At 38.5% G+C, this 130,779-nt stretch overlaps 2 protein-coding genes across 7 annotated transcripts; one reads left to right on the top strand and one right to left on the bottom strand.

Moving 5' to 3' along the window:
- Positions 1–18,036: 18,036 nt before the first annotated feature.
- On the top strand, positions 18,037–97,675 carry Fibp (acidic fibroblast growth factor intracellular-binding protein). Of its 6 annotated transcripts, none has more exons than XM_083121760.1 (8): positions 18,037–18,210; positions 79,895–80,007; positions 81,633–81,831; positions 83,869–83,988; positions 86,605–86,712; positions 90,974–91,201; positions 95,341–95,595; positions 97,286–97,675. In XM_083121760.1, the coding sequence occupies exons 2-8, from the start codon at positions 79,920–79,922 to the stop codon at positions 97,362–97,364; spliced, it is 1,077 nt and encodes a 358-aa protein (XP_082977886.1). In that variant the 5' UTR covers positions 18,037–18,210; positions 79,895–79,919; the 3' UTR covers positions 97,365–97,675. The 6 variants fall into 6 exon arrangements, with proteins under 6 accessions (XP_082977886.1, XP_082977884.1, XP_082977881.1 ...); XM_083121758.1 differs by lacking the exon at positions 18,037–18,210 and adding an exon at positions 21,607–21,788; XM_083121755.1 differs by lacking the exon at positions 18,037–18,210 and adding an exon at positions 61,463–61,648.
- A 19,287-nt stretch (positions 97,676–116,962) lies between these two features.
- LOC145986989 (uncharacterized) lies at positions 116,963–123,964 on the bottom strand. Its single transcript, XM_083121452.1, has 4 exons — positions 123,882–123,964; positions 123,516–123,632; positions 120,130–120,163; positions 116,963–117,044 (listed from the first exon to the last, which is right to left on the bottom strand). The coding sequence occupies exons 1-4, from the start codon at positions 123,961–123,963 to the stop codon at positions 116,963–116,965; spliced, it is 315 nt and encodes a 104-aa protein (XP_082977578.1). The 5' UTR covers position 123,964.
- Positions 123,965–130,779: the final 6,815 nt, after the last annotated feature.

Here is a 130,779-nt window from a genome sequence, read left to right as displayed (position 1 = left end):
ATTGTCACGAAACAGTAGAAATGATAAGAAATCGAGAATCCGTAAGGGATTAATTAAGCCATGACTCATTAAAGGATCACTAATTGGGTTACACACACACACACAAGCACACTATATAAATGTGAGTATTAGATTTTATTGAATTCATGCTATATAATGATTAATAATTATCAGAAAGATTTCATACTTATATTAGTCTTGCACTTTATGTTTTATCTTTATTTTGTACATTCTTCTGTAAGGCACGTGAGGTCCCGGGTTCGATGCTCGGTGGAGGCACATAGTGATTCGGATCCCACTCTAAACTGTAGGTCCAGTCCCGATTAGCCTTACTGTGCATAAAATGGACTTAAAGCACCAAATCAATCAATCAATCATGTTAGGCACGTACTCAGGACTTTTTTTAAGGGGGAGGGGCTACATCCGAAACTGTGGAACAAAGAGAAGGTCAGTAACGTTGTGAGGTTGACTAAATTAGGTTTTTTGCGTTGCTTTTCTGCCAAGTTTATCTTATCGAGACTATACGAATGAGCAATGATGATGAAGTTAATGAACTCACTCCTAAAGAACACCTATGCCCAGGGTAGGATTCAAACCCGGAACCCCTGGAGTCTTAGCGCGCTGTGCTAACCACTCCTCCACTATGGACGGTGAAATTCTGTTGGAGTATTAGTATTTTATGTAACTGCCAATGCCATGGTAATATTACAGCTAGAGCTAAACGTACAATTGTAGAGGCGCAGTTGCAACATAATGGCTCAAAGTAACAGAAATAATAGGCCTGCTCAAAACAAACTATTGTAGGTGGCAGCAGCCCTGTTGTGTCCTCGCGCTTTTGATCGGCAATTGTTCTCCCATTTAAATACATGGGGAATTTGATGCCGAACGTGCTGCTATTACATTAGATTGCAAGTTTAATATCATCTTAACCTCAGAAATGATGTCTGATCATGATAATTTAATAATCAGTGCTGTAAAAGTAAGACTTTTGAAAAGACGATCGTCAACAACAGAAAATATATCGGAACTCCAAAAAGCCTTAAAATTTGCACAGCATTTCTTTACGTCACTTGCATTTTCACAATTTAAGTGATCTATTGTTGAGAATTCGGTAAAGAATAATGCATAATAATTCCGCAGCGACTGTACTTATATTTTTATAGTTGTTTTTAATAACTGACTTCTTTTTCACGTGATTTAATACTTTTCCACGTAGCCAGTAAATATGGTCCTTTGTTTTATATACATACATTTATCGTCAAGAATAGTTATTACAATTTTTTTTCTGTTTCATGTCTCACAACCTCTAGGGCTATCTTATTTACAGGAATTATAAATTTAAAATTGTTTGTTACAAAGAAAAAGAAGGACAAAAATACATGGTGAGAAAATCTGCTTAATAAAATGAAAACATACGTTAATCTTAAATTATCGGATAGAGCATAATGTTAGTCATAGTGTATAATAAAATATATATCATTCGTTTACGCACTTAATACATTTTTCTAGATAATTTTGGGAGTTTCTTCGATTCCCACCCGCCGTTGAATTACACATGCTCGCAACCAGATAAACGCAAAGCATAGTGTAAAAATCTAAATTTTTGTATTTTCGACCCATGGTAGCTAGAGACGACCCAAATGACGTCAAGTTTAGTGTTCTTTGTGCATAAACTTACTATATTCACCTCGTTTTCGCAACCATTCCGCTTCGCTTTAATATATTAATTCCTAGGTTCAGGAAAATTTAATTTTCGGAAACTTATGACTGGCTGCATAATCTTAAAGTTTTGCTAAACCCATTTTTATTATCGATTTACACGAGAAATTCTTACCTTCATTGAAAATAACGTTTGGATAGCGATCCGATCGCGTTCCAATGTAAAGCTTAGGGCAACGAAATGACGAAATAAATTATTTAGGGACACAAGACGGGTGCCACATGAAAAGTTTGGCAATGAACAGCCCCATTGAACTGACCGATAGACCGCCCCGTCGACACGACAATCAGCATCACAGTCGCTTACAGACACAGGCTGTCACGGCGTACAGCGTAGTGGTATTGTTAGCATTCTATTCTTGGGAGTTTTCGAATTGTACTGTTTTCTGCAGAACAACAAGTTTTTCAAATTCCATTCATTGATTGGTTTTTGGTTTTTGCTTTGAATTTATGCCACTTTTGACTAATTGCAAAGATGAGGATGAGTGATGAATTTGACGAAGAGACACACGTAGAACATCCATGTCCAGGCCGGGATTCGAAGCCTGGATCCCTGGTTTCGTAGCGCAGTGTGCTAACCACTTCGCCAATGAGATCGGTTTTCTTTCCTTATACCATGATCACTGAAAAACATGGTAATTCTAGGTTTAAAAATAATTATATACATATATTTATAAATTAAATGATGTGTGTTAGTGATGATTATTAAAATAAAGAACATGTCTAAAATGTAGTTTAGAAAAACGAGATATTTTTGCATCACAATTGTAGTTCGAAAAAAGTCGGGATAGGGATCAACTGTCGGGTCGTTCCGTATCCTTACATCAGTGGTTATAAAAATGATCAAATTGCACACTGCTGACTTCTGATGTCTGCCTCTCTAAACAATAAGCACATTCATTTATGTAAGGACAACGTTGAAACTTTTAGGGCCGAGAGCAAATGAAACACCCTGTATTTGATTCAATTATCACAAAAGAGGTAATAAATTAACAATTTTCATATTTCATCGTTAAAAGTAGAATTCACATTTCTCTCATTTTATGCAGAAATAAGTGTGGAGTGTGCTAAAAAAAATGATATCATTACAGATGTAAATATCTCAGTAACTACATAGTCAAGGTGAAGGAAACTACGCAGGTGTAATCCTCAACTCAATAAGATTTATGCATAAAAATTTGAATAAGAAATTCAAAGGTATGTGGATGTCACACATGATTGTTCACAAATGTTTGTAATGATGCGATCATTACTGGATCCTTTTTTATGTTATAAATTGTGTATGGCTATGTATTCCTGTACGTTTGGGTTCTTGGCCGTTGGGGGAGCGGTAAGTTTCCAGTAACGGTTTAGGTCATTAGCGGGGCCTATAAATAGGAAGGGCAGAGGAGCAGTCGGTCTCAGATATTTGGCGGAGTACAGCAATGTAAGAGGTATCTTTTTCTCTAAGGGGAGCGGCTGGGCGAGCTTTCTTTCCTTACTATGTGAACCGACGGCGGGGATGTTAACTTTCTTTCTTTTAATACACACACTTGCTCTTTTCATATTATTCCAATAGTTTATTTCATGTGTGAAACCGGGTACACAACACACATACCTTCAGCCACCTTTTTTGGTACTGAGGGTTATATTTTTTTTTTACTCGTGGAGCCAGTGGCTACGCGAGTCTACACACTCTCTTCAGGAAGGGGGGACAGGGTACACCGGAATGTAATTTTGTGAATAACGGCCAAGAATTAACTTCTGTAACTATAATATGAATAAACCTATATATATCTAAAAGGAAATGGGCGTTAAGTTGTAATTTGAAGAGGTACGTGTCTATTGCCTAAACTAGCATCCACAGAACTTCAGGTACTGCAAGTTTTGAACCTCGGGACAAGGATTCAAAAATGTATGGTTGTGTATATTGTGTATGTTGCTGAGAATCAGCATAAAAGCACAAAATATACCGATACATACTGGGGGCTCAGAGTCAGGGATATCTTTTTGTGAAAAGTACTGAAGGCATATGTTATTGCGAAGTGGAAAGAAAGTAACAGAAGACAAAATGGCAATTCAAATAGACAGGGAGCTCATTGGCAAGTTGCTAGGCAATGCGAACTTGGAGGGAAGGCCTGAGGAAGATATTGTTGGGGAACTTGAGAGACTTTCTCTAAACCTTACGCAAGGAACTTCGGCAAGGACGGGCGAGGAGAAAATGAACAAAATCTTGGAAAAAAGCAACATTAGCATTCCGATCTTTAAGGGAAACGTCGGCGATGTAAGTCCACACGATTATTTGTATGAATTACGCAATTATCAGGAAATCATGGAAATTGGGGATACTTTTCTCTTAGATAGAATCTTGCCGCTTTCGTTGAAGGAAATCGCTGCAGATTGGTTCAGATTTTCGAGACCATTCGGCACTTTTAGGGAATTTGAGAAGGCGTTCTTGGAAGAATTCTTTAGTGTCGATTACGACTCGGAAATAGCAAGGATCATTCAGAACAATTACCAGTCACCAGACCAGTCTCTTCTTGCATTTATTCGACACACCAGGAAGCTTTTTGCAATGAGGGAGAAACAGGGGACAGAAGATGAAGTCATCCAGCATGTTTTGAAATTTTCCCATCCTAAATTCAGAACACACTTGTACAGTAGAAGAGGTGAGACAAGAAACTCTCCCACCGATGTGCTGGATCGGAAACGCGGCAAGCGCATGCGCGAACTTCCCCTATCGTGCACACAGGCAGGGTTGCCGAACGTCTTAATGTTGTGTGAGCACCGAGAAACAATGCGATCGACTTGCCTGTCTTCATTTAAAGTGTGTGTTTGTTTTGTGTGCAGTGTACTTGCTAGCATGGAAGCTTGCAGTTCAGAGAAAGCAAGTAAACTCGGTGGACGGAAAGTAATCCACAACCAAGGGCGAGAAATTGTATATAATGTCAATGCATTTATGAAAGGCCAGGTGGGAGTTCGTATGTCCAAAAACCAATTGCAAAGGAGGGTGGCTCGCGCATGTGGTGTTTCCTTCAGCAGTGTGAGAAGAATTGTACTAATAGAAAGTAAAGCATGCACTACGTTGAAGAAACACTTTCATACGCCCCATAGAACACGATCTCGCCGAAAAATCAAAAGTCATATAGACGAGTTCGATAAGTGTGTTGTTAGGCGTGTTGTGCACGAATTTCACCTTACGGACGGGGAAGGTATCCGAAGGGTTTTGAAACAAAGAATAGAGTTCCAAGGCAGTGTCTGGTGTGTGCGGAAGATAATACGTGACCTAGAGTTTAAGTGGGAAAAGCAGAAAATAATAGACAATTGCTTATAGAAAAGGACGAAATAAGAAGTTTACGTTCATCGTACCTCAAAGCCATAAAAATCTTTCGTCGACAAGGACGACCCATTGTTTACGTTGACGGACTTATTTTCACAGCTCGACAACAAAGAAAGAAACTTGGGTGGATGGAACCGCGGATGCCGTCAAAGCACCGGTGTCTAAAGGGCAACGTGTAATTGTTGTACATGCTGGAGGTTAATGTTCAAATCTGGAAAATCTTTTGGCGATTAATACCACAAATTTGACACGAAACAGTGTTGTTGTTGTTGACAACGCCTCATGCCATAACGTACAAATAAATCCTGCGACTTCTTCCTCCTCCCGAAAAGACATTACGATTCATTCAGTGGCTCGTTCAAAACAACACCCCCTTTGACGCACAACAGAATTGTATTCCTTGGTGAAAATTAACAAACCCCGTTTGAAGATGTTCAAAATTGATTCCATCTTAGCAGAACGCGGTCATTCAGTTGTATGTTTACTACCATACCACTCAGATCGTCTTGCTTAGTTTTCTTGTGTTCTCGTTCTGCGTAGACATTTGACCCGTATGCACTGCCAACCCTGCTTCTGTGCGTCCTTCCCCTACGTATGGCTTGGGCGTGAGGCCGCGAGGAGTTTCTTGTCTTACCTATTCTACTGTACAACAGAACATTCGCAACAATCAAAGATTTGGAAACCCATTCTATGGACATTCAAAAGAGATTGTATTCAGAAGCTCTGTACTATTGTCCAGAGCTAAGAGAAAGCAGTTTACCACTAGCGTCAACTTCAGGGAGTGTCGCAAGGCAATTAGTAGCCGCGGGGGCAACAAACCCTTTCGGCCGCGTGGGAACAGAAGTATGAATGAGTGCCATAAACCCGGGTCTTTTCAACCGCTTGAGCCTTTCCGGGAATTTTGGAACCCCGTCGAGAGCAGAAGAACCGACGAGGAGAAGGGGCTATGATGGTCCGCAGAAAGAGGCCACCTGTGCAGTTTCTAAAGATACCGTTAGACCAGAACAGATAACTCCGGTTCTTGCACACGTAGAAGGAAAGCAAAAAGGGGGAGGAATAGGGAAATACGCAACTGCAGAAATTTCACTTCTGGCGACAAACAACCGTTAGTCACCTGTAAGATTCAGGGAAAGGACTTCTCCCTATATTTGGATTCTGGTGCGTCTGTGAGCACCGTGTCTGTTGAGATCGCAAGAGACCTGGAAAAACAAGGAAATAAGATTAACAATAAACGTATTAATATTTCTTTGGCAGTAGGCTCTGTACAATCATGTGGGGAAATGTATCTTACTGTACATTTGAATGGGATGAAATTTATTTATTTATTTATTTATTTATTTGAGAAAATTTCAGATACAGCACAGGTGGCCATTTTACACTGAAATTGTCAACAATGAGAAAGCAATAATTATAATAAGCATAAAAATAAAAAATAAAATAAAATAAAATAAATAATTAAAAATAAATAAGAAATAATTAAGAGTAACAAATCAACATAAAAGTGAATAGCAAATGAACAAAAAAATAAGTAAGAGATGGCACTATGTGATATTAATTACAAGTATTTCTTCTGATAGAAGACCGAAAGGCAAACTCGGAGGAAAATATATCAATACCTAAGGGGAGATCATTGTATTGTGCTGCAAGTCTATAAAAGAGAGATCTTTTTTGAATTTCTAGTCTAGGTTTTTTAGTATAAAATAACCTTGTATTGCGAGTTGTGCGCATAGGTACTCTAAAGTGGAATTCCTCAAGGAGTGTGTTGCAGCGGATTTTGCCATTCACAATTTTGTATAAATAACTGAAATCATTCTGCAAACGTCGCTGATAAGCAGTTTGTAAGTTTAGAAAAGACAAGAGATGCGGAGATGAAAAATTGCGTAATGAGGGAACCCTGTGACGGACTATAGCTAGGAAGAAGTGAAAGACTGAATCGAATCTGGAGAGGTGAGTGGGACATGCCATGGACCAGACGGGAGAGCAGTATTCTATTATTGGGGAGATGAATGATGTGAAGTACAAAGTGAGGGCTGAGATGTCACTAATTTCAGTGAAACGGTAGAGTAAACCTAAGAGACGCATGGCCTTTTTTGTGGTGCATAAAATATGTTCCTCAAATGTGAGCTTTTGGTCGAAAACAATGCCTAGGTCTTTGTGAGAGGATACTGCTTTGATATTGCCAGAGATGGAGTAAGATGACTTTAACAGATTCTTCTTGAGAGAGATAGTGAGAGTAGAACACTTGTCAGGATGTAATGTAAGGCCCCATGTCAGGCACCAGGAAGTAAATGTTGCTATGTCATTCTGAAGAAGATGAGTATCGTCGGAAGTGGAGATTTCCCTGAAAATTTTACAGTCATCTGCGAAAAGAAGGTAATTGCTAGAGGGAGCTGTGAGATGGTCGGCAAGGTCATCGACGAATAATATAAACAAGAGAGGTCCTAGAACACTACCCTGTGGAACTCCAGAGAGGACAGGAAGAAAGTTAGAAACAGTTCCAGGAAGAACAACACGTTGTTGGCGATCGCTAAGGTAGTCTGTGAGAAGGGTGAGAAATTTGCCATGAATGTTGAATCTATTGCATAATTTGTGAATCAGAAGACGATGACTAACAGTATCAAAGGCTTTGGCCAGATCAAAGTATATTACATCTAATTGTGAATTATTTGAAATGCATTCCATAGCATGTGAGAGTAAAACAGACAGGTTTGTAAGACAGGAGCTACCTGGAAGAAAACCATGTTGCTTAGAGCTTAAGTACGGAGAAACAAATTTGTACAGTCTGTCTTTGATTACTTTTTCACAGATGATGGACAGAGGAGAGAGTAAGGAGATTGGTCTGTAAGATGAAACAAAATTTTTCTTACCACTTTTGTGAATCGGTGTGATGTTAGCTTGTTTCCAAGCGTGAGGAAAGATGCCTTCCGAAAAACATCTGTTCAAGAGAATGGAGAGGGGATAGCACAGGGATTGCACAGTTTTCCTGAGGAACATGGTGTTGATATCGTCCGGTCCTAGGGCACGGTGAACTGAAAGAGACGACAATAGATCCTTCACCTCATCGGGTGTAGTGACAAGCGTTGTTAGGGAGGAGGAACAGACTGATCTTACGTTTGGCAACGCTGCAAGGGAAGACGGGGGGCAGAAGTTACCATGAAAATAAGCGTTGAAGAGTTCTGCCCTTCGGTCGCCTATTGCACTTTCACTATCATGCGTAATTTCAGCTGGAATCCTACTGTTATTTTTCCTCGAGTTTATTAGATTAAAAAAGTTTTTTGGGTTTTCCGGGATTGTTACAGTGATATTGTCTATATGTTCCTTATATTTTTTTCGAAGCAGATACTTTGAGTGTCGTCGCAGAGCCGCAAAGGTATTGTGCGTGTGTTCACTCGGGAAGCCCTTCCAAAGTTGCCATGCTCGTGTCTTGTTGGCCAGTACATCCCGCACTTCGGAGTCGAACCAACACGGAAATCTCCGAGAAGATATTTTCCCTGTAGGCACGTGGTCCGTCACTGCTGCTTGAATGACACCCGTAAATAGGTCAGCTGCCTCGTCGACCGTCCCGTCTTCCAAGATGCACCAGGGGAAGGAGTCGAGGGAAAGTCTTATCTCCTCCCACGGCGCTCGGTTCCACAGGTAGCGTTTGTTCTGGATGGAGGGGCGATGACCTCTTCTAGGGGGTGGGGGGATGAGAATAGAAACATCCAAACTGTTGGTCGGAGGTCAGGAGGTTCTTACGTGGCGTGATACTAATATCGTTTAGGGTGGATAGAACATAATCCAGGTTGCTGTCCTTCCTGGTGTTGAACAAATTATGTTGCTTCAGGTTTAAACCACAGATGAAAGTTTCAATAAACCATGCGTCGTTCGTACACTTCGCTGTTCCATTCACAGGGTCTTGCCAGTCAATTGAGAGGTTGAAGTCGCCGAAAAGCGCAACGTCTCCCAGGGCAACTGCCGCAAGCAAAGAATCTCGACATTCTTCGAGGAGGAACAAAGGACTGTTTTTATGTGGCCTATAGTAAGAGCCAAGGAGAAGCTTCTTGGCACCGGTCACCGAAACTTCCACCCACAGTATTTCACAGTTCCGTTTTAAGTCGTGGCGTACTTTGCTTGGCCATTTTGAGTTAACACAGATCATAACGCCCCCACCACGAGTCGCACGATCGTTCCGATATATGGTGAAATGGCTTGCGAATGGCAGCTCACTGTCACAAACGTTTTTTGTCAACCACGTTTCAGTAAAAATTAGGCAGTCATATGCCATGAGTTCACACGCAAAAATTGCACAGTCGCCAAGCTTATTCTTAATGCTCTGTGTATTTTGGTAATACACAGAGAAATTTGCCACCGTTTTCACAGGCCCCGGATTCACATGTATGTCCCCGCAGATCAAGGCCATGCACAGGAGGTGAAAGTACCGGACCGGGGTCCCCTTACCTGCCGAGCGTTGTTCCCTGCTGCTGGGCGAAGCCATGGCGGAGACACGCACACGTGTCGCCGCGAGTGCCGGAAAAGAAAATCTCCTCTGAGCACATCTCCACCGCAATAGTTCATCAGAATCCTTTGACACAGCGGAAGGAATGCTACACTGAAGCCACGAGTACACTATGATTAAACACAGGCCGAGAAAAACCACTGAAAACTCTCGAAACACAGGACGACGATCAGCACCACTATTACAACTTGCCGCATAAATTCGTCGTTGTGCGCAATTGTTTCACGGGATTTATCGCAGGTCGTGGGTTCATAAGGAAGGCCGGCATATCGCTCCATTTGAAGCAGGGAGGCTACAGTTTTGAGAACAGTAACGTCATTCATTTATTTTCTGCGGAGAAGAGGGAAGTGGGAAAGAGGCTTCCGTTCTCGCAGCAGGGGAGGACGTCGACTGTGGAAGCTGGAGCTGGGCTAACCGCGACGATGACTGCGACGATGGAAAGAAATGAAACTGTTGCTGAAGCAACCGCGACGATGGGAAATTGCAAACCACACCCCGAAACTGAGGACATGATTGACCGTGTTGAATGTTCGACTGACACTGTGCAGAATTCAGTTGCAGATTTCAGCGCTTTGTGTACTGCAGAAAGTGCGAAGCAAATGAGGAAGAAACAGAGAGAAAATTTGCTTCGGAGCACAAAACTGCCCATGCTTCGTCTCTCTGAAAGTAAAGATATGGAAGATTCTTCATTGTTGCCATTCTCTGCCACTGAGGGAAATGAAGAATACAATTCTGAGGAGCCACGTAGGCTTCTGGACACAGCCTTCCTCATTTCCGAGCAAATGAAAGACAAGTTTCTTGCTGACGTAGCGAGGGCTACAAGGAATGAGGAGGTGGAAGGAACGAAGAAGTACAAGGAAAAGGTGAAGACCCAGGCCAAATCTTCGTACTTCGACAACGAGGGAATTCTTAGGAGAAGTTTGCCTACGGAAAAGTACAAAGAGAAGGGAAAAGGGAAAATATGGGCACCTACTTCTCTACGTTCGCAAATTCTCGTGTCGTTGCATGATAATGCATTCGTTTGTCATCCTGGGAGATTGAAAACGTTAGCGAAGATTAGGGAACAATACACTTGGATAGGCCTAACTAAAGACGTTATCCAGTATTGTAAGTCGTGCCAGCCATGCTGCGTATTAAAAGATGACAGGAATAAGCAAGATTTCATGTCAAGTAAGGAGGAAACGAAAATCAGGATGGAAGACGCCAAGAAGAAAGCTTGTGATAGGAAACGCCGCAAATGCACGTTTCAGGTGGGGGATAAAGCTTGGCTTAAGGAACATCCTATCTCTGGTAAGGCCCGCAGAGTAACCAGTAAATTCTCGGGGAAGTCCTCTGGATCTCACGCAATTGTGGAGCAAACTTCGGCAAATACTTTCAAAATGAAACACAGCGGGGACGGAAGAATATTGAGAGCCAACGGTGACCAGTTGAAGCCTTATTCTTCGCCACCTGACTTTGCAAGGAAAGTAGCCGAACCCAATTCAGCAAAGAGAACGCACGTAACTTCGGCAGGAGGAGCAAGACGAAGATATATCCCGGATGCGTTACAAGCTGAGAAACATATTCTAGTCTAATTTCAAAAGGGGATTTTTTGTAAATATTGTACATAGGGATTTATCTATCTTTTCTTTATTCTATCTTTCACTTATTTTCTCTATCCCATACCTCATACAGTACTCATACAAAAGTTTCGTTCCGCAGTCAATTTCATCGCGAAAGTAACGCAAAGTTAGTGCGTATTCTTTTACCGTGTAATTTCGTCAAGAAGTCGCAGTTCGGTGGCGAGTGAACGCAGTTCTAGCGCCGGACATAGCAGTGACATCTTCGGATGTAGAGCCAGTTCGATCCATTCATGTGGAAACCGGTCGAAGCGGTGACTTCCGATCTCGGCAGGAGCGCAGACCAGTGGCGTTGCCGGGAGTCGAACCAGCAGCCTTGGTGACTTGCATGGATTTCCAGGAGACTGTCTCTCATTGGTCCAGGAGGAAGGATGGAAGAGATGCTGAGTGGGTAAGAATCGACGTGGGTTAACCAGCTCCAGTGCTGAGGGAAGATCGCGGATCTCGAAGTACACTTGTGGACAAAATTAGAGTGACCATTGACAGTCAGTGTCGTGTGATCTAATGAAAGTGTGTTTGTAGTGAACAGAAACTGCGGACAAGTGCTTTGTGTATATTATTATTATTTTTCTAGGTTACAGAACTTTGATATCTCTCTCTTCAGGAAGGGGGGACTATGTAATGATGCGATCATTACTGGATCCTTTTTTATGTTATAAATTGTGTATGGCTATGTATTCCTGTACGTTTGGGTTCTTGGCCGTTGGGGGAGCGGTAAGTTTCCAGTAACGGTTTAGGTCATTAGCGGGGCCTATAAATAGGAAGGGCAGAGGAGCAGTCGGTCTCAGATATTTGGCGGAGTACAGCAATGTAAGAGGTATCTTTTTCTCTAAGGGGAGCGGCTGGGCGAGCTTTCTTTCCTTACTATGTGAACCGACGGCGGGGATGTTAACTTTCTTTCTTTTAATACACACACTTGCTCTTTTCATATTATTCCAATAGTTTATTTCATGTGTGAAACCGGGTACACAACACACATACCTTCAGCCACCTTTTTTGGTACTGAGGGTTATATTTTTTTTTTACTCGTGGAGCCAGTGGCTACGCGAGTCTACACACTCTCTTCAGGAAGGGGGGACAGGGTACACCGGAATGTAATTTTGTGAATAACGGCCAAGAATTAACTTCTGTAACTATAATATGAATAAACCTATATATATCTAAAAGGAAATGGGCGTTAAGTTGTAATTTGAAGAGGTACGTGTCTATTGCCTAAACTAGCATCCACAGAACTTCAGGTACTGCAAGTTTTGAACCTCGGGACAAGGATTCAAAAATGTATGGTTGTGTATATTGTGTATGTTGCTGAGAATCAGCATAAAAGCACAAAATATACCGATACATGTTCAATATGCGCACCGCATGCGACAGTCCAGTTCCTGCCAGACAGGCAGCGGCGGCGCCAGGATTAATCATCTGGAGTTGCTGAAAAGGTGCGGAATGAAATTTAGGGGGTGCGACGTTGAAAATAAATAAAACATGAAATATACGTGCATGTTTTAGTCCCTAATCAAATATTTATCAACTTTTAGTATAGTCATCTATGATAATATGCTAATGAAACTGGAGAATTCTAACGACTTTCTTCATTTTTGCCTGATTTTAGCACAACGGCGACGCTTGGTAATTTGAAAAGAACAGCTTGTTAAGGGAGGTCAATGACCCATATGGACGACACGAGGATTATTTCCATGCAGAGGCAAGAAAGGCAAAGTATTTTTCCACGGAGAGGTGTAGAAGTATATTTTCCCCCTAATAGTGTTGCTCACTCTATCTGAAAGAAATCCTTCAGTTTGAACTTACCATGTTACTGCAACGCTCTTATAATAAATAACATAAATGACGGTGACCGAAATGTACACTTTTAGATTGACATCCATGAGTAGAGGTCATCCCAGCCAACGTCTGTTGCTGATTAATATTCATAATTTATTTGCATGTACTTAGAATTTATTTGCATATAATTATTAGAATAATTTACATTTATGTATTTGTATGTTTCAAAATTTTATGAATATATAATTATTTATGTTATGAAAAATAAGTATATAGACGGTAATTAGTGTTACTAAACGCTATGCATATGATGTTCATTACTGCAAAGTTTGTAATGTATGAACCGATAATATTAATGTTTATAATATTGAAAATAAGTTTTATGGTTTATGAAACGCTATGAATGGTGGTAATGGTAAGAAAGAAGGCAGTCCCGGTACGTGCGAGTGGAAGGAACTATTAGTGAAAAATGGCGTCTACAAGCTCTACCAACGAGGCTAACCACACTGTGGTGAGTACTTCAGACTCGCACGTACACAGAAAATAGAAGCACCTGTAAAAATAGGAAAATGGTTGTAGTACCTGTTCACATTACGCCTATTTGTTTCTTGCTTCGGTTCATTTTTTGTATTTAGATATTATTTAAAAGCACACTACATAATAAAATAGTCACTTACCTTAATTACAGCTTCTCTTGAGTTCTTTGTCTTCAACTCTCGGACAATAATCACAACTTGATATCTTTTTCTGACACAATGCTTCAGAAATTCTTCTCAAACTAACATCTTCTCTCTTTTACTCACTTTTTATACTTCATAAGCAAAACCGATGCTTTCTCTGATTGGTTGAAATAAAACCGACGCGTTATCTAATTGGTTGGAATAAAACCGAAGCTTTCTTTGTCCTTGCAGTCTAGTTCACCTTGAACTCCTTCGCATCATCCTTTGTTCTAGTGTTCTAGAAAACCTTGGCCTACTTTGACAAACATGTTCTAGCATACAAGCGACGCACAGTTTCAAAAATTTGACCTTCACTGCGCATTCCCAGACATCCTTTGTTGTCTGGTTGTCTCTTCCTTGTGCTACGGTGTTGCATACCTTTCCCCTGTTCTTGCGTTCTAGTTAATCTTGGAAAAAACGCGTTCTCTGATTAGTCAAGCGGGTTCTTTCTTTGTTCTGGCGTTCTGACGACATTTGACCTTGACCGCACTTCCTCCAAATTACTTTCTAGGTCTAACTGCGGGGAATGTTAATCCAATCTCTCTGTCTACCCTCAGCGCGGAGTTCAGGTTCGGAGACAGTATTCTGTCTAGCGTCTCGGATCACCATCTTTCATACCATACTAACATTATTACATAGTACACTATAATTATTAGCAGTAGCTACATATCGCAGGTTCGAGTACCGGGACTGCCTTCTTTCGTACCATTACCACCATTCATAGCGTTTCATAAACCATAAAAATTATTTTCAATATTATAAACATTAATATTATCGGTTCATATATTACATACTTTGCAGTAATGAATATAACATTATATGCATAGCGTTTAGTAACACTAATTACCGTCTATATACTTATTTTTCATAACATAAATAATTATATATTCATAAAAGTTATAGACATGTAAATACATAAATGTAAATTATTCCAATGATATGCAAATTTATTCTAAATTACGCAAATTAGTTCTTAATTATATGCAGATAAATTCTAAGTACATGCAAATAAATTATGAATAATAAACAGCAACAGACGTTGGCAGGGATGACCTCTACTCGCGACGTTTGAAACACTAAATATTAGGTTTCTCACTTGAGTGTAAAAAGAACGCTTCGTAACGACCTTCTCACAACGCCGTAGAGTTAGGCAACACACATAACGCCATGCGGGTTAGCGAGCATTTCAGTATCTAAGTGTCCCATTTTTTTTTTTTTTTTTTTTTTTTTTTGCCGGTGGCGTACACTGTATACTATTAATTGTCTAATTGATTACTTTAACTTCCAAGTAGCCATAGTTCATGTTTGTTGACGACTTTGCATTGATCGCTACTCTGTGGAAGAAACTATTGAAATGATTCATGGAAGAACACCGAACAAACTTCGATACCTGACTCAGGATTCGAACCTAAGATCTACGGAAACTCGTTTCTGGCTAAGGTAAAAATAACTGATTACCATAGCAATGGTATGATAAAAACATATTTGGCTTATTAGAAATGAGAGTTTAACGCGCGTAAATAATAAGTAATACCAGAAAAAAAAATTAGCTTTAGTCAAAACTTAATCTTGGAGTTCTTAATGTGCCCCTTCCTTGGAAATTTTCCGTATACCGTAAATACACTGGATGTCACCTTGTGCACGATGTTCACGTTGAGATCTACGAAGGATGGAATGCCAGTGCAAGGAATCTGTGAGCGGTGGTGACTGCAGCCGTCATACTGAGGAGAGTAAAGTTTAAAGCCCGCTGACACGCGAGGGAACGCGGCAACAGAACTCAAATGGTGTAACGCCCACTACGAGAAAAGGCGCTGAATTTCCGTGCCAGAAGTCTGCACGTTATCTTAAAGGTTATCGCCTACCGAGACGCCGCGAACGCGTCTACTGCGCTCTGTTGCTTTCACGCCATTTCTATGGTCGTTGCCTTGGCGAATTGTAGTGAGACTGCTTACTTTAGAAATCATAAATTGTACTCAACTGTATATACATACTCTATTCTGGAAATCTCTGGAGCAAGGCCGCGCATAACGGCAGAGAAGTGGGCGGAACGAAACAATTCACGCTCCTGGAAACAGCTGGTAGCTGAAATAGGCTTCCCCCATCCAAGCAATCCCATTCCCTCTCTAGTTTTGGTCGAGCCCTCTTGAGTCACTACTTGCGCAGAGACTTGTTTTCGATCTCTCGCTACAGAGATTCCCGGGACAGAGTATAGTATTAACATGTTCTACCTTTGCCTACCTATATCCACATCCGGATTCCACGTACCAACAGCAAATGCAAGAACTTCTTTTACACAAAAGCCTCAAGGCTATCCCTAGAACAAGGGTCATTTCTCTATAGGCTACAAACAAGGTACAATACACTAAGTGATCCTCCAGGCTTCCATCTATCTAAGCAGGCTTTCAGAAAGGCGTGCATGAAGCAGCTGAAGAGTAATTAATATTTGTTATACTCTAGTTATTGTTTTATTCTTGTTACATATAATATATGTGTGTTTGTGTATGTATGTTGTGCTTCTCATTTGTTAATTTCTATTTTTCTCTCTGTTGTCGATATCCTGATATAAAATGGATTCCCTCTGTATTCAGGATATCTCAAATAAATAAAAAATAAATATATATAATCTCCTCACAAACTGTAGAGAAAAGGGACACCTCGTATCTCGAACAACTTTTATGAGGAATAAAGTGTGGCATTGGTAATTATGTTTTAATAATTATCGACAATCCTAGATCAGATTTAATTGAAAACTGAATTTCCTAAGATATTAAGATAATGTATAAAGTATGTTATTTTTTTAATTTTATAATCAAATTGGTTGTCCGTCTATGCTTTTATTATTGCATGAACGGTATAGGAAACATTCGTAATTTGCACGGAAATACGAAGCTGTTCCATGTGAGAAAATGGATCCTGCAAAAGATGTCGAAATTAATGGAATCCTAGTAAACATTTGTCTATTCCTTTTCCTATTGAGAATTTCACGGTGCTATGATAAGAATCAAATTGAACAGCACAGCTTTGTACAGCGGTTATAGCATTGTCGACTTTTTTTTCAACCCAATTGCATTTCCGTAGAAAGATACGGATACCCCTACACCCCCTAGACAAATCACAGCCGAGTCTTGAGAGGGGAGGTAAAGTGTGCGTGAACAGCTGTTGTCCGAGCTGCTTGTTCCTGACCTCCAAGACTTCAACTAGTCGGTTGGGGGTGTAACTGATTGCACAGTTCCGGAGCTCCTTTCTTGGTCAAGCCATACCCTTTGTGATCTCACATATATGTCGAATGCATTCGTTGTTAGGTTCGGCATGTTAGATTTAGGATCTCAGCATTTACACACTGCAATTTATGCAGGGTTGGCAAAATTTGTGTATTTTTTAAAAGAAAAAACAGGTTTTTTTTTGTTTAAAACATGTTTTAAATGTTTTAAACAGTGTTTTAAACAAGAACCGAAAAAACATGTTTTAAACAAATAAAACGTTTAAAACATAATACCAAGAAGACTTATTTCTAAGAATAATGATTAATAAGGAATCAGTTAATCATTCAATGATGGATTGTGTGCATATTATTATAAAGTAGACGCTTGACTAACTTCTTAAAATACACATTTATGCTAGTCTTAACTCTTAAATCTCGAATGTAGGTTGTTCCAGAAGCTTCAACTTATCCACAGTTGCCAGATCCCACTCAGTCCACGTGGTAGCTACTTACTATGTTTTTCTAATACATTTTATCGTGAATGCAACTTAATATTGACATTAAAAACAATGTGCACATTTTTCAGTGTGTTAAGTGAGGAACAAGACAGTTTCATCTATGTAGGATTCAATTTTTAAAATATTTTAAACACCTGTAAAAAATACATAGCCAGGTGTTTTAAACGTGACCCATGGTCATTCATCACTGTAACGTTATGTCTCTTTGTTAATTCAATATATATTTTCAGCCACTGAACAGATTTCTATGCAAAATAAACAGAATGGCACGCATTGAATGAAAAGGCATAGTTACAAAACACGCAAATAACCATAAACTATCAAACATCAAGTATCAAAATATGTTTTAAACAAGTCTGAAAAAAACATGTTTAAAACACTTTGTTTTAAATGTTTTAAACATTCGTGAAAAAACAAACCCAACTGTTTTAAATGTTTAAAACAAGTTGTTTAAAACACTTTTGTTTTAAACATGCCAACCCTGAATTTATGTGACGTCCCAAGTCGAAGGGCGGGGGGAGCTCGGGAACTGTGCGAAAAGTGAGACGGTCAGTTGAAAGCACAGCATAGGGAGCTAACTGGTTGTGTGTTGTTCTTGTGCAGCTGTGCACCGAGGTGCTCGACTCACCATGAAGCCTATTAAACCAATTCTCCCGATCTTCGGCTGTGGTGTACGACTATTCTTTTAGAATCAATTTGTTTTTGTTTTGTGACCGACGTTATCAGTCGGTGAAAGTGACGGGAACTCTCGTGATTAGTGCTTATTCACTTGTGAAATGAAATTGTGAGATGCTGACGTGGATGGACCAATTTTTCGTCAGCTACAGTGGTTAAATACAGGTACGTCTATTACATAGCTTCGAAAATTTTCGGAGAGAGTTTTTGATTGTTTGAGTTGATTTACTTCGCTTTGCTGCCACTTTCGGCTAATAGCGAAGATGAGGATGAGTGGCGATAAGATGAAAGGACAATTACAAACACAACACAGCCTCACGGAGGATTATACTGGCCGTGAGTCCAGACGCCAGAACCTCGCTAGTCTGCAAAATACAGTCCAGGGTGTACTACGTGGAAGGGGGGTTGATATTTGTGTGTCTTCGGAAAGGGTCGCCCCGGAGAGTTTCTTTTTTACAAATTAAGAATTAGTGTCACAAACTTTACAGGCGGACAGAAAAGCAGGCATCGAGTACATTATTCATTACTTAAAACGATATATACATACACCAACAGTTTAAAGGTTTTAGAAATTAGTGAAATATCTCGATATTTTGTATTTTATATTAAACTTCCATTCGATGATGACTGTAAGTAGCTATTATCATAGTCAGGATTGGAAATCATATGTGTATCCGGGTAAAACAATTTATGCGCGTGCGTGTGTGTGTGTGTGTGTCTGTGTGTGTGTGTAAGTGAATGAATTGTCGTATTTTTGTTGTTTTTACTTCATATTTCTATCACTGCCACAATGATAGATGAGCGATGATTAAATGGAGTTGATGAAGGAACATTCGCAAAGAACATCCATGCTCAGGTCGAGAGTCAAGCTCGAACCCTGCCGCCAACCTCCGGGGTTCGAATCCCGGCCTAGTCATGGGTGTTCTTTGCGAGTGTTCCTTCATCAATTTCATCACATCACTCATAGTCATCGTCCCGATTAGCCAAAAGTGGTGGAAAAGAGACATAATATACGCTCGTTCACACATTGACACTCGAACTCGAATTTGATATGGAAAGTGAATAAAGAAACATACACGTATAACAAAATTTTGCATGCTATAAGATATTACTTCAGGGAGTTACGAAGCGCCACTCCCACCCCCTTCTCGGCATGTCATTGTGCGTAGGCGTTTGTATTTTTTTTCTTCCGGGAGAGAGACCGCATGTCCTGTAAGCATGCATAGATATAGTACACGAAGGCCGTGTATACAATATGTTGCCAGTGGCCTCGCGTCCCATGGGGTTTTATCTGGCTTCACATTCTAGTTAAACGTTATAATTTGAATGAATACGTCAAATCAGGGGCGTGACATACAGGCGGGCCAGCCCTAAGCCTAAGGGGATCCGAAAAAAGTAAAAATTATCATCATATTTCTCATGTGAAACATTTACTTAAAAATTCACGATAACTTCCTTGTACTTTTTTACACATTTCTTTTTCCTTTCTTCTTTCTCTTGACCTTCCATTGCCACGAAGCAAGTGCGAGGCAAAAAGGATATGGATAATATTGGCAGTTTACCCTTCCTAGGTACAGTTTCAGATGCAGCGATAGCCCTTTGAAACGAGTATGATTTATCCTCCGAATCTCCTGATCAAATAAAAAAGTTTTCTGTTATTTTGCAACTTCAAATGAACGATGCCAATGTCCGTGTGTGTGCCTGTGGGACGGAGCCGTTCGACCCCCTCCCCCGACGCCCATGCTCGCAACCGCGGTATATTTAATTTCTTGATTTATTTTTTGGGGGTAGAACCCTAGAGAAACAAAGATTCTTGAATTTATGAGTTTCTACGTGCACTTTTTTAAAAACTATTATAGGCATATTTTGTACATAATTTTCCAATCATGGATTTTGTCGAGTTCACTTATGCACAGAGGCTAACCAGAACTGGACATTGTCGGGAGTCAAACCGAGTACTAGCAGTGATAATTTTTAATTGCTGGCTATCATGATATGATTGAATACCGGTATGTCAGTTAATGGAATGTGTAGGAAATTTATCGGATAAAAGCTATACGTATTATGCTATGGTTACATACTTTCGTACTTGAATGATAAAGAGAGGGTGCTTCCACTAATCCAATTTTAACTTCAACAGTAATCATAATAATAATAATAACAACATTAAATAAATCATTGGGAAATGATTATTGTGCTACTTTACTAATAAAGTTACATGTGATGGATTTTCGGTGAGGATATAATATTCATTCATCTTTTCTCTCTCTCTCTCTCTCTCATTTTCTGTATTTCTCTCATCTGGGTCTTATCTTTTTATCTCTTGGCGCTTTTCTATCTATTTTCTATTCACACACTGTTTTCTGTTTCGGATTCCCTGTGTCGATTTCCAGTGGGAGAACTTCAGTCCAATTTATGCTCAGATAGGCTAATCGGGACTGGACCTACAGTTTAAACTAGGATGGAAACCTCTGGGCAGTGGCGGCGATTGTGTTCCAAAACAGGGGGGACAAGGTGGCAAAACTGGGGGGCAAAGACAGTATATTTCCATTTGTAGATAAGATTTAGCATAGTGCGGGGGCAAGAGTGGCAAAAAGTGGGGGGGCATGCCCCCCTAATAGCCTCCCCTGCCTCTAGGCTATTATCTTAACCCCCACCGGAGATGAAACCCGGGACTTTTTGACCACAAGATGACAGTGTTACCACTATGTTATCAGGAGACCCCAACAAGCTGTAGAGGCAGTGCCGCTTAGCCTACGTACACTGGCACTTCTATAACAAGCGTTGCTAAAACTATTCTACAACACTACATTCATAATTTGATGTGCTATGTAAAGTTCATAACTATGGAATAAAATAACCTGTATTCAACATTCTTCATGAGCTCTGTCCTTTTTATTTTCAGCCGCAGATAGAGACCAATGAAAGTGTTTGGGCGCTGGATGAGTATCATCTGCGTTATTGCCTTGTGGAGCGACCTGTTGTGCATGTTCGAAGCGTTACTTGGCGTTTTCATTACAACGGCGTATTCCTTAATGGTTTAATGTTTACTCACTTCACCGCAATGTGCTGGCAATAATAAATATGACAATTTTTAGCAAGTGTGTGTACGCCAGTATTGATCAGAGGTGCAGGAACGTTTTAAATTTTGAAAGGTACAAAGTTCAATTTACACACACACTCACACACAAAACGCAGGCCATTCTGTTTTAGAGCAGGCCACATAGTTCTTAATTTTTTTTAATAAAATTTGCATAGCTTTGTACTCTCAAAAACAAATTTGTATTCACAAAACATTTTCAATTTTTTTTACAAATTCTATGGCTATTTTGAAGCTAGTTTTTAGCAAGTTTTAAAAATACATAGAATTCAGGAACAGATAAACTTTAGATTTGATTCCATCACTTTGCACTCAGTTTTAACAGTTTTTACTACCTGACAAAGTTTTTCAAGACCACAGATGAAGTAAGATAATAAGTGCCACAATGTAGGTACTTACTGAATAGAAGATAATATAAATAAACTATTTACATTTAGCCACAAAAACGAGATTCATTCTTGCATCTATCAGGTTAATTGGGGGGGATGCAATTCAGATCAAAGGATTTATGGGGTCACTGTACACCTCTCCCGAAAATTTGTTCAGTACAACTCTAACAACGTGCAGACTGTGTTCAACGACTTTGAAAGGAAGGAATTATGTCAACTACACGAAAAGGCAGTCATGCGCACAAGAAGATTAAGTAAGTATAATCTCTTCTTTTATTATTTTTATATATCTGGCCGCTTCAGAAGAGGTAATTGCGCTGTGAATGTTATATTTTCGCTTGCTTTTATTCCATAAAAATATGTGCCTCAATTGCGATCGAGTTTGGACTGTTTAATTCCAAATTTATCATGGTGAACAGACACATTTTACATGGTTCGATTTCTAATTAGGTCCGTTACTACATACTTCAGTGTCTTGATAATTACCTACTGCGCGTGTTCTGGAGAAGCGTTTTTCCTTCCTACGATTCTTTGTTTGTGAGTAGCCATTCGTTTATTGTCGTCTTAGATAAAACTTGCCCAGTCAAATCTTTTGACAGTATACTATTCAGATAGTATTCTTGAGTACCCAAAGGGGCAAATTGATTGTTGCCAAGGGCCAAAGAGACTTCCGATTTTACATGTCGAAGCAGGGGCGATGCTAAAAATATTTTCCCGGGTGGGTAAGATCTATATTCTGATAAATTAGTTTGTGCCAGTGACGGCGTCAGCCTGATATAAGATATTCGTCTCAAATTCTGAGGGGACTAACTAATATGGGCGTAAATTGAGACCTAACTTTGTGGAGTATGGGGGGGTTAGAATCGAAAAATTTTCCATCCCATAAAAATAATGTCCAGGACTATTTTGCTAAATAATTGTTACATTTGAGAAATCATAAAAATCACTAATCACTATGTTTTTTGTTCCTCAGGCCCCAGGAGGTTAACAAAAATACCCTTGTAAATGTTAATATCTGAAAATGTTGGGATGCAAGTGCTCTCCCTTGTCCCCGCATGCTAACTAATAGCCTGCCGGCTAAAAGGTATTTACTTAACATTTTTCTACGGTGTCATTTTACCAATGACATATATTTTACCCGAAGATAAATCGCTATTTAAGATACATTCTGTTCCATCATAAAATTACAAAATAACTTTTACGCACAAATCTTTCATGCCAAATTAAATATAATTATATTGTTTTCTTTTCCCAAGGCATTATTTAGTTGATAATATCAAAGACTTACTATTCGTATTAACAGTTCAAAATACAACATATAAACATCACACACTCTCTGGATATATTACATGTAACACTGTGTCCATTTAAACTGTGTGGCCACTTTTTTTTTCTGAAATCACAAAATGAACCACAGCAAGAAACTACAATAAGATACGTCCTTTGCTAGTGGAAAGAATAGTTAGATAATGCACTCAACCTCTTGCACCAATCCGATTACGAAGGTAACACTTGATTGTCTCAAATTAGAAAGTATTCTTTCACATCGAACTGTTGAGGTGGTATGCACATTACAATAACACAAAGCTTATAAAGTTCGTGAAAGAAAATTTTGAATATTTCAACCATTCCAAGCAGCTGCTGATGGGTCCACTCCTTTCTTTAATTTGCATATTGGATGATAAAAAATTGAAAAATATGTAGATCCTATCTTTAATACCCTCTTTGCTTTCACATGCTGGAATCGAAATGGGCTAGTATGATGGTACTGTAGAAATTATTTTCAACCTAAGCATACGAGCAATAGCATTGCTCAAATGGGATCGTTCTTGCACCGTATTGCAATGTTTAATTGGTTGGATTTGTATTACATGCACATAGGCTAATCTGGACGATATCTACAGCTTATAGAAGCCATACCTCCACGGAGAATCGAACACGGGACCTCTTGATAACAAGACAGCACTCTAACAGCAAGACTACTGGAGTGGGGGAAATTTTAATCTTTCTAATTCTGAACATTTAAGAAATAGGTAGTTCGTCTACTCTTTGATTCCTAACGTGGTCAATTCCTTAACGTCGTGTTTACCATCTCGGATATTTGCAATGAAACTTGACTGTTCAGTAGATGTTGAACGTCCTCCTACTTCAATAATATTTTTCAGATATCCCTAAAAATAGTGATTCGATTTATAACGGAGCTGTACATGCATGTGTTCTTTGTCACCGTTAAAGCCTCCAACGACCAAAGAATAATCTCACAACCGCTGAATACATCCACCTACAATGAAGGCAGTAGAGTATCATGTCAATTTAGTAGCTAGTTTGGCGACTTATGGTTGGCCAGTTACTTAGAGTAGTTATGTACCCCCGTTGAAGTCGATAAATCAATTGATTGGAAAAGATCGATCAAAGATCAATTGATGACCAAGCCGTGTGGGCAAGCAAGGGTGGGTGTTTTGAGCGTTTTGATTGGTTGATGAGGGAAAAGGGGCGGGGCTTAATGATATGGACTTCCTGTTGTTAATGAGGAGATTGATAAGTGGGGTTTTCGGGGCTTTGATAAGATTGCGGGTTTCCTGTTGTTATTGAGGACTTGATAAGGGTTTCCGGTGTTGATGAGATAGGTGGCTATTTTTGGGGGGCGTTTCCCGTTTGAGACCGTTGATAAGTCTGAGATTCCTGGAAATAGGTGTAACGGTTTTTCTGTCTGAATAGAACATGTCCGAACATGTTTTGGGCGTAGGTTTGAATGAATTTGCAATTTCTGAGAGTCACGTGACTGTGACGTCACAAAATGGAAGTCACGTGACCAGATTTTAATAAATTATTATTAATTTAAATATTAGTATTATTATTATGAATTGTTTTAATTTCTGTGACGCCATTTTGTTTTTTTATGTTATTTTGGCGTGTGACGTCATATATAAATTGGAGTACGTGTTTCCGGTGTTCGAAAACCGATGGCGTTGATGAGTCTGAAATTCTCGGATTATTATTATTATTATTATTATGAATTGTTTTAATTTCTGTGACGCCATTTTGTTTTTGTTATGTTATTTTGGTGTGTGATGTTATATATAAATTGGAGTACGTGTTTCCGGTGTTTGAAAACAGATGGCGTTGATGAGTCTGAAATTCTCGGATTATTATTATTATTATGAAATGTTTTAATTTCTGTGACGCCATTTTGTTTTTGTTACGTTATTTTGGCGTGTGACGTCATATATAAATTGGAGTACGTGTTTCCGGTGTTTGAAAACAGATGGCGTTGTTGAGTCTGAAATTCTGGGAAATGGGTACGTGTATCCGGTGTTTGAGGAGAGATGGCATTGATGAGTCATTCTGGGAAAGTCGACAGTTTTCGTCCTGTAGTCAAAATGTAAGAATTAAAACGTTTTTCAGGCTCTGAAAAGCATAATAATTCAACATTTTCCTGAAGATCATTTTTTGGTTTGGGGAGAAAATGAGTTTCAAAAGAATATTAGCATTGAACGTGATTTGTTGCAACACCGATATTATATAATTACTTCCCTGTAGAGGTTCATTACGTGTAAGAATTTCTGTGTATATATGTTGTAAACTGATGATCGACACCAATAAATGTTGCGATGTGTAAATATGAACTTATTATTTGACAAAATGAAATGAATATAAGGTACTTACATCGTCCCCGTTCTTCATTCTGATCCTCTGTTAACAATTTCAAAATGTGAAATGATCGTAGAGAAACATATGCAGCTGCCGCAAACACAGATTCCAGTATCATATCGCCTTTCAAGATAGTAAGTTGATTGCTGAATCTGGCTAATTGGTATATCCGGTAAACTCTGATTGCAGTATCATATCAAATTGGTGTCAACACTTGCGAGATGAACTCACTGCTGTCTAATTGGCATATCCGGGAAATTTGGATCGCAGTATCATATCAAGTTGGTGTCAACAGTTGCGAGATATCTAATTGCTGCATGTGGTTGATTGCTTGGCAGACTCTGATAGAAAAATAATAAGGGCCTAATAAAATATACAGCTCTCTGACAGCCCTGTCGAGAAGTGTTGAGATAAACTGTTCTAATATAAAGTTCCTTTTTTCTGTTTCCCCATGTAATGTTATGAACCGATCGGCAGGAAAAGTCTACAAATATGGATGTTATTAGCTGAGGCAGCTGTCTCACATAATAAAGATGTATTTTATAATAGGGGTTATATATGTTTTATAATGGATTATTGATTTAGTGTTATAAGTCCACTTTATGCACAGTAAGGCTAAACAGGATCGAACCTACAGTTTTAAAGTGGGATCCGAACTTCTATAAGCTTTCACAGGGAAATGCATAGTAAGGTTAATTGGGATCGGACCTACAGTTTTAATTTTTTTTTTTTTTGTTTTTGTTTTTTTGTTTTTTTTTTTTAGCGAAAACTTAAAATCGCTATATCTCGACTACTGATTGAGGTAGAAGGATGATTGATAGCTTGTTGGACTCGGAGTGAAGTCCTCTTTCCGGTGAACCAGGTTTCATTGTTCTAGGACCAGCGGTTTCCTACTTTGTTTATTTTCAATCGTAGACCCCCCTTCCGACCACTCTACTGAAAGGTCTCGACGTGCAGATTACGAATATATAATCAGATTCGCTCTACGACGATTAGGGGAGGAGCTAGAGCCTTTTGAATTTTTTTTTTTTTTTTTTTTTTTTTTTTTTTTTTTTTTTTTTTTTTTTAGCGAAAACTTAAAATCGCTATATCTCGACTACTAATTGAGCTAGAAGGATGATTGATAGCTTGTTGGACTCGGAGTGAAGTCCTCTTTCCGGTGAACCAGGTTTCATTGTTCTAGGAAGCGTATTCATCATGTACACCTATACGTGAGTAAAATGTAAATAGAACCTATGCTCGGAAATCCAAAATGGCGACCGGAAGTGGGGTTATCTTGGAAACGGTAAGACTTAGCAAAAATCTGTTTGCGGATTCATCATGTACACCTATACGTGAGTAAAATGTAAATAGAACCTATGCTCGGAAATCCAAAATGGCGACCGGAAGTGGGGTTATTTTGGAAACGGTAAGACTTAGGAAAAATCTGTTTGCGGATTCATCATGTACACCTATACGTGAGTAAAATGTAAATAGAACCTATGCTCGGAAATCCAAAATGGCGACCGGAAGTGGGGTTATTTTGGAAACGGTAAGACTTATGAAAAATCTGTTTGCGGATTCATCATGTACACCTATACGTGAGTAAAATGTAAATAGAACCTATGCTCGGAAATCCAAAATGGCGACCGGAAGTGGGGTTATCTTGGAAACGGTAAGACTTAGGAAAAATCTGTTTGCGGATTCATCACGTATGCCTATATGTGAGTAAAATGTAAATAGAACCTATGCTCGGAAATCCAAAATGGCGACCGGATGTGGGGTTATCTTGGAAACGGTAAGACTTAGGAAAAATCTGTTTGCGGATTCATCACGTATGCCTATATGTGAGTAAAATGTAAATAGAACCTATGCTCGGAAATCCAAAATGGCGACCGGAAGTGGGGTTATTTTGGAAACGGTAAGACTTAGGAAAAATCTGTTTGCGGATTCATCATGTACACCTATACGTGAGTAAAATGTAAATAGAACCTATGCTCGGAAATCCAAAATGGCGACCGGAAGTGGGGTTATCTTGGAAACGGTAAGACTTAGGAAAAATCTGTTTGCGGATTCATCACGTATGCCTATATGTGAGTAAAATGTAAATAGAACCTATGCTCGGAAATCCAAAATGGCGACCGGAAGTGGGGTTATCTTGGAAACGGTAAGACTTAGGAATAATCTGTTTGCGGATTCATCACGTATGCCTATATGTGAGTAAAATGTAAATAGAACCTATGTTGGGAAATCCAAAATGGCGACCGGAAGTGGGGTTATTTTGGAAACGGTAAGACTTAGGAAAAATCTGTTTGCGGATTCATCATGTACGCCTATATGTGAGTAAAATATAAATAGAACCTATGTTCGGAAATCCAAAATGGCAACCGGAAGTGGGGTTATCTTGGAAACGGTAAGACTTATGAAAAATCTGTTTGCGGATTCATCATGTACACCTATACGTGAGTAAAATGTAAATAGAACCTATGCTCGGAAATCCAAAATGGCGACCGGAAGTGGGGTTATTTTGGAAACGGTAAGACTTAGGAAAAATCTGTTTGCGGATTCATCATGTACGCCTATAGGTGAGTAAAATGTAAATAGAACCTATGCTCGGAAATCCAAAATGGCGACCGGAAGTGGGGTTATCTTGGAAACGGTTAGACGTAGGAAAAATCTGTTTGCGGATTCATCACGTATGCCTATATGTGAGTAAAATGTAAATAGAACCTATGCTCGGAAATCCAAAATGGCGACCGGAAGTGGGGTTATCTTGGAAACGGTAAGACTTAGGAAAAATCTGTTTGCGGATTCATCACGTACGCCTATATGTGAGTAAAATGTAAATAGAACCTATGCTCGGAAATCCAAAATGGTGACCGGAAGTGGGGTTTTCTTGGAAACGGTAAAACTTAGAAAAAATCTGTTTGCGGATTCATCACGTACGCCTATATGTGAGTAAAATGTGAATAGAACCTATGCTTATAATACTGACGTGTGCATAAATAACAGTTTTTCTTTTATTTTCAGATGGCATTGTTACCTTTTGATTTCGACCTTTTGTATGCTGACCTTAAGAACGAGAATCAGAAGGGAGAAAGAACGCCTGGACAGCTCTTTAAAGTGTTCCGGACAGGTTTTTCAACTTTTCAAATTTATCTACAACAACGAACTGAGCCCCCTGTACAATGTGTTTTTAAAAATGAAAATAACTGTTGGTAGTATGAATTGTAAATAAAGTAAAATGTGTAAAATGTTCTGAATTTTGAATCTCTTATTTCACCGAATAAAATACATCATAATACTTATGGAGCCCACTGTACAAGATGTTTTTAAAATGGAAAAAAATATTGGTAGTATGTATTGTAAATTGAGTAAAATGTGTAAGTTTTTCTGAATTTTGAAGCTCTTATTCCGTCGAATAAAATACATCAAAATACTTATGGAGTCCACTGTACATGATGTTCTTAAAATGAAAACAAATATTGGTAGTAGGTATTGTCAATAGAGTAAAATGTGTTAGCCGTGGCCAAGTAATAAATAGAGTGGTGTTTACATACAAAAGTAATGTTATTATTGCGTTGCACTCGGGTGTGGTTCTTTTAGCGTACAGTGAGAACCATGAGTATTACTCTTCAAATTGTCTATGAATATTGTAAGAAATAATGCTGATTTAGAAGCCGTTTTTAATTTTGGAGTTATTATTCGGTCGAATAAAATGCAGCATAATACTGATGGGCCCACTGTACATGGTGTTTTTAAAAATGAAAATAACTGTTGGTAGTATGAATTGTAAATAAAATAAAGTGTGTAAAATGTTCTGAATTTTGAATCTCTTATTTCACCGAATAAAATACATCATAATACTTATGGAGCCCACTGTACAAGATGTTCTTAAAATGGAAACAAATATTGGTAGTATGAATTGTTAATTGAGTAAAATGTGTAAGTTTTTCTGAATTTTGAAGAAGCTCTTATTCCGTCGAATAAAATACATCAAAATACTTATGGAGCCCCCTGTACATGGTTTTCTTAAAATGAAAACAAATATTGGTAGTATATTTGTGTGAGCCGTGGCCAAGTAATGTTATTATTGCGTTGCACTTGGGTGTGGTTCTTTTAGCGTACAGTGAGAACCGTGAGTATTACTCTTCAAATTGTCTATGAATATTGTAAAAAATAATGTTGATTTAGAAGCCGCTTTTAATTTTGGAGTTTTATTTGGTCGAATAAAATGTAGCATAATACTGATGGACCCCACTGTACATGATGTTTTTAAAATGAAAATAACTATTGGTAGTATGAATTGTAAATAAAGTAAAATGTGTAAAATGTTTTGAATTTTGAATCTCTTATTTCACCGAATAAAATACAGCATAATATTTATGGAGCCCACTGTACAAGATGTTCTTAAAATTGAAACAAATGTTGGTAGTATGTATTGTAAATTGAGTAAAATGTGTAAGTTTTCTGAATTTTGAAACTCTTATCGACTTATGCACAGATAGGTTATTCAGGACAGAATCACTTTAAACACTGAGGTTATTCGCGAGCAGAATGTATCGAAGTAGATTCCGCTTTATGCACTGATAGATTAATCGGGACAGAATTCACTTTATGCAATTAGACTGATTGTGATACAAATATACGAGGCCATGGTAGAAATCAGGTTGTATAATAATAGCAATGGGTTAGGGCCTACATTCTTCAATTAGGATATCGATCAAACTTGGTGAATAAAACGGGTTACAAACATCAGTTCAATCAATCGATCAGCCATATTTTCTACCATGCCGTCGTATATTTCTGTACCGATTACCCTCGGTGCATAATCACGTATATTTCTGTATCGATCAGCTTCATTGCATAAAACTGCCGCGACGGTTGGTCGGGAGTTTCCGGTTTCTTAAAAAACAGATGACGTCGATGAGTCAGAAATTGAATGAGTGATTCTGGTGAGGAGCTGTTTTTTGCGGGTGGTTGTTGATGAGTTTGAAATTCCAGGAATTGGGTGCGGTCCTTTCAGCGTACAGTGAGAACCATGAGTATTACTCTTCAAATTGTCTATGAATATTGTAAGAAATAATGCTGATTTAGAAGCCGCTTTTAATTTTGGAGTTCTTATTTGGTCGAATAAAATGCAACATAATACTGATGGGCCCCCTGTACATGGTGTTTTTAAAAATGAAAATAACTGTTGGTAGTATGAATTGTAAATAAAATAAAGTGTGTAAAATGTTCTGAATTTTGAATCTCTTATTTCACCGAATAAAATACATCATAATACTTATGGAGCCCACTGTACAAGATGTTTTTAAAATTGAATAATAAATAGAGTGGTGTTTACATACAAAAGTAATGTTATTATTATTGCATTGCCCTATACTTAGGAAATTTTCCCTCCATCTTTTCACTGTACTAATAAAGACATTACAGAAGAATAAAAACTCTGCAGTGATAGTCGGAACATATGCACATATTAGATACGTGTAGGGTTGAGTCATTAACGATACGGATGTAACTTCCTTGTAGGGTCTGCATGCCTGAGATAACAAAACTTCCTCTCAGAGTTTCCTGCTACAGCAGGCATCAGAAAATTGAACAGTTGCAGCCGAAAGAATGGAGAAGGTGCCAGTGGAAATCTGGGTGCGGATTTTATCCATGGTTCCCCTGCAGGATATTATTCCTTTAGCAGCAGTGAATAAAATTTTGAAAGCTGCTGTGCAGATAGTGGTAGGCGATTACACTCATACCACGTATGGGTGTAGAGTAATGAAGATAACAGATATTGCTAATTTTAGGCCCATGCTTAACGACGAGTTGGATTTTCTGGAAGAAAATCGCTTCCCTGGTATGTACCGGTGGAGTGATTCATGGCGCGAACATAATAGAAAAGTAGATGATGTGATAGACAAAATAATTCGCTCCACCGAACTGGAAACGGCATGCCGTAAATATGGAGTGTTCGATGTGTGAATGTGTGTATTTTGTATAGTAAGTAAAAAGAGTGAATTAACTTTATGCACTGAGGCTATTAGGAAGTAGGATATAGGTAGTAATAGGTAGGTAGGTAATAGGTTAATCGGGAGCAGAATGTATCTATGCGGATTGAACCGATGTTTAAAGTCCGCTTTATGCACAGATAGGTTAATCAGGACAGAATCAACTATATACACTCAGGTTATTCGCGAGCAGAATGTATCGAAGCGGATTCCGCTTTATGCACGGATAGATTAATCGGGACAGAATTTACTTTATGCAATTAGGCTGATCGAGACAGAAATATACGAGGCCATGGTAGAAATCAGGTTGTATAATAATAGCTATGGGATAGACCCTACATTCGTCAATTAAGATATCGATCAAACTTGGTGCATAAAACGGATTACAAACATCAGTTCAATCAATCGATCAGCCCCTAAGAGGATTCTACATTTAAATACCATGCCGTCGTATATTTCTGTACCGATTATCCTCGGTGCATAACCACGTATATTTCTGTATCGAGCAGCTTCGCTGCATAAAACGGTTCACCCTTGGTGCATAAAACAGGTTTCAAACATCAGTTCAATCCATCACTCAATCACTACATAGGACAAAGTATACCAAGCCCTCATATATTTCTGTATCGATCACCCTTGGTGCATAAAACGGATTACAAACATCAGTTCAATCAATCGATCAGCCCTTAAGAGGATTCCCACATTTTCTACCATGCCGTCGTATATTTCTGTACCGATTACCCTCGGTGCATAACCACGTATATTTCTGTATCGATCAGCTTCGGTGCATAAAACGGTTCACTCTTGGTGCATAAAACAGGTTTCAAACATCATTTCAATCCATCACTCAATCACTACATAGGACAAATTATACCAAGCCCTCATATATTTCTGTATCGATCACCCTTGGTGCATAAAACGGATTACAAACATCAGTTCAATCAATCGATCAGCCCTTAAGAGGATTCCCACATTTTCTACCATGCCGTCGTATATTTCTGTACCGATTACCCTCGGTGCATAACCACGTATATTTCTGTAACGACCAGCTTCGGTGCATAAAACGGTTCACTCTTGGTGCATAAAACAGGTTTCAAACATCATTTCAATCCGTCACTCAATCACTACATTTGATAACTTATACCTAACTCTTGTATATTTCTGTATTGATCACCCTTGGTGCATAAAATGGATTACAAACATCAGTTCAATCAATCGATCAGTATTAAGAGGATTCCCATATTTTCTACCATGCCGTCGTATATTTCTGTACCGATTACCCTCGGTGCATAACCACGTATATTTCTGTATCGACCAGCTTCGGTGCATAAAACGGTTCATCCTTGGTGCATAAAACAGGTTTCAAATATTATTTCAAACCTTCACTCAAAATAATAGTTTACTAAATTGGGGACTTATTTTTTCTGAAACCATATTTTTTTTGATACAATATACAAAAGCCTCCATTTCGAGTTGCAATTTATGGTAACGTTCGTTCTTTAATTTCTGCAGAGGCCGAAAAAGGTTACACAAAAATAAGTGTAGTTCAGAGGCTGTGAAAATAAAAGCATCGGTCTAATTTTAGCCCCATGCTTATCGAGGAGTTGGATTTTCTGGAAGAAAATCGCTTCCCTGGTATGTACCGGTGCACAGTGGGAAAAAATGCGAAAAAGGTGGTCATCATCAAATAACTCGAGACAGAATTGAAAAATCGTGACAATAATCGTTACTCGGTGGTTTTTGGGGTCGTTAATTACGAATCTGACAATATGTTTACCAAAAACAAAATGGCGGATCCAATATGGCGTCCAAAAATTCACAAATGTTGATAAATATTAATGAAAATCTGTACCCGGGGGTTTTCGGGACCGCTGATTACGAATCTGACAATATGTTTCCCAAAAACAAAATGGCGGATCCAATATGGCGCCCGAAAATTCACAAATGTTGATAAATGCAAGCTTTACGCACTTCGGCGATGACCCAAGTCGCCGAAAGTGCACGTTGTTCATCGGAATGCTGGCACGTACCTTCACATTTTAGTCTGATAGCACATTCCTTGCGCAATATAAACATTTAAAAATTGGAAACAACCGCCTACGCGCCTTAAAAATTCGACCTCGAGACAGAATTGAAAAATCGTGACAATAATCGTTACTCGGTGGTTTTTGGGGTCGTTAATTACGAATCTGACAATATGTTTACCAAAAACAAAATGGCGGATCCAATATGGCGTCCAAAAATTCACAAATGTTGATAAATATTAATGAAAATCTGTACCCGGGGGTTTTCGGGACCGCTGATTACGAATCTGACAATATGTTTCCCAAAAACAAAATGGCGGATCCAATATGGCGCCCGAAAATTCACAAATGTTGATAAATGCAAGCTTTACGCACTTCGGCGATGACCCAAGTCGCCGAAAGTGCACGTTGTTCATCGGAATGCTGGCACGTACCTTCACATTTTAGTCTGATAGCACATTCCTTGCGCAATATAAACATTTAAAAATTGGAAACAACCGCCTACGCGCCTTAAAAATTCGACCTCGAGACAGAATTGAAAAATCGTGACAATAATCGTTACTCGGTGGTTTTTGGGGTCGTTAATTACGAATCTGACAATATGTTTACCAAAAACAAAATGGCGGATCCAATATGGCGTCCAAAAATTCACAAATGTTGATAAATATTAATGAAAATCTGTACCCTGGGGTTTTCGGGACCGCTGATTACGAATCTGACAATATTTTCCCCAAAAACAAAATGGCGGATCCAATATGGCGGCCGAAAATTCACAAATGTTGATAAATGCAAGCTTTACGCACTTCGGCGATGACCCAAGTCGCCGAAAGTGCACGTTGTTCATTGGAATGCTGGCACGTACCTTCACATTTTAGTCTGATAGCACATTCCTTGCGCAATATAAACATTTAAAAGTTGGAAACAACCGCCTACGCGCCTTAAAAATTCGTCTCTTATGCCTCGAACGCGTTCGAGGCAATAAGAGAAAGCGAATTTTTAAGGCGCGTAGGCGGTTGTTTCCAACTTTTAAATGTTTATATTGCGCAAGGAATGTGCTATCAGACTAAAATGTGAAGGTACGTGCCAGCATTCCAATGAACAACGTGCACTTTCGGCGACTTGGGTCATCGCCGAAGTGCGTAAAGCTTGCATTTATCAACATTTGTGAATTTTCGGCCGCCATATTGGATCCGCCATTTTGTTTTTGGGAAACATATTGTCAGATTCGTAATCAGCGGTCCCGAAAACCCCCGGGTACAGATTTTCATTAATATTTATCAACATTTGTGAATTTTTGGACGCCATATTGGATCCGCCATTTTGTTTTTGGTAAACATATTGTCAGATTCGTAATTAACGACCCCAAAAACCACCGAGTAACGATTATTGTCACGATTTTTCAATTCTGTCTCGAGGTCGAATTTTTAAGGCGCGTAGGCGGTTGTTTCCAATTTTTAAATGTTTATATTGCGCAAGGAATGTGCTATCAGACTAAAATGTGAAGGTACGTGCCAGCATTCCGATGAACAACGTGCACTTTCGGCGACTTGGGTCATCGCCGAAGTGCGTAAAGCTTGCATTTATCAACATTTGTGAATTTTCGGGCGCCATATTGGATCCGCCATTTTGTTTTTGGGAAACATATTGTCAGATTCGTAATCAGCGGTCCCGAAAACCCCCGGGTACAGATTTTCATTAATATTTATCAACATTTGTGAATTTTTGGACGCCATATTGGATCCGCCATTTTGTTTTTGGTAAACATATTGTCAGATTCGTAATTAACGACCCCAAAAACCACCGAGTAACGATTATTGTCACGATTTTTCAATTCTGTCTCGAGTTATTTGATGATGACCACCTTTTTCGCATTTTTTCCCACTGTGCACCGGTACATACCAGGGAAGCGATTTTCTTCCAGAAAATCCAACTCCTCGATAAGCATGGGGCTAAAATTAGACCGATGCTTTTATTTTCACAGCCTCTGAACTACACTTATTTTTGTGTAACCTTTTTCGGCCTCTGCAGAAATTAAAGAACGAACGTTACCATAAATTGCAACTCGAAATGGAGGCTTTTGTATATTGTATCAAAAAAAATATGGTTTCAGAAAAAATAAGTCCCCAATTTAGTAAACTATTATTTTGAGTGAAGGTTTGAAATAATATTTGAAACCTGTTTTATGCACCAAGGATGAACCGTTTTATGCACCGAAGCTGGTCGATACAGAAATATACGTGGTTATGCACCGAGGGTAATCGGTACAGAAATATACGACGGCATGGTAGAAAATATGGGAATCCTCTTAATACTGATCGATTGATTGAACTGATGTTTGTAATCCATTTTATGCACCAAGGGTGATCAATACAGAAATATACAAGAGTTAGGTATAAGTTATCAAATGTAGTGATTGAGTGACGGATTGAAATGATGTTTGAAACCTGTTTTATGCACCAAGAGTGAACCGTTTTATGCACCGAAGCTGGTCGTTACAGAAATATACGTGGTTATGCACCGAGGGTAATCGGTACAGAAATATACGACGGCATGGTAGAAAATGTGGGAATCCTCTTAAGGGCTGATCGATTGATTGAACTGATGTTTGTAATCCGTTTTATGCACCAAGGGTGATCGATACAGAAATATATGAGGGCTTGGTATAATTTGTCCTATGTAGTGATTGAGTGATGGATTGAAATGATGTTTGAAACCTGTTTTATGCACCAAGAGTGAACCGTTTTATGCACCGAAGCTGATCGATACAGAAATATACGTGGTTATGCACCGAGGGTAATCGGTACAGAAATATACGACGGCATGGTAGAAAATGTGGGAATCCTCTTAAGGGCTGATCGATTGATTGAACTGATGTTTGTAATCCGTTTTATGCACCAAGGGTGATCGATACAGAAATATATGAGGGCTTGGTATACTTTGTCCTATGTAGTGATTGAGTGATGGATTGAACTGATGTTTGAAACCTGTTTTATGCACCAAGAGTGAACCGTTTTATGCAGCGAAGCTGCTCGATACAGAAATATACGTGGTTATGCACCGAGGATAATCGGTACAGAAATATACGACGGCATGGTATTTAAATGTAGAATCCTCTTAGGGGCTGATCGATTGATTGAACTGATGTTTGTAATCCGTTTTATGCACCAAGTTTGATCGATATCTTAATTGACGAATGTAGGGTCTATCCCATAGCTATTATTATACAACCTGATTTCTACCATGGCCTCGTATATTTCTGTCTCGATCAGCCTAATTGCATAAAGTAAATTCTGTCCCGATTAATCTATCCGTGCATAAAGCGGAATCCGCTTCGATACATTCTGCTCGCGAATAACCTGAGTGTATATAGTTGATTCTGTCCTGATTAACCTATCTGTGCATAAAGCGGACTTTAAACATCGGTTCAATCCGCATAGATACATTCTGCTCCCGATTAACCTATTACCTACCTACCTATTACTACCTATATCCTACTTCCTAATAGCCTCAGTGCATAAAGTTAATTCACTCTTTTTACTTACTATACAAAATACACACATTCACACATCGAACACTCCATATTTACGGCATGCCGTTTCCAGTTCGGTGGAGCGAATTATTTTGTCTATCACATCATCTACTTTTCTATTATGTTCGCGCCATGAATCACTCCACCGGTACATACCAGGGAAGCGATTTTCTTCCAGAAAATCCAACTCGTCGTTAAGCATGGGCCTAAAATTAGCAATATCTGTTATCTTCATTACTCTACACCCATACGTGGTATGAGTGTAATCGCCTACCACTATCTGCACAGCAGCTTTCAAAATTTTATTCACTGCTGCTAAAGGAATAATATCCTGCAGGGGAACCATGGATAAAATCCGCACCCAGATTTCCACTGGCACCTTCTCCATTCTTTCGGCTGCAACTGTTCAATTTTCTGATGCCTGCTGTAGCAGGAAACTCTGAGAGGAAGTTTTGTTATCTCAGGCATGCAGACCCTACAAGGAAGTTACATCCGTATCGTTAATGACTCAACCCTACACGTATCTAATATGTGCATATGTTCCGACTATCACTGCAGAGTTTTTATTCTTCTGTAATGTCTTTATTAGTACAGTGAAAAGATGGAGGGAAAATTTCCTAAGTATAGGGCAATGCAATAATAATAACATTACTTTTGTATGTAAACACCACTCTATTTATTATTCAATTTTAAAAACATCTTGTACAGTGGGCTCCATAAGTATTATGATGTATTTTATTCGGTGAAATAAGAGATTCAAAATTCAGAACATTTTACACACTTTATTTTATTTACAATTCATACTACCAACAGTTATTTTCATTTTTAAAAACACCATGTACAGGGGGCCCATCAGTATTATGTTGCATTTTATTCGACCAAATAAGAACTCCAAAATTAAAAGCGGCTTCTAAATCAGCATTATTTCTTACAATATTCATAGACAATTTGAAGAGTAATACTCATGGTTCTCACTGTACGCTGAAAGGACCGCACCCAATTCCTGGAATTTCAAACTCATCAACAACCACCCGCAAAAAACAGCTCCTCACCAGAATCACTCATTCAATTTCTGACTCATCGACGTCATCTGTTTTTTAAGAAACCGGAAACTCCCGACCAACCGTCGCGGCAGTTTTATGCAATGAAGCTGATCGATACAGAAATATACGTGATTATGCACCGAGGGTAATCGGTACAGAAATATACGACGGCATGGTAGAAAATATGGCTGATCGATTGATTGAACTGATGTTTGTAACCCGTTTTATTCACCAAGTTTGATCGATATCCTAATTGAAGAATGTAGGCCCTAACCCATTGCTATTATTATACAACCTGATTTCTACCATGGCCTCGTATATTTGTATCACAATCAGTCTAATTGCATAAAGTGAATTCTGTCCCGATTAATCTATCAGTGCATAAAGCGGAATCTACTTCGATACATTCTGCTCGCGAATAACCTCAGTGTTTAAAGTTGATTCTGTCCTGAATAACCTATCTGTGCATAAGTCGATAAGAGTTTCAAAATTCAGAAAAACTTACACATTTTACTCAATTTACAATACATACTACCAACATTTGTTTCAATTTTAAGAACATCTTGTACAGTGGGCTCCATAAATATTATGCTGTATTTTATTCGGTGAAATAAGAGATTCAAAATTCAAAACATTTTACACATTTTACTTTATTTACAATTCATACTACCAATAGTTATTTTCATTTTAAAAACATCATGTACAGTGGGGTCCATCAGTATTATGCTACATTTTATTCGACCAAATAAAAACTCCAAAATTAAAAGCGGCTTCTAAATCAACATTATTTTTTACAATATTCATAGACAATTTGAAGAGTAATACTCACGGTTCTCACTGTACGCTAAAAGAACCACACCCAAGTGCAACGCAATAATAACATTACTTGGCCACGGCTCACACAAATATACTACCAATATTTGTTTTCATTTTAAGAAAACCATGTACAGGGGGCTCCATAAGTATTTTGATGTATTTTATTCGACGGAATAAGAGCTTCAAAATTCAGAAAAACTTACACATTTTACTCAATTAACAATTCATACTACCAATATTTGTTTCCATTTTAAGAACATCTTGTACAGTGGGCTCCATAAGTATTATGATGTATTTTATTCGGTGAAATAAGAGATTCAAAATTCAGAACATTTTACACACTTTATTTTATTTACAATTCATACTACCAACAGTTATTTTCATTTTTAAAAACACCATGTACAGTGGGCCCATCAGTATTATGCTGCATTTTATTCGACCGAATAATAACTCCAAAATTAAAAACGGCTTCTAAATCAGCATTATTTCTTACAATATTCATAGACAATTTGAAGAGTAATACTCATGGTTCTCACTGTACGCTAAAAGAACCACACCCGAGTGCAACGCAATAATAACATTACTTTTGTATGTAAACACCACTCTATTTATTACTTGGCCACGGCTAACACATTTTACTCTATTGACAATACCTACTACCAATATTTGTTTTCATTTTAAGAACATCATGTACAGTGGACTCCATAAGTATTTTGATGTATTTTATTCGACGGAATAAGAGCTTCAAAATTCAGAAAAACTTACACATTTTACTCAATTTACAATACATACTACCAATATTTTTTTCCATTTTAAAAACATCTTGTACAGTGGGCTCCATAAGTATTATGATGTATTTTATTCGGTGAAATAAGAGATTCAAAATTCAGAACATTTTACACATTTTACTTTATTTACAATTCATACTACCAACAGTTATTTTCATTTTTAAAAACACATTGTACAGGGGGCTCAGTTCGTTGTTGTAGATAAATTTGAAAAGTTGAAAAACCTGTCCGGAACACTTTAAAGAGCTGTCCAGGCGTTCTTTCTCCCTTCTGATTCTCGTTCTTAAGGTCAGCATACAAAAGGTCGAAATCAAAAGGTAACAATGCCATCTGAAAATAAAAGAAAAACTGTTATTTATGCACACGTCAGTATTATAAGCATAGGTTCTATTCACATTTTACTCACATATAGGCGTACGTGATGAATCCGCAAACAGATTTTTTCTAAGTTTTACCGTTTCCAAGAAAACCCCACTTCCGGTCACCATTTTGGATTTCCGAGCATAGGTTCTATTTACATTTTACTCACATATAGGCGTACGTGATGAATCCGCAAACAGATTTTTCCTAAGTCTTACCGTTTCCAAGATAACCCCACTTCCGGTCGCCATTTTGGATTTCCGAGCATAGGTTCTATTTACATTTTACTCACATATAGGCATACGTGATGAATCCGCAAACAGATTTTTCCTACGTCTAACCGTTTCCAAGATAACCCCACTTCCGGTCGCCATTTTGGATTTCCGAGCATAGGTTCTATTTACATTTTACTCACCTATAGGCGTACATGATGAATCCGCAAACAGATTTTTCCTAAGTCTTACCGTTTCCAAAATAACCCCACTTCCGGTCGCCATTTTGGATTTCCGAGCATAGGTTCTATTTACATTTTACTCACGTATAGGTGTACATGATGAATCCGCAAACAGATTTTTCATAAGTCTTACCGTTTCCAAGATAACCCCACTTCCGGTTGCCATTTTGGATTTCCGAACATAGGTTCTATTTATATTTTACTCACATATAGGCGTACATGATGAATCCGCAAACAGATTTTTCCTAAGTCTTACCGTTTCCAAAATAACCCCACTTCCGGTCGCCATTTTGGATTTCCCAACATAGGTTCTATTTACATTTTACTCACATATAGGCATACGTGATGAATCCGCAAACAGATTATTCCTAAGTCTTACCGTTTCCAAGATAACCCCACTTCCGGTCGCCATTTTGGATTTCCGAGCATAGGTTCTATTTACATTTTACTCACATATAGGCATACGTGATGAATCCGCAAACAGATTTTTCCTAAGTCTTACCGTTTCCAAGATAACCCCACTTCCGGTCGCCATTTTGGATTTCCGAGCATAGGTTCTATTTACATTTTACTCACGTATAGGTGTACATGATGAATCCGCAAACAGATTTTTCCTAAGTCTTACCGTTTCCAAAATAACCCCACTTCCGGTCGCCATTTTGGATTTCCGAGCATAGGTTCTATTTACATTTTACTCACATATAGGCATACGTGATGAATCCGCAAACAGATTTTTCCTAAGTCTTACCGTTTCCAAGATAACCCCACATCCGGTCGCCATTTTGGATTTCCGAGCATAGGTTCTATTTACATTTTACTCACATATAGGCATACGTGATGAATCCGCAAACAGATTTTTCCTAAGTCTTACCGTTTCCAAGATAACCCCACTTCCGGTCGCCATTTTGGATTTCCGAGCATAGGTTCTATTTACATTTTACTCACGTATAGGTGTACATGATGAATCCGCAAACAGATTTTTCATAAGTCTTACCGTTTCCAAAATAACCCCACTTCCGGTCGCCATTTTGGATTTCCGAGCATAGGTTCTATTTACATTTTACTCACGTATAGGTGTACATGATGAATCCGCAAACAGATTTTTCCTAAGTCTTACCGTTTCCAAAATAACCCCACTTCCGGTCGCCATTTTGGATTTCCGAGCATAGGTTCTATTTACATTTTACTCACGTATAGGTGTACATGATGAATCCGCAAACAGATTTTTGCTAAGTCTTACCGTTTCCAAGATAACCCCACTTCCGGTCGCCATTTTGGATTTCCGAGCATAGGTTCTATTTACATTTTACTCACGTATAGGTGTACATGATGAATACGCTTCCTAGAACAATGAAACCTGGTTCACCGGAAAGAGGACTTCACTCCGAGTCCAACAAGCTATCAATCATCCTTCTAGCTCAATTAGTAGTCGAGATATAGCGATTTTAAGTTTTCGCTAAAAAAAAAAAAAAAAAAAAAAAAAAAAAAAAAAAATTAAAACTGTAGGTCCGATCCCAATTAACCTTACTATGCATTTCCCTGTGAAAGCTTATAGAAGTTCGGATCCCACTTTAAAACTGTAGGTTCGATCCTGTTTAGCCTTACTGTGCATAAAGTGGACTTATAACACTAAATCAATAATCCATTATAAAACATATATAACCCCTATTATAAAATACATCTTTATTATGTGAGACAGCTGCCTCAGCTAATAACATCCATATTTGTAGACTTTTCCTGCCGATCGGTTCATAACATTACATGGGGAAACAGAAAAAAGGAACTTTATATTAGAACAGTTTATCTCAACACTTCTCGACAGGGCTGTCAGAGAGCTGTATATTTTATTAGGCCCTTATTATTTTTCTATCAGAGTCTGCCAAGCAATCAACCACATGCAGCAATTAGATATCTCGCAACTGTTGACACCAACTTGATATGATACTGCGATCCAAATTTCCCGGATATGCCAATTAGACAGCAGTGAGTTCATCTCGCAAGTGTTGACACCAATTTGATATGATACTGCAATCAGAGTTTACCGGATATACCAATTAGCCAGATTCAGCAATCAACTTACTATCTTGAAAGGCGATATGATACTGGAATCTGTGTTTGCGGCAGCTGCATATGTTTCTCTACGATCATTTCACATTTTGAAATTGTTAACAAAGGATCAGAATGAAGAACGGGGACGATGTAAGTACCTTATATTCATTTCATTTTGTCAAATAATAAGTTCATATTTACACATCGCAACATTTATTGGTGTCGATCATCAGTTTACAACATATATACACAGAAATTCTTACACGTAATGAACCTCTACAGGGAAGTAATTATATAATATCGGTGTTGCAACAAATCACGTTCAATGCTAATATTCTTTTGAAACTCATTTTCTCCCCAAACCAAAAAATGATCTTCAGGAAAATGTTGAATTATTATGCTTTTCAGAGCCTGAAAAACGTTTTAATTCTTACATTTTGACTACAGGACGAAAACTGTCGACTTTCCCAGAATGACTCATCAATGCCATCTCTCCTCAAACACCGGATACACGTACCCATTTCCCAGAATTTCAGACTCAACAACGCCATCTGTTTTCAAACACCGGAAACACGTACTCCAATTTATATATGACGTCACACGCCAAAATAACGTAACAAAAACAAAATGGCGTCACAGAAATTAAAACATTTCATAATAATAATAATAATCCGAGAATTTCAGACTCATCAACGCCATCTGTTTTCAAACACCGGAAACACGTACTCCAATTTATATATAACATCACACACCAAAATAACATAACAAAAACAAAATGGCGTCACAGAAATTAAAACAATTCATAATAATAATAATAATAATAATCCGAGAATTTCAGACTCATCAACGCCATCGGTTTTCGAACACCGGAAACACGTACTCCAATTTATATATGACGTCACACGCCAAAATAACATAAAAAAACAAAATGGCGTCACAGAAATTAAAACAATTCATAATAATAATACTAATATTTAAATTAATAATAATTTATTAAAATCTGGTCACGTGACTTCCATTTTGTGACGTCACAGTCACGTGACTCTCAGAAATTGCAAATTCATTCAAACCTACGCCCAAAACATGTTCGGACATGTTCTATTCAGACAGAAAAACCGTTACACCCATTTCCAGGAATCTCAGACTTATCAACGGTCTCAAACGGGAAACGCCCCCCAAAAATAGCCACCTATCTCATCAACACCGGAAACCCTTATCAAGTCCTCAATAACAACAGGAAACCCGCAATCTTATCAAAGCCCCGAAAACCCCACTTATCAATCTTCTCATTAACAACAGGAAGTCCATATCATTAAGCCCCGCCCCTTTTCCCTCATCAACCAATCAAAACGCTCAAAACACCCACCCTTGCTTGCCCACACGGCTTGGTCATCAATTGATCTTTGATCGATCTTTTCCAATCAATTGATTTATCGACTTCAACGGGGGTACATAACTACTCTTAGTAACAAATAATCAGTGGCCATTGTTGATTCACTCATATCTGCAGGTGCCCCCTCTCCCCTTACGATTTTAGAACACACCGTAATAAAGTAATCTTGCGATCTTACTAAAGCAGGAAATGTACTTGGTCATGCCCTGATGCAAGTTCTATAATTGAAAATATTATGTAAGAAAACTGCTAGTTCTTCTGTAAAAATCTGGGCGCTACAAAGGGGCTGAGATCCATTTTTCGGGGGCTTCAGTCCGCCCAGCCATGGTGACCTTGAATGGTCGTATGTCTATAACTAGTTATGACATCACGAATTGTTTGTAAAACAGTAAAGATCGATCTATTATTACCATAACAGTATTGATGGACACCTATCATTCGTTCCATACAAGGTAAAAGACGACGAAGTAAACATCGTGCAAAAATTTTATAATCCGTGCTCAACAAAGATATAGGTCTATAGTGTTTTACTACCGTAGGGTTAGGAACTTTGGGAACCAGGACGATTACACCTGTATTGCTCGTCCTTCCCAAGCAGTGTTGATTATATACTGCATTTATCCAGTTTGTCACAACATTACCTACAAATGACCAAAATCTTTTATAGAATTCTATGGGAATACCATCTATTCCTGGCCATGAGTAATTCTTCATTCCTAGAATCGCTTCGTACACCTCAGCAGCTGTAAATGTCTTTTCAATACGCAAGTTATCATTAACAGAAAAAAAAATCCGGAACTTGTTGTAAAAATATTTGTTCCTGAGCTGGATCATAACTTGTTCCTTGAAATCTAGAGTAATAAGAGCTGTAAAAGATTTCCTTTATTTCAGTCGCATTACTATGTTAAGAATTATCTGCGTCAATTATCTTAAGAATCGTTTGGCGTTTTCCACGATTACGTTCATGTAGAACATGACTAATGTTTGCCATTTCAAGAGGATCTTTTATGTAACGACGTCTACCTTATTTAATGTGTCTGACGACGTTCTGGCTTTACATTACATGGGTAATGCCAAACCAACAAAAAACAATTAAACAAATAAACAAATGGCAATCATTAATAACATATTTACCTTTTGTGCCAGGGTAAGTGCCATCAGTTGGAGCCCAAGAGATTACATAGGGTAGAACAAATTACACACCACAGGGTTAGTTCTATATATGATGTAATTGCTATATAAGAGCACATGCATAAACCCTTACATTAATGCCCCTTTCATTCTTACATTCACTCACGCATTCGTATCTCGGCATTCCAAAAGACATGATTAATTAATACAAAAATAGTTCGGCGTGATGTTTTAAAGATAGTAACATTTACTTTTCCCTTTCCGGAAAACCTAAGTTCCGGTAGGAGCTTAAACCTGTACGAAAAGACACTACTCCTTTTATGTTGTTGTAATTGAATGTTAATCTTTATATTGTTACTTTTGAGGTTAACTTGGATCACTGTTATATAATTATATTGACAATTTATAGCGTCGTACAATCTGAATGTTAAGTACTTTGGATAAATGAATAACTGGAAGTTGTACGGTTTTACATGATAAAATTATCGTTGGTACAATTTAATCACCGTAATAAGCAATGTCACTTGGTAATTTTGACGTAATTAAGCGAGTTCATTGGATGTTACGACGGGGCGAACGAAGCTTATCCATTTTCACGTTCCATTCACGGCTTACCTTTGTCGACTCTGATTGAAGTCATTGTGCTGGAGATGTGGATGCTTGGCGGCGTGATGAAATGAATAGATGGCTTCCGGGCGATAAGATTGGATCTCAGCATCTTCAAGGGTGGCAACTAGGTCGGACGCCCCCCCCCCCCCCAACGGGGCCTTTCGCTGTCTCTACTCCATCGTGTTAGTAAACAATCCCGTGCTAAATAAACACAACACGGATTGGTCAAACACACTATGCGGTTACTTTACGCGGGTTGTTCCCGAGAGGTTGTCAACGTTAAAAGTCAAAGAAAAACTGTGTCTTATGCCTCTCCGCTCTCCGCTGGTATTCAAAATGTTCGTTAAGGTACTCCCTCTGTCTAAGCCTTGTTAACTCGTCCTCAAATCGTAGCCTCTTATCCTGCTATCTTCGCCCGTGTAATTTGAGTTCTTTGACCCTTCTTTAGTGGCACCTCGAAGGGAGGTTACCCTTAGACCGGACCCATTGTAACCTGCACGGTCGCTCCGAAGAGAGAGCCAGGGAGTCTGTAGTTATTGTTATCCACTCTCGTTGTTTAACCTTTAATATCTGGCTTAATTCCCCTCCTATCAAATTGTGCTTTTGGGATTTTGTCGATTAGAATCTGATGCTGGGCAGTCTTATATTTCAATCGAATCCGATCATTGCTTCCAAAGTTGTATTTTTATGTTTTTTTTTACCCGAGGATTGGCCTCTTCGCTCGTGAAACAGGCTTGTCCTCCGCACTCAGCAGTCCAAATCTCGGTGAACAGCCACCATCCAATGCTTGTTATTGCTTATTACGGCGATTAACCTATTTACCTGATAGTTAGCAAGATTTGATCGTTATATGTTTGCCATTTCAAGAGGATCTAAAGGTAAAAGTTTACTAAGTATTTTTCAACCACTTCTTTTTTGCGCGTGTAATTGCAACAATATCGCCTGTACTTGTTTAATGTTCTGTTGCACTTTTCCTCCCTCTTACCCCTTCATCAGTTAACTCTCGCAACACTTTATAGTAAAAATTGTATTTATTATTCCAATTCTGGTTCCGTTCCCGACTATATTGTCTGCAAAATCGTGTGATAGCTGGCTTTAGATATTCATCCTACCACTTAATTATGTTTATTTGTTTCGCCCTTAATCGTCCCCAATACTTCCATTTCTCTTGTAATTTGTCAGCAAAAAGTGGATCATCAAATAAAGAAATATTCATTTTCCAGTATCCATACCCATATTGTATATTTGCATTTGCATTTGCATTTTTACCGCCATTATAATTGCACTATGATCTGAGAAGCAAGTTGGTACCATATTAACATTAGTGATATTAGAGATAATTGATTGTGAAACATAAAATCGATCTAACCGTGAAGCACCCCCATCCTTCACGTATGTGAAGCCTGCACTTGTTGGATGCAAAGTGTCCCATGCATCTATCCATTGAAACCCTTTTACCAACTATTGCAGCGCATTGGATGTATTAAATCCAGGGCGCTGGTCTTTTCGCAATAAAACACAATTAAAATCGTCTCCACAAATAATATGTTGCTTATTACCTTGAAATTCCGTTGCTACTTCAGTTGCGAAAAATTCATTGCGTTGCTGCCTTTGATTACTACCAGAAGGCGTATACAGATTACAGAACCACAGGTTTTCCACTTGTACAGTTGTAATTCTACCACTCGGATGGTATTCTACATTTGATATAGGTATATTGTCTCGAACTAATACAGTTGTTCCTTGCGCTGAATATGTGGATTTATTATAGACAATATAACTAGAGGGTAACTCATAATTAGTTATTGCTACTTCTTGAATGAGAGCAATATCTATAGCTGACTGAATTAGAAAGTCCCTCAATGCACTTAGTTTTGTTTTGTTTTGTAGTTTGTTTATGTTTATACTAGCAAGTCTAATGGTGGTAAGCATCACTATGGATATGTAAACACTTGCTTTTACAATACTGTTAAATATATACATTTGTTTACTGTTTTTGGTCTACCTTACAAACAAGGACTCTTAAAAGGAAAAAAAATAGCTATATGTTATACTCTGGCTATGTATGCAATATTTCACACCAATTATCAAGGCCAAACTATTTGTTACATTAATTGTTTTCATTTACTTAACTCACCTACCCTGCGCCGAGATCATCTTGTCGGTAAGTTCATGTTGCTCACTGTCCCCTGATTTTTAGCTCTTTTTTTGTTCCAGTTACATTTTTCCACTACAAGTTTCATATTTACACTACTACTCTCACTATCTTCATCGGTAATCAACTCACTATCCATGTCTTCCCCCGTTGCGTCCTGGTGTTATTCCTGTCTTTCCGCTGTCTTTTGATCCTTAATGGCATTGGTGCGTACCACGCCATCCTCTGTGACTACTTCTCTCACTGATTCCGGGTTGGAGTTTTCTTCCTCAATTACCAATGATTGTATACCATCTTCCTCTGGGATCTTCGAAGCCGCCACTGCAACTTCCGCTTCCTTCGTCGTGTCTTCTACGGGGTTGGTAAGAGTTCCGTCCTTCTGGGGGTTAGGGTGACTTCCTGAAGGTATTTCAGTTGATTCCAGCTTGTTCTCAAAGCTAGTCGAAGGTGTTTCACTGGATGGAACTTCGTGATATGGTCCCGAGGTTCCTACGACACCTTCTCGTTGTTGCGCCACTTGACTATAGTCTCGTCCTTACCTGAGCGGAACTCTCATTACAGTGGGCTGACGAAGCTCGCACATTCTACGTTCATGACCAAGCTGGTGACAAATTTGGCAAGTCCGTTGCTGTCCATCATAGATAACGTGACACTGAGACGAGCGGAATACTAGAAATGGCGGTATTGTTTTTTTTTACTTCCATTTTAGCCACTCGCACTCCATTATACACTGGGTATCGAAAGTTCCCCGACCATTGTTCTTTGTCTACACTATCGACAGTTCCAAATTCTCGCAGTTTCTCTTTCACGCTATCGTCGTCCATTTCCAATGGGAGATTAAAGACACGCACAAATTTCACTTACCTTCCCGCATCTTCTAATGACACTTTCACACTATTGCCATGACACGTTCTAAGCTGACTTATGTATGTACGCGTCGTATTATTATACTATCAATATTAACTTAATAATACTCAGCGGTGAACGATGAGACTCGGTGAAGTACACAGACTCCTCTCAGGTACAGGGATAGTGTTAGGCAAAGACAATATTCACAGCACAGAGAAATAAAATCACATTATTGCAGTATATATAAACTGAAAGGTTTTATTCTTTATTCATTGCAATTATAATGCAAATATACTTGAGATGAAAGCGAGGATTTCGCTTTGTCGATGAATTGACTCAACTAAAACGCATAAACTCGATGCGTGGCTATCGGCAAGCCTATGATCACATAGACCTAGCTTGCGCCCCGAACTACCACACCAAGAGATATGCAATGATAACTGAGCCAATATTTGCTCTTTACCCTTTTATTTCCAAATTAATCTTTAGGCTAGCTTTATTATTTAACGTAGAATGGTTGCAGTATTGTGCATATCATCAACGCATGGTTATCGGCGTACCTATGTTCACATAGGCCTAGCTCGCGCCCCGAACTACCATACCAGGATGTATGCACAACACCAAGGAGTTCTTTTTAAGTTTAAAAGCTTCGACGATCCGTGGCGAAAGTGTGATATTTCTTACGCGATATCCTCGCTTTTATACTATTTTCGAGAACACAGATTAAAGTACAGATGAATCATTCACTATCTACAAAGGGATACTATCGACAAAACTGACATCTATACATGTTTAGAAATACAAATTCACGTAGTGCACTCTCGCAAACATGAAGATACATTAAACTACTCATAATAGAGCATAAAATACAATAAACAATAAACAAAAGTTATACATTACTAATAAGGCGCAATATTACATAGAATAACAAGGAAGTTACGCTTTTTTTCACAAAATAAATATATTAGTGACACATTTTCTACTGATGACGTCACATAAAAATATGGATCATATCATCTGCCCCTTCCTTTCGAAAACTAAGTTTCAGGAAGGAAGTTATCTACCTGGAGGAAACTTAGTTTTAAAGTATAAACTCTTTCTTTTTATCCTCCGAAAAACGCACTAGTTTTAGGTTATCCAAGTTAACCTTATCATATAATTCTTTAGTCCTTGGAATTATCAATGCCACAACATTATTTTCCACTTTGTCCACTATATAAGGTCCAATCCACAACATAAATAACTTTTGAATGGTCCTATCTAGTGAGGAGCTTAAGGAATGGTTTTTAACCATCACGAAGTCTCCAACTGTCACTGTCTTGGCGTTTCCCTTCTGTTTTAAATCCTTTGACAGCTTTTTCTTCTCCCTGACTTGGGCTAAGAACAATTTGGACTTCCAATCCGGTTGGGCTTCTTCCCGTTCGGGCCAATTGAAATGTGTTAGGATCTCTCTGGGTATAGGATGATTGAAGAATAGTCCAGCAGGCGAATATCCAGGCCTCAGAAATAGAATAATTAATCAGAAAAACGACTGAGGCGTACGTTACTATCAGGCTTACCAATTATTAAGGTGCTCACACAAGATGAATATCAAGCCAGAGTAACATCTCTTTGTTTCCACTTTCTCCGTTCTTCTTTCAGGAGCTTTCTTTAGGCTATTAGTATGGGATTTGGAGATTGATACACAGGTTCTGTTGTGGTGAGTTCAATCTCACACTGGAAGTTTTTAATAGTACCTGGTCTCTCGGAAAATACATTTCTATGCTTCAATAAGACTTCTTTCAATTGGCTTCTACCCCTTTCGCATAAAATCTCATTTGCATTGACCTTCTGAAGAATGTCGTCAGGACTAGCCGTCCACTGATCGACATGGGAATCTTCACGGACTTTTCTTACATACGTCCCTGTCGAAGATCCATTATTCACGAGGTCCTGCTCTACCGGAACTCCATCTACGGTGAGGGATAACTTCTCGCGCTGTAGGTCAATTCCTGCTTCATATTTCCTGAGGAATGGGTAGCCCAAAATAAAGTCAGCTTCGAGACCTTTCAAGACAAACATATCCTCCAATAAATTTCTTCCAGCAATCTCTATATATACTTGTCTACATCCCACAACTCTAGTTTTGTTTCTCCCAGTGAAATCAGTCAGCCTAACATCTGGACATGGTTGTAACTGCAATGACGGCAGCTTCTCTTTAATCTTCTTCCAAATGGCGTAGCTCATGAGATTACATTCGCTTCCAGTGTCCAGAACACAAATAAAATCGACGCCTGTTACAGTTGCTTTAATTAAGCCCTGGGCAAATTTTCCTTTCTAACTGCCTGTTGTAGTGCTCTATCTAAACTTTGTTCTCCTTCATTGAGAGTTAGCACAACAAAAAGATGATTGTCTTCACTATTTATAACGCTGTCATCTGTTCCCAGAGAAGTCCAAGATTTTAGCCCAACCGTGATCGGGAACGAAGAATTCACGTTGGGCGACTGGCTAAATCCGACTGCATACCAATCGGATTAGCACTAGTCGAGGGTGCCCAACAAAAGTCTCTTGTTATGTCGACGCTTTGACGTTGCTCGTTCGTCAAACGTGAAGCAGAAGGTTCAAACGGAGGCGCCGTCGCTCTGAAGTTACTGGGTTCAGAGGCGTTACGTGAGGAGTCACGGGAATGGTCTTCTGGATCAGATCTGGAACGACGCGGCCCACGTGCGTAGTTGTTCCTGCCATCCCTTCTAGGAGGATTACGTCGTCTGTTGTAATTGGAATATCCATTCCTCTGGTTCTGCATAACTTGTCTGACTCTGGGTTGTTGGTTTCAAATTCTATTTTGTCTGGGAGCATTTCCCTGGCCTGCACCTTCCCTATTCCACACAGGCTTCCAACTATCCTGCTCTTCAAGCACCTCAAATCTTTTCAGAAAGTCGGCTAGCTGGCGTACAGTTTGAGGAGAATTAGCTAGACTCAGACTGCGAGCTCTATATGGAAGTTGGGAGATGATTAAATTCACAATCTCAGGTTCTATGTAACGGGTAGACAGATTGCGGTAGGCTGAGTAAATAGACCAGGCATATTCCTCCATGCTCATACCGGACTGCTTTAAGTATCGGCGAGATATCACTGCTGTCAGCTGCCTCTCTTTGGCCTCTTCTGAAGCATATTGTTTGCGAAAACGACGGCAGAAATCAGAATAGGACTTGAACTCTAACTGGTTTGCTCGAAACCAATGCTCAGCCTGGCCCTTGAAAAGCCGAGGAATAATTTCCAATCGGTATTCGTATGGAATCTGCATTAAATCAAAATTGATATTAAGTTATTTTAAGTATTGCTCAGCATTCTGGGCTTCCAGGTCTCCCTTGAACTTCGACAAGGAATTAAGGTCTGCCATCCATGGAGTTCCAGTCATTGCTGATGGCGGCGACTCATCTGGCCCGCTCCTTGAATTTCCATGCCTTCGTGTTCGCTTCCTGATTTTTGCTTGATACTGAGAGTCAGAGGTGGTGCTGGAAGAGGAGGAACTGCGATCTTTCTTCCTTTCTAGACGTTTCCTCTTTGCCCCTTCTTCATAATGACGATACTGTGCACTGCGAGATTCACGCTCTCTGTAACCTCGGTCATCGTCCGAAAGACTAATGGTAGGTGGAACAGCAGACGCCACTTCATTAGCTCTTGAACCAGCAGTAACTCGTGGGCGACAAACTTGTTTGTCTTCCCTAGTTCTCTCTCCACCGGCTCTGTCCATCGCTTCATTTAGTTCAAGGTTCATGGTTGGCAACGCTGCACTCTCAGCAACCGCAGACGGATGACCAGCTGTTCGAGATCCAGTTTCTGTTTCTGTTTGCCGGGTGACGTGCATGGTCTCTAACTGATTCGTAAGCTGTTCTACTTGAGTCTTTATTTCCTCAACATCCTTGCTTCTCTGAGATACAACAACGGAAATCTGACCAATATTTTCTTGAACCTCAGATCGGAATCGTATTTTGTCAGTCTCGGCCTCGGTCAATATCTGTTCCATTGTTAGCTGTTTTTCAATAATCTTATTGCACTCCGCAGTGAATCTCGAATTTATATCCTCTACATCGATGCGAACACTTTCCGTGGCTTTATTTACATCGGCCGCCAAGCTACGCCGGAAGTCATCAAAGTCTATTTCTCTAGCCTGCCGGATTACTTCAGAGAATCGCGCCCTAGTTTCCTCATTCTCAGACTTCAGTTGTTGAATCTCACAGGCCATCTCGCCTATTTCAGCTCTTAATACTTTTATAGATTCATCGTGCTGCTTACCGATATCATCCTTTAGCAACGCACATTGTCTGAGGATATCTTCCTTTAATATGTCAGATTGTCTACAGATATCAGCTTTCAAGCTGGTAATGGAATCAGCTTGTTGTTTAATATCAGCCTGTAAGGTTTCAGACTGTTTGCAGATATCAGCTTTCAGTGCTTCAGACTGTTTACACATATCAACTTTCAAGCTGGTAATGGAATCAGCTTGCTGTTTAATATCAGCCTGCAGTGTTTCAGACTGTTTGCTAATATCTTTGCTAATATCAGCCTTCAAGTTATTAATGGAATCAGCTTGCTGTTTAATATCAGTCTGTAATTTTTCCATACTTTCTACTTGCTGCTTGCTAATTCCTTCAATCATGGATTTTAAAGCTTCAAACATATTTAATGGATCAGATGTAATAGTTGTAGACAATGATTCACATTCTTTACAAACGAAATCGGTAGCTTCGTGGCTTTCAGATCGAACATCTAAGCCACAACATTCATAATGTAGAAGCTTTGTACATTTCTTGCACACAAATGTGGGTTTATCTTTATCAATGTCCCGACAACAATCGGGAACATTAAGTCCTGAACTCGAAGTAAGATTTTTATTTGCGCTACGCAAATGTTTCTTTTCCATTTCGAAACGAAATAACTCTGTGCTTTTCTATAAATATGAAAGTTCAGTGCTCTTGCACAATTAATCTCAACTTTAAACAATTGTCTTGCCCTTGTACACTACAAAATCGAGCCAACACGTTGAGCTGCCACTTGACACGTTCTAAGCTGACTTATGTATGTACGCGTCGTATTATTATACTATCAATATTAACTTAATAATACTCAGCGGTGAACGATGAGACTCGGTGAAGTACACAGACTCCTCTCAGGTACAGGGATAGTGTTAGGCAAAGACAATATTCACAGCACAGAGAAATAAAATCACATTATTGCAGTATATATAAACTGAAAGGTTTTATTCTTTATTCATTGCAATTATAATGCAAATATACTTGAGATGAAAGCGAGGATTTCGCTTTGTCGATGAATTGACTCAACTAAAACGCATAAACTCAATGCGTGGCTATCGGCAAGCCTATGATCACATAGACCTAGCTTGCGCCCCGAACTACCACACCAAGAGATATGCAATGATAACTGAGCCAATATTTGCTCTTTACCCTTTTATTTCCAAATTAATCTTTAGGCTAGCTTTATTATTTAACGTAGAATGGTTGCAGTATTGTGCATATCATCAACGCATGGTTATCGGCGTACCTATGTTCACATAGGCCTAGCTCGCGCCCCGAACTACCATACCAGGATGTATGCACAACACCAAGGAGTTCTTTTTAAGTTTAAAAGCTTCGACGATCCGTGGCGAAAGTGTGATATTTCTTACGCGATATCCTCGCTTTTATACTATTTTCGAGAACACAGATTAAAGTACAGATGAATCATTCACTATCTACAAAGGGATACTATTGACAAAACTGACATCTACACATGTTTAGAAATACAAATTCACATAGTGCACTCTCGCAAACATGAAGATACATTAAACTACTCATAATAGAGCATAAAATACAATAAACAATAAACAAAAGTTATACATTACTAATAAGGCGCAATATTACATAGAATAACAAGGAAGTTACGCTTTTATTTCACAAAATAAATATATTAGTGACACATTTTCTACTGATGACGTCACATAAAAATATGGATCATATCAGCCATCAGCGTAACGAAACTCCATGTCAGGCCAATGTTGTTCTAATAGTTTTCTCATTGTCGCTTCTCTCACAAATTTAATATACACACAACGCGTAATTGTCGTGAGTTGTATTCCCATCAATTCGTCAACATGCAGACTGAATTGCCCGTGAATGAACTCATGTATATCTGTTGCCTTCGGTTTTGGAGCATTCACCGGAAAGCTTATCTTTATCGTGTTTAGTCTATTCATTTCGTTATTCTTACTTGTCACTATAGTACTTACTGTTAACCGATTTTGTCGCTTCTTTTACAAGTCCAATTTTTTCAGACGTAGTTGACTCACTAGCTGCACTCGGGGAACGCACTACCAGAGAACGATATCAGCACGTCCAACACCACCGGCGTCCGCCGAGATACTATTGGATTTGTATTACATGCACATAGGCTAATCTGAACGAGAGGCGGCGGATAGATTTCCGAGGAGACTGTTCTAACCTTTGTCCTATCTCATCAAGTTTTTCCTTAGTAAGTATACGTTGGTTTTTCTTTCCACTTTCATTCAGAACTGACCCTGTTACTCTAAACTTTTTTACAAGGTTTAATATAGTGTTCCTATGTCGAACGGGAACACCATGAAATTTCGTTCCAAAACGTCGTTGCACTTCTCCACAATTCCTCTTTCCGAAGTAACACTCGACAAGATAAATCCTTTGTTGTAATGTAAACTTTTGTGGTGCCATATTAAGCCACAATCTTCAACACACGGACACGACACAACACAACTTCCGAGGGAGGATTATACTGGCGTCAGTCTGCAACGTCAACAGAAAGGGAAAGAGAGCGAAGACAGGGAGAGCGAAGAAAACTGACTGTAGCGTGCGACTGTCGCGGACCCCGTCCACCGGGAAAGACAATCGCTGACGCCGGGCAGCTTGCCGCCTAGTCTCGTAGCGAGTGTCAGGGAATGCTCTGTAGTAAGAAAACAAAGATAACACTTATTAAAAAGTAGATACTTGAAGCTTTCCAATGAGGTATATTTGACTTTTTTTCCTCCCACGGAGTGCAATTTTACAAGCGCGTAAACCGAGGGCTCAATATTTTTGTTTTTTTAGTAGATCAGATTTAATTCAATGCAGATTTTCCTAAGAAATTAAGATACGTATAAAGCATGTTAGTCTCTTATTTTGTAGTCAAATTGGTTGCCCTTTTATGCTTTTATATAATTGCATGAAGTGCACATGAAACATTCTTAGCTTGCACGGAAGTCTGGTTGTGTAAAATTGCAACGCGGAATGTCCCACTCAGTTACCTTAGTTTTCAATGCCGTCGCGACCTGAAACATACACGGTGGGCCAAATTTTCAGGTTTATTAACAATTACAAGTTAAGGGTATTTTTTGTTAAATTCCTGGGACCTGAGGTTATGATTTCTTAAATGTAGGAACTATATAGCAAACTAGTCCTGAATGCCATTTTTATCGGATGGAAAACATTCGATTATACCCCTCTCAAAGTTAAGTTCTATGTTTCTGCCCACCAGCTGGATGTATTTATCCTTTGTCAATGACGGATTTTTTAGATCCCTTGTCAGTATAGGATCAGACTGCAATCCCTTGTCAATGTAGAAATGTAGAATGCGTCGTTTCTCTTGTAGTTGAACCAGCATGTTACTATTTTCATTCTAATTTCTGAACGTACGCCATTCTCCTCAAAAAGCGCTTAAGATCTCTATGCATTTCATAGTCTGCAAACGCTCTTTGTATTCTCTCATCTAATGTAATAAACTGACGACGTGTACGTTTCCCTTTAAGATTCAAGGCCCTCCTCTCACATAAGTAGTCGTTGTACACAGCTTCTAATCTTCAAGTCTTCACTAATTGGTACACGTTAGGACTTGACTTTTCCGTCAATACATTAACTGTATGGTTCCATCCCTCGACTGCATTGTTAGTCCTGTGCCGCTGTTGGGAGAAGTTTCACATGGAAATGTCGAAAACAGAGTTGTTCATCCACTGTTCAACGGAATAATCCAAACATTTTCTCAATATGTCGTGAATTGGCGCATCTTCCATCATACACAGCCATCCATCATCGAAGTCAGCCACACGAAGGTAAGCCAGAGCTGAACACATTCTTATACACAGCCGCACGTCTGGATCTGTTTTGGAATCGTTGTCAGTCCCAACTCCTGCACCTTTCGCCACAAACATTAGTAAAAGTGATAATTACAACCACTGATCTGAGGCTCGGGAAATACTTTCTTCATAGACGCTATTGCTGCTGCACGTACGCAAATGTCGCTAATTCTGATAAACAAATTAGAAATCGTAGGGGAAAATCCAAGCAGTGTCGCTTATGAAGGGATAAAAAACAGATTTTGCCTCAGTGTCGCAAATGACGGTGTCGGAACTTCATTTTACTGAACCAAAGGGGGATGGACCCGTTGAACCCCCCCCCCCCTTAAATAAGCCCTTGGTTATACACATCATTTCCTTGTACTAATTATACATAAACTAAGTATTAATATGTACTGTGCAACTGATGTAATCTTCTTAGTGTATTTTCTCTTATTTGCCCAATAATATTTCATCATAACTTGCGCAACAGAAATAAAACACAAACTGAAATTGCTTTATGGAACATAAAGTAATATAGGCTTTATAAATAAAGTGAAGAATGTGAAAATTCTTATTTTGCACTACATAGGTTACGGTAAATTTCGATAAATATAAGTATAAAATATATATATTTTTGAAAGTTTGGTCAGCAATCAATTTTACAAGCAATATTTTTCGCATGACCTGAGAACACGCACGCAGCAGAACCCTTTCATTTATCTTGCACGTGAGCAGCAGGGATATTTCATGGAAGAATGATCATTACAAAGCATAGCTTTCCTTTCCACTATCGCTCCTTCTTCCATTATTTAAATCTGTACAGATTTGTAAAACTGCTGCACATGTTCGCTCACCGTGGTCTACCCACAGTAAACTGGACGCTCGAAGCAGACGACAAACAAACTCCCTCTAAGTCGTGACGTATTAACATGGAGGGGCGTGTTTTCAGCGCAACGCTAGCCTCGCAACTTTGGAAGTCTCCTTTTTGCCTTAAACTGGCCACAGAGAAACGCGAGAAGTTGCAGGGGTCATTTTTCCAGGGTGTAGTTTCTAAAATTGAGTGGAAATGTCCATTGTCGACCACCATTTTCATTCGATCTGAATTACACAATGTGATGACAATGAATTGAAATAAAGACTTCAATATGCAGAGAACAATGCCTCCTGTTTCGAACCAACATAGTTTCATTCCTTAAAACAACACAGGGTGTAGAATAAGAAAGTAGTGAAAATAGCGTTGCCGTTGACTGTACAAAAAAGAACCCAACAACTTTCATCTCAAAATTACGTTAGTGATAATTTAATTGTAGAAGGTAACCAACGGGAAAAGAGCTCTATATTTTTATAACAGTTCAGAATGTCTATATTTTTTTTTGGTAACAGTATTCTATTCTGAGATGGTAAGAGTTAAAATCTTCAAGAAATAAGCAGAACCCAAATCTCAAAACACTTAATCCAACACATGTATCCTCTTAAAGAGAGCCTTTTTCATGTCTTCAAAACTTCTTTTTATTTGGAGTCTCGTTACGCCCCTGCCCAGGATAGGGACAGATGGAAGGCCTGTGTTGCTGCGCAGCCATACACTTCGGGCGTAAGAAGGCTAGAAAGTCAGTTAATAGATAGAAAACACAATTCTTTCCACATGACGCCGATCATGATACAAACTTTGAGGCAGATACGTGATACGGAAAGTCTTAACGAAAGTCGTTCCAAAAGTCTTAACGAAACGAACGAATTCAACGAAGATAACTAGAATCGTGAATCTGGAGAAACCCGTTATTTTCCAGATTTATGGGACGCTCTAGACGAAAGCGCAGGCGTAGCGTTATGTTTAGAGCATGGCGTCCAGAAGAAGGCATAGAGTAGGTAGGGGGAAATCGGATCGGCTGAAAAGAACTCAGTTTTGCAGACACAAGAAATAAAGTTTTGCGTCATTGCGTCATTGCGGTGTGCATTGTGCTGCCACCTCTCAGAAGAAACGAGAACTGCCAGAACCCATTGTTTGTTTGGCGCCAGAAGAGTTCCAGACTACATTGTTTCAAGTTGTGCATTTTTGTGCGGACATAAAAGCAGTCGATGTAAGTTTTCATTGTCGTGGAATAAGCTTCTATTCATTGCTTGTTAAGTAAATTTTATTTTCAATTGTAATATTTCATTGAATTAAGCATGCCTCACCAGATATTGTGATAATTTTAAACAAAACACAGAAATCAGTGCCAAAAAAAATAGGTTTTTAATAAGGTGTAGTTCAGGGTAAATCGGATCATTCGAATTCTCATTTCTGTTTGATTGTTTTGAAATAACTGGAGGTGATTGTTTTGAAATAACTAGAGGGATCCGGTAGGCTATATTTATATTTTAATAAATCAGCCTGTCTATCTATGATCATCAGCAGCCTAATTTGTAGCACAAATGTGTACGCATGCTTTAATGTAGGCTATAGCAACGTTTTGTTATGTTTCAGATGCATCGTAACTACATTCGGAAATCTGCTCATGGTCATTATACTTCCTGGTCGGTTGTAGCTATGGAAGAAGCTGTCACTGCTGTTAGACAAGGGCAATATTCAATAGGGAAAGCCTCAAACATGTTTGGTGTCCCATTTACAACCCTTCAAAGAAGAACTTCAGCGCCTGAAAATGTTCCAGTGCATAATGTTGGACGTTAACCAGTGATACCTCCAGACATTGAAGCAGCTCTAGTTGTGCGTCTAGTCTACCTCAAAAGGAGATTTGGTTTGACACCGAGGAGCGTACGTGAGTATGCCTATAAGTATGTGACTGAGCGAGAGATTCCAAACAATTTCAACGAGGAATCCGAAATGGGCGGCATTGATTGGTTTCAGGGATTTATGAAAAGACACCCGGAACTTTCTATTCGGAAAGCCGAAGGTCTTTGTCGTGCAAGAATGAATGGTATGACACGAGAAAATGTTTCGAACTTTCAGAAGAAAAATTCACGAAAATCTATTTCTTCACTTCGTCTGACATCAGGTGAAAATTATCCTTACGTCAACCATGGGGATAAGAGGAAGAATGAGAAGGATAAGAGACAGGTTAAACAAGCTGGAAAACTCGCATCGAGAAGTGAGAAGAACGAAGCGTGGAGGTGTGGATTCTACAGTCTTTCGACAAAAAAAAAATCACCAGGCTGGTGATTGGATACAGTGCCAGACTTGCAAAGGGTGGTTCCATGAACGCTGTGTAAACGCCTTTGGTAAAAAGCAGTTTATTTGTGGTATTTGTCTGTGTGATTCGATTTACCCCACCGCCGATCCGATTCACCCCGCAGAGGTGAGGTAGATCGGATCAGTGCACTACGTGCACTAAAGTTACAATATCTCAGCAAATAATAAGAATTGAAAGTAATTTATACATTTGTCTAGTAGCTGAAGGTTTGCTTGTTTTTATGCATATAATTTCAATTGTAATAAAGGCACTGATATTCAATAAATAGAGTTTTTTTTAAAAAAGTGATCCGATTTCCCCCTACCTCCCCTATCCTTCTGGCAGAAATAATCTCTACTGCGGGCATTGTTAATCATTTTAATCACGTTGTAAGAACAGTTAAGGCACACTCATCTTCTGCATGTTGCTTCATATCGCTCTCTGTTAAAATTACAATCCATTTTCCGAACTAGTGCAGTTTGAAGCCATTGTAACGAGCAGTTTTTGCGAGTTACATAATAGGGCGTTGTTGCCTCTACAAGGAGATAGAAAGCAGACCAGAAAGTGGGGACATGCGTCACACACACACTTGTATCATCCTCAACACGTGTGATTCAGCCAAGGCCTATCCCTCCTCCTATACTATTCCACGGCCAAGGTTCTGGCCTTGTTGACGCTAAGCCACCCAACTTCCTGTACCTTGTCAGAAACCTTGCCCTTGGTAGTATGGGGGAAGGGGGGGAGGGAAGAGCCTTGGCTGAATCACAAGTGTTGAGAATGAGACAAGTGGTCTGTTTTCTTATCTCCTTGTAGAAGCAACTCCCTATTACGTAACTCGCAAAAACTGCTCGTTACATATCGCCCTCCTTATCCTAGATAGTCTCCATCTAAGCTCACTATTGGCATGCCCTTGTACATATGGCAAGTTGGGCTTTAAATATCTGACTATGCATACTGGTTTGATCTAGAGTCAATCAAGTCACCTAATAAAATTGAAGATAAGATACATGAATAAGTTTTCTCTACAAGGCATAATAATCTTCTTGGATAAGTCTGTGGTCGAAACTAGGGGTGTGCGGGACAAGAATTTTTTGGTCGGGACGGGAAATTTTTTAAAACCAGACATTCGGGACGGGAAAAATTCGCAATATCCCGACAAAGTCGGGAAATTTTCGGGACGGGTAATGTTCGAAATTTCCCGAAGCTCTGGAAATCTCGAATTCTACACGTCATTTTCACTTTAAGTGATTGTTTTTGCATTTCTGGAATAAAACTAACTATTTCCACTAAGTTCCAGAAATTTACAATGCAGAAACCGTCGAGAATTAACGACTTTTTAAAATGACCGTTCGACATTTCCCGACTGCTCGGAATCCCCAAAAGTTGGGAAGTCATTTCCCGAAGTCGGGAATTTTTTTCCCGATCCCTGCCTCGAATTTTCGGGATCCCGCAGACCCCAATCAGACTCCTGGCCGACGGCCAGTTACCATAACTTAACGCGTTTAAACTCGTGCGACTTTCGGATCACACTTTTTGGTTTCTTCGTCATGTCATGTTTATGTAATATAGAATTGCTCATTAATGTCAAATTTTGCTGATTATTTCGCACCATTGATATAGAAAATTCTAATCCATCGTTTTTCATACACCTGTATCATTTCAGTAGAAAGTTGTGAAAATCTTCCAAATTGTAAATACATAAATATTAATGGACGCTATGCATATATAGCACACATCATTTATATTTATTTGTGCAAAATTTAGTTGTGTACTTACGATTTACAACAAAAATTTTATTCATCCTTCTGCTCGTTAACATGAAACTAATTTCACGTCATCTGTACAGCAAATGTTGATCGTGATGGTGGAGCTGGAGAGTTTTTAAATTTTTGATTCATAATCTTGATATTACATTATTTGCTTGGATGCAAGGCAAAATGGATATTAGTCATAAAAACTGTAGCAAGATGGAAATATATCGTCTGTAACTACAGAAAGTAATAAATTTTAAAGAGTAAGGATGAGAGAGATCATTCCGTAGGTGTAGGTTTTTATATAAATTGTTAGTGCAGTCTTATTATGATGTACAATCATTATTTTGCATGTTTCATTCAAGGTACAACTATAACGATTATGTGCCGAATGTAGACTTTCATATTTTGCTAAGACTTATAACAATGACCAGAGTATCTAAAAAAAAATGCAATTTGCTACAAAACAATGTTGCATAAAGCTACTTAACATACGAATAAAATACAGGACCATGGAGCCTGTTTCTCATGGAATCAATCACAAGAAGAATAGACCAATCGGCCCTATCCGATAGTGCAGTAGCTATTGCTTTCAGCTTGTAATCGAAGGGTCGAAAATTCGATTCCCGGTGGAGGTAGATTAAAATTATTATTTTTTAAAAAAGTGAGGTAAAACTATCAAAGCCGGGAAATGTCTGTAACTCGTTTATTCTGTAATTGTTGACATTCGTACTTACCTATTCTGCATTGCGAAAGATTGCTTAACAAGGGATTTCGCTTTTTTTTAATGAAATTTCGGTACTATTATAGAATAAGGGAAACACCTATAAATCATATATTTCGCACTTTTTGCTAACGTACTATTCTGCATTGCGGAACATTTCCTAAGGTGAAATAATGAATTTCTAACGAAAATAATGTATATTTCTTACATTAACGAGTACTTACTGTTGTTCCTTATTTCCCAACTGTTGTTCCTTATTTCCCACAAACCATCCACGGGTAGCCCCCAAAACCAAATATGCGGACACTTTTAACTTATTTATTTCCTTAATTTTACCACTGGTACTTACCTTTTCTGCATTGCGGAACATTCTTTAAGGTGAAATTGTGCCTTTTTCCATAAAATAGTGTCAACTTTTCATATTACGAATGATTATTAGTCTTCCTTGTTCCGCTTGGGTAACAGACAATATGGGATGCACTTGTCATGGATCATGTGTTTTGTCGGTTTGGAGTGGGATATGCAGTGTTTCAACCTTCTTAACCAAAAAATACCTACTTTTGTGTTCATTATGTCATCACAAACCACTGACGGATAGCCCCAAAAACCATTCACGATAGCCCCACAAACCATTGCCGGATAGCCCCAAAAACCATTTCTGGCAAGGTTGGGTTAGGTTAGGTAAGCATAGTTAAAAAGAAAACAAAATTCTCGTAAAAAAAATGCACGTTTGGAAACACTGATGAGACCGTGTGACTTTCGACGCTCTCGCCATCTGCACGCACACAATGGAAACAACAGCATAATATGGCAGGCAATGCAAGTTTCTTACGTAAAAAGTGATTAATTCTTGTTCGGCAGCATTCAAATACGAAGTTTTTAGTTTCCCGTGAAAGAAAATACCTCCAAGAACGTCCAGAATGCTAAAGAAACTCAGACTCTACTTTATGTCCTTATTGCCTTTTGGTGGTAACTGATGGGAGTTAACAACACTACAGGCTCGTCTTTGTGTCCGTGTTGTGAATGCGTGTGCTTTGCTCATTTGTGTTCTGCGTTCTGTTAGCTCCACGAATCATTCATGGGGACGAGGTATGCCTACAAGGTTAGATTAGGCCTGTTAGGTTAGGTTCCATTAGCACTCATTTCACCCCTAAATATGTGCTTCATCATCGAAAAATTTCCTCAGTACGTTCAATTACGCATATCCGGACAACATTGGTTTTTATCGATTTCCTCCTCCAGGTAATTTTTTCTCGCTTTGGGATTAACGTTGTTGAATTCCTTGTACAATAAGCTTTCCAACGATATATGACAGGTATTCCTTAGGAAAAGGACATAAAGTAGAGTCTTACCAGGTTACCAATGACGGGCAAATCTTGACTAGCATTGTGTTTCAAATGGCAAAGCAGTGTTTCAACCTTCTTAACAGAAAAATTCCCGCATAGCCCCGAAAACCATTCACAATAGCCCCACGCACCATCACAGTAAGGTTAGGTTAGGTTGCTTTAGGTTGGGCAATATAGTAAAAAAAAAACTGTTTGGAAACACTTACCAGGTATTACATTACCAGGTAATACATTGAAAAATGCGAGAAAACACTTCTATGACCTTCCAAAATTACACAGAAACCAATTCCGTAAGTACTTTCCCCTGTAAATTTGAAGAAATCCATTTTCCGGCTATCACATTTTTACCAAAAGTGAAAATGATATTTATAAAAATGTTCCAAAGTACAAAATTGTGTACTATATTTTTTAAGGCCGTAACATATCTTTGTCACTTTTCGTTTTTTAAGGCTGTAACATTCTTTGTCACTTTTCGTATGTGTATTAAGACAGGCATAGAAGATATGCTGAAAAGTATATACAAATATATGCATACTGTGAACGCATCCGCTGATTGATAAGCACCATTTCATTTTGTTTTAAATTTTCTTTTGTGAACATTATTAGAGATCGTACAGCAACCACAAGCGTTGAAAAACATGCAGGTGTAAAGAGTAGCATAAAAATCATATAACACTAGCCATAAACACAGTGCTTGCCTTTGAAATACGATTCATATTTCACCCTGGATTGGAAAAATCACACCATCTTAACCACTTACGAAACTGTATAAAGGTATGATGTTCTCTCACAATTAATACATAAACAGTGGCATACACACAAGACATTAATAGAGTTCATTAAGTATTTCTTGCCACAGTCTCAAAAAGAAGACTAAAACAAAAAATAAATACCCATGTTGGTTTAATAATGATATCATTAAATTGATAAAGTTAAAAGAGTATTACAGAAAAAATATAAAGGTACTAATTTCCTATTCCCCGACCAGATTTCTTCATTTTTACATAAGAAACTACTTACGGTAACAAGTTCCTGTAGCATTGTCTAACATCTGGAAGGTATTTTCTGTCATGTGGGAATGTATCATAGCGAAAATTCATGTTTTTTGTTGAAAATTAATTCTCCGATGGACAATAGCCTTTGGCGCATATACCTTCGTAGATCATCACGCGTCGTGCTTGTGTTTTGTTGATGTTAATTGGGATGCAGTGTTTCCAACCTTCTGTGTTTCCAACCAAAAATACAAACATGATGTGTTGTGGATGCGTGGTGAAATTCATACCTGGAACCCCACAAACCATTGACTGATAACCCCACGAACCATTTCTGGCAAGGTTAGGTTAGGTTAGGCAAGCATAGTTAAAATTTTGTTCGTAAAACAATGCGAAGAAGTAAAAAAAAAAAAAAAAAGTTACATCAGCTTTCTTCATGAGTACTTTTTGGGCTACGAAGGTTGGAAACACTGGATACCGAATGAAAATCCACAAAACACCAGCACGACGCGCGATTATGTAAAAACGTGTACGCGACATACTGTGTCATACGCAAGCGAGACAACGCACGTAAAGAAGTACTCGGTAATGTGAAAAATTGACATTACTTCCATCAAAAAAAACGTGAATACAGCTTAAAGAATGTTCCACGAAGCAGATAGGTAAGTATGAATGTTAAAAGTGACGAAATGAAGAAGTTACAGGTGTTCAGGGAATAGTAAATTTTTACCAATATAAATTTTAGAATAGAATATAAGACATTGTTCCGGCAAACTAGAAAGCAGGTAAAAATAATGATAAGTATGCCCATTACAACTACATAAAGGAATTGGAAAGCACTTTGAAATGAAATACTAAAGAGTTTTGGAGTTTTATTAGAAATAAGAAAAATAATAATGGTTCTTGTAACAGCACAATGAATTTTGAACAAAATTCTCTCAAATCTGCAAAATAAATTTCTGATGGTTTTACTAAGTATTTTAGGTCTGTATATCCTGAAACATCTGAATCATTTATAATAGACAAACGCACTTTGGCAAAATTGCGAATGTGTATGATATAATGGAGTAAGTGCGAAAGAAAGAATATGAAAGTGCTACAAAACAGTTAAAAGGAAAACGATCTAACGGCCCAGATGAAACACCCCCTTACATTTTGAAAGGATGTTCTGAGGTATTGATGTATCCTCTACTTAGAATTTATAACTTAATAATGAAAACACAAACGTTCTCTGATATCTGGAATGAAACGCATGCCCCATCTTAAAATCTGGTGAAAGTTCAAAAATAGACTCGCTGCTAATATCCTTTTGACTATATTCTCAAGAACATGTACAGAACACAGTAAAAAACATGGCAATCTTCATACTTTTTCTGCGCGGAATGACAGTAATATATCACAGCATAGAACAAGCAAAATACTGCACAGGCTATTGCCCGGAAAACAGAGTAAACAATATTGCCAGGTGCCAACTCACATAATATCTAACATCCTCCCACCTGAGTTGGCATATCAAACAATAATAGTTTCTTAGGTAATTTTATCTCTCTCCCACTACGTGTGGTACAAGGTTTGGTTTCAGTGGGAGGGAGAATGTCTTTCTGATGTTTCTTTTTGGTTTGTGGTTTAGGTAATGAACTCTTCATTGCTTCACCCTCCACTGCAGTCACCTCCAATGGATACAGTCTCTGTACAGGACGAAGTAATTCACCATGGCAAGTTTTCAGACGTACCAATCTTGTCACTTGATCCTTACCTGGAAGAATCTCAGTTACACAACCCAATGGCCAATTATATCTTTTCATATTGTCAAAACCAATCAACACAATATCTCCTACCCTGACAGACCCACATGCTCTGTTTATGGCCTTTTGCGTTAACTGTCCAAGATACTCATTCCTGAAACGATGCCTGATATCTTGTCTCAACTTCTGACAGTAACGGAGACGATTGTTGAGCATTGAAGAATCCACATGGTCACAATCAGGTACACCCGTCTCCCTGATTTCTTGTAAAAACATAGCAGGTGTTAGAGGAACTAATTCTGTCTCACTTTCATACATGTAGGTAAGTGGACGTGAATTAATTATGGCTTCACAGTCACAGAGGATTGTTGTCATTTCTTCGTAGTACAAAACTGATTTTCCGAGTGTTCTTTTCAACAGACCCTTCAGGACACGAACCAATCTCTCCCAAAAACCACCCCACCAGGCTGCACTGGGTGGAATGAACTTCCACTGGATTCGCTGAGCTGTGGAATATTCTTCAACTTTCTTCCAATCGAGTGTCATAAATGCATTCTCAGTTCCTCTGAAATTGGTACCATTATCACTGTAGATTACAGAGGGTCTGCCTCTCCTTGACACGAATCGTCTAAAAGCCTGGATAAAAATCCCAGTTGATAGAGAAGTAACTAACTCTAAGTGAATGGCTCTATATACTGCACATGTAAAAAGGCATATCCATGCCTTTTTGCCATCTTTAAGATAAACAGGTCCTGCAAAGTCCACACCTGTTACTTCAAATACATTAGCATCTCTAACTCGATCAGCTGGCAATGGTGCTGGAAGAGCTTGGATTGGTTTGGCTGCATGTCTCCTGCAAGTAACACATTTCGAGAGCACTGAACGTACGGTTCTTCTACCACGAAGGATCCAGAAGTTCTCTCTTAAAATACTTAGTAATATGTTTACACCTGCATGACATGCTTTCTTGTGCCAATACATTATCAGCAATTTAATGACTGGATGTTGTGCTGGAAGAACTATGGGAAGCCTGAAATTTTCAGTATCTTCTCTGGCAATAATTTTGGTTTTCAAACGAATAATCTTGTCCTTGCCCTCATATGTGCACAAAGAGGAAAGGGATTTGTCATCCTTTGCTCAGAATGTTTCTTGTTGTATTAGTCTTAATACTGCATTTTCTGCTTCCTGAAGTTCGCGAACACCAAGATCTCCAGATCTATGATTCTTCGAATTTCTACTATTATACAAAAATCTTTTGATCCATCCAATGAGTCTAATCACTTGGTTATAGTTAGAAAAATATCTGTAATACCATCTAGACTCAGCTTCTTGAGCTTTCATACTAAGCATCGTTGATGAAGGTAGCACGTTCCTTCTTTCTCTGTCAATTTCCTCCTTGTTGATAAGAAACTCCATCGGTGGCCACTCACACGGATCTCCTTTCAACCAATGAGGTCCCTCCCACCATAAGGATCTCAACAACTGCCTTGCATCACAACCTCTTGAAGGAAAATCAGCTGGATTCATTTCACTGGGTACATATTTCCATGCACTGGGATCAGACAGTTTTCTAATTTCTTTAACTCTGTTCCCAACAAATACTCCCCAAACTCCTTCTCGTCGAATCCAAGTCAGCACCGTAGAAGAATCAGTCCAAAAGATAATGGAGTTATCTTTTAAATTCAAATGTTCGCGAATCCTGGTTGCTAGCCTTGCTCCCACCATCGCGGCAAGCAATTCTAGCCGAGGAATTGTACTATTCTTTGGAGCCACTCGTGCCTTTGCCTCAATCAATTGTACGCTAACACCTCTCCTTGTGTCAACCCTCATGAAAACTGCTGATGCATATGCCACTTTGCTAGCATCACAGAACACGTGAATGCTCATAGAGTTAAGTTCATTGTATTCATAATCCCAGCCCATGAAACTTCTGGGTATCCTTACCTCTTTCAACATCGGCAATTCTCGTACCCAGTTTAAAAACTGTGTTCTTATTTCTTCACTAACTTGCTCATCCCATCCGAGCCCCTCTGCCCAAGTCTGCTGAAGTAACAATTTTGGTAGAAGAGTCACGGGACAAGTAAAACCTATAGGATCAAATATACGGTGTGCTACAGATAATATCACACGTTTCGAAACTGTCTTGGGCTCAACATCTTCAATGTCCAAATTAACTGTAAATGTATCAGCTTGAGGATTCCAACTGAGTCCTAACACTGAAGTTGGGCTAATGTCCTCATCAACCCTTTGAGGGACTGAATACTCCCACCCTCTAAGGTCAAAACCTGCTTCAGCCATAACTGCACGTGATTCTCTTATAAATTTATGGAGATTTTTGTGATTGTCTACACTGGTGGCACAATTGTCCACATAAAAGGAACCTCGTAATTTTAAAATAGTATCTTCTGTATAAGCTAAGTCTTCCTTCCCGAAATGACAACTCTGCAATGCTTGATCCAAATGATGTTCAATAACAGCACCCAACAGAAATGGACTGCTCGTAACACCAAACACTACACGAGTATGTCTGAATTCTTGAACCGTTCCAGTATTAATATCGTGCCACCAGAGAAATCTCAGGTAGTCTCTATCTTCAGGGTGTACAGCAATTTGTAAAAAAGCTCGTTTAATATCTGCTATAACTCCAATTTTTCCTTTCCGAAAATGTAGTAAAATATCAGCAATAAGAGCAATCAAGTTGGGTCCAGGTTCTAAACATTGGTTCAAAGACGGTTGTCCTTTTACTTTAGCAGAAGCATCAAACACTGGTCTAATTTTTGTCATGTTACTGCTCTCTTTCACTACATGTCGATGGGGTAAGTAATGGCCAAAATTCTCTGTTTCACCCTCTGGAACTACCTCAATGACTCCCTCGGACAACCATTCTTGTAGCACTTCATCGTAACTCTGCAACAGATGTTCTTGTTTCAACTTCTGTGTAGTTGACCAAAGTCGTTTCTCTGCTAGTTCTTTATTGGTGGGGAGAGGCGAACAATCTTCCTTCCATGGTAACTGTACTTCATATCTTCCTTCAGCATTGAATGTCAGTGTCTGCAAAAATTGTTCTTTGACAGCCTGTGTGTGTTCTTCCGCAGACTTCTTGGCAATGGGATCCTTGATTCCTATGGTATCCAGTTCCCACAGATCAGCTACGGCTTCACCAACATATAAATTCGATACCAACAAAGCTGTATCTGATTTTCTGTTTTCACCTGGAACTTTACCCATAAGTGTCCATCCCAGCTGAGTTTCCACAGCCACTAAACCACACTTTAATTTCACAACATGGCCAGTCAGTAATTTACCACAAACATCCGCACCAATAAGAATTTCAACTGGACCTTTCATCTTACCAGTATCTGTTAACCTTATTTGACTTTTGTTTAGCTCATTTAACCAAACACCTGGTGTTACATAAGGAATCTCACCACATATTGTATCTTGATCAAGAACATCAAATGTGCACGAATATTCTCTCTCAATGCTACATACCTTAACGTTATAAACATTATGATTACAAGGACTAGACATGGTACCACCAAATAGCGAATGTATCAAACTTTGTTTGCCAATGGAGTTATAACCCATACCTGTTACAAGAGATTTGCATATATACGATTTTTGTGAACCTGTGTCAATAAGAACTCTCACATTCCTGCTCCTATTGTAGTTACCTTTCAAATCTACTACCAATGTCTGCATGAATACATGCGGATTTTCAAGTTGGTTTATCAGTGTATTGTTTACCTCAACATTTGATTCTTTGCCTTCAGAATAATGGTCAGAATCATTATCTTTGTCTGAAATACTAGGACACATCAATACAACATGCTTTTTCTTGCAAACAATACATTTCAAATTGGCCTTGCACTTCTTCGAAAAATGACCAAATTTTAAACATGCAAAACAATGCTTTTTATCTTTTAGAACCTTCTGTCTTTCAGAGAGAGACATTTTCTGGGCTTTAAAGCAATCATATGAACTGTGCTTACCACCACAGAACACACAACTTTTCTCCCTACCACCACTGACACTCAACAAATCTGTCGCACTGGGGATAATAGGCTGACGCGGTGGAGAACACCTTTTCTTCCGAACTTTCACTGCTGCACCATCCAATTCAAACCCAGCTGCTGCAAGGTTGATTCGTTCTTCTCCTTCCACTTCAGATCGCAGGAATGACATCAAGGACTGCATTCTTCCGGTCGGTGTTGTCTCATTATTTTCCTCAGCAGCAGACAATGTTCTTCTCTGCCACACACGCATCAAATCCTCTGGGAGACTGGACTCCACCAATGGAAACAGCATTGCTGCATATTTGTCGCTGGTAACACCCATCGATTCTAATGCTCTAAGTTGGGACTCCAGTGTGTCATACAAAGTGCTCAAACAAATTTTTTCTTGACGGTTCAACACCTTTTGTAACACCAATTTTAGCAGTTCACGCACGTACACTTCCACGAGCATATCATCGCGACCAAAACGTGATTTCATGGACTGCACAACTTTCGGGTAATTTTCTTTTGTTGGTGGAAAACTGTTCACAAGCTGGCGTGCACGAGAACCTTCAATTGTTGCTTGTATCAAATACTGAAACTTGTCCTCTGCAGGAATTGTATCATCTTCATCGATCTTCTTGAATTGTCCCCAAAAATGTAACCACTCTTTCAAGTCCCCTCCAAACTTCTTCAGTTCGATTTTAGGTAACTTGAATCTTCGATTCTTTACTTCCGAAAACGACTCACCTTGACAGCAGTTTCCTTCCGACAACTTCAAAAAGTTCGACACTTCAATACGTCGCTTGTTGAACAAACACTGATAATCATCCGACACTGACTGTTCTTTCCCTAACTCATTTTCACTAGCACCCGATTCCAACATCAAATCAAAAACAGTTATGTCAGCCGCATGCAGATCACTTGCCTTATTTTCAAGCAACTGGATATTTGCATGAATAACATTCCTGTCCGGAGTTTGCATCGCTAACTCATTTGCAATCTTCTCCGAAACACGTGTAAAAGCTGACCTAGCCACTGCACGGCTTTTCTTGAGACGATCAATGTCCGTTGACATTTTTCCGATATTTGCACTTACTTCTTCTCCGGTCCAACACAGAAAGAAAGACAGGTCCTGTCACGGTCGCCAATAAATGTTGGATCGAGAAATAAAAGACTCGCTGCTAATATCCTTTTGACTATATTCTCAAGAACATGTACAGAACACAGTAAAAAACATGGCAATCTTCATACTTTTTCTGCGCGGGATGACAGTAATATATCACAGCATAGAACAAGCAAAATACTGCACAGGCTATTGCCCGGAAAACAGAGTAAACAATATTGCCAGGTGCCAACTCACATAATATCTAACAAATGGTTCTTGTAACAGCACAATGAATTTTGAACAAAATTCTCTCAAATCTGCAAAATAAATTTCTGATGGTTTTACTAAGTATTTTAGGTCTGTATATCCTGAAACATCTGAATCATTTATAATAGACAAACGCACTTTGGCAAAATTGCGAATGTGTATGATATAATGGAGTAAGTGCGAAAGAAAGAATATGAAAGTGCTACAAAACAGTTAAAAGGAAAACGATCTAACGCCCCAGATGAAACACCCCCTTACATTTTGAAAGGATGTTCTGAGGTATTGATGTATCCTCTACTTAGAATTTATAACTTAATAATGAAAACACAAACGTTCTCTGATATCTGGAATGAAACGCATGCCCCATCTTAAAATCTGGTGAAAGTTCAAAAATAGAAAATTACAGACCCGTTTGAATTGTCTGTGCACCGGCCAAAGTATTCGAGTCCATCCTATAGAATTGCATATTTAATCATGTAAAATGTTTCTTAAGTAACAATCAACATGGTTTCTTTCCATGTAGATCAACACAAACAAATCTGTTAAATTTTGTCCAGGATATACATGATGCGTTCCATAAGAGACTTAGTGTACATGCAATATATATAGATTTCGCAAAAGCTTTTGACAGAATTAATCATAATATTCTTCTAAGAAAACTTGCAAGTTTTGGGTTTTCAACACAATATGTAAATCTTTTCAAATCTTACATTATTAATCGAAAACAATATGTAACTTATAAACAAGCGAAGTCTTTTGTTTATCATGTTAAATCTGGGGTTCCACAAGGTTCAAATCTGGGTCCTCTATCTTTTGCAATTTATATTAATGATTTACCAGGTACAATCAAACTTTCAAAGTGTTTAATGTACACAGATGATATTAAAATATATAGAGAAATTAGGGATATTACCGATACTAGGAAATTACAGACTGATATAAACATGGTTCATAGGGGAAGTGTAGAGAATGATCTCAGGTTTAATATTTAGAAATGTTCATACATGATATTTACCAGAGCAAGAAATAATGTGCGAAATGATAAGTATGTTATTAACGGTGAATTTGTAAAATGAGTGAATTCCATTAAAGACCTAGGAGTAATTATTACGCATAATATGACTTTTACTGAGCATATTTCTTGCATTACCCAGAATGCCTTCAGGAATCTTGGATTTCTAATAAGAAATGCTAAAAGTTTAAATGGTATGTGCTCTTTGTGTATGCTCTACAAAAGTTTAGTTAGAAGCAAATTAGAATATGTTTGTTCCGTATGGGCGCCAACCTGTGACTCCCAGAATAATGTGATTGAACGTATACAGAAGAAATTTCTCAGATTTTTATATTATAAGAAGTATCGAATATCACCGATAATCCTTAAAATACCATACAATGATTTGTTAAATTAATTTGATTTTGTAAGGCTGTCAAATAGATGTGAAATTTCTCAACAAATGTTTCTGTATAAAATAATAAATGGACATATTGTTAGTAGTTCTATACTAGAGAGAATATGGTTTAATGTGAGACAGGGTCATTTACGTAATAGACGTTTACTCTCATACAAAATCCCAAGAACAGAATGTATAAAAGTTCCCCACTACATGACCGTTGAATATAACAAGATCTCAAATCATTTGGTAGACTTGGATTTCGGTATGACACGAACCAAATTTATGAATATGTTAAACGGGTATCTCTCTTAATAATGTATTTATTATGAGAATTGGATTTGTCATATTGAAGTTTGTTGTAATGCTGTATTGTATGTACCAGTGTTTGTGATACTTGTCTTGTGTAATTCAGATGAAATGGGTAAATATCTGAAACTTTCTGTTGTAAGTTGTAAGCAGTAAACCTGTTCTGTCACCAAGATGTGTGTATACGTATATATTATGTGTTATCTGTCTGTGAATGTGTTTGTGTGTGTGTAAAGGAGGAAGGAGCGAGAGAGTATATGTGCGTACGTACAAGTTGTAAATAAAAATGTAATATTTTGATATTACCTTTTGTAATTGGAGACTTGTCTCTGTTGAAGGAAATAAATAAATAAAAGGAAACTTCAGTAACAGTATGGTATAGTGAAAACACATTTCTTCAAATGTACAGGAGAAACTACTTACGGAACTGAATTTCTGTAGACTTTGGAAGCTCGAGGAAGTATTTTTTTCCCTTCGTTCAACTTATTCGGCCAGTAAATCATGTATTTTTCGACATTAATGTATCTCCGATGCATGATAGCTCTTGTCACCATTACCGTTGACTACGTGAATCAAGTATTCTGTTCATTCGATTCTGTAACCCCCTGTTAGTGTAGCAACCACACAGTAGTTTTACAAGATGACATGTGAGTGTTTTTTTTTTTTTGTGTTTTTTTCTGTTTTGTTTTTTCAATTTCATTTTCTGTTTACCTAACCTAACCTAACCTTCCGTGAATGGTTTGTGGATCAATTTTCGCTTAAAAACCTTCTGTGAATAGTTTGTGCGGCATTTTTTGGTTAACAAGTTTGGAAACACTGCATGTCAGCTGACGATAGACAACGTGAGTCAAGATTTGCCCGCCATATTGTGTGTAATGAAAGCGAATTAGCAACGAACAATAAATACTTGTAATGTGAAAAATTATGCTTTTTTCAGTTAAAAAAACAAAATCCCACGTTCAAAAATGTTCCGCTATGCATAACAGGTAAGTACAAATGTAAATAATTAGGAAATGAACGAGTGAAATGTGTTTTCACTATACCATACTGTTACCGGAAACTTCATTTGAAAATCTACAGTAATGCAATTTAAAATGTTAAACATCGGCTCATCTTTATGCACGCAGCATATGCTTCGCTTCACATTTGCTATGGCTTGTCGGAACACATTAGTTTTGGACAGATTTCCCCGCTGACGTCACATTGAATATCATCCATTGTATTTGTTACATAGTTAAGAAATGGTATAGGCCTACCATATGCTTTCAGTTCCATTTTCTTTTAGGTGGATAAAATTATCCCTGGCACAGATAAAGACATTTTCGTTTACCCGGGATAAATTTTTTTGTTGGGAAATTTGTACAGTGCCTATATAATTCTTTGCTTGCGATCTACCATTCATTTACTGTCCTCTTGGATACGGGCTGCTCCTGCCAAGGGATATTTAATCGCTAATGTTTTCGTTGTTAGTTTAAGCTCGTCAGTTTTAGAGCTGTTAGCACTTTCGTTGTTAAATTAGGCAGGTCAGGTTTATGGCTCTTAGCATTAAAATAATGCACCTAAATGCTTTGAACACCTAATCACGTAATATCTGGTCTCAATCACAAAGCCCCCTTTGAGGCTTGCATGAAAATCTGCAAAAACTCATGTCCTAGTTGACGGAAAACGAAGAACACCTGTTCAGTCAAACTATATTTTAAATCACAATCTCTGATAACTAATACTTAGTGAGGGTTTCATTCAATCATTAAACATTCGGAACCGTTACCTCATGTTCCATATGCATAACTAAACAAAAGACAATAAATCCATGTCAAAAGTAGTTGAAAGTAAAAATTCATACAGATTGTTTGCCAGGGTACCAAAATTCTTCGATTAAATGGTTACACATGGAGGCATTAACCTTTTACACGCCGAATTGTCTTTGGATTTGAAATTAATGAGTTTATCAGTAATTTGTGTCTCTTTGGTGTACATTAAAGAGAATTATTCAAAAAATTGTTATTTTTTATTTTCTCTATATGTAAACTGGAGTGTTCCCAATTGGGAACATTGGCGTTTCATGTGAAGTATTATTACAGAGTTTTCTAATTATAATTCAACTGGACCAGCATGGTTTCCATTTATATATTAGCATAGTAAATGTACAGAAATATTACATATAAGCTTACAGAGAGTCAGACAACAATACAACCTTCAAAATACAAAATACTAATACAAATACATAATAGGATAACATAATTGTATAAAAATGAGAAACATCCTTGTGAAATTTTACTCAAGGAGAAAAGGGTTTATTTTATTGAAAATGTAGCAATACCAAATTTTAAATATATGTAGTTTACACATTTGAAAATGAAAAAAAAAAATACACACACACACAGAATGTCCTAAACTGGTGATAAGCCATGGAAAGCTGGGAAGCAGTGTAAATGCATATTTCTTGCACACTCGCGACATTGTAGGCGAGCATTTTTTTGGCAAAATGCACACCTTCCTTGTCCTGCTTCAATCAGAAAATGACCATCAGTTTTCCTCATAGACCCTGGGATTTCAAATCGTGGTCCTGGCCTCGAAGATGTTCGTGGATTTTTGCGAATAAGGAAGGTGGCTACTTCTCTTCGAAAATCGACACAATTTTGCCCTTTTGAGCTGCATATAGGCACGTCATTGAAGAGAGATGCTCGAGGTATGTCTCTGGTAAAATTTTATGAAACAACTCAATAGGTTCCAGTGACAGTAATTCTGGGTGTTTGTCGGATAAGCACTGAAATGAATCATCACAATGGAGCGAATTGTTTTCTATAACCGTAGACTTCTTCCACGAAGGATGTCCTACCTGTTTACTTGATGCCCCTTTAGCCTTTCTTGATGTTGTTGGCTGAAGAGACTCCGGAGTAGATTGTTCCATGTTAGTTGACAACCAATTCACCACACACATCTGAAGGAACCACTTCTTCAAAAACGTTGTCATCAATTTTTTCCTCATCGGTAAGATCTGCAGTTTCTTCTGGAGGCAACTGACAAATATCCACTACATCTCCAATGTCTTCAGTATCGTCATCTAAAATTTCATTCAAATACTGAAAAGCTGCTTCCAATGTTAGGAAACGATTCGATGCCATGTTGTTCGTACAAATGTTGTTGAAAGACTGAATTTTATAACAACGAGACGGCATGAATCAACAGAAGCAGCTAACAGAACGTGGCACAAAACACGCCGGGATATTTGTTATACAAACAATGTAAAAACAATTATTTCAAATGTACTTGTAGCCAACAATAAGCATGATTTTATTTCCATTGTTGACCAAATTACAAAACAATCTTGCCTCAAAACTGTGAGAGAGGAAAATTTCTCTTCAGTTTTTTGTGCGAGTTATTTGTTGTCTGTAACCATTGTTCATGCAAAACGCCAATGTTCCCATTTGGGAACATGATAATATACTTACGTCCAGACTAATAGAAATAAATGAGAAACCCATTCTAATGCATTTCATGTAATACTAGCATTATGTTCTGCCCGATATTGTACAGAGAAGAAAAAAGTAATTTATTAGGGTGTAAATAAAAAATATATAATATTATGAATGCAATTTTAACCATTTTTGTGTAATTTCATAGTATACTATCCAGACGATAATAATGAAAATATTAATTAAATGTTGTTAATAGTAAATATACACCCTAAATTAATAGATGAAACAAGAAAACTTTGATTTTTTTTTTCAGTATAGTTTTAAATGGAAAATTAGTTGATGTTCCCAATTGGGAACATTGGCAGGTAAAGGGTTAAGTTTCTGCCAGCCCCCATGGCAGAGTGGTTATCACATCATGGTATGAGGACAGTGGTCCTGGGTTTGAATCCCGACCTAGGCATGAATGTTTGTGCATGTCCATTCATCAATTTCATCATATCATCACTCATCCCATCTTCACAAATTAGCCAAAAGTGGCACAAAAAGTGAAGTAAAATAAAGCAAATCAATCAATCATTTAAGTTTCTGATGAATAAAACCATTCAATCTTAAGAGTGTGAGAAAATTAATTTCCCGCATATGGATGAAAGTAGTTGTCCTAGAAAAAAAAGACACTCTACAAATAACTTTTTGTGAAAATTTGTGAGGGTCTCTAACCCATGAGACATGAAAATTCCTGAACTGTAAGACGTGTCGAAGGATCCACCTGTATGAATTCCACCTTGATTGCTGTACTGATTTTAAGGCAATCTTTTCGATCCGTTGTTACAATTTGAGGCAGTATATGAAATTCCTTGGTCTGATATGCATGATCTCCTCCCTCGATTTTCCAAAAAAGATGATTAGTTGTTTGGTTGGTTGATTATGTGTTTTAGTCCACTTTATGCTCAGTAAGGCTATCGGGATTGAACGTAGAGTTTAAAGTGGGATCCGAACCACTATGTGCCTCCACTGGGTATCAATGACACTACCACTGCCCCATCGGGGAGGCTCTTCAAAGAAGATGAAAATTCATACATAAAGGTTAAATATTTCTAGGACAATATCAGAATTTTTTGAAGCATAGAAAAGTATACATACAGAGTTTTTGAGGGTTAAAATGTATTCCAAAACAGTATGATTTTCAGGCCTGTAAAATTAGATTTTTCTTAATTTTCATATTATTTCACCACCTGTAATTTAATCATAACTAAAACCACTTTCATATCATATTACACAATGAGAAAGGTTTTTTCATTCATTATTTGTAAGGACAGTTAGGCTCGTGGCTCTAAAAATGTGAAATTAATTTGTAGGGTAGGTTAGACAGTTAAGTTCAATGCTTCTTTATAAATATAATATTAATAATGTATATTTTCATCACCCCATTCTATACAGTCCTGTATGAATGATTAACCTACCTATCAGTGACAATAAATACAATTGAAGAAAGGAGTAATAACAACCAAAATTTAATGTAAGCCTACTATAGCAAAATAAAAAAAATACAAATTTCAAATACATTCTGACAGCTGTAGCTCTCAAAATAAATATTTCTTTACCCTTTTTCTTCCTAGCAGACATCTTTGGCTGGTAATCTTTCAAAAAGTGTACAGAATATCCATTAAAAAGGAGGACTACAGAAGGTTGTTCGCTTTATATCTGACCATTTTTGACGGGTACCCACCTTAAGAGATACTGCGCCGCCACCACCGATCATGTTCTGTTGGACCCCCAGCATTGTGGACTATCGCCCGGCATCGCAGTTTCCATTGCAGCAAGCTCCGGCGCAGGACAGGCTTGGGAATTCTGTCCCACTCCTCCCTGCAATCGTTCCGTAGACCATCCAGGGTGTGCGGGCGGCGATGTTGAAGACGTCGTTTCAACAGTCCAAATGCTCAAAAATCCATTGGACTGGCATCTGGGCTTCTTACAGGAATGTTTTGAAACTGAATGACACGAATTCCTAATTCTTCTGCCATTTCCTGATAAAAACGTAGTGATGTTCTGGCGGTATGACTCGAAGCCTTGTCCATATGGATCATCACCTGGTTCGCGTCCATTCCATACAATCGTGGGATGCCTCTCCGATAGATACGTGTCAGAATGGAGTCTTCGAAGTATCTGACATTCACCTTCATGTTTTTGTCCACCTTTCGTATCATCAACGTACCCTCATATCCGAATCCCGTCACAACCATAAAGTCACGAGGGAAACTTTTCCTGCACTGACGAACAAAGTTGCTGCGCCCCTTGCCGTCAATGTTACGGTATGTGATCGCCCGAATGTGACCACCAGCAGTGAGATGAACATATGATTCATCCATTGTGACAACTTTCTTCCATTTGGAACCTGCCAGGTACTTATCATACAGTTTCCTGCAGTTCGTCTTACGTTCGGCAATGTGATGTGGTAGAAGGTGGTGTACACAGGCCTTCCACACATACTTCAACCTGAGGCGCTTGCGAATTGTTTTGTTCACAGTTGACGGTGCGAGGTGAAATCTGTGGGCCATATCACGTTGAGTCGGGGGATTTTTTTGGCATGCCAATCGACTGATCCCCCTTAGCACTACGCGTGACACTTTGCTTGCAGCCCTTCTCCTGGTGGTTTTCGTGGGTGAATGTTTCGCAAGGAGAGCCTGTTGTGTGTAACGGGCCACAATAGCTTTCGCAAGTAGTCACCCCGAGTGTTAACCCATTCTCCTGACACTGTTTCACAATGTGTACGTATGAAAACTTAGCATGGAAAAGGGCCATTACGTAACCCTTCCAATACCGGTTGATTTTTGGCACCATTTGAAAACATTCACTACCAACACTCACACACCTACAAGGTCAGACACAACACTGCTCCCGCCAGCAGACCCATAGTTCCAGCATGATACGCCAGGTGGCAGCACCGAATCGACAGTGGTCGGATATAAAGCGAAGCAACCTCTGTATTTGGCATTGTTAACTTATAGATTATTCTCGTGCTTAGTGTGCACTACTATTGATTTCTAATTCTAGCCATTCTTGGTATGATGAATCTTACTGCAAGTTAAAATATGGAATAATGAAAACAATAATAAAAATAATCAAAAGGAGATGTCTTTATAATGATTTGAACATTAATATTTTTTTTACATGCTTAACAAACAGTTTAGATGCTAATATTTGTATGTCTTCCAGGTTATTAAAAGGAATCTTGTGAAGGATGATGTATTCTGAAGTTGATGTTTTCATATGCAATTATACACTTGTTGATCCCGAAGTGTATCAACTATGGGTTGATGGACATTCATGTGAGTACTTCTAAAAAATAGTTCATTCATAATACATCCATCCACCCTGAATTTGTGTGAAATTCAATGTATTTCACTTTACAGAGAGGGTTTCTCAAACTTATTACCTTCTAGAAAGGTAAAGTACTTGTTCTTCTTTGTAGCTGATCAGTGTTGGTTCATTCATTCTTAGTTTTAGACTTTTAACCACTGTGTTAATTTTAAAATTACCAACATTTCGGAGGCTGATTCTGCCTCCATCTTCAGGGTAGTGTAATCTACTAAATCATGCTTCAATCCCTGGACACATGATGTGTTTGGGGAAGGTGTCTATATGGAGAGTGAGAGTAAATGGTTGCCTTGGAGGATCAGGTCTTGATGTGACAACCACACGAGGTGAAGCCTGGGTCACTGATAATCCTCCCTGGCACCTTCATGTACAAGAGGCCCTTGTGACCAGCAGATGAGGTGGAGCCTTGGCCACCGAGAATAATCCTCCAAGGCAACCATTTATTCTCGCTCTCCATATAGACACCGTCCCCAAACACATCATGTGTCCAGGGATTGAAGCATGATTTAGTAGATTACACACTACCCTGAAGACGGAGGCAGAATCAGCCTCCGAAACGTTGGTAATTTTAAAATTAACACAGTGGTTAAAAATCCAAAACTAAGAATGAAAGTACTTGTTGTTTCAAGTGAATATATTTAATTTATATTTTCCCAAGAGGCTGTGCTTATAGTATAACACCAGTATAAGCATTGCATAGTTTTCATTAATTTTTTCCAAATATATGTGTTTTATATGTGACACTGCACAGGTTAGGTTACCACTTTTGGCTATGAGTCTACATGTTATGATGGTAAGGGTACCATATTCTGTATCTATCGCAAAATAATATTTATATGTATACCCTTTATTTTATTTTATCATTTTCATTTTGATACAATTACATGATATTCATCTGGATTGCAATTGAAAATATTTTATATATATATATATATATATATATATATATATATATATATATATATATATATAAAATAGCTCTTTGTTCTCTGAATTTTTTGCATAATTTCAAGTCCTCCACCTTCTTCACCTTCGTTAAAATCACTTTTTATAATCCAAAAATATCTGAAAACTACTGTTGAAAATTTAGGGGTGAACATTTGTATCATTTTCTTAATGTATATCTTAGAACTATGAAAGCATTATGAAGAATTTTCAGTGAAAAATGCTAGCTCGACCAGGACTCGAACCTGGGTCTCTGGCATACCATGCATTGCTATACAATTGAGCTACCGAGCCAGCGTAGTTTTGCCTAATTTTGCGCTGTTGCTGTTTTACCTGTGTGGAATCATCTCTGCAAGTGCTACTGCAACGGGATCTGTTGCCTTTGAAGCACTGTAGACATTGACTGGTTTCTCCCAGCATAGAGATGTTAATTCATTAAAGTATTGTTGTAATATTAAGTAAGCAGTTCATATTGTATAATGTAATGTTTAATAATAATCTTCAATATGAAAAATAGAGATATCCTGATCTAATTCATGTTCCGGTTGGGAGGAAGTCAAATGAAAAATTGCAATCCGTGTTATGCATTCTCTGCCTTTCATTAACAACTAATCTTTCTTTACATGTTCAGCATCTGAAGCTGTAACAATCATGTTCCAACAAGGTGTAACACGCCAAACAGGAGCTACTATGGAACTTCTTGCTTCTGATGTTTTGGACCATTACCGCACCTATTGCTTGCTGGAACGTCTTCTGCATAATCCTACGAAGGTAGCAGAACAGCTTGCATTTCAAATTGACCCACAAACTCGACAGATTTTGATTGAAAAGTGAGTAGTGACTTCTGCCTTTTGTTGTTATTCTGAATTAATTTGCTCATGTATCACTATATTGGCTTTTAACCCTTTCCGGATGAGCACCCATCACTAAAGGATTGTCCAATAAGATGGGCTATTATCACACCACTTCTCTTGTGCATGTGTATTGTAGCCACCTCTTTCAAATTCCAACCTCTAGATGTCAAGTTTTCTTTGGTGCTGAATTTTACTTGTGTTAAAAATTAAGTACTCCCTTTGCTTTGCACTATACCATGTAGGCGTAAAGAGGGTGTGGAGTTTCTTCATCACAGCCGATGGTGGAGGTGATGTGATTATCACCATGCTTTTTACCCCCCGGAGTTCTCTCCTGGTACCCCCTTTATACGACGCTGGGTGGGTGCCGGAGCCCATAAGCCTCCGATGAATAGGTGGGAAAAAATACCAGTTCTCCCCAGGTCTCTTGCATGGTAGTCAGATGCCATAATGACTGAGCTACCGCAGCTACTGAATTTTATTTGTACTTGTTTCAAATTACATCACGGTTTTGTTTATTCTCTTTAGAATAGCATGAATAATTTATATGCATGTTGTGGAAAATTTTACGAGGATTCTGCTTCGCATTTCACATTTAGTGACAATTTCAATTCCAAGAAGAAGTTTTTTGGTTATTGATTCCTGTTCATTTGTAGCATTTTGACACCATGGTCCAATATCTTATTGGTAGTAACACATTGACATTAGGGAGATTCAGTGTGGATACTGTATGCACCAAATCGTAGCATCTAAGCAACATAAGAATTTTTTGCAATTTATATTTACATATTTGTATCAGCTTAGAATGGCAGTTTCTGATTGTCTTGGTATCCACCAAAGCAAGAGGTTGGTGATCACCCCAATGCCATGCACAATACATCTTGTTTCATGCAAATATGATGCTGTTTATAAAAGTTATTATTTTTCAATAGTGAGTTACTTTCCAGCCACCCTGAGATAAAAATATTACAAAATACTCTTCAGATTTATTTGAAAATACATACTTGGAAAAGTCAGCGATTTTATTTCACCAAAGTAAGTGGGAACTAGGGATAGACCATATTGGAAATTTCATATTGCGATATATCATCAAGAAAATATCGTCACCCAGACGATAAGATACGATATTTTTCCCATATCGTGATATCGGTGATATATCGTGTCCATGATATATGTTGCCAAATATCATGATGATATATCACCAAATATCGTAATGATATATTGCCAACATGATATATATTGCCAAATATCTTGACGTTATGTCACCAAAATATTGTGGTGATATGTCATGTACTAGTTTGTATCGCATGGATGATATTTTTCCAATATTGTGATATATCATCTGGACGATATATCGCCCAACGCTAGTGGCAACCCTGAAAAAACAAAGAAACAAGCAGAAGGGTTTTATGTATATTCCTTTTCCGGAATGTCTGGAGTAGCAACGCGCAAAGGCGAAAGCTTGTGGGCAGGGCCAGACTAGGTGTGGAAGGGTGCAGAATGCCGAATTCCCGTAGTAGGCTTGCGAGCTGTCATGTTTACTATCGAACTACTGTACCAGTCGAATTGCCCCCTCCCGCGTGATCCCCTCCACGTTGTTCATTGGAGGAGGCACACATCCGCAACGTGCGCTAAAGACAAGTTCACATTCTCTTACTCCAGACATTACGGAACAGTAATATAGCAACATTTCAACATAACTTATGAAGCTTTCATCACGCTAAATGATTGACAATTATGTATTCTGAACATGTAGAAATTGAGTCCACCTGTACAAAATCACGACATCATTATTGTTTTGTATATCACTTATACAGAGTGTTTTAAGAGCTGTGCAACCTGCTGTCGATTGTTAATAACATGAAAAGTTTCTTTTTTTTAAAAAAAATATGTAATATCTATCTTACAGAGATCTTTGAGGTTATTAATGATCAGATTTATATTTAAGTATAATTTCAAACATTCTGTACCAACAAAAGCAATTTTTGACTTCACTTAAAAGTAAAATATTTTCAGGTATTATGAATTTGATGATGCTGTAATTCGAGAGTTACTTGGAAAGAAATTATCTTCAAGACACAGGAAAGATTTGGATGAAGTAAGCGAGAAGGCGGGAGTTCTCCTAAAGTCATGCAGGTAGGCATAAGAATGGTAAAATTGCTTTGTTTATATGTGTGTTTTGTGGTACATCAATACAGGGATTGTAGTGAAAAAACTTTTTATTGGTCAGAGGATATTGAATATATATGCAGAGTTATTCAAATTAATTTCAACAACGTAAATATTTATTGTAATAGATGTTTATAATTATTTAAATGCAAATTAATATCAAATAAAAATCTTTCATATGAGCATTTCCATGAGAACTGAAACTTTGGAGGTGTAAAGTGAAAATTTTGCATAATATATATTTTGTATACAGTTGAGACTGTTCTATACGTGACTCAGTTCTGCGTATTATACGTAAATTACTGTAGATCCCAGTGTTAACTAAACCTTACTTGTACATAATGCATTTATACATAATTCAGTGTTATATGTACTAATTTTCATAAAATACTGTTGATTTGTAAGTAACCAAGGTACAACAATGTCCAGTGCTCAAAACATTTTCTTCAAAGCTAGGCGCCAGCTCTGAAAATCAGGCGCCAGGAAACCACCTCCTACCAATTGTGCATACTACAGTATGTTTCAAAGTCGCGCAATCTAAACTTTAAAAATGTATATAATGAAAAATTTTAAGAGATATTTACACCGGGTTTTATGCACTAAACTAATCCTGTAGGCTATCACTGGGTTCATAAATTTATGTTAGCATCTATCTAAATAAGAGCAATTACATTATTTTCAAATACATTGTTAATTTGCTGAAAACATCTGAGAACTGATTTTCAACAATTTATGGGATAATTTGTGTGTGTTTGACTGGTTGTAAAACCATTGCTTTGTGAGGTACAGCAGAGACAGGGCATTTTTATTGGAAAACCTCTTGCATATGAGTGTAAGAATGAGTAGTAAAATACTCTTCAGCAATGCACATGCACTGCTCCAATGAATATGCCATGCTGAATGTATTAAAAAAAAACAGGCACAGTAGCGGCGAAAGTGAGCAAAGAGAACAATGTAACCAGGGGCAGCCTAGGATTCTCTCAAGAGTCCAATTTCTGCACAAAATCTTGATTTTTCACATAAATGTATAGCCAATACTTAGACACATGTTGCATGCGACTGTTGGCAATATTTCGACCTGCTAGTGTTGCCATATACGGAGATATGTCCCAAAAATGGCACTTTTCACTCAACCCATAAAATCGCCAGTCAAAAATTCATCAAATATTGCACATGACCAATAGTGGTCGCAAATGACAGACTGACATGGCATCAGTCATCAATGTCTAATTATGACCCTTCGATAATTTCTTGCATATTTTTCTCACTTAGAAGTTCATATCTGGAAAAATTTGAATGCTGCTTTCCGTCAGTTATTAATTTATATAATTTTCTGTACGGAGTGAACTGAAAAATATCTCAATGGATGAGGCTTTATAATACAGAGAACCCGGTGTAATTATATTTTACAGTTTGCATGATATACATTTCCAAAGTTTGGGTTGTGCGAGTTTTGTAACACTGTATAAGATGTTGAGCATCACGGTATTCAAAACATCGCTAAATTATTTGAGGAAGCAGGAAATGGGGTGTTGGGGGACAAAGGGTAAGAAATTGTTACTAACTGTATGGAATGTTCACAATGTTGATAAAAAAAACATTCGCTAACTTACGCTGTACTGCAATTTGAACTTAGAATCATCAAAATTTCGTACATATTACAGCAAAAGATCACAGTCGCCAGGCTGAAATTTTAAGTCGCCATGACGACCTGGCGATGGGGATTTTTCCAGCCCTGACAATGTCATAGAAGTGACAGTATTTAGTTGCTGCTGGTCGGCCAAGGACAACAGAAATATGAAAAGAAACACTTGACCAAAAAGTAAAATTTACACAGAACGTAGATGCTAATCCACATAAAACTAAAACTAAAATAGCTGCAGATTTAGACATCGCTTATACCATACTTTGCACACTCATTAGAAAAAGAAATGCAATTGTAGACGATTTTTTAAAATTGGGTAGTAAAACTATAAAACTATAGTGCCTACTGTAGTATTTCAGTGTCAAAGAGTTCCCTAATAAAGTGGCAAATGGAATGTATTTAAGAATCAAACTTTTAGATTTGTTTATTTACCACTTTATGACGGAAATAACCTGTATTATACTCTATCTTGTTCCTCAAAATAGAAAAATTACAGTATTTTAATAATGACTTGACGTGGTATCGAAATCTGATTTGTAAGTCATTCTCAGTTACACCTAGGGGTGGGTGTAAGGGGGTGATCTTCCACATAGTACACCCAATTGTCAACATAGATCTACACGAATCCACCAGCCTTGGGCCTCACACGTCACTCGGGCCAGTCTTACAAAAACAAAAACAGCCTAGCCTAGTTACGCCCCCGCAGGCTAGTTGAAATGTGTAGGGGGGGGGGGAGTGTAAGGTGGAAATGTGGATGAGAGGCAGAGACAGACGTTTGGGTGCATACCTTGATCTGGTCTCCAGTTTCTCCCGCCTAAAATGTATTGCAAACCAGAATGTGTATAACATTAGAAATTATGTCATTTGGGGTAGTGAAAACCAGAAAATTATGAATTATTTGTATCAAATCATGTTTTACTAGTTATTGTTTCTTACAGGCGCCAGTTTGATAATGTGAAAAGAGTTTTTAAAACAGTTGAAGAGTTGCCTGGATTAGTGGTTCAGAATATACAGACAAATTTTCTTCTTCCAGAAGATCTTGCAAAGTAAGTACTTTTTTGTGTTCTGAGTACCAATTAATCTGTCCTATCCTTGGTATTAGTAAAGGAAGATGATGGACTTTCCTCTCAGAGTGAAAGTTAATTTCTCCAATTTGATCTTCTATTTGTTTTTGTATTCGGAAAACTCTTGTGAAGTTACTTCTTGCCTTGCATATATGGACAGCTCAGCCAATGATGGCATAACCCAAAAGAAACTGGGACGAAGTTGAATTTTGACATTTAGATCTCATGAGGAGGAGCATTTCCACAAAGATTTCTCCACCCTACATCCCCTCCCCTTCTTCCAAAGATCAAAATTGCATGTTTTCTGAAATTTCAGTACATTTTTTAAAAAAATCTGATTGATCAGTGAATACAACACTACATAGATACACTCTATACATAAGTGTGTAACTTCATAAGCTGATAGTTTATGAATGGATAATAAATTGCACATGTCAAAAAAAGGGGCTGATAATTTTTTACTAGGGATTGGCAACACTGACAAAGCTGCGGGTGCACGGAAGCATGCTTTAATATTCTGTGCCTGCAACAGAGGTATATTTCTCAGTGTGGAGGTGCGTATGTGTGAGTAGCAGGAAGTTGAAATGGCTGCTGTAATAGAATATCCCGCCAAGTGCGAGGTGAGGTTGGTGATTAGATTTCTCAACAAAAAAGGACTTGAGTGCAGCTGACATTCATCGGGAATTGTGTGCCATTTACGGACCAACAGTAATGAGTGAAGGAAAGGTAAGACAATGGTGCCATGCTTTTCGGGAAGGACGTTCAAATGTTCATGATGACGACCAGAGCAGCAGGCCTAGTGTTCAGACAGACGACCGTGTGCAACGTGTTGATGAGAATGTGCGATCCAATCGCCATTTCACTATTACTGATCTAGGCAAGGAGTTTCCTGAAGTGTCTGATGTAATGGACAATCTGGATTATCGCAAACTGTGTGCGAGGTGGGTCCAAAAAATGTTGAGGAACAGTCACAAACATGAAAGAATTAAATGAGCACGTGCTTTTTTGGCCTGCTGAGAGAAGGATGGGGATGACTTGTTTTCTCACATAGTGACTGGAGACAAAACCTGGATATCGTACGTCACTGCTGAGTCAAAGCAGCAATCCATGCAATGGTGTCACTCCGGTTCACCGAAACTGAAGAAATTCAAACAAACACCATCACATCGCAAAATCGTGGGAACCGTGTTTTGGAACCAAAAAGGTGTAATCCTCGTGGAATTCCTGGAACCGGGACGAACCATCACAGCAGATATGTATTGCCAAACACTGTCTAATCTGCGACGTGCCATTCAAAACTGGCAAAGAGGAATGTTACGGTCTGGAATTCTGCTTATTCATGACAACACCCACCCACACACAGCTGACCATAATGTTGCGACAATTCAAAAATTCCGATGGGAACTTTTTAATCACCCACCATACAGTCCTGATCTTGTCGCAAGTGATTACTTTCTGTTCCTTCACCTCAAGAAGTGGCTTGCTTTGCAACGTTTCGGTGATAGTAAAGTTCTCAAGACATCAGTTCTCGACTGGCTGAGATCCCATGCGGCAGATTTCTACGCAGAGGGTCTACGTAAACTTGTTCCATGGTATGCACTTGTATAGCATCAAAATAAAATTTTTCTCGCTTGATTTTATTCTCTGTAATAACCAATCGGCCCTTTTTTTTTGTTGACATGCCCCTCGTACTATCAATGTCAATTCACCAAAAGTGATGGGACAAATCAAGGGGCTGTATTTTGAACATATCTGCTGCCTCACTAGGCTAGTGTGGAGGATGGGATACTTCGAAAAATTCAAATTATAAAAGGGATGGAGTGATATCTCATTTGATGGCCATGTAATTTCAAGTAACTTTTATGGGAAATATTTTACGGTTTGCGTCAGGGTTTTCAAATAGATGCCCAAAAACTAACCTTTAGCATACGATTTGACTACCACATGTATACCCATTGAGGACAGATGGTCGATATTTCGACCAGCAGTGCACAGCAGCAATTAATGTGCCATTTCTTGAAAGCTATACATGATATTTCAGTTATGTCTTTTTTCAAGTGAAGTCTGAAAAAATCCTTCGTTTTTATTTCCTTTGCCTTTGTTACCACCATATTATAATGGGATAGATTTCTAAAAGTGAGTCTTGTCGTGAAAACTACTGCATCGTTTTGAGAAATTTAAATTCTACAAGCAAGAATGAGTTAAGAGCAACATTTGAAGCAATGTGGTTGAGGGGGGGGCTGCTTTGCCCCGACCATGTGTTAGCACACAGCAGCAATTAACGCATCATTCTTGAAAACTATGCACATATTTCATTTCTGTCTTTTTTGTTCATTAGTTTATGTGTACTCGAATTACAAAATAATACATCCGTTGTTACTATTATTAACAAGCACCGTTTGAAAAAGCCCTTTGTTTCCTTTTTGTTTCTATGGGATAAATTGAAGATAAAAGGCTGCAACTCCTCAACCACTGCATCTTTTTGAGCAATTTAAATTCTAAATGTAAGCATGAGTAAAAAGCAACCTTTTAAGTAACATCCAACAAATAAGGGTCCAGGGGGAAAGTGGAGGCAAGGGCCCAATATTCAAAATTTTTCATAATTACGAACCCAGAAATTTCCATATTTTTTTTTCCCTCGAAGTTGCAGCATGTGCATTACATATCCTCATAGAGTAGTCTTTTGTCGTGTTCCCCTTCAAATTTGGTCCATCCAACATCCATAGGGCTGACACTAAAAGTGAAATTCCGGACATTGTTCCAAAGCTGGCAACACTGCCTCTTCATATAATGTTATTATTTTTTACCCAAGAAGTATCAGTTTTATATCAACAAAATTGCACGGTTCTAGGAATGTACCACTGCTACATACTACATTTTTCATTCACTTTGATTTAATCTTTCTTGTTTAACATTAATTATTGGGAGGCACAATGTTTAAATTTTACCTCCGCTAAATGCCCTGTCTTTAAGACAGAAAACCAAACCAAGTTCATCTGTCTACGACAATTAGTTCTCGAGTTACAATATTTTCTTTGTATTTCGCAGCAAGTTTGAAAAGCATGTACTTGAAAAGGCAAAAGTCAGGCTTATATTTGAGTGGATCTCAAAAACTACTTCTTTCTCATTCTCATCTTATTATTATAATTTTTAACAGGCTAAGAGTGTATTGTAAATGCTTCATTCATTTCTAAGTGCTTAAACAGTCATTCATTGGGACTAGAAAATTGAAAAGAACTGATATCAAGTATGTTTAAAAAAGGTATTGTGTAAAAATTATCGCTCGTAATTATAGTTTTTGTTGCTTTTCGTTGTTCTTGTTATTTTCTATTGTACATTCCAATGTAAAATGGCAAATGATGTATTTGGAATCCTTTGTTAAATAAATAAATAAATACACACACACACACACACACACACACACACACACACACACACACACACACACACACACACACACACACACACACACACACACACACACACACACACACACACACACACACACACACACACACACACACACACACACACACACACACACACACACACACACACACACACACACACACACACACACACACACACACACACACACACACACACACACACACACACACACACACACACACACACACACACACACACACACACACACACACACACACACACACACACACACACACACACACACACACACACACACACACACACACACACACACACACACACACACACACACACACACACACACACACACACACACACACACACACACACACACACACACACACACACACACACACACACACACACACACACACACACACACACACACACACACACACACACACACACACACACACACACACACACACACACACACACACACACACACACACACACACACACACACACACACACACACACACACACACACACACACACACACACACACACACACACACACACACAGAGATATATCAGTTTGTACAAATTTAAATATGCATAGAAATCAGTTTTAACCCACCTAATCAAATGTTTCGTGCAAATTATACAAATTATGCATTGTTGTCAGGATAATTTGACTGCAAGATCAGTGAAATTCAGATCTATACTTTCCTTGTAGATACCACTGATATTTTGTATATAATTAAATATACGTATAATACTGTTAACTGCATTTCCAACACTCAATTTAGATAACCTTTTATTGTATTTATTTATTGCATTATTTTTCCAGGAAATATGGTGCTGTTGTTTTTATGGGCTGCATGAGGTTTGAAACCAGCAAAAGGAAACTACAGTTTCTGACATTTTCAGACCTTTTCCATTGTGCACAAGTGATGATGTCATCATGGACGTGTCGAGAAGGAGGACCAGAAGCCGATGATACAGATCTGGATCGTGAATTTCTTCTCGATTTACGTGAACTCAGGATCCTCCTTGACAAGGAGAAAGAACACAAACAGTTAAGAATTTTCCTTTCATTACATTAAATGTACACTGTTTTTCGTTAGTAGTCCATGTGCCTTTTGGTTGACATATTTCAATACAGCATTTCTTCGAATGTAAAATGTCATCGAATGCAAAGTGCACCTTAATTATCATTTGTCTTTGAGGGAAAATAAAGAAACTTCCAATTTAAGGTGTACAGACCATTAATACGAGGGTCACTATTTATATTTTGAGCCTAACAATGAAAAAACAGGAATTTGGCATTGAAAACTGCTTTATTGTTTTTCGAAGTATTCTCCTTTATGGTCAATATACTTTTGCATTCGTTCGAACCATTTGTCAAAGCAGTTTTTCCAATCTTCTTGAGACACGTCCATAATATTGTTTTTGAACGCATCAACGGCGTCTTCCGCCGACGAAAATCATTGTCCAGGCAATTTATTCTTGACATTCGGGAACAAGAAGAAGTCATTGGGTGCCAAATCAGGACTGTACGGCGGATGACCCATCAATTCGATTTTTTGACTGTTCATAAAGTCGGTTGTTAGACGAGATGTGTGACAGCTGGCATTGTCTTGATGAAGAATGATCCGACGGCATTTGTTTGTTTTCCGTATTTGACCGAAGACCTCTGGCAAACAAATTGTTGTGTACCATTCAGAGTTGACCGTTCTACGTTCCTCTAAAGGCACAGTTGCCACATGACCAGTTTTCCCGACAAAACAGGCGACCATTTGTTTCGATGTGCTTCGAGCGCGAACAACTTTTGTTGGATTGGGTTCATCTTGAAACACCCATACAGTCGACTGCTGTTTACGTTCCGGCTCATATGCATATATCCATGATTCGTCACCTGTTACAATCTTATATACGTCTTTTGAATCACCACGATTGTATTTATTGAGCATTTGTTTGCACCAATTGAGGCGAGCGTCTTTTTGAGTTTTTGTCAAATTGTGTGGGATCCAACAAGAACATACCTTTCTCACAGCTAAATGATCATGTAATATTTTATATATGCTGGTGGAACTAATGCCTATGGTTGCCTCAATCTCACAGTATGTCACATGACGATCTTGCAGTATTATGTTTTGCACAGCATCAATGTTTTCTTGAACAACAACTGATTTTGGACGACCTTCGCAAATCTCGTCGGTGAGGGAATGGCGGCCACGATTAAATTCGTTATACCAGCGTTTCACAGTGGCAAAGGATGGGGCTTCATCGCCAAATGTGGAAGTAAGTTGATCGATGCACTCTTGTCTTGATAATCCACGTCGAAAATCGTAAAAAATCATCGCACGAAAATGTTCACGAGTTAATTCTATTTTATTGTAGTCGCACAATCTCCAAGGCAACATAAACAACATAAATGAAGCTATTGACAAAACATTTGAAGTATGTTATGGTCAATAATGCCAGATGATTCCGTGCAAACTTCAAATCGCGCCTAACTTCAATCAGTGTTGCCAAGGCTCAAAATATAAATAGTGACCCTCGTACTGGTAATTTATTAGAACAATTCTGTAGTAAATAACTGCTGTAATTGACCTCTCTGACGACGAATGAACACTTCACTGACAGTAAATCATCGACCAGCTTCTCGGTTTCCAAATTCCTCGGCACACAAAATAACTTTATGTTTAAATGCTGCATCATATGAGTGTCTTCTGTTTCCGTTTAATGTGCACTTTTCAGAAGCTGACTCACTGACCACCTCTTTACTACAAAGAGCACAATTATAAATCTCCTTTCTTTATTTCCCTTTGTACTTCACTGTTGTAAGAAATTTAAAGGGAAGAAAATTTCGTTAAGGGTGATTTTGGTAAAACATAAAGGAAGGAACTTGATTACTGAAATTAGCAAATATCCATTCTATATTACACTAATGCTGTGGTATGGCTATACATATATACAGGGTGCCATTTTAATGGTGCCCACGATCCACAGAAACATATAGAGGACATAAAAACAAACAGGTTTTCTCCGTAACATTTTTCTTGTTGGTCCGATGTTTAGGTGCTACAGTCATTTAAAAAAAGCCCATTTTGCTGCTTGAACACAACATTTGATTGCATCTGTGACGTCATTTCCTGCAGCGAGACAGTGCATGGTAGTGTTGCAAGGAACATGCAAATTTTGTGAAAAAAGACAGACTACCAACCACATTATGAGCTGTAAAAGGAAGATAGGAACGCGTCCAGTGGACCAAAAATCCAGGGTAACACGCCCTACCAGCCAGAAGCCCAGCAGTGATCCCAGGTGAAGGAGGAAGTGAACCAACAATACAAAAAATGGTAATAAAACAATGTATTCAAAAGGAAGTGGTAATATCGGATTTTGTCTCTTAGCCTACATGTCAAATATCATCATCAACAACAAATTTCATTGGACTTACAACTTACATCTGGCTGTTTACTTCCAGCTACATGTCAAATACTTGCAAATCTTGTTGCAAAGTTGATATCTACAGGTTTGTAAATCCATTTATCCTGATACATGCATTCTGGTGCTGATAATGGAAGCATCCGAGGTTCATGTTATGTTATGGTTACATAACATACAACCACTGTAACAACCTAATCATGAATCAACAGCGAATCTACTGCCGTGTTCACAGTCGCAAACTATTACATGTGTATCCGGTTCGTAGATAAACACAGTCGTTGGAGAGCTTTTTTACTACTACTTATATCCCTGTATTTTCAACCACTTTTGTCCCTTGCTGCATAATGCTCAGAATATACATTACATTATGTTACCTTCAAAATTTTGAGTTCTTTCATTTTCATTTTGTCAACTGTTCAGTGTGTCGCAGACAACCAGTATCACAAGGATGAAGTGCATAGACTAAACTGTAGATGCCAGCTTTGCAACAAGATTTGCAAATATTTGACTTATAGGCTGAGACCAAATTTAATATTACCACTTCCTTTTGAATATGTTGTTCTGCCATTTTTTGTGTCATTAGTTCACTTCCCGTTGGGATACTGATCATGTTTTCTTGCTTTGTCTTACAGTACATAATATGCCTGGTTATAGCTATGTTATTTTTCACAGAATATGTGTGTTCCTGGCACATCCCGCCCTGCTTCATGACAGAAAATGATGTCACAAATGCACTCAAATGTTGTGTTGGGTAGCCAGCATTCTGGCGGCAAAACAGTTTTTTTTGGAATGACTGTAATGCCAAAACGATGCATCGAGAAAAATGTTTCTCTGAAAAGTTGTTTGTTTTGATGTCCTCTATATGTTTCTGTGGTCAGTGGGCTCCATTAAAATGACACGCTGTATACTCAGATCCAAGATGCCATCGAATGCAAGGCACACCTAAATTTTCAACATCCAAAAACTGAAAGAAAGGTGTGCGTTAGATTCGAAGAAATATGGTAATATTTGCAGTTTAGAATTGTCATATTTCAATAATAAATATATGCAGTTCTTTTCATCATTTTTCAAGCTTATGAAAAAGAATACAAAATATGTACACTTTTGTGCATTATAGAGGGTGGTCCATATAGGTGTCAAAACATGTACAGGTGGGGAAACATGGATTAAATGTCCTGATATGTGATATAAAAGGGGGGAAAACATATTAGGATATGCTACCAACATGCTGACCATATTGAAGGTGCCGTGTTGGAGTCAACTTCTCCTCTCCCCTAAAGGTTAAATAACAATATTGTTGTGAATGGGAGTTCTGTATTTGAATTGAACACTTGTAAGATTAACATATACATTTTGACATACGATGTTTTACTACATGGTTATGTTTTGTTGGTGCATAGTTCAGATGAAGTTTCATAGCAAAGTTGGTGTCCCTGATACTCATAGGTGCTTCTTTATAGAGCAAAGGAGATATGGTCTTGATAAATTTATTGTGAACTAGTTTGATACATGTACAATGAAAACCCAATTTTATGTTCCCAGATTTCATGTATTCCCGTATTATGGTCCCAACATAGCAAAATGTTATAAAATTTTCCTCGGTTTTAAATTTTACTCCATTTTATTTTTTTTTCAGGTAAGTCCCCTGAAAAACATAAAATCGAGGTTCCACTGTATATGTTTTTTATCTGTTGAAACTTTAGCTTATTATCTTTCAAATCATATGTCTTGTATAACTGATTGATAATGTTCTATTTAAAACAGTTTAGTGTGTCAAAAGTTGAAACCACAATTACTGGAACGACCATATCAGGAATTGGAGGCAAACTTCAGAGTGTATTCGCGGGCCCTGATAGGTGTGGCATGTGGTCTGCACCGTGGAAGAGAGTTGAAGTTGTTCTTTGTTGAACTGGTGGAAAGGTGCGTGGAACCATGGAGGCAAGGCTCATGGAGTCACACAGACTTACGAAACTTCCTCACAGCTTATTCACAAGCAGCCCTTGAAATGGATGTGCTAAGGTAATTCTTGAAATGCCATGGTATTGTATCGTTACATACAGGGTAGAATTAACATAAGCCTTTAGCAGATGCAAATTTATTTTATACTTTTAGCCTCTTTGGATGAGAGGTTTGCAATTGCACACTTTTCAAATGTTCAGCAATGAGAAATCATTGGAAGGCAACTATTTAGAGTATTTAGTGGTTAAATAGTTGTGGTTCTATGATTATTGTTATTTGAAAAGTCACGCAATCGAGATTTGAAGGTACTTAACTTTTAAACAAAAAGTGATAAAGACATGAACGTTGCACTATTATAGTCTTTGTGGATGTTTTTTAAATATTAAACAAGAAAATGATTCTCTACAGTATGAGGGAAAAGCTACTAAGGTGAAAGAAATTTTTTGTACGAAGTAAAGAAAAACATGGATAAAACAAGAACAAGACATGCAAGAGTCATTATTGTTTAATATATGTGCTAACAATAATATGAAATTCCACTGGGAATTCCTGGTGAATGTGGCAAGCATCCCGTACAAATGTACCTAGCAGGAACACATCTAGTACGGATGTGTCTAGTGAGTCTTTCCCCTAGTATTAGGATTGTTTGCAAAAATAGCCACAAACACAGGAAAGAGAAGACTTCTGATTGGCAAGCTGAGTAATTAGGCAAAGTTAACAAACTGGCAAATACTGAGGATTTCAGAGATTGAGATATGTGTGCAAACAGAAATGCTGTCTGTGCTGTTGCTGGCTGTAACTGAACTTTGAAGGTAAGATTACAGGCTAAGTTCAGTGTTTCGAATGTTAGATTTCTCCATTTTTATTAAAGATTAGATTGGGTTATCATGTAGACTAAGATTAACCTCTTGGTGCCCAAGTATCTCGATCGAGATACCTTGTTATGCTCTTAGTTTTTACGTTATAATGTCCCTATTTTTGGCTGGAAATGTGATTTTCTTCTTTCATATTATTGTTAGCACATATATTAAACAATAATGACTCTTGCACGTCTTGTTCTTCCATAAAAAGGTTGGAAAATGGCGGCTTCCTTTGAAACTGAGTCAGTGGCGCATAGACATGTCTTTTGGGGGTACAAGTCATGTTCTATTGATCATATGATAATAGTGCATTATTTTTCTTTTTCCAAACATGCCTGCAATCATTTTCATGTGTATTTTCACAATGTCCAGGAGCGGAGGGGGAAGGGGCATTTTTCTTCAGAAATTTTGAAATTTTCCAGTTCCTCCCCTCCCCCTGCATTCATTTATACACTCAATGTGCAAAAATTTTATATAGTCCGATTTTATGGTTTATTCCGCGTATAACGGTACTTTATTCGTCTCAAGGTAACTGCGCATTTTGCTGAATGGCTCAGTGGCGTACAGACATATCATTTTGGGGTTACAAGTCGTGTTGTATTGTTCATATCATAATACTGCAATTATTGTCTTGTTCATAACACTCCAGCGATTATTTCCATGTGTATTTTTACAATGTCCTGTACTTTTTTGTCGGGTCGGAGGGGCGAAACCCCCAATTCTTGGATTATCCAGTTCCTCCCCTCCCCTCCCTCGATATATACACCGAATGTGCATACATATTATATAGTCCGAATCTATGGTTCATTCCGCGTATAACGATGTATTATTCGTCTGTCTACAGCAACTAGGCTCCAATCTACAGTAATTTTTATAAAACTCTGTTACAGGGAAGCTGATGTGAAGGCTACGTGGGAGCGATACATGTGTGTTGTTTCAAGCTGCCTGCTCAGAATGTATCACCCATGAAGATATTTCGAAGTATTAAAAACTACTGAATGCTAAGACTTATTGCATCAGTGCAATGCATCTTGTGAGTACAAAAGAAGAAAAGAGCTACGGTTTTGTGCTGTGTGAACATATAGTTATTTCTTGTTTGTAGGTACACTGTTTCATTACTTTTTGTAACTTTTGTACATTCTGTATGTTCATTGTCAAAACTTAGTGCACTCATATGATCTGATAAAATATGCAATACCAAAGAACAGATAAATAGTAATGTTCTATCAGTTGCTGTAAAAAATAATTGATGTACATGCTAGTTGTATATTTATGTATCATTAAACTATTACTTAAAAAATGCTATGGTAAAAGATTTATTTATATAGAAATGATCCACTTTCACAAAAAAGTGGGATTGCACCCTCAAGTGTAAACCGTGATGTCAAACAAAATTGCCTCCCCGATGGTGCAGTGGTTGAGTCGTCGCCTTGTAATCAAGAGGTCCCAGGTTCGATACCCAGTGGAGGCACATAGTGGTTTGGATCCCACTTTAAACTGTAGGTCCAGTCTCAATTAGCCTTACTGTGCATAAAGTGGACTTAAAGCACCAACTCAAAACCATGATGCCAAATAATATTCCTGTATTGTTAGCATTCTAAATTCTGTTGATATTTATAAATATCTATCTGGATTATATGTTTTGAAGCTTAACAAACAAAACTCTCACAATGTTAAGGTACCACAATTCAATTTGTGTATAGGAACTTTAAAATACATTGCTTTTCACATTTGAGTTGTCTGTCGAGAGGCGGCTGGCATGCCAGGCAGTGAGAGTGCATCTGCCAGCATTTAGACTCATAATTGTAAGCTGACCTTGGCACTGGATGCAACAGTGCTTCAGTATCCAGATACATGCTGTCCAGTTTGCACATGTTTGTGAAGCGTTAAGGTGTTAACAAATGTTTTAGATGGTTTTGTTTTACTTTACGTATGACTGGTACTTTCCTTCAGTCTAATAATGCCATGCTACACATACAACTTGAAACAACAGATTTTTATGTAAAAATTTTCAGCAAAAAATGCAGGCTCGACCAGGACTCGAACTCGGGTCTCTGGCATACCGTGCCATTGCTTTAACCGCTGAGCTACTGAGCCGTTGCGGTAGCACTGGCAGAGACGATTCCACGCAGGTAAAACAGCGATACTGAAAGATCAGGTGAGGCCAGGCCGGCTCGGTAGCTCAGCGGTTAGAGCAATGGCACGGTATGCCAGAGACCCAGGTTGGAGTCCTGGTCAAGCCTGCATTTTTTGCTGAAAATTTCTACGTAGTACAACTCCTGTGTGTGCCTAATCTACAACAGATTTTTATGTACGACACTCACGTCATTACACATTCTTGTAGGGAAGTTAGAAGGTGTTTTGCAGCAGAATTTCCAGATGTTTCTGTACCATGCAGAGACTGTGTTTCATAACTTTTTAACAAATTTAGGGAAACAGGGTCTGTTCTTGATAAGAAACGAAGGATGAAACAGCATGTGCTTACTGAGGGGAAACTAGACATCGATGGAGCACGATTGGAACATACTGCTCATACTCGCCTTGCACAAGAAACACATTTCCATGACGTCTGCATGGTTGGTGAACTACCAAGCTTTTAAACCTGAAGCCATGCATTAGAAAAATTGAAATAAAATATCAGGAGAGATATTGAAGCAATTTTAGAAGAGAAACTGAAACGTGTTAGTGAAAATTCCTTAAAAAGATGCCATATATGTGTGGATGCAGTAGGACAAAATTTCCAATACCTCTTGCAACAAGGCACATGCTCATTTTAATTGTAACTGCCAATATAATTGTGTGGGATTATTTCATTTTTCGGATGTTGTATCCAGTTTGCTAAGCAGACATGCTCTTACTGCCCGTAATGGTAGCTGCCGCTCCATGGACAACTCAACTGTGAAAGGCACTGTCGGAAGTAGTATTTCTATGCTGAAAGGAAAGGGAACACAATTCAGGTATTACTACAATTATTGTTGCTAACAAAATAAAGGCACTAGTCAACAATAGTCGATAGTAGTGTATTTGGGCCGTTTCAAAATAGTACTTAGTAGGTATGGTCTTTTTTTACCAATTGAATATCACTTTTTGACATACTTTGACAATTTTTTGTCGATGTTTTAGCGTTTAGCGATGTTTTAGTACAAATTTTTACTATACTCATTTTTCCCCCACTCGTACTTGGTAGGTATATCATGATGTTACGTGATACAACTTAACCTATCCTTTTTTTACGATTATTTAATTTTTTTACGATCCTAAGTGATATAACTTAACCTATCATTTTTTTTATTTATGCACTGTTTGAACGTTATTATTTGAGGATCATATTTTGTAGGTATTTTTTTTATCAATCGAATATAAGTTTTTGACATATTTTGACAATTTTTTGTCGATGTTATAGCGTTTAGCGATGTTTTAGTACAAATTTTCACTGCACTCATTTTTTTCCCTACTCGTACTTGGTAGGTATATCACGATGTTACGTGATATAACTTAACCTATCTTTTTTTTTTACGATTTTTTAATTTCTTTTACGATCCTAAGTGATATAACTTAACCTATCATTTTTTTTTATTTACGCACCGAACTAACCTACAAGGGGGACTCTGTTTGTTTTAATATTTCAGTATTATAAGGTTTTCACAAATTTTATATAACCTAAAATGTGTTGGATGTTGATTTTTAGTATGTGGCAATTTTTTATGAATTTTAAAACTGTTCCGTCACCCTCTCGTTCTTCACGTCGTAGGCGAAGGACTTCTCTGCAATCAGGATGACGCTGCATAGAGTATCGGCAGGCAGCGCGTCGTGGAACTCGCAGACGACCTTGATGTTGGTTCGATCGTTGACCACAACCTTCTTCCTCTTAGATGTGTTGATGACGGTCATGGGTCTCCGGGCTTTGAATTCGCTGGGCGCGTAGTACATGTCCACGCTTCCCTCGGTCACGCGTTTGTAAGCCGTGTAAGCCTCGTAAAGTTTGAGGTAATCGTCTTTGGTCATGTCGAGGTTGTAATTCTCGCGCGGGAACACTTCGTTGCGTCCGTTCTTCAGATAAACGTTCTTGATCTTGCAGTCGTCGAACTTGCTGGAATCTTTCTCCTGATCGTTATCGCGCCCGGTCTGAAAAAGCACTACGACGAAATCTGGCATGTCGAACTGTATGTTGTTGAACTGCGTCGTCACGTCGAATTCCATGTGACTTCCCGACGCCATCTTCTGCACGCACTGGTAACCGTGAAAGTGAATCAACACCTGCGGACTTTTCAAGATCTCCGCTTTGTACTTGAGGGCGTAGTTCGTTTCGTATTCCACCACCGGCATTCTCAATTCCATGCTCCGGATGACGCATTTCGCTGCTTCGGGTAAAGTGTTGGCTATCGGCGTGGTGCCGTCCGGACCCAAAGTAGCGTATCGCATCAATGCGTCGTTGTCGTTGGCCGCTCTTCGAAACGTGACCCTCAGTCCTCCCTTCCACATGATCTCCTTGTAGTCCGAGAAGAAACCAGGCAGCAGACGCATGGGAAAGAGCACCGTGTGACTTTTCGTCGATATTTTGGTTCCGGCTTCGAATCCCCCGGCCTGGTAGTACGCTGCGTCCGTTTTGGATAATTTCAACGTTCCCACTGCCGTCGACGTGATGCCTGGATAATCTATTCTGTCGATGACGGTGTTGTGTTTCCTCACCTCCACCTGCGAGAACAGGTAAGGCACGAAGTTGTCCACGAGTATCAAGGTTGCTGCTGCGGGAAACGCGTCTCCGCTTTCCTTCTTCACCACGTCGAATTGAAGGTAGAGGTCCGCTCTGTGAGGATGAATGAACCCATCGCCTACGTCCACATCGTATTCGATCTCCCTGTTCGCCTCGTTGAGATTGGCGAACGTGCGACGGTTGGGAGGGAAAGATTGCAATTCGTAACTTTCGATTTGCTCCATTTTACATGTGTGGTTATTTATTATACGTTGATCTCCACGATGGCCGTCGTAGTGGCACCTGCGAAATCCACCACGTCTCCTTTCTCGTTCGTCACCACCAACTCTATGTCGTCTATGCGGTTGCGACATACTGGAAAATAGATCGGCGAAGAGGGCGTGTAGATGATCGGTTCCATGAACTCGGAACTTGGTTTGAAAGTGGCTATGATTCCCGTCTGCTTGTGACTTCCTAATAATCCGTCCGAAGATTTCGTGATCATACCTTCGGCCACGTTGCAGTGTACGTTCAAAGTCTCTATGGCCAAGAATTTAGGAATGTTGGTTGCCACGTGCTTGATGCCAGCTTCGAGTTTGGTGTCGTTCTCGAAACCTAAAAGTTCTCCCATGGTGCCCAGGTCCACGGTCTCCGTCGCCGACAGGATTTCCACTCTGTGCGTGACCGAATTTTGAGAAAGGTATGTGCCTTTGGGTAATTGAGCTTGCAAAGTGGAAAGATTGTATTGTCCTGGCGTGACGACGACGTGTTCGCTTCCGACGCTAATTTTGTTGTTGTGCTGGGTGACGTTAGGTATGAGGTACATGCTGTAGAATGCACGCAGAGCCACGGATTTAGGATAGACGATGTCGTCGTGCAGCGTGAGTTTCAAGATTGAAGATTCGCTCGTGAGAAGGAACACGCCCATCCTAGTGATGCTGTTTGAGGTTCCACAATGCTTTCTGGAAATCCTCGATCGTAGGGTTATTTATTTTAGAGAGAAACGCGAGCACGGAGAGGCAGAGATGACCGCAGTTCACGTCTCCGAAATTTTGAATGCGTTCGTCGTTGTAGTATATAGAGGTTTTGTTTGTTTTCAGATAATCAATTAAATTTGCAGGTGGAACACCTCCGAAAGAATCGAAAACGAATGCTTTATCATTGTCATTTTTGTGGTAACATATCCAATGCGTGCCTGGATTTTCTTGACCTTCCAAGTTGACTACTCCGCATTCTCTTTTTTTAACGCTTGAAGGTAACGAGTCGGACATGAAAACTCCTCTGAAGTGTTTGATTTGTAACGGTCCGATCAGAGATTCAATGTCTCGGTTGGTGAGTGCTTCTGTTTCTTTTTTTTAAACTTCTTCATCACGCCCTTCCCTTTCTTCTCCATGGCCAGGTTGTGACGTTTCTGTTCTTCCAACTCGGCCTTGTTCTTCTTCGAGTCGATGACGGTTTTCGCGATGGCGGCACTTCCGCCGGCCAAACTTCCAACGGCCCCCAATGCTGCCAGGATGGCCGGGATGCTGAATATGAAACCTCCGATCTTTTGCTGTTTCCGCGAACGCTGCAATCTTTTCAATTGAGGTGTGCTGAGCAGCAATTTCATTCCGTGTCCTTTCGACAAGCAAGAACGTTTCTTCTCGCGTTGTTTCTTGGTGAGTAACCCATCGAGGGCACCTAGATTTTTTAGATTGGAGTATGGTATCTGGTACACGACACCCTTGGGCTTCATGTTGATGCTCTATGTGTTATTTTCACAGTATGTTATTTATATATATATTCTGATATTTTTTCTTGTGTAGTTTTTTACGGTATGTTATTTATATATTTTCAAGGCCTCGCAGTCGTTACACAAATTCTATTACGTGCTTCGTTTTCTTGCCAAGAAGTTCTTTTGTCCCCTTGTACACGATTCGAGTTTTGTTCTCGATTAAAATAGATAGCTTCTCGTCGGATAACATGTTAGCGTATCGATCTGGTAAAAATAGACTGTATTGTGCGTTGAGCAACAGGCGTACCTTGGGACCATACTGGGTAGAAACGATTGAACCGGAAGTTATCGTGTAAGGTTTGTCGACTTCCAATTCCTGAATTTTTACATACTCGACTGACAAATTTAGCATTTGTTTTAATGCTTGGAGATCGCTCATTTTTTCAGTTGTCAGAGTGTTAGAGAGAAATTTAATTGCTTTTTTTCACTATGTGTGTTATTTATATATACCAAAAATTATTTTTTTACGATGTGTGTTATTTATATATCAAGTTTTTTTTTTACGGTATGTTATTTATATACCCCACCCCAATTTTTGTTTCGTGTTCATGGCGATGGTGGTACCCAGTGCGGCGACCCGTTCACCCAGCGATGCGTCTCTGCTCACGAACCTTTCGAAAGCTGCATGTTCCAATTTTTTGTCTGCTTCGTGACGTGCATCCAGATCCGTCTGCGTGGTGTTGTAAGCGATGTCGTGATCTTTGCATGCCGCGTCCAACGGATTCACACCCTTGTCTCCTCTCTCCAACCTTTTCTCGAGTTTGGTACCCGGCCCGCAGTACTGGTAGCCAGGTAGATGCATCTCGAAAGGTAACTTGTTGATGATGTCGTTCACGAGTCCCTTTCCTTCGGCCACGTTCCAAAATTTCGGAGGCAGCGTGTTGATGATTTTGATCAGGTAACCTATGCCCTTGTCGTCGTTCACGATGAAGTTGGAAAGTTTCGTGCTGATCATGTCCACGATGCCAACCTTCACGTTGTAGAAATTACGGTTACCTGCATTCTCTTCGCCGGCTATCACCAACAATCGGTCCACGAGCTTCCTAACGTCGTCCACCCAAACGAATTCTTTGGGTAACGTGTTGTAGCGTTTGACGCCGCTGCCTGTTTTGACCTGGTTCCAAATCGGTTTGATGAGATTCCTGTACTTCTCGCCGCTGCTCGATTTCACCCTATTCTGCGAGGCGTCGTTGTTCTGGTACAAGGCATCCGTCATGATCAGAATTTCCTTGTAACTTTGGTAATCTTCGTCGGTGTAATCTTTCGGCTGCTTTTTGGCGACGAGTTCCCACAGTCCCACCGTACCTGGATACCTGGTCCAACTATCCTTGTCGCCTAAATTGACTTTAATGTCGTTGCCTTCGAAGGTCACCTTCGATTTCCCAATCTTCCACACCACACCGCCGCCTTCGCTGGTTTCCATGCTGGGATACAATCCGAACACTTCATCCTTGTCGAATTTCCCCGTGCTCAGGTAGTCTCGTGCCAAAGGTCCCAACTCGATTTTATCCGAAGACGACGACGTGCTGCCTATGGCTCGACGTCGTGCCGGTGCATCCTTCAGTTCGAACGGCGTCGAAGGAATGCTCGAAATGGGTGTGGGTACGGCGTAACTTTTAGCTGCGAGCGGTACGAGTTCGTTGATCAAATTTTTATTTTGTTCCGTGACACTTTTAATTTCTTTACCTAGACTGCTGATGGCATCGATCACGGGTTGATCCTGACGTTTCTTCTCTTCGTAGAATCCGCGATTCTCGGATTTCCAACCTTTGAAGCGTTTCGCGAGGTAATCGCGAAGCTTGAGATTTTCGTCTTCGATTTTTCGTTTCGTCATGACGTTATTTATATACGTCGTTTCTCACAACGTTGCAACGTTTAGAAAATCGTTGATTTTGTTTCTGTATTTTCCGTCGTTGGGTTTTCTCGTCATGTCGATCGTCGCGAATCCGAAATCGTCACCGTTCCAGCAAGTAGAGCAGCAGCGTTCCGAAAATTGATTGTAGTTCATGTCTCCGCCTACGTAGTCATCGTACGCGTGCTTGAGGTTGGTGTGATCTTGACGAAACAAACATATGAAATTAGCGTTGTCGCGTACTAACTGTTTTGGAATTTTGGAAAACGTTTGAGCTAGGTAGAAACAATCCATTCCTTTGTGACGACCTTGCGTGAAAAAGTTGCGAATTTCATTTTGATTTTCCAGGATGGCGTCGTCGAACACAACGACTGAATTTTCACGACAATCGTCGAGTGGTTTTATTTCCGAGGCGAATGTTGCAATGTCCAGACCATCGTACAGTTTCATCAGTTGCTGGTATTTGGATTGCTCCAAACTTTTCGAGAACACGTACAGGTGCCTGTTCTTCCAATCTAACCAATTCGGTGCGAGGAGAAAATTGTCCACGAGCAGTGTCGTTTTCCCACACCCCGAAGGACCTACGATCAGACAGCGGATGCTGTCGGGAAGCAACTCGCCGTTCTTTTTCTTCGTTTGACTTTCCGGATCCGGTAGACGCTTCACCACGTTCCACGTACTCACAAGATCACTTCGTCCGCGTCGATCCAACTCTTTTCCGGAAGTCCCAGCCATTTGACAAACAGTTTGTCACCTTTCCTACGCAATACTTTCTCGATGAGGTACGTGTCGGGGTGTTTCGTTTTAGAGAGTTCCTCTTCGTAAAATCTTCCTTTCAAAATCTCGCCGCCACTATCTTTTATTATATACGTGTGTCGGTTTCCGGGTAGAACTCGAACCACCGTAAAAAGTTCCGTGCTCCAATTTTTTGTGAATCCCTTCTCGAAGGTGCGTTTGAATTTGCTGATCCTCACCTGGTCTCCAATTTTGTATTTAGCTTTTTTTGTCGTGGGTGTGTACTTTGGACAGTAAACTGTAGAAATTAAACGCTGCTCGTCGGACTTGGTAACGTCAGCTGGCTTCATGCCTATCGTTCTGTGTACCGTTTCATTATAGGTGTCGACGAGTTCCGGCAGGATGTCGACCCATTTGTAATTTCCCCGAAGCGTGAATCGTTTCCACATGTGTGTTTTCAAGGTTCGATTGAATCTTTCCACGATGCTGGCTTTGATGTGACTGAAGCTCGAATAATGTCGAATCTTGTGTTTTTGAATAAATTTTTGGAATACGGCGTTGTAAAATTCTTTACCGTTGTCCGTTTGCAGAAACCGTGGTCGTCTGCCGCCGCTTTCGCGAAAAATTAATTTGAATGCTTCCGTGACGCACGTTCCCGTTTTCGCCTTCAAAGGTAGAGCCCATGCGAATTTCGAAAACGTGTCTATGACGGTGAGGAGGTACTTGTTGCCCTTGTTCAATTTATGCACGTTTTTCAAATTGCCGCTGCTCATCTCCACGAGGTCGCTTTGCCAGAGGTCGTCGATGCCCTTGGTTACCACAGCCAAACGTTCGTAGTTGCGGCGTGCAGGTTTATGCAATTCTTCGACGATGGCTTGCCTAGACATTTTCTTAGAGATTACGTTTCAAGAGAAGCACAAGCGTGATGGGATTCAAAGAGGGTGGCACTTCGCTCGTGTTTTGAATGATCAGCTTATCGCCGGCACTCACGTCGAAAACGGTGAGATCTTCGTCTTCGTGTATTTCATATATGTTGCGCGTTTCGTTCCAACGTGCCAGAGGAATATTTCCTGCTTTCTGCACACCACGATTCGATATCAAAGTCATGGTGGGAACGCTAGCTTTTCTGCCGTGAGACCAGTACGAAAATTCGTTTATCTGAATCGTGCCATCGAGGAGAAACTTGTAGTACGGATGATAAGGATGCAACATGTACAGTTTGTTACCTTCGACGAACGTGGAGATTCTTTGTTGATTGGGTACGCTGTTGATTTCGATGGCTTGCAGAGAATGCAGTTTAGCGAATTTAGTGTCGACGCCGAGCAGATTACTGTGAACTTGTCCGAGTTTATTTTCGATGGGCAGCAAATGCTCGACTATGGTATCCGTTACGGCAGAAAACGACGGTTTGATTTTCACTTCCACGTTCAACTGCTTGTAGTTTTCGTTGAGTTCTTGCAACTTGGCACCGAAAGAGGCCAGCGTCGATTCCTGCGTGGATTCCAGCACTCCAACTTGATCTCTGATGTTGACGACAATGTTCTGAAGGTTCTCGACTTGATTCAATTTCGAGCTCTTCTCGGTAAGATCGTTCACGATGCTTCGCATCTCTGTAAACTGCGTGTGAAGGTCGGCGACGCTCTGCGAAGTGGGCAACGTCGACACCAGCGAACTAATTTCGTCTCGAATCTGTTCCACGTTCGCCGTTTCCGTTTCTAGTCGTTTCAGCATTCGAGATATGTTTCTTTTCAAAGCGTGCAATTCTTTGGAGGTGGGGAGATTGGCCACTTTACTCTCGAGATCGCTCAATGAATTTTTGATGTCGCTCGAATCGGATAGTGCCGTCACCGCCGTTTTCAATTTTTCCAAATCTTCGCTCGAAGGCACGCTCGTCCGTAACGATTCCAAGTCACCCTGTATGTTGTCGAGTACGTGATGAAAATGAGCGAGATTCGTTTCGACGTTCAAATTTTCTAAATATTCGATCTTCTGCTGAACCGCGCTCAACGTGTCTTGAATGCTCGTCAACGCTCTCGCTTCAGCGTGAATATTTTTAATTTCTTCGTTGATCAATTCCAAGGACGCCTGAAGCGTAGCGATGGTGGTTTGAATGTGTTCGAAATCTCGATAGGCCTCCAATTGAATTTTTATGTTCGCGACGCTTTTACCGATGACCTGCAGTTCGTCCGACGATGGTAGGTTCGTCATTGTATCTTCCAAAGTCTGCAACTTGGATTTAATTTCTTCCAACGTGCTGGTGAATTCTTCTTGTAATTTGGAAACGACGACATGCAAGCGTTCTACATCAATATCGTTCACGACGGTTTGAAGTTCAGAGAAATTCTTTTCTATTGCGGAAGTTCGTTCTTCGATTTCGAGTTTCAATTTTTCCAAATCTTCATTTTTCGATTGAAATTGCTGTAATTTGGCCAAATCATTTTGAAGCGAATCCACACTCAACTGTATATTTTGAACGTTGTCGTAAGAAGGTACGTCGACATAATTTTTTATGAGCGTTTTCAGTTCGGAATCGATTTTCAGAATGGGGTCGAGACATTGCGTTTGGAGCGTAGCGATTTCCGACTCTAAACTTTTGTTTAAGGTCTCCTGCAAAGCGATCAAATCGGTCCTTAACTTCTTAACTCGAATGTCCAACATGAGAATCTCTTCTGCGTGGTCTACACGCTTGGTGTTGCCGAAAATGTCGTTAGGCATTTTTGGTTAACGGTTATTTATAATAGGATAGACGATTCGTAATTCTACGAAGAGAGGAATAAGTTTGTCGTAATCTCCGAGGAGTTCTATGTAAAAATAATCTCCTGCAGACACATCGTACGTAATGTTAGAAAGCATCTTGTCGTGCTTGATTCGAAAAATGTTCTTGCCGGTAGAAATTTTGATTTCGCCTGCGTTTTCCGGATTCACGGTGATTTGAAGTTTCCCGTCGATCGGAATTTCGTAGAAATGTAAATTGTTATTAAAAACATAAAACATCTTGCCCACATCGTCATTCAATTTCGTCCAAATGCTGTTGAGGTGAATGATCAACAGACCGTTGAGTTTAGGTAACACGGAAGGTAAGACTTCATGATCTGGTATGGTTTCCATGATGATCTGTTTTTTGAAACCGAACAAGTTCATAGGCATGCTGGTTATTTAAGAATACGGTCAAAGTTTTATTTTGTAATAACAGTCAAAGTGTTTTTTTTACTGAGTAACAAAATGTTTTTTTTTTTGAGTTAGTGAAAATTGTTGTGTGTGGTGGTGAGTGCTAATTATTTGCACTGTGCGCAATTCTTATTTATTTCTAAACGACGATGTCCCCAAGGCAATGTGTGAATACCACACTCGAGGACGCACCTCTTGTCGTCGTTGGGATCCAGGGCAATTTTTCTAACTTCGTTTGTTGTAATCACATGGTCGACGCTCTGGATTCTTTGTTCTATGCTTAGTATCGTCGATTGTGAGTAAAGGCACTCCATGTAATCGTGGAAGGTGAGTTTGTCCTCCACCGTATTTTTGCCCACACCTTTTGCTTTCTTCGTGACACTACTCTCTGTTTTTATGGCATACATCTTCGAACGCAAACCCGCGAACTCGACAATAATATCACCGTTACATTCATCTTTCAGTTTACCTAGGACTTTTTTGTTGAGGGAAGGAATCCCAAATCTGTTGGGTTGAGGATACGCAGAAGTATCGAAATACTCAAGCATGGAAGGATTTTTTATGTCTTCATAGAGGTTAGGTGTTTGTATGCTGTAAATGAAGCTGTCGGTGTCCGTGTACAAAAGTGATATTTTATCATTGTAGAAGGGTTTCATCACGTCGTAATGAAATTCGAACATGTAAAGTTTCGACAAGTCGAGAACCGTTGCGCCAACGTAAATTGGTTTTCTGAATTTCATCAATTTTATATGTAGATTGAAAAGTGCTAAATTCCCGTTGTAAATTTTTCTCGACTTGAATCTAGGATCGGCTATCCACTTCCGACATTTATTCTTATCGGAAATTAATTTCACGTCTACGTGCTTTCTAACATTCTCCATGGTCTTTCCGTACACCGCATTGTTCATTAATTTAAAGAAGTCCTTGTCTAAATCGGAAGTGGCGACTGTTCTATGTTGTGTGTTAGTTTCTATGTAAGGTCTTAACCACGTGGAATGTTTAAACTTTAGTATTCTTCTAACATTTACTATCTGAACACCCTTCCCAATCAAAAACCGGAGATTCTTGTAGTGGACGACGTATCTCTGTTTAGGGTCCAATGTTAACAAAAGCTTGTCTTGAACCGAGTCGGGTGGACATTTGATTTCGGGAGTCGGAGGCAAATCCGAAAACGTGTCGTGCTGGTGGTCGGAGAATTGGAGATCTACCTCTGCGAAGAAACCACACTCGCTATCGTCGAAATGAATAATATCTATCGAAGTGGGATCTAACCATTCGAATCCCCCGTAAGGAAGTTTCTGAACCATGGCATGTCCGTAGAGATTATTAACGTCGGCGTAGAAGATGTAATTCGATGCTCGATTTGAATCGTAATCTTCTTTCATGTGTACGTTATTAGCTTTTGCATGTCTCTGTACGCATTGCACCATTCCACCTCGTATCCCTCTTTCGATGAAAAGTAATGTCAACGTCCGATATCAGTTCCAGCTTGACCTTTGTCTGGAATAACATTGCCGACCACGCTAATCCCGGTAGACTGTAGAAATACGCTGGATCTAATTTATAAATATTCGTTGCCGTTTTCCTGAACGCTTGAAAAACATCCGCGAGTATCGTCACGTCCAGTTTTAAGTATGCGTCGTGGTAGTCTCCGAGTGTCCTACATTCTAATTTCTCCCACATGAGTTGCGCGTGTTGGTATTCTTCTTCCGCGATTCCTTTCTCTCTGAGTCTGCTGTAAAATTCTCTTGGAAGTGGAAGAGCGTCGTCGTTAAATTTAGAACCATCACTAACATATTCGTAAGGATAAATCCCTTTACGTCTAACGAGTTCTATGTCTACGTTCGGAAAACTAGCTCTAGTTATTTTAAATTGATCGTCGGTGAGTTTGTTCGCTAAAGCATCCAGACTTGCAGAGAGAAATCTATACGAATCCAGGAAGCGCATCTCGATTGTATTTTTTGTTCCTGGAATCGACACTTGCTTGCTGAGACTAATGTAACGCTCTTCATTCTCGGCCAAGACACCTATACGTTTCGGATCGTAGCCAAGATGTCTCACCAGGTGGTGAAAATCATATCCGCTTCCGTTGTGAAAGAATATGGGGATGAATTTAGGTTTCTGGATTTTAAGATTGCACGTGTTGCAAATTCCACCTATGTAGTTTCCGCTGAAATGATCGTGGTGGAATATTTTTTTGTTCTCATCAGTGAAACTTTGATCACATACCGGACACACCTCAGTGGAATTGTAATTTTGAAGTTCATTTTCAGTTAAAGGTGCCATCGGTTTTGATGTAAGCAGTACGCTACCAATTACCTCAACCTCCTCCACCATTTTTTCCAGGAAGTGTTCGATTACATTTGGCCCGCGGTATATATATGCTTCATTTATTTTATCGCGTCGCACAACAACATAGCCGAAACTATTAGGTTGATGAAGCTGGTACGGCGTTGTGGAGGAAATTTCAGGATCCGGTTCGCAGTAGGAGAGTGGTTTGAGGAACGCCTCGAAATCTGCGACGATGATTGCGGGATGTTCCAACAATGCCTTGTGCATTTTGAAGTCTTCGACTTCGTTCGTTTCGGGCATCAACATTCTAGCCGGTCTGTTGTCACCGCAATAAATTTTATGTTCGGCAAGTTTCTCCAGAGCAATTTGACGACTATGAAGATTTTGATGATCACGTCGGTCACGATCGTCGAACGTGGTTAGGCATCTCGGGCAAACTTCGATGCAATGTTCATGCTTGGTTGTTTGGCTTCCTAGTAATCGAGACATTGAACGAATTAGCGTGTAGTGATGAACATCCTCGTTTGAAATTAGAAGGAGATTTATTACACAGGCATCGTCATCGTCGATATCGCTTATCCTAACAGGGTGCACGAGATATTTATCTGACGTGAAGGAATATACATTAATAGCGATGCGTTTTCCTGTACGATTTTCGAACTTTGTTATATCCGACAATGTCACCGGGTATTCGATGCCAGACATTACACTTTGAAAGTCGGTTTCGTATTGTTTGTAATGTCCAACCCACTGTGGATTATTTTTGCAATGAACAGAATGCAGTGCAGCCAACACACACCAGAGAAAACACTTGTTATCGCTGTTCTGTATATTTAGCACAGCCCTCTTGTGTTGAATGTTCGGTGGAAGAGGAACGTAGCTGGAAGCGCGAAGAGGCGAGAATTGGTTCACGTAAACAGTTAACGTGTGAGGACTTCCACATAGAGACCATCCCGACCCTTTAGCCTCGAAATCGTCATGTTTCTTAACCAGCTCGTTGGAAACTTTATAATAGAAGTTGTCCAAATTTTCGACGTCCGCCAAATAAAGAGTCTGGTTTTTTGTACGATGATAAAAAATACTCGTTGTGCCATCAACTTTCTTGTATTCAGAAAACAGAACAACGTATACTTTTATAGAGTTGTTTTCAAGTTTATCTTTTAAAATATTTACTACAGATGTTTTCGTTTCATCCAAGAAACTAAGGATGTCACGACCTGGTTCTGACTTAATTGAAAAATCCTGTAGTTGGTCGTTAAATGCAGATCTAATTGGTTTGCGTTCATTAGATAATTTAATTTGCTTGGAAGTGGAAGCTTCCGTTTCTGAATTATCGATTTTCCTTTTCGATGTTGCTTGTCCGGTCGATGGTTTGCAAATTTTGAGATGTTTACTTAAATTTGTAATGCTAATCATCTTTCCGCATCGAGCACAATTCTTAGAAGGCAAGGAACGATTAATTCTCGAACCTGTTTCGCTACATCTTGCCCTGTGTACCGATAAATTGTTCCTTGAGATTAGCTTCCCACAAGTAACACATTCAGTTTTATCATTTTTACGATTGAAACTGGTGGTGGATGCCATTGCTTTCTCCAAAATCACAGAAATCAAAAAGTCTAGTATATAGCGACACAATTTTCAGGTATGTTATTTTATATAGAATTTCTTGGAGTGATTACAAAACTCAAAAATTCAATCTACTGTAAATAAAATTTCAGGTATGTTATTTATATAGAATTTCTTGTGTGCGAATACAAAAACTCAAGAATTCAATCTACTGTAAATACAATTTTCAGGTATGTTATTTTATATAGAATTTCTTGGGGTAATTACAAAACTCAAAAAATGAATCTACTGTGAATATAATTTTCAGGTATGTTATTTTATATAGAATTTTCTCGGGCGTTCAATATTGTCAACGGTATCATATTTGAGCGACAGCTCACAGGTCGGGAAAATCTGACATGAAAGCAGATAATACACTTATGCCTTATTTATATATAATTTTCACGGGGCGTACAATATTGTCAACGGTATCATATTAGAGCACGTCGCTTGTCGCCTAAACACTACAGCTCACAGGTCGGGAAAATCTGACACGAAAGCAGATAATACGCTTATGCCTTATTTATATATAATTTTCTCGGGGCGTACAATATTGTCAACGGTATGATATTTGAGCAGGTCCCTTGTCGCCTAAACACTACAGCTCACAGGTCGGGAAAATCTGACACGAAAGCAGATAATACGCTTATGCCTTATTTATATGTAATTTTCACGGGGCGTACAATATTGTCAACAGTATTATATTTGACCACGTCGCTTGTCGCCTAAACACTACAGCTCACAGGTCGGGAAAATCTGACACGAAAGCAGATAATACGTTTATGCCTTATTTATATATAATTTTCACGGGGCGTACAATATTGTCAACAGTATTATATTTGACCGCGTCGCTTGTCGCCTAAACACTACAGCTCACAGGTCGGGAAAATCTGACACGAAAGCAGATAATACGCTTATGCCTTATTTATATATAATTTTCTCGGGGCGTACAATATTGTCAACAGTATGATATTTGAGCAGGTCCCTTGTCGCCTAAACACTACAGCTCACAGGTCGGGAAAATCTGACACGAAAGCAGATAATACGCTTATGCCTTATTTATATGTAATTTTCACGGGGCGTACAATATTGTCAACGGTATGATATTTGAGCAGGTCCCTTGTCGCCTAAACACTACAGCTCACAGGTCGGGAAAATCTGACATGAAAGCAGATAATACACTTATGCCTTATTTATATATAATTTTCACGGGGCGTACAATATTGTCAACGGTATCATATTAGAGCACGTCGCTTGTCGCCTAAACACTACAGCTCACAGGTCGGGAAAATCTGACACGAAAGCAGATAATACGCTTATGCCTTATTTATATATAATTTTCTCGGGGCGTACAATATTGTCAACGGTATGATATTTGAGCAGGTCCCTTGTCGCCTAAACACTACAGCTCACAGGTCGGGAAAATCTGACACGAAAGCAGATAATACGCTTATGCCTTATTTATATGTAATTTTCACGGGGCGTACAATATTGTCAACAGTATTATATTTGACCACGTCGCTTGTCGCCTAAACACTACAGCTCACAGGTCGGGAAAATCTGACATGAAAGCAGATAATACGCTTATGCCTTATTTATATGTAATTTTCACGGGGCGTTCAATATTGTCAACGGTATGATATTTGAGCAGGTCCCTTGTCGCCTAAACACTACAGCTCACAGGTCGGGAAAATCTGACATGAAAGCAGATAATACGCTTATGCCTTATTTATATATAATTTTCTCGGGGCGTACAATATTGTCAACAGTATCATATTAGACCGCGTCGCTTGTCGCCTAAACACTACAGCTCACAGGTCGGGAAAATCTGACATGAAAGCAGATAATACGTTTATGCCTTATTTATATATAATTTTCTCGGGGCGTACAATATTGTCAACAGTATCATATTAGAGCACGTCGCTTGTCGCCTAAACACTACAGCTCACAGGTCGGGAAAATCTGACATGAAAGCAGATAATACGTTTATGCCTTATTTATATATAATTTTCACGGGCATTCAATATTGTTAAGAGCGTTAGTTTTTGTAGAGCTCTCTTTTTCCATTTTTCCTCTATACAGTGAAGACACAATTAGCTAACCTAGCATACGACATACCTTCCTAATTAATATGGATATTGTCACACGTTCCTCTTATTTTATACTGTTGTAAATGGAAAAGATTATGTACGGTAAATGTTTTGTACATTATAGGGAAAAAATGCAAAATATCCTCCAATTTTAATTCGAATTTTTACATATTTCCACGCCGCCACATATTGTCCTATTTGCTTCTTTTACTTGCCTGGCTTAATTAACTCTCGCTAATTAGCATTTTTTTGGAAGAAGTCAACTAGAACAACATATGGCGGTATGAGAAATATGCAAATCAAAGAACATTTTAGCAATATATGGGCCCTAGCAATTAGCTTTCTCGACTAAGAGTACTCTTTCAAACGTCTTCTGCTGATCGTATTACTAAACGAGGACGTTTAAAATTTTTGGGTGTTGAAAAAGTTTGACCCTACTTTTTTATTTCTATTGTTTGCTAATAGATGGCGCTAATAGTACCCCCTCCCCTCCCCTCTCCCCTCTTCTCCTCTGCTGTATGACAAATAGCACAAACATAAAAATCAAGATTTTGGAGAGCAAAACATAAAATTTGCATGCATCTGATGTCGAACCAGAAACTTTTATCTTTCGGGGAGTCAACATTATTTTTTACTCAGTCGTCATATAACATGAACACACGCAAATATTCACATGTGCTTTTATTATTTTGTGTTCGGTAAGTACAAGTATATTCTTACATAAATTATTGTTTAATTTAATAAATTATTGTTTAATTTAATAAATTGTAAACTCGGAACCTGCTAAACTAACACTCCTTCTGTATTTCATTAAACTATTGAAAGCGAATGTCGCGTGCACGCGGAAATAGCACAGAAAAAAAAAAACCGGATGGAAGCAATTTAAAATCACTGGGGCAAGGTCAGTATTACGAGTGCGTAAAAACACGTGTTTTCATTCAACTTCGAAAAATAAGAATGAATGTGTGCATACGGAACACATGCTTTCTTTTCACAGTTGTAAAATCATATAAATTGTGCATAAAGTAACTTGCGAGAAGGCTCTCTTTTTTATGTTTGTGTATATGTTGTACAATTAGGTACAAGTATTGTACAATTAGGTACAAATTGTTGTACAATTATTTTCCCCAGTTGCCCAGTTGGAGTTGGGGGGGCATAACACTGGTATTATTTGTAATCACAGTGCTTACTCATGTATTTTGTTTAATATTTTATTTCAAATTCACTGTCAGAAACTAGTGTTGTTAGTTTCTGCATGTAGGTTTATTTACTCTGTTGGTTGTCACTGTCAAGTTTTTAGTATTCGTACAGCATAAAAAGCTATAACCCCCCTCTCAAAATATATACATTGTATACGCCAAGATGCCCAATAGCCTGGCAACACATCATGAAAAAACATGCCAAGAAGACCCAGTGGGTTTATAAGTCAGTGCTGCCAATTCCTATTTGTAGGTTAGCTTAGCCAGTGAAAGATCATATAGTAGAATTTTTGTAGAGTGGGTGTTTGCGAGTTCCACGACGCGCTGCCTGCCGATACTCTATGCAGCGTCATCCTGATTGCAGAGAAGTCCTTCGCCTACGACGTGAAGAACGAGAGGGTGACGGAACAGTTTTAAAATTCATAAAAAATTGCCACATACTAAAAATCAACATCCAACACATTTTAGGTTATATAAAATTTGTGAAAACCTTATAATACTGAAATATTAAAACAAACAGAGTCCCCCTTGTAGGTTAGTTCGGTGCGTAAATAAAAAAAAAATGATAGGTTAAGTTATATCACTTAGGATCGTAAAAGAAATTAAAAAATCGTAAAAAAAAAGATAGGTTAAGTTATATCACGTAACATCGTGATATACCTACCAAGTACGAGTAGGGAAAAAAATGAGTGCAGTGAAAATTTGTACTAAAACATCGCTAAACGCTATAACATCGACAAAAAATTGTCAAAATATGTCAAAAACTTATATTCGATTGATAAAAAAAATACCTACAAAATATGATCCTCAAATAATAACGTTCAAACAGTGCATAAATAAAAAAAATGATAGGTTAAGTTATATCACTTAGGATCGTAAAAAAATTAAATAATCGTAAAAAAAGGATAGGTTAAGTTGTATCACGTAACATCATGATATACCTACCAAGTACGAGTGGGGGAAAAATGAGTATAGTAAAAATTTGTACTAAAACATCGCTAAACGCTAAAACATCGACAAAAAATTGTCAAAGTATGTCAAAAAGTGATATTCAATTGGTAAAAAAAGACCATACCTACTAAGTACTATTTTGAAACGGCCCAAATACACTACTGTCGATGCATATTTTTATGCACAATTTCAGTAAACCACTACATTGTTACGTTTTTCTTCCAAGGTCTGGTACCGCCAGCATTTTGCTCATCCATTGGCAGGCCTGCGATCTTCTAGGACTATATGACCTAAAGATAAGACAAGTTGTTTTTTTTTCTGTTGTTAGTCCTGTAATGTCGTAAGCGAAATTATTAAGAAATAGGTGTTCATGAGCTCTCTTCTTGTTTTATTTCAAAGATTGATATTTTTAGTTTTGCATTTTTCAAATTAAAATATACAGTGTGTCTACAAATGATTGGAGCCGTTTCAAATATTATTTGTAACTATAGTATTAGATGTAATTTGTTCAAATGTAATGTTAGAGGACAAGTATCTCACAAAGTTTTGTTTCCTGTTACAAGTGTTGTACGTTTCTGCCTCCTGCCACTAGAGTGCAGCAGTAGTTAAGATGGCAACAAACAGCATATGCTGTCCTCGAATTTCATGCAAGTCTCTGAGTGACAACAGTTCAACTATGATTTAGAACAAAGTTCAGTAAAGATCTGCCTAGTGGAAACTCCATTCGGCAATGGTATGAACAGTTCACAGCTATAGGATGCCTCTGTAAAGCAAAATCATTGAGCATATTGACGTGCTGCATTGAGTTGGGAAAGAACTTGATTATAGCGTTGATGTTTGCAGAATCACCAATGGGTAACATATCGTACATTTGTAATGTGTCACAAAGCTTGAAAATGCAGTGGCTTTATTATTATTACCGATAATACTATTATTTAGATTATTGGAAGTGTTTATTATAGTCTATCACGAAACCTTAAAAAATGTGTCCAGCAGAATTGTTTTTGTGGAGAAAGTTGTATTCACCTCTTGAAGTTAATTGGAACTTTATGCTGTCTGAGGAACAACTTGAAAAACAAGATTTGATAGATTAGTTGGAACTGCAATTGATAATGCAACCAAATCTTTGAGTCTAAAATCTTGTAGACCTTATAACATTTTTAGTGGTAACAGTGTTTGATTGTTGATGACAAAAAGGAACATTTGTCGAGCTCAGGTAAGTCACTTGAAATGAAATATTCTTATGGTATTCGGTGCTTACTCCCTGCGCTAATATCTGTCTAGTATTCTTCAGTTTCCTGGTCATTACATGCTACACAAAACAAGTGTCCAAAGTTATTTATTAGTTTGTATCTTACATGTATAGTAGTTCAGTGCAAATGCAGGTATTTGGTACCTCTTCATCCATACAGTTCCTCAAGGTCAGAAAATTAATTATGAGACTGATACAGTGCATTTGTTTTGGCTCTGGTCCCACATGGCACATGACTGCAGATGGTGGGGCATGGTGCGGATGCTGGCATTTTCGACCTGTGATATCCCACTTATTTTTACGCACATACTTTTAGCATGCAGACAATTATATTTATATTGCATAATGAATATTAACCTGTGCTTAAGGAGTTATTCAAAGTGGTGGATAACTGCATTCACACATTCCTGGCATCTTTTGATGAAATTTTGATTGACACACAAAAGTTCCTCTTCCGTAATTGTTGTAAGTTCCGTTTCTATTAATATGAGAACAAGTTGCTTTAAAACAATTAACATTTGTACTTGTCATTTTTCTTCTGGGCATTTTTACCCAGCATGCATCCTGACGTTATGGCAGAAAATGCTCTTCTTACAGTATTTTGTTTTTCAACTTTATCTTTGTGTAATGAAATAAAAATGTTCAAACTTAATAAATTTAGGTTATTCATTGAAGATGATATTATTTACATGCTTTGAATCAATTAAAATTCAGACTTAATAAACAATTTTCTTGTTTTTTTTATCCAGTGTGCATCCAGCTGGGCTAACAATGGCAAGAAAATTTGCAAACAGAATATATATGTCAATCACAACTTCATCAAAAGATGCCGGGAATGTGTGAATGCAGTTATCCACCACTTTGAGCAACTCTTATAGCACAGGTTAATACTTGTTATGCAATATAAATATAATTGCATGCTAAAGATATGTGCGTAAAAATAAGTGGGGTATCACGGGTCGAAAATGCCAGCATCCGCACCATGCCCCACCATCTGCAGTCATGTGCCATTTCGGGCCAGAGCCAAAACAAACACACTGTATCAGTCTCGTAATTAATTTTCTGGAAGAATATTAATAGTCTGATCTTGAGGAACTGTATGGATGAAGAGGTACCAAATAAATGCATGTGCACTGAACTACTACACATGTAAGATACAAACTAATAAATAACTTTGGACATTTGTTTTGGGTAGCATTACATTTACAACAGTATCAAAAGAAGTTTTGGGATATAGAAACCCTAAGATAAAGAACTGGATGTTAGAGGAAACTTGGAGGATAATAGAAGAAAGGAAACACACTAAGCAGAAGATGAATATGTGTAAAACTAGGAAAAAGAAAGCAGAATTACAAGAAGAATATAGGAGAAAGGATCATGAAGTGAAATATAGTGCTCGAGCTGATCGTAGAAAATGGACCAGCGAGTTAGCAGGGAAGGCAGGAAAAGCAGTAAATGAGGGAAATATGAAGGAAATATACCAAATTACAAAGATCCTGTCTCAAAATAAAACCATACGGAATCGCCCAGTGAGAAATAAAAATGGAGTACTCCTTACAAATAAGGAAAATCAGCTCAATAGATGGAAACAACATTTTTCAGAAGTATTAAACCAAGCCATAGAAGGACAGAAGATTTGCTTGAAATACCGGAAGAAATGCCAGAATATGAAATAGATGATGAAATAACTACTAAAGAACCAACAAAAGAAGAAATTAAGAAAACACTGAGAGATCAAAAGAGTGGTAAAGCGCCTGGAATTGATAACATTCCACCAGAAATTCTTAAGGAAGACATGGAGATGACAATAGAAATATTACAACCACTTTTTGCAAAAATATGGAAAACAAAATCAATACCGGAAGATTGGAAAAAGAGGTTTATTAGTAAAAGTACCTAAAAGGGGAGATATTACCAACTGTAATAACTGGAGAGGCATAACACTACTTTCAGTTCCTAGTAAATTTCTAAGTAGAATTATTTTCAACCAAATTAAAGGATGTGTTGAGAAAAAGATCCGGAGAGAACAAGCAGGCTTTCCAAGCAAACGTTCCTGTATAGATCAGATAAATACACTGCGTATTATTATAAAACAGAGTATGGAATACTTCTCTAATCTGTACCTTATATTTGTGGACTTCCAGAAAGCATTTGACTCTGTAAATAGAATGAAAGTGTGGACAATTGTAAGAGAATATGGCATTCCAGCATATATGATTGATCTTATTAAAAACTCCTATGATGGTTCCACATGCCAAGTTGTGCATGAGGGAATACTTACGGATCCAATACCAGTTATTTCAGGAGTAAGACAATGATGTATTTGGTCTAGGAATTAATTCGTGCACCTGGACAAAAGATGGCGTAACGAGCGTGTCGTCCCACAGTTCCGTGTAGCCACACATACGTTGAAAACTCCTGTCAGCACGCATCGTTCATAGTATAGGGCAGTTGATTGACGCGTCAACAACAGCATTTTGTAGTCAACTGAACATGGCGCAGTTCGTGCCAGATAAACTGTTTTTGCGGGGTGTTCTGCTTCATTACTTTAACATGCAGAAAAGTGCTACCGAAAGTCATCGTATTTTGGTGGAAGTGTATGGTGACCATGCGCTAGCTGAGCGAACGTGTCAGAAGTGGTTTGCACGGTTTAGAAGTGGTGATTTCGGCCTGGAAGACCAAGAGCAACCTGGACAGCCAAAAAAATTTGAAGACGAAGAACTGAGAGCATTGCTCGATCAGGATTCGTGTCAAACGCAGGAAGAACTTGCAGAAGCATTAGGCGTTGATCAAACAACAGTTTCCAAACACCTCAAAGCCATGGGAATGATTCAAAAGATGTCACATTGGGTTCCACATGAATTGAAAGATGAAAAACCATTTGTGAATTGCTGCTTCAAAGACAGAAAAGGAAGGGGTTTTTGCATCGCATCGTTACTGGCGATGAGAAGTGGATCCATTACGAGAACCCGAAACAAAAAAAAGGCCTGGGTGAAGCCAGGTGAACCAGGTCCATCACAACCAAAACGAGATATTCACTGTGCAAAGGTTATGCTGTGCATATGGTGGGATATGAAAGGTGTGGTGTACTATGAGCTGCTGCAACCGGGTGAAACTATTAATGGAGAACGTTATCGACGACAATTAATGCGTTTGAAGCAAGCTCTGGCCAGGAAACAACCAGAATGGGAGAACAGACATGATAAACTTATTTTTCAACATGATAACGCTCGCCCACATGTCGCAAAACTGGTCAAAACCTATTTAGAAAATGTCGGATGGGAAGTTTTACCCCAACCGCCGTATTCACCAGACGTTGCTCCTTCGGACTACTACTTGTTCGATTGCATGAATAACGATTTGATTGGACAGCGGTACACTTCTTCAGAAGATATCGAAAAATGGGTCTCTGACTGGATCGCTTCAAAGGATGAGGACTTCTTTCGCCACGGAATCCGTAACTTGCCTGACAGATGGGCGAAAGTGGTTGCTCGCGATGGACAATATTTTTCTTGGGGTATTTATGTATTTTGTGTTTGAACTACAGCTTCAATGTGTGCGTAACAATATTTCTGATGGTAATTGGTAAAGTAATGAAGAGGGTAACAGAAGGAAAAAGGAGAGGTATAAATTGAAGTCTCACCCAACAGCTAGAAGACTTGGACTTTGCAGATGATATTTATCTGCTATCTCACATATACCATATTATGGAAAATAAATTAGGAGATTTGGATAAGGAAGGGAAAAGATTTGGTTTAAAGATAAATAGTACAAAGATGAAATCATTAAGAACAAATGTAAAAAAGATGGAAAATTTCCACTTGAATGAGGAAAATATTGAAGAGGTTAAAGGAGTTTACATATCTGGGGAGTTTGGTGACAAATACAGGTGGAACAGAAGATGATGTTAGATCGAGAATTAGGGAAGCAAATGTGGCATTTATTCAGCTATATAAAGTTTGGAATAAAGAACTAAGCTGCTAATTTTTAAAACTAATGTGAAGTCAGTTCTCCTTTAAGTAGGTGAAACTTGGAAAGTAACAAAGAAAATTACTAAAGACCTACAGACATTCATAAATAGATGCCTAAGGAAACTTCTGGGAATATGTTGGCCAGATATTATCTCAAATGAAGATCTATGGAAACGCCCTCAAGAGGAACCGGTGGCAATACAGATCAAAAGAAGAAAGTGGAAGTGCCATGCCACACATTGAGGAAAGATCCATCGGCAATAGAGACAAGCATTGAGCTGGAATCCATAAGGACAACGTAGGAGAGGAAGGCCAAGAATGAGTTGAAGAAGGACAATAGAGCGAGAAATATGTGAAGCAGGAAAGACCTGGAATGAGATAAGGAAGATGGCTGGAAACGGAGTCCGTTGGCGATGCTTCGTTGATGCCCTATGCTCCGTAGCAGAGTAACAGGAAATAAGTAAGTAAGTAAAGATATGTGCATGAAACTAAGTGGGATATCACAGGGCAAAAATGCCGGCATCTGTGCCATGCCATGATGTCTACAGTCATGCACTATATATTGTTTCAAATTGTTGTACAGAGTGTTCATAAAAGAGGCCAAGACACTGCTCTCAAAAATTGTGTGTATTTCAGGTAGAGCTTACATGGTAAAAGTGAAACTTACGCAAGTGACGTCAGGTAGTGCTACCCTGTGATTGGTCCATCTGAATGAAACTAGAGCATTCACTGTGATTGTGGGTAGCATGCCAGTCACATTATCAGTTCACTCGCACACAACAGTTAAGAATTTCACTATGGGTGGTTAAACTTAGATATTTTGATACTTACATATATACAAATACACACTCCACACAAATTCATACACAATACTTCCGCTGGTGCATAGAATTCATTTGTGAAAAGGTGTAACATCGAATAATAGAATTGTGTTCAGGGTAAATAGTTGTGTGTGTGTGTGTGTGTAATATTAGTAATAACCATTGTATATTTCACTAAATTGTATGATCTAACTTGTTATCATGATACGTTAATCAAATAATGCAAGGAATAAATGTGAAGGTCAAATTACTATCTTATTAATTGAATAAAATAGCTGGTATTTTTTGTTACCGTCATAATATGTTATCATGAATGATAGGAAAGTGCCAGTCACATTGGCCTCAATACATGTTAATGAGATGGGGTTTTTTGATAGTGTATTTTTATTGATGGAAGCAAACTATGGCAAAATAGTTCACCTTGCTTGATAGTTGCTTAGCCATAATAACATAACAATATTGTGAAATTGATTACTTAAGATTAACAAAAAGGAGCATAAGTAGTAGAAAACCACAAACTAGTTAAAAGCTTCTAATTAAAATGTCCGGATCCAGCGTCAATCTAGAATCCCAACTTTTGTTACATGATTTAACCTAATTTAGGGTGGTAATAAAACTTTTTATTTCTGGAACAAAAATGTGCAAAACGTTTAACAATGAACAAATTCCAGGTAACAAAGTAGGGACATAATCTGAAGAGACTATAAAAATGCTTACCTAGTGCATTGATACATTGTACGACACTCTCATCATGTCCATCAGAGGTAGACAATGGCCTTAAGCAAGCTGTGTCCTCCGGGCAGGTAATCCATAAGCATTGCTCGCCACTTCTATCTGAAATGAAGAATGTGTAATTATATTGAAGAGTTCAAACATGTGGACTATGTTCGTAGTCACCTTAATTCATATTATCTAAAAAGCATGTGAGAAAATGGAAATTTTAGTCATGTTCCAAATAATGTATAATTTATACAACACATCATAGCACTTATGACTTGTGTACTAAGGTGGTATGAACAGGGAAACATGTATTCCACTTTGTATATGTAGGTATGCAGTTGGCCTCAAAGATTTCTAACTTACTTTGACGATTGTTCGTGAATGTCTCAGCTAGCGCAGCAGCAGCACATAGGAGAAGAACCAGAACTACTGTCCATTTAGTCATTGTCTAGAATAATAAATAATAACAAAATTAAAGACATGAGGTATAATTAAACTCTAGTTTCAGGTTAAGTCCCAGCCTAAGCACTTGTGTTGCTTTATGAGGCCTTCTTCATTCACTTCATGTAACTATCATTTAGTCTCATAGTAATTATTAGTCTAAAAAGGCAGAAAACCAACAGATATTGATAAAAATAGAAAATATAAAAAATGTAAATTGAAATGTACTTTACAGTGGACTCCTAGGGACTTACAAAAAAACAACTTTGGCTGCATCTAAATAGATAGATAGATTTATCGACAACTCTAGTCTGTTAATAATATTAAATTTTTGTGGCTTTACCCTGTGCATTATACAGTGCTGAAAAATCATTTGTGATTTATGGAAATATTTATTTCTTATCTCAGACAACCTTTCTAGAGTTGTCAATACTTACATAAGTTTTCTTGATGATTTTATTTTTCACTAAGAACCCTGTATACAGTATTTACGTGTGCATACTGCGCGTGCGTGTATAATGTGCATCCTGGTTTTTGATAGGGAAAAGTGACAAACAATTATATCTCGTATATAATGCACTGTATAATTCAGGTTCAAGAAGTGGCTTTCTTAGTTGTAGGAGGTGCTTGCATGAATTCCGCCAGAATGGACTGCTTTTGTTGGTGTAACAGAACATTACATTACAAATTCCAAAATTGTGGGACATTTTAGACTTTTATATGCAGTTTTGCTCATTTTCTCTTTACTTTTTCTAAAAAAAAACTTCAAAATATATACTTTTTCTATTTATGTATCAACTGGTAAGGTTCTGTTGGAAGATTGAGAGCCAGACGTGTTCAGACTTTCTCTACTATGGTTAGTGATTCTAAAAAAATTGGTCACATGGTCTGACCGACGGTCATTTTTCCACAAATTGCTGCCATCTTGGATTTTCAGAATTACTTTTTAAAAACTTATTATGGCAATAAAATATGCCATTTTACATGCTTTGTGGCACCAAGAGTACAATAATGTCATGTAAAAAGCATTAGGAATGAAACAAGTATGAATTTTGTAGAAATTGAAGGCAAAGTTTATAATTGTGTGATAGTTTTAATGTTTCTACATATGTTCACGAACATGTTATTCGTTCATTTTCTTTTTCTTTTTGTCGAATATTTTGTGTCTTGCGATGAATTAAATATGCAGGCAGTTGAATTAATGCAGTATCCCTCAAAGAATAAGAGAAAAGACTCTGATGAAGCTTGTGCTTGTGTTTCATATAAATCGAGAAGATAAGAAAAAATATATGGACAATATTTGGACAACAGCAACTCAAAGGACAATTGGTGTCCTAGATCATGGTGTAATATGGTAGGATCAAAATGCGTAGCTAAATTTTTTGATCAGGAACCTCTGCAAGTGACTTCAAAGAAAACCGACAACTCACAAATACGTAAGTGCACTCCAATGTTAAGTGGATCAAAATTGATATCAACAGTATGTGTTGTATGTAATCAGTTAAAATCTAAGGGAGAAACAACTTTCCTGAATTCGTGAGCATCAAAGGGCACAGAAATTTCTCGATGCAACAAACTTTCTTCAAGATGTAGTTTTTGAAATAACTTCTGCCGTTAGTGATATGTCAAGTGTTTTTGCCTCAGATATAATATGCCTCAGATATAATATGCAGTTGGCCTCGAAGATTTCTAACTTACTTTGACGATTGTTCGTGAATGTCTCAGCTAGCGCAGCAGCAGCACATAGGAGAAGAACCAGAACTACTGTCCATTTAGTCATTGTCTAGAATAATAAATAATAACAACTACATCAACTACATCAAACCACACACAAATACGTTCATGGCCTCTAACTAGACTCAAAATGATCCTATATCAAGACAACAACATAATAAGGATTTTGTTGAAGGTTTGAATTTTCAGATCAAGGCTTATACATTGTCTAATCATCGTAATGGATTTCTGAAACAAAATCCCAAATTTAGAATTTTAAAGAATGACACTGAGTCTATATCATTGAAATGTGCTATGGTTACAGTGAATGCTTTTCATATCCCAGGAAAAACCCTTTCACAGCTTCCCTATCCATTCAACGATAAAGCAGGATCAACTGGTGTCGTTATGAAATGTACCAATGGGTTCTGTGAAGAAGCACAAGAAAAGCTTCGGACGCATACTCCAATTTTACTGTGTTTTACATAGATGGGTCAAAGTGATTCGAATCAGTTTGGTACGCCTTCGTCATTGACTCCAGTTACACGCCACATCCTGCCTATTTCATCTATATGGCAAAATTGAACGCCATCGTAAAGGCTCTGGATTTTGCTGATGTCCATGCTGTGAAGAAAGTTCTTGTTTGCTCTGATTCGATCAGTGTGCTTAAGAATCTGGATTCGCCAAATTTCAGGCATATTCCAGATAGTGCCGAGCATCCTTCGATGGCTCGTGTCCTTGCCACTGCTGATGTCCTCTTCTGCTGGGTCCCTAGCCACATGGGTATAAAGGGGAATGAAGCATCCGATACTGCCGCTAAGTCTCATGATGGAGACGGCAATGTTCTCGTCCACCTTCTTCCTGCTAGGGACCTGCAGAATGTGGTTTCATTGTTCTCTTCTGGACGCTTGGAAGGAAGAGTGAGATGCAGTAAGGGGGAACAAGCTTCAAGTATGGTGTTTTTCATACCGCCCCTCCCATTGAGAAAAAGTTGTTCTAACTCAGCTTGGTATTGGACACAGCCATCTCACACATGGACATTTGCTGTGCTGGATCCTCCTTTGACATTTTTTAATTGCTATGCATATTGTTCTTGAATGTGCCAACTTTGCTTTCCTCAGGCAGATTTTTAATCTTCCCAACTGTCTGTCATTCGTTTTGGGAGATTACGAAACTGTTTTAGCTAATGTTTTTACGTTTTTGAGAAGTGTTGATCTCTTACACTTCCTTAGTGCATTCTTGCCCTTTCAGTGTGCTGTGCAGGTCCCTCTACTTCCTTGCACTTTTATTTTTTCCCAGGGAGTTCTTTACATCCTTTTATTTTAACTTTTAAGGAAGAATTTGAGATAAATTACTATTTCCCTGCATATATTGAAGAGTGCCAAATGGCATGTGCCTAACAATTGTAATTAATTAATTCATTTCATGTATGCAACCATTTTTAATTTTCAAGATATTCTGTCAATTGAATCAAGAGGGTTCATTATGGCATGATGGAGTTGTATATCACATTTTTAAGGAAATTCAGCTTCTTCATCCAGAGAATCTTCGAATATCTTTCTTGGCCTAGGATAATTTCATCTGAAGAATAGTAATCTTGCATTGGACTATAACTAAAAAAGACATTGAAGATTTTTTAAAGTTCTTGTAGAATAATTGGGACTTGCATGTATGTGGTATGCAGTATAAGACAGTGCTTACCACTTTTTTTTTTTTTACATTTGATAAAATTATGCCCATTGTAAAGTGCTCCCCTATACTTTGCACCACGCCATGAAGGCACATAGGGGGAGTTATGGCCCTACACTTTCTTCATCACGGCCGAAGGTGAGGGTGATCTGATCAGCACCACGCCCCTGGCTGCGTTTACTTTACTTTCTTCCTGGTACCCACTTTATAAGATGCTGGGTGGCCACCGGAGCCACTTAAACTGGTGGAAAAAAATCTCGGATCTCCCTCGCCAGGATCGAACCTGGGTCTCTCGCATTGTAGTCAGATGCCATAATGACTGAGCTACCACGTACTTTATATTACAATGATTCAATGAATGCTTGAAACACATAGAGAAACTCTGTGATGACTACACCATTCATTCCAGCAAAAGATTCGGCAGTACTCCCTTAAGTCCATAATTAGAGCAACTTGTCATTGGACCATCTAATTCAACTTTTGTCAAAGTGCAATTCGTACAACACCACCAAACAAAATATGTTAACGTTTCAAACTTTTGTTCTCCGTTTTCAAGTATACTCTTCCACATAGAGCATGCCTGCCTTCAGAGCATATACAGATGAATGCACTGAAAAACAGCTCAACAGTAGATCCTTTAAATTATGGTTACAATCCTATCATAACAATCGAACATTAAGACCTCTTAATTTTTGTTACACCCTGTTTCTATCAGGTGCCTACGAGTAGCGGTGTGTCCTTGCAGAGTTGGAAACATCAGTTTCTACACATTTTTCAAGTACAAAAGAAACAATTTATGTTTTAAGTATTTGATAGAAATGGAAACTAAAACATAATATGAATATGTTGTTGAATTGTTGTTTTAAGTCCACTTTATGCACAGAAAGAATAATCAGGACTGGCCTTACAGTTTAAAGTGGAATCCGAACCACTATGCCATGTGCCTCCACCAGGTATTGAACCCGGGACCCCTCGGTTAAAAGGCGATGACGTTACCACTACACCATCGAGGAGGCCCTAAAACATAGGAAACATTGCAATATTTTCAGTCTTAATGTTCCCCATTCCAAATGTAAATGCCACATACCATTTTTTTAAAATTTTTGAGCATATCCTATGCTTTTCTGAGCTCAAGGGGCTTGAAAACATAGAATGACACACTACTCTCCCATGTTACTAAAAAAAAAAAATTAAAAAAAATCATCGAAAATTGAAGATGGCGGGAATTTCTGGAAAATGACCACGAGTCAGATCATGTGACCAATTGTTTTTTAAAATGACTACATATAGTAGAGTTCAAATAAACAAACACAATTTCTGGCTCACAAAATTCCAACAGAACTCTCCTAGCTCCTAGACGATTCAGTATTAAGCAAGACACAACATGGTTTCACAAAGCAAAGAAGCACAAATTCAGCCCTGATTGATCTCATTGAACAAGTGGGTGAATCACTTGATGACTGCAAACACACACATGGGATTTTCTGAGACCTGACAAAAGCCTTTGGCTCGGTCAATCACGAAATGCTCCTAAACAAACTAGAAAATTACAGCATACGAGGACTAGCACATAAATGGTTTAGATCATATCTTCATGAAAGAAAACAATTTGTAGAAATACGTTACTTAAATGCTGATGGAAATACAATATATAATCAATCTCCAGTTCAAAAAATAAATTGTGGAGTTCCCCAAGGCCTTTTCTATTCCTGCTCTATGCAAACGAAATGCTAAAACTTTTGGATGAGGCACAGGCTATACTGTATGCAGATGACACAAACATTATATTGACAGATCACTGTGTGCATGCCTTAAAAAATAAAGTAAACAACACATTGCTAATGCTTGATAGCTGGTGGTTTCAAGGAAATAATTTACTTCTAAACCCAAGCAAAACGAATTACATAAACTTTACAGCCTCTCAAACAAAAAAAACCCTACTTAAATATTAATGTTAAGTCCCAAAATACAGACTTAATGCATGCAAAAGAAACAAAATTTTTGAGTATTGTTTTAGATGAACACTTGAAATTCTCAAACCACATCGACATGCTTCAACAAAAATTAAGTAAAGTCTGTTTTGCAGTGCATGTAATGGTAAACATTACCAGCTTTTGGTCTGTCAGAAGTCTCTATGTAGCAAACTTTGAATCAGTAATAAGGTATGGAATCATGATCTGGGGAAACAAGGCACATAGCTCCATACTGTTTAAATTACAAAAAAGAACACTTCGAATTGTGGCAGGGGTCAATGGGAAATATTCGTGCAGAAATCACTTCTGTAACTTCCGCTTGCTGACATTACCCTGTCTGTATATCTTTGAATGTCTGGTATACATCAAACAAAATATTAGTACTTTTGAAACCAATGAAGAAATCCATAGCCTGAACATGAGAAATAAAGATATAATTCGATAAAAGTAGAAAGGTTTAAAAATAAAATCAAATCTATGCTAATTAAACATTCATTTTACAGCATACAAGAATATACAGAGGCAACACTCATCTTTTGAATGCATACAGACATATCTATTGGACAGTGTGTGAAGGACTCAAGGTCTTGTGTATGTGTAATCAGAATAAATGTTAAAAGGTATGGTTAGTTACCATACATACAGAGCTTGCTGTTGCACATCAAACTGAAATTCTCAAGTATAATATCTTCATATCCAAGGGTCATGATACACCAATATATATGTGTGTATCTTATGTTTAAAATGACCAAACTTTATTATCATGTATTTCTATTTGACCTGTCCTATACTACAGATGTACCTACTTGTACAAAATTGTAGACCTTGGATGCAAATAAATCATATTATATCATATCATATCATCATATATGACTAATGTAACACACATAGAAATCACATTGAGGACCTTCAAATTAGCGGTTAGCAGCAAAAGATTTCTTCCATTAAGGCATTTACACACTCCAAAAATGCCATATTATTTGGTCAGTAATACATTTTAATTATTATTTTCTTTTTCCTTATCTTTTTGTTCATTCAAAGTACCATAAAAATCAGAATGTTCCTTCATTTTGTGATGAGTTCATTTCAACCGCATTGCACATTAGTGTCACCATCTTGAATGGAATACTGTTGCCATATTCAGAAATTACGGAATTTAAGTTTTACAATGATATATAATATGATAGAGTTCCATAAACACAAAAAATCAATGCAGGTGTCACAAAATCATGGAATAACCATGTACGGTTTCATGTTGCATAATATGCACCAGAGTTTTTGTGGACAAAAATGTTGGAAAAATTGTGCATTATACATGAGTGAATACGGTATTCTACTTTGGAGGAATACAAAACACCACTCATCCCTCCTCCAAGAACTAAAGTTATACATTGTAGTAAGAATATACGTACTTAGTACTCAAGAATAGAAATGAAAACATTTCT

This window comes from Lepisma saccharinum, chromosome 4 (genome assembly GCF_977018435.1).
Source record: "Lepisma saccharinum chromosome 4, izLepSacc3.1, whole genome shotgun sequence".
NCBI classification, from domain to species: Eukaryota; Metazoa; Arthropoda; class Insecta; order Zygentoma; family Lepismatidae; genus Lepisma; species Lepisma saccharinum.
Note: the sequence above shows the minus strand (reverse complement) of the source record. Positions and strands in the feature narration are given on the sequence as shown.

Coding starts and splice junctions, on each gene's coding strand:
- Fibp (XM_083121760.1), top strand. CDS start 79,920: ATGATGTATTCTGAAGTTGATGTTTTCATATGCAATTATACACTTGTT. Junction 81,832..83,868: donor CGACAGATTTTGATTGAAAA/GTGAGTAGTGAC, acceptor AAATATTTTCAG/GTATTATGAATTTGATGATG. Junction 95,596..97,285: donor CTTGAAATGGATGTGCTAAG/GTAATTCTTGAA, acceptor ACTCTGTTACAG/GGAAGCTGATGTGAAGGCTA.
- LOC145986989 (XM_083121452.1), bottom strand. CDS start 123,963: ATGACTAAATGGACAGTAGTTCTGGTTCTTCTCCTATGTGCTGCTGCT. Junction 123,633..123,881: donor ATTCACGAACAATCGTCAAA/GTAAGTTAGAAA, acceptor TCTTCATTTCAG/ATAGAAGTGGCGAGCAATGC. Junction 120,164..123,515: donor ACAATGTATCAATGCACTAG/GTAAGCATTTTT, acceptor TTCTATTTACAG/AGTCAAATGCTTTCTGGAAG.